This window comes from Mirounga angustirostris, unplaced genomic scaffold, assembly GCF_029215605.1.
Source record: "Mirounga angustirostris isolate CCGP_5_RB_7025 unplaced genomic scaffold, mMirAng1.0.hap1 SCAF_3, whole genome shotgun sequence".
Taxonomy (NCBI): Eukaryota; Metazoa; Chordata; class Mammalia; order Carnivora; family Phocidae; genus Mirounga; species Mirounga angustirostris.
Window position 1 is genome coordinate 165,914,020 of NW_026991711.1, and position 121,896 is coordinate 166,035,915.

At 42.2% G+C, this 121,896-nt stretch overlaps 1 protein-coding gene, 1 long non-coding RNA gene and 1 pseudogene across 14 annotated transcripts; 2 read left to right on the forward strand and 1 right to left on the reverse strand.

Moving 5' to 3' along the window:
- The first annotated feature begins 30,275 nt into the window (after positions 1-30,275).
- On the forward strand, positions 30,276-30,827 carry LOC123838511 (trafficking protein particle complex subunit 2-like; annotated as a pseudogene).
- Positions 30,828-51,452: 20,625 nt separating this feature from the next.
- INO80D (INO80 complex subunit D) lies at positions 51,453-118,103 on the reverse strand. Of its 13 annotated transcripts, none has more exons than XM_054506042.2 (11): positions 118,058-118,103; positions 101,064-101,156; positions 100,712-100,958; positions 95,275-96,008; positions 88,743-88,851; positions 79,022-79,246; positions 73,746-73,855; positions 71,587-71,720; positions 66,473-66,690; positions 65,589-65,746; positions 51,453-63,475 (listed from the first exon to the last, which is right to left on the reverse strand). In XM_054506042.2, the coding sequence occupies exons 3-11, from the start codon at positions 100,927-100,929 to the stop codon at positions 62,310-62,312; spliced, it is 3,072 nt and encodes a 1,023-aa protein (XP_054362017.1). In that variant the 5' UTR covers positions 100,930-100,958; positions 101,064-101,156; positions 118,058-118,103; the 3' UTR covers positions 51,453-62,309. The 13 variants fall into 13 exon arrangements, with proteins under 13 accessions (XP_054362017.1, XP_064443041.1, XP_064443038.1 ...); XM_064586971.1 differs by having other exon boundaries at positions 100,712-100,867; positions 118,058-118,096; XM_064586968.1 differs by lacking the exon at positions 118,058-118,103 and adding an exon at positions 117,908-118,020 and having other exon boundaries at positions 100,712-100,867.
- Positions 117,827-119,049, forward strand: LOC123838924 (uncharacterized). Its single transcript, XR_006789535.3, has 3 exons — positions 117,827-117,960; positions 118,133-118,688; positions 118,804-119,049. It is a non-coding gene; the product is annotated as an uncharacterized LOC123838924 (long non-coding RNA).
- The last annotated feature ends 2,847 nt before the right edge of the window (positions 119,050-121,896 follow it).

Genomic DNA, 121,896 nt, shown 5'->3' on the forward strand with positions numbered 1-121,896 from the left:
CATCCACAGTTGAGAAAGGTCTTTCTGACTGCAGTGGGGGAGGGGTGGAAGGGTGGCAGGGAGCAAGGAGGCTGGAGGCAGGGAAAGCAGGTGGAGAATTCGGGGGAGGGGGGAGACGGGCCACACCCTGAGTGGCTGGAGGGAGCTGGTGAAGGGTTACAGATGGAGAGCGGGTTAGGAAAATCAACAGATCTTGGTGACCCATGGCCAATGGGAGTGAAGGAGAAGGACTGGAGCATGATTCCCAGGGTCTGCCTTAGAAGCCTGGTAGAAATGATGTCATTTGGAAAGGTGGAAATTCGGGAGCAGGGGCAAAGAGTCAGAGAAGGAAGTGGCCATCAAGTCAGGTTGGGGCACGTGGAATACCCTCGGGAGGTCCGTGTGGACAGGTGCAGTGGTGCTGACCTCTGGCTCTGGAGCCTGGACACGGGCTAGAAGAGTTGCTGGGGATCCAGGAATTCACAGGGCAAGCAAAATCCTGGTGGGCGATGTTACCCAAGGAAAGCACACAGGATTGTTTAAAACAACCACCACAACTGCAAAAAATGGGCATGGACAGAACCCAGGAGACACCAATATTGAAGAAACTATAGAAAGGGAGAAAATCCAAAGAAGACTTTCAAAGCTTGTGAAAGAGAAGAAAAATCAGGAGAGTTCTATGTCAATGGTATCTCATTTAAAGTAAGAAAATGAAAAAATCAGGAGAGGATGGTGTCATGAAAACAAAGGAAGGAGACAAGGAGGCCCCGAGGACACAAGAGTCCGATTTGTCCTCCCCTGCAGCATTACTGTTCCCATCTTACAGAGAAGACAGCTGAGGTTCAGAGACTCAGGGAGATTAAGCAACCTGTTCAAGGCTTTTAGTTTGGAGAACAGGCTCAAATACAAGTCTTTGGGGTCAGCGCAGCTCAGGCCTTACTCCCCCACGGCTGCCGTCCACAGAGCAGGCTCTTAGGTTCGTTCATTCATTCATTCATTCATAAAAACTGTAATACTTCTTACTGTCAAACTAAGTCTTTGGAGGTGGAGTGAGTGTTCCACACTAACAACGTTGATAAAGGAACTGAAGAGGGGTTCTTCAGGTGCGGAGCAAGACCGACATTTGCTGACATGCTTCCTGCCAGCTTCAGCCCATGCGTTCCTCAGTCCTGCAGGGTTCCTGGCAGGTCCGCATGGTTGAGGGTATGAGAAAAGGCGGTGGGAAGAAGCTGGCACCTGAGACACCCAGACACGGAGTGTGGGGCTTGCAGCGACGGTGGTGGGGTCGGGGCTGGGCACAGCTGCCCCGCGGGCCAGCCGTCCTCCCTCCGGTGCGCGAGCCTGGAGCGCCCCCTAGTGCACGTCACAGGCACACACACGTCACGGACACACACACACACACACACACACACACACCCGCGGAGGGCGGCTGGAGACCCGAGCGGGGCTGCGGCGGTATTCTTCAGGAGAGACCCGGGGACATTCTCCAACCCTGGTTTCTCCCAGATCTTCAGGTCCAGTATGGCCAGTTCAGATGATCTTCAGGAGAGACCCGGGGACATTCTCCAACCCTGGTTTCTCCCAGATCTTCAGGTCCAGTATGGCCAGTTCAGATGATCTTCAGGAGAGACCCGGGGACATTCTCCAACCCTGGTTTCTCCCAGATCTTCAGGTCCAGTATGGCCAGTTCAGATGATCTGAACAGGTTTCCCAAAGACGTCTTCGGTGGCCTGAACACGTTCGCCAGCACTGTGGTTGACGACGAGCAAAATAACTACTGCAAGAGTTATAAAAACCCTTAAAAGGCTGAAACCATTGGACAGCCCCCGAAGAGAAACCCGACGTTTCAGGAAGAGCGAGGCAAAGTGGATAAAGAGAGAGAAATGTAAACCTTGGAACCCAGCTACTCTGAGCACACCATTAATGCCAACCATACTAAATGATACATCCGATGAACAAAATTATTTTCCCGTGGGGGAAAAAAAGGAAAGAAAAGGGAGAGGAGAGGAAAGAAAAAAGATACATGTGTGCCCATGAAGGATTTTTTAAAAAGGGCAACAACAATACGTGAAAGAGAAAAATGCAGCCTCCTTTGTAGCAACAGGGAGGAGGCCGCCTGATTTGGGATTCACTTGATGTGGGAATGATGGAATTTCCCTCTGCACCCAGCTTAAGAGTAAATCAGTCTTGAAATGTACCAGAGAAACCAACAAACAAAACGTTCCCTTCTCCCTTATCTCTCATGCAAAGTGTCCCAAAGAGGCTCCGCAGAATGGAATTGAGCCGAGTTCTGCAATGAGAAAGCACATACACTATAAAGGAACATTCTATATAGAAGCAATCAATCCAAGGTGATTCATGCAATCAGTCAGTCAGAGGTGTAAATCCCTCGGGGCGCATGAGGTATGCCGCAGGCCTGGATGCCTACTTTCTGGGGGCAATGAATGAATGGATTTCTCCCTCCTTCCCAGGCTCCAATGCTTTTAGCAATTGGCACTGTGGCAGGATTTATACTACGGTTCTTGTAAATTGTACCTTCTCTCTCTTCTTTTCAAAGGTTTCTTTCAATAAAATGCAGATGGAATTGTTGTAGAGCTGCTTTTCATGTGTTTATAGGTTACTTCTGCTCTGCTGCTTATGCAGGTGCGTGTCTCTAGGCCTCTTTGTTTTTTATTTTCTCTGCCTATTAGGGAAATGGAAACATATGGATTCCTTGTTTGGGCCCAGCGGACCTTATAGAATGGTATCCCTGTTGCTTTCCTCACACATCTTCCTGTAATCACAGGGCTCTGAATTAGCCTCTTAATCCCCAGTGGAAAAGCCATAATACGGGGAAATTCAATAAAAGGTATATGTGGTGTGAATGCCAAAGCATTTACAAAAATAGATGGGAACGTGGTCATTTATACACCTGCATTAGGAGGGCCTTAGCGGGCGTTGGTGAGAAGGCACAGTGTGTTGAGAAGCAGACATTCAAGATGGCAGACGTGAGCCTGGTGTTCAGGCAAGCTAAAATTTTAAAATCTACTTGGGAAAAACAAATAGTACTCAAGTGCAAAGAAATTGGAGGCTTGATTTTGGATCTGAACGTCCAACATAAATATTTCCAGGTTACATGAGCAGTTTAATGCAGAGATGCTTTACCTGGAAGATGGAGTCCAGAAACATATGCAGAGTGTTCCCAGAGATAAATGGCAAAGCTGGGCTATAGGCAATATTCCCATGTTATCATTTTCATCGTAAATAAATAACTCATTTACCGAAGCCTGCATATGTTTTGTTAAAAGGTCCCACAATAGTCCTTTAGGAAGAGGAAATATGTAAATGTCCACTATCCCCAGCAGAGTGTTTATTAAGACTAATGGGAATACAGAGTGTCTATGATGTGGGAAACAGGCAAAAAAAAAATTAAATTTCCTTACTACCTACAGCCCATCGACAAGTCCTTGAAACAGGCGGAGTGACATTCCTCCAGGAACTCAGCTGCCTTAACTGTTATACTTTGCTAAGGGCAAAAGGTAATCTTAGCCCGACCCCTAGGATGCTGGAAGTCTACTTTAACATATAAAAAATGCCTTTGGAAACTTCCTTTATCTCCATCCCACAAGATATGTGTTGGCAGTCATCCCCCAAGCATATGACCCACCGATATACGTCTGAAGGGTCTCATGACTAAGGTTTTATTAGACAGTAAAAAATGACCTTTTCCTAAAAATAGCCAGCCCCCTCAGGATCTTGGAAACCTTGCTTCAAAGTTCCTTAGAGACTTACGCTGTCCCTAACCCCCTCCCAAAGTATACAATCGCCACTCCTCATGACCCCGGTGCAGTTCTTTCTGAACTCCCCCGCCCCCGGTCCTGTCCCCGTACATTCATAAAACCACCTTCTTGCACCAAAGACGTCTCAAGAATTCTTTCTTGGCCATCAGCTCCAAACCCTAACATCTTTCCTACATCATCTACACTGCTCAAGGCATCAAGTTTGCAACACTTTGCAACCGGGGGCTCCAAAATGACTGGCGGAGGTTCAGGCCAAATGTGGCTGGATTCCACGGGCTTCCCTGAGCCTTTGGGGAACATTGCCCAAGTTGCTGTCCTGAAGGAGTCACACCGCAGAGCCCTGACCGCCTTCCTGACACAACAGGCGGGAAACCTGCTCTTCTAAACGGACCCATTCCACTTGGGTGGGACAGAGGCATAAAAACCTTCACCAGCCGTTCCCCGGACCCACTCGGGAGTTTGGAGAGAAGGCTGCCTGAGGAAGGACATGGAGATCTTCTCCCCCTGGTGGAGAATCACTGTATGTAAGGAATGATATCTGTGGTGGAGCCCCTTGCTGGGTGAACAGAGTGAAAGCAGAAAAGGGAGTCACTGAGAAGGAACTGCTTGTAACATTCTTGCAATGACCCTCATGACTTGAATTTGATTTTTTTTCTCCTTTCAAATTCCTGAGTCCAATTCCACAGTAGCTTTTTCTTTAAAGAAAATAATTGGGGGCGCCTGGGTGGCTCAGTCATTGGGCGTCTGCCTTCGGCACAGGTCATGATCCCAGGGTCCTGGGATCGAGCCCCGCATCGGGCTCCCTGCTCCATGGGGAGCCTGCTTCTCCCTCTCCCACTCCCCCGCTTGTGTTCCTGCTCTTGCTATCTCTCTTTGTCAAATAAATAAATAAAATCTTTTTAAAAAATAAATAAATAAATAAATAAATAAATAAATAAATAAATAAATAAATAAATAAATAAATAAAATAATGGAAGGCCTAGCAGTGGGGTCCCTGATCTGGGCTTGCCATACACCCCCGAGTAGTCCCAGTTCTTCCTCAAATGTATAACCTCGGGCAGAGTGTATGACATCCTGAGACTCACTTTCTAAATCTGCAAAATGAGCAGTTTGGACAAGATGATTTTTTTTTTTTTTTAAAGATTTTATTTATTTATCTGACAGAGAGAGAGCGCGCGAGAGAGCACAAGCAGGGGGGAGCAGCAGAGGGAGAAGGAGAAGCAGACTCGATCCCGGGACCCTGAGATCATGACCTGAGCCGAAGGCAGATGCTTAACCGACTGAGCCACCCAGGCGCCCCAGACAAGATGATTTCTAAACTCATCTCCAGGGCGCCTGGGTGGCTCAGTTGGTTAAGCGACTGCCTTCGGTTCAGGTCATGATCCTGGAGTCCCGGGATCGAGTCCCGCATCGGGCTCCCTGCTCGGCAGGGAGTCTGCTTCTCCCTCTGACCCTCCCCCCTCTCATGTGCTCTCTCTCATTCTCTCTCAAATAAATAAATAAAATCTTAAAAAAAAAAAAAAAAACTCATCTCCAGCCTTAACTTCTAGAACTCTACATATTAAGTGTTCACAATTAAATATTAAAATGTGCTACCCATACCATGCAAATACGATGATGCTTGTGACTTAGGTAAGCCCAGCAGGGATCCCTCAACAGGGCCGAATTGGTCCCTCCACTCTCATGTGGACTCCCCTTCTGCCCATCAGCCCTCATGCAAGAGATGGCTGGTCAGAAGAAAAGGACTGTATGGGTTTTGTCACAGGAATTTTCTCACTTGGCGCATTGCCAGTAGGAAGACGTAATAAATACTAATTAAAATAACCTGATGCAGCATCTTTCGTCCTGACAAATACCTCCACCCCCATCTTTACATAAACAAATCTAAAAAACCATCTATGGATCTAGAGAGAGTGAAAGAACAGGAGTCACACCTCCTCGCACACTGTATATGCACAAGTTCCAGTGTGAGCCTGTGAATGTAGCTATTTCAAATGTAATTACTTCAGTCACCCCCCACTGGGCAGGGACTCTTAAGGTCCGCTCAGCTTCTAGTGCATGGTTGCTGCTCAATAAATGACAAATGCAATTATAATAATTAATAATTCATATATTAATAATGCAATCCCTTTCCCCATGCTCAGTAATTGCCCGCCGACATGCGGTGCATACACGCAAGAACGGAGGCTGCCAGGCGTCCCAGAATTTCTCCACACTTCCCTAAAGCTGTGTCCAAAGGTCACCTTGGAGGAGGCCATCTGAGCCATGTGTGAGTCTAAAAACGATGGCCGCCTTCAGTATTTCATTTTCTTTCTCTCTCCTTCCCATTTCAAAGATTTGGGACTGTCTTCGAGGCCCAGGCCTGAGAAAGAAATGCCATGCAGGAGAGCTGCGTGGGACCCGCCTCGTGCCCACTCCCACCCCCACCTACCCCCCCGGAGGCCCGGCAGACACGATGCCTCGCTCATCTCCAGAGCCGCCTTCCTCATCCAAAAACTGCACAGAGCTCGGGCCAAGGAAATGTCCATCCAGACCCTCCCCCGTCAGGGCCTATCCTGGGAGCAGAGAGCCTTGAGGCGTGCGGAGCTCCTTATCTGGGGTGAATTGGTGAACTCGGTTTGCAAATCCTTACCCCACAGTGAACAGATTGTTCATTTCGGAGGCAGTCACAAAAATCAAAAGCTCCAGCAGGTTATTAATATCCTAGCAAGTCTTCCCAGAAGAGGGCTAATGTTGATCTCTTTATCTCATCTGTGTTTTCTTTTTTCCTGGCATTCTTTGATTTTTCACAATGCAGGTAATTCTACTGTTTGATCAGAACTCACTCAAGTTGTCTAATGAATTTCAATTGCCCGTTTATTTAGTTTTCCAACTGGCCTCTCCTCCCCGGACATTCCAAGCAATTTCCAAACTAGGATTAAAACCCGGTGGTTCTAACCCCCACCCCACCCTAACCCCACCCCCACTCCCCTTTGGCTCCCCCCACCCGTCTGCGAGCTCTTCCCCCAGACCTGGCTGCTTTCTGCTTTCTGTAATATTAAGGCCTCTGTCAGCAGGAAGCTGAGAGGCTGACGTCATCAGACAACTCTGTAATCCTTCTGGAGCCCAGAAATGACTGACCTTTTGTTATGCATAACATCTACTCCTACACCCTAACTCCTAGGGGCTGGAAAGCAAAGGAGTCCTTTAAACTGATCATTTTGGTTCTTACAAATTGCTTTCCCTCATTGCTTTTTTAGCTTTACTTTTTTCCAGGCTCCAAGTAAAACCAACTAAAACACAGCTTCTGGCTTCACCTTCAGAGGATAAAGTAGCTATGACACGAACTTTCAGATTTACTGTTCTGGGTGTTGATGAGATCTCATCCATCAAGATCATGTTGAATTAGAGAGCTCTATTAAGCACAGCATTGGCACCGAACCCGCCTCACCAGCTGCTGCTGCTGAGACCAGGCTCCCAGTTCCCACATCTGCATGACTGGGGCTCACATCGGTCTCGTCTTCCCGGAGAAAGTGCTCTGCGTAGGTTTTTGGTTCACTTTATGCCTCAGAGCGGGCTGAGAGGGAAACCCTTTGATATCAGGTTTTCTCTCTCCCATGCTTCTAGTTCTGACCAGAGCCAAAAGTATCTGTCTCCGTGTTAACACTCTCCTTCCAGACCATTAAAAATATCTTTGCCTTCAGTTCAGCTCTTTGTTCTACTGAATTTGAGATTTCTCATTAAACAAATACATCGCTCACTTATCTGTAAGCCCATCTAGAAGAGAAACCCAACATAGCAAACCCATCACCTTTCCCTATAAATCTGTTCTTCTTCTCATATCCTTTATACTTAATTCGAGGACACCACCACTCCCCTAATCCAAGGGTTGGCAAACTTGTTCTGTGAAGGTCCAGATAATAAACACTGTAGGTCTTAGGCAGTATGGTCTCTGTCACAACAACTCAGTTCTGTGGTAATATGAGAACAGCCATCAACAGTACCTAAGGAATAGTGTGACAGTGTTCCAATTAAACTCTATTTACAAAAACAGGTGATTCCCCAGATTTGGTCCTTGGGTCATAATTTGTCAACTCTTTTGACCAGAAACCTGGGAACCATCATGTCTCCTTCTCTCTTTAACCCCATACATTCAGTCAATAGATGAGTGCCAATCTCGCCTCCTAGGTATTTCTGCAATTCTGCTCTTCCTAACCAGCTTTACGTTCTTACTTCACTTTAAAGAAGCTGCAACTGCAAACTATAGAAGATGCAAAAAAGATGATGCCTGGCTGGCTCAGTCAGCGGAGCATGCAACTCCTAATCTCGGGGTTGTAGGTTCAAGCCCCACACGGGGCATAGAGATTACTTTAAAAAAAAAAAATCTTGGAAAAAAAAAGAAGAAGAAGATGGGAGGAAGACAATAGGGCACACCAACCTATGTTCAAAGGAAATTGTTCATGAAATAGAAGATTGGAGAACAAATTTATGTTCACTGTATTTCATGGAATCTAAGATACCATTGATTTTATTTTATGCAAACTACTAAGAAAGAAAAACTATAGCCAAAACTATAACCAAAGCTTTCTTATCATTTAGAATGTTTATTTTATACTTCTTGAAAAAATTATTTTAGAGAAGACATTGATTTTTGTTATCAGTCTTGTACCTATAAAATATACATACATATGAAAAGAAATTAGTTAAACTTCTTGACATGCAGAGCCTGATACATACATCATTTTCTTTCTAGAGTCAAGGAAGTCTATATCTTTCAACTCAGTACCTTCCCCTACGCCATCATATTCACACATATTCAGCCAACTTCAATGCTGTCCCTCCCTTGATCTTACTAGAAGGTGTCAAAGGAATGTTTGCCAACAACAGCCAGGACTCCCGTTCCTTCCTCAAAGGGCCCTTAAATGGTTTGTGGCTCAGAACATAGAGGATCTGCATTGTCCAGTGGTGGCACCAGGAATAGCAGACTAATATGTTTATGCTGGCAACGAAAAGGACATCCTAGGGCGCCTGGGTGGCTCAGTTGGTTAAGCGGCTGCCTTTGGCTCAGGTCATGATCCTAGAGTCCCTGGATCGAGTCCCTGGATCGAGTCCCACATTGGGCTCCCTGATCGGCAGGGAGTTTGCTTCTCCCTCTGACCCTCCCCCCTCTCATGTGCTCTCTCTCATTCTCTCTCTAAGACTAAATAAAGTCTTTAAAAAAAAAAAAAAAAGAAAGAAAGGGACATCCTGAATTTTGCCTGGCAGACAGTAATTACAAAACAATCCTGATTTCAGAGACACTAATGTAATAACATGTGCATCTTAGCATCCGTGAAATGTGGTATATATTTTAAGTTAGAACAAATGTTTTATGGCATGTATGTAACATTTTTATGATCCCCCCACTTCAACTAGTTTTTTAGGTGAACTACCATTGTTACCTATAAAATAATAAGAACGCTTCGGCTGTACATGCCAAACGGTAATTTTTTTAAAGATTTGTTTTACTTATTTGAGAGAGAGAGCATGCATGCATGCACAGAAGGAGAGGGAGAAGCAGAGTCCTTGCTGAGCAGAGAGCCCGATGTGGGGCTCGATCCCAGGACCCTGAGATCATGACCTGAGCCGAAGGCAGACGCTTAACCGACTGAGCCACCCAGGCGCCCCTGCCAAACAGTAAGTTGACAAGATCAGTCTCTATCAGAGACAAGGTTTGGAGCTTCAATAACGTTCTTTGGATGGTATGTCACTAGTGCCTAGACTGTCACTGGCAATACTGGTAAAAATTAGGAAAAAAAGATATTAGTTGGGGCACCTGGGTGGCTCAGTCGGTTAAGCGTCTGCCTTCGGCTCAGGTCATGATCCCAGGGTCCTGGGATTGAGCCCCGCATCGGGCTCCCTGCTCCGCGGGAGGCCTGCTTCTCCCTCTCCCACTCCCCCTACTTGTGTTCCCTCTCTCGCTGTGTCTCTCTCTGTCAAATAAATAAATAAAATCTTTAAAAAAAAAAAAAAAGAAATTAGTTTTTTCCCCCAAAACTCCTCCCAGTGGGCTTGAACAATTCTTATTTCCCTACTGATTTGGTATGAAAAAACTCAGCCATGGTGACAGAATGAGCAATAAGATTCTTGGGCCACAGTCTTCTAGTACAAGATTATACCGTGACCTCAAATTTGTGAAGTCTTGTGGGACTCACAAGATACAAAAGGAAGGAGCTAAGTTTCCCAGGGAAAGCTCTCTGACCCTGAGAGTTTGGATCATTCTTCCAGACTCATCCCTTGGAAGGCATGTGCACCCATGAAGGAAAAGTGTCTGGGGCATTCGGGCTTATATAGGACAGCTCCCCATCAGGAACTTGGGCTGGCTCCAACTTCCCCATAGAATGAGTTGCTAGCTCAGCTTTTGATTCCAGAAACAGTGCCACTTATCAAATTGGAGAGCTAGATGGGATCTTGAAAAGACACACCCCTAAGATTCCATCTGGGAAGAAAAGTGGGGGAAAAATGGATCTGCCTGTGGGACCACCCCTGGTCCAGGGCAGAGTGTCCAAATCCTTTAGCCAGCGTTCTACTCCCACATCTTGCCAGCAAATTCCTTAAAATCTCCAGACAGAAGCTACCGGTAAGACAATTTTTGGATTATTAGCATAAAATGCCACCCAGCCCAAGCCCCACGATCAGAAATAATCTTTTCTTCCCTTTGAAATGTGAATGAGAAGGATACTGCCAAAAATCCTGTAAGACCTCTTCTTTTAAGCTTTAAATGGAATCAATTAAAGCACTTGGGGAAAAAAAAAATACTATCGTTTGATTTTCTTGTGAGGTTTTCCAAAGAAAGGCAGCATGGCGAGGAGAATGCACCCAGGCCATGGCTGGATGAAGCAAGAGAGTTTCCACTCCTGACATCCAGCATCTGAACTGCTCCTGATAAAACAAAACAAACGAAGTTAAGCATGAGCGCTGAGCCCACACCACCCTTCTTCCTGCGCCTGGATAACCCTGAGCGGAACCCCCTGGGTATGCCTGGGAGACTGGCCGATAGGTGTGAAGTGATGGGGGTGAGCCAGAGGCAAAGAGGAAGGTGGGGTCACTTTTCTCTGTCTTATTTCAGCTGTAAATTTTCTGGGCAATATGACCGTGACAATTGATTTATTTTTCATTTAATACAGATTTATTCTGTGAAGGTTTGAATACTCGCTGACTCAGAATGGAGAATTTTCAGTTTAGCAAAGCAAACGCTCAATAAACATTATTGGATATGAAATTTGTTAATCCACACTTGCCCTGTTTGGAAATAACCATATTTTCTGCTGCCCCACTTGACAGATCTCCAACCCCTAGCATCTCAATGTTAATCTGAAATGATAAGTGATCAAGGCTCATCACCTATTTTCTTTTCAGACAAGACTGACATTTTTGTTTTTTTAAATCACCTTCTTAAAATCGCCCAAAGAACAAGTCAGGAATCCCTAGGGAATCTAATCAGCTCTATTATGCTAACTATGAAGACACTCCTGCCCCCAAGCCCTCAAGAAAGGATCTTAAGGAAGTAGAAATTAAATTGCCAAGCCTAATGGATTCCCTGTGTGACTAAATCACTGTATTATTTCTCATGTTTGAGGAGATACACAGATTTCACGGGCAGGCCCACTCCCAGCTTAGATAGTCCTGCTTCCACAGCTGTTGCCCTGCACTGTGTCTAAGGTCAGGTTCATCATTGGTGGAGCCCAGCGTTCCTACTCAAGTGGGCTGAAAGCATGAAAGAGTTTTCTGTTGACTTTACTCCCATGCTTCCAGGAGACCCCTCCCCACTCTGTCCCAGGGAAGATCCCACCTCTCCTCCTTATGATGGGAGGTGACAGCGATTAAAGGAAGGGGGGTAGCTGAAAGTGCTTTCATCTGAGTCTGAATAGCACAGGACGGGTGGGGTCGCCCAGCTGTCCCACAGAGGCCCTGCCCCTGGTGGCCTCCATCTTTCATCTTTAGCTGCAACAACTTGCTTCTTCTTGGTCCCCATTTCTTACGCAAACTCCAGAGAGAAAACTAAATCAACCATCTTAAATCTTTTGGGGGAAAGGCTTGGTATAAATACATTCGACAAAGAATACTAACAAACGTTTGACTTCTCCTTTTGATCAGCCTGTTTTCCGGAGCAACCCCAATAGTAAAATCTAAAATAGCCCTAAAGCCTGTGCATCAAGACAGCTCTTTACCCTCACTTCCACATACTGCATTCACATTTTAATATGGTTTAGATTTTACATACATTGGAAATCACCATTTAGGATATACTGAATAACGAAATGAACATAATCGTACAGTTCCCTACTAGCACACGTGTTTGTATGCATAATCTGAGTAGTACAACATGGAATATCATTTTTTTCAAATGGGTTACAAATAAGGTTAATATCTTTTTTAGCTCGATAGTGGGCCTCTTTATCCAAACTCAGACAGGAAGCATATCCTTTTTACAAATCCTAAGCTTAGCAAACATGAAAAATAAGGCGATGCCTAAAGTTTAAAGTTAGCTCCTCAGGGAGTCCTTTGCTCTGATCATTTTTAGCAGTTTCTATCCAATGATTTCCCTTCTCCAACATCAGTTTTAGTTATGCTTAAATAGGACCTTCCCGGGCGCCTGGGTGGCTCAGTCATTAAGCAACTGCCTTCAGCTCAGATCATGGTCCCAGGGTCCTGGGATCGAGTCCCACATCGGGCTCCCTGCTCGGCGGGAAGCCTGCTTCTCCCTCTCCCACTCCCCTCTGCTTGTGTTTCCTCTCTCACTGTGTCTCTCTCTGTCAAATAAACAAATAAAATCTTAAAAAAAAAAATTAAATAAAAATAAATAAATAAATAAATAAATAAATAAATAGGACCTTCCCCCCAAAGTGTATCTCCCTATTAGAGAAAGAAAATCAGAAAACACTGCGACTACTTATCAAACTTCCTCTTTCGGTTGTCACTGGAAACGGGCAAAGGGAGGAGCTTAAGGGGGTTCGTTATACCTCCTCGGGAGGCAGGAGGCCTGTGCTCAGGAGGGCAGGGAGCACTGGCCCGCACTCAATGGCAGGGGGGTGCCCCCGAGCCCTGACCGGGACCCACGAACACAGACAAGGCACCAGACAAAGAAGGTGGAGAGAGAAGAGAAGAAAGCACTTCCAAACTTTCATGCATGCATTCACAAAAAGGCTAAGAGCGTGTGCATCAAACGTGGAGGAGCTTGACTCCAGGAGGCGCCTAGGACCTCCCTAGTCCGCCCCCTGAGTGCTCTGCTGTGCCCAGCTGCGTTTGCTCAGGGTATCCATTTATTTATTTATTTATGCATGGAGCCCAACCGGGGCTTGAACCCACGACCCTGAGTTTGAGACCTGAGATCAAGAGTTGGGCACTTTACCGCCTGAGCCACCCAGGAATCCTTGGTGTCTCTTCTTATGAGGTTACTAATCCCATCAGACCAGGGCCCCACCCTGATGACCTCACCCAATCCTAATTACCTCCCAAATGTTCCCTCTCCAAAAGCCATCACATGGGAGGTTAAGGTTTCAACACATGGCAGTTGGGGTGGGGGTGGGGGGGCATGCACACAAACATTTTGTCCATGACATGACTACAGGCCCTGAAAGAACCTACCACAAAGCTCAAAGCCACGCAAGAACAGCCACTGATTTCTCACACATCCGTGAGGTTCACTGATTTCATGTGGAGGCCCAGCTTCTGTGTTTGAGGTCCAGTGTGGGGTGGGCTGATCTAGACCGGATCACCTGGGGCCCTGTGTCTCTTCCCTCCCGCAGGCTGGCCTGGCCCCGCGCTCCTGGAGGTGGTAGAGGAGCGAGAGAGAGAAAGCAAGACTTTGCCCTCAGCTGGTTGCGCCACATTCGATACCACTCCATCGGCCCAAGCCAGTCTGAGCGTCTGAGCCCAGAGGCAGCACTGGGGGGCGCTATAAAGTGACACTCCTCAGCGGGGTTCAGGGAGGGGGTGGAGGGCTGGGGCCATCCTTTAATCTTGCACAACCCCTCCATAGTTGCTCACACTTTCTTACCTCTCTGCAAGGTCTTCTATTTCCTCTTCTGAGGATCATCAGGATATGTATGTTAGACCGTTTTCAGCTTTATTCATCTGTGATGAGTTTAATATTTCGTGTATAATTTCATCCTACCAATGAAATAGTTAAGTAGTGTTTGAACCCTAGTTAAACAGTATTTTAAGCAATATTTTGACATATGGGAGGGGGTGGGTTTTAAGTCTATAATGTTCATTTAAACCAAGACTTTTTGATAGCGTTCACCAGAATGTAATACCGCTTGGGTTTTGTCTCTCCCCTCTGCCACCCCTCACAGAGTGTTTTTCCCTGAAGAGAACAGGGGACGGCTTAAGCAAGTGAAGTATCCAATGGGGCCTATTTGCAGCCTGTTCAAGTTTGTGTGAGAAAGATAACACCACATCCTGAAAAGTTACTAGGTGTGCAGAAAGAAGAAGACAAAAGAGCCATTGTACAGACATCTTGACGAATTTAAAAAAAAAAAAAAACTAGAAGGAGATTTAAAAAGAAAATCTAGGACTATGAGCTTATGAGTTGTCAGGATAATTGAGAACAGGTAATTTCCTAGGCGATAATGAACTAACGGAGAAGAAATGTATTTTTTCGGCACTGGAAACAGATTGTACCAAAATAGTGAATTTAGGGAGATCCCCAAGAGGCAGTCTGACGCATGTGTTAGTGGGAATGGCATCCCGACCCTGCAAAGCCAGGCTCCTTAGGGGTCATACCGCTGTGGTTCCCTCCCGAAGGAGGCCGAAGCCTGCAGCAGGACTCCCGCTGCCATAACCAGCCTGCCCTTTCTGCAGGGGCCCCTGGGAGTCAGCCCAGGAAGGGACCCAGGTGGCATAAAGCAGACCCACCCTTGTCCAAGAGCAGCCAAGGGTGTGGGGCTTTGCGGTCGGGGAACACATACCTCATTGCTCTTTCCTGAGCCCCCGGAGGTAGGACTCCACTAAGGCCAGCCCCCAGCAAAGCCACGCAAGAACAGCCACTGATTTCTCCCACGGATTTCATCTGGAGGCCCAGCTCTGTGTTTGAGGTCCAGTGTGGGCTGGGCAGACCCTTTGGCCTCAAGGAAAACCCTGTGTCCGTTTCTCCATCTGTAGAACAGAGTCATTCAAGCCAGGCCCGCTGGGAGCAGACTGTTAGGACCAGAAATCACTGCCCTGTGCCCCCCACCATGCCAGGCGCCTTGGTAGCCCCTTCCTACCCATCAACTCACATTCTCTGGGAAGTGTCAAACCCCACCTCCTATGAGAGCTGGCTCCTCACACGCTGACAAACTAGCCTGGGAGCACTCATGGGGCAGAAACCAGCCAAAAATAAAAGGGGGAGAAGCAGCTAGGATGTGATCAGTGGGCCCAGGGCTGGGGTGCTTTGAGGGAGGATCTGATGTCCTGCCGGGTCCCACGTCCCCATGCACTTCCGCCCTCCTCCCACAGGACGATGCACACGGCCCTGGGATTGGACTCCGTGGATGGGTAAGTCCAGACTCAGCCTACGTAGTGACTTGGGGACGCCCGCGAGCACTGCTGTCATGCCTGTCACCACCACCAAGCGATCTGGTGAAGTGCCTCCCAGCACTGTGGTAAAACCGTGGCTTTGTCAGCAGGGGATGAAGGGCTTGGAAAGAGGACAACGAGAGACTCTGAAAACCCAGGCCTGGGAAATAAAGAGGACATGAAGTTAGACTTTTTTTTTTTTTTTAAGATTTTTTATTTATTTATTTGAGAGAGAGAGAGCACAAGCAGGGGGAGAAGCAGAGCGAGAGGGAGAAGCAGTTCCCCGCTGAGCAAGGAGCCCGATGCAGGGCTCGATCCCAGGACCCTGGGATCATGACCTGAGCTTGAAGGCAGACACTTAACTGACTGAGCCATGTAGGCACCCAGAAATTAAACTTGAAATAAGTCATCATCTGACATGCGTTCACAGTTTGATTCCAACCCTGGATTTCTGAGAAAACTATAAGGAAATGAAGGTTTTATCCAAAAAAAAAAAAACAAACAATAAAAGCTGCCTTGATGCTATGTTCATTCTTGTGCCATTTTTGGTCACTTATTTGATTAATAGAGACGATTCAAACAACAACAAAAATGAAACTTAGAAGATACCCTTCAGCCCTATCAGAAAATCGCCATAACCTATAGAAAACCACAAAGGGAACAGAATAGGAACTGAGAGATGCAGGAGTGGCCCTAGCTCGGCATGGAATAATCTCTCCCCTCCACCAGGCTTGCCTCGCCTCCCCCTTATCTGCCTCTGCCTCTCAGCTCCCACTCAGCGCATTCTCTCTGTAGATGGACATTGTACTGAACACGACAAAATAGGCTACTTTTATACTAAAAGGAATTCAATAAAAGTGAAATACATAAAAGCCAGTGCTTATAGATTTTTATTATGATTCTTTTCAGCCAGGCCTTAAAAAAGTCTCTGATGTTGGGAGAAGTATAACCAATGTATCTTGCAGGAGGAGACAAGATGTCAGGAAAGAAAGCTGGCACATTGGCGCCTAGGTAGCTCAGATGGTTAAACGCCTGCCTTCGGCTCAGGTCATGATCTCAGGGTCCTGGGATCGAGTCCCACATCAGGCTCCCTGCTCCTTGGGAGCCTGCTTCTCCCTCTGCCTTTCTCTCTCGCTCTCTCACGAATAAATAAAATCTTTAAAAAAAAGAAAGAAAGAAAGAAAGCTGGCACATCTGCACAAAGACAATCCCAGCCCCAAACAAAACCCCCCTGCCCGCCACAAGAACCACTTTCCAGCTTCACCCTCCTCGTCCCCACATGCTTTGGGACAACTTGCTTTTTTGTCTGTCCTCTTGATGGTTCCAAGGAGGTGGGCCCCATGAACTGCATCTTTATATGAATCTTTCCTGCAAGCACTTTTTTTTTCATAAGCGGTGGGAATCTGATGTTCATAGAGATTGATGAGGGGCCTGGGTGTCAGCAGAGAATCAGACAGATGGCAATTGTGACAATAAATAATCGTAATGCTTTTCACTCTCTTGACCTCAACAATTCAAGGGTCTCAAAACACAGCGGAAACTTAGAATTACAAGGAGGGAGAGACCTTGGGGAAGGGCACCCTGATTCTCCTTCCAGCTTCTCACTCAGGGCTCAGACTCAAGGAGATGCACTCGTCGGCGCGTGGCCTCGGACCACCTTGCGGACTGCTGTGTTCCTGGGGAGGACACGGGTGCAGCCCGTGTGTTAGGGGACGTGCCTCCTCGTTGCCAACAGCAAGGGGCACAGTGAGCCCCAGAGCGCTCCTGGTGAGATGGAGAAGCTGAAGGGCAGCAGCTGGTGGCCGACGGCTGTTGGGGCCGTGCAGAAGGCAGCAGTGGGGCTCCCAAGGCCCTGTCCTGGCAGGAGACGGCCGCTCTGGCCACCAAGTTTGTCTCTCTGCTGCGCAGCGCGGCAGTGAGACAAACCAGCAGGACGCCGTGGGTAGCCCTGGCTCCCTGTTCTTTCCTGGAATACACATTCCACGGGACATGCCTCTTGGAGCCCAAGCCAGGGCTTCTTCGTGGGCTGTTAATCAGCTGCCGAGACAGGATGCGGCCTGAGATGCCGAAGAGCTCCTCGCCTCACCTCCCCCCTGCCGGCCGCCGTGACAGAGCGCTCCATGCACCGCAGGGCACTAGCATCTCCAGATGCGCCAACGGAGAGCCGCAGGGCCGTGCTGCCCAAATCTGGGTGCTGCACAGAAAGGATGCAGGCCAGGGGAGGGGAGGAAATGAAGTCTTGCCTTCAGCTACTCACGTCCACACATACCAATACCAGGGCCACCGGCACGAGGGCCCGGTTAACGCGAATGCCTGGCGCATTGGTTGCAAATATAGCGATAGTTAATTTGCCCTCATTTCATAAGGTTCAAGGCCTCTTTATTTTTATTTTTTATTTTTTTTTTATTTTTTAAAGATTTTATTTATTCATAAGAGACAGACAGAGAGAGGCAGAGGGACAAGCAGGCTCCCCGCTGAGCAGGGAGCCCGATGGGGGACTTGATCCCAGGACCCTGGGATCATGACCTGAGCCGAAGGCAGACGCTTAACCATCTGAGCCACCCAGGCGCCCCAGGTTCAAGGCCTCTTTAGAACTCCCTCCCTCGTCATGGGCCCCATAATCGTAAGTATTCCAGCCCAGCGGCTCAGGCCTGTCTGTGTGGGGATCTCTCCTGAATTTTATGTGTATCTTAATGCTCATCTCCTTTGAAAAAGTTAATCTTGTCTCTGACTCAAAAAGCAGAAACTATCCTCACCCATAAAAATCTATAACAGCATCTTTGTTCTTGAGAGCCAAATTAGAAAAAAAAGTGGAAATGATTTCGGGTCCTTCTGGCCCTCTTTATAAGGTCCAACCTCTGAATTGGAGGAGTTTTAAAATTTGACAAATTTCTTAATTTACTTCTCCAATTAAAAAAAAAAAATGTAGTTGCTGGAGCCTTCGGAAAAGCGACCTTGAAACAACGGATGCCAGCAAGTAAATTGTGGGAGCGGACCAGTCACTAGGAAAAAACGAAGCACTTTTTTATAAAAGTCCTGTTTACGGCTCAATTATTCTAAGTACCGGCAGAGTCAGGAAAAGATCCAGGCATCATTAAAGCAAGTTGGAACTTAATGTCCAACGTGTTCCAGAAATACAACTCTTCCTCAAAGGCACCCGTCCACAGCTACTCTTCTCCGGGTTGGCCGCGTAGACCTGCCGCAGGGAAGTCCAAGCATCATAGCACGGCAGTGCGCTGCCATCTGGTGGCCATCGGTGAAATGACCCCGAATGTTCGGCCAAAAGAACAGATGAATCCTGTGAACCGCAGCAGGGAAAGCTGGGATCCCCAAAAAACAAATTAGATGTGGAAGGATCTTCTTCTCTAAGCCTCACATGTATGAATGAAACGCTCTTAAATCGCTTGTTTAGCTGAGCCTGTCTAGTTACCAAACAGAGGTGCAGAAAAATAGTGGTTATTACGTCTGCAAACCCCTTTGGTCACGTGTGTACTCCGACCACCTATCTGTGCTGTGGACACCTCTGGCGGGGGTCAAATGGAGAAACAGGTAGCTCGTTTGGGTGATACGGGAAGGGGGACCTGGGACATTTGAGAGCACCTGTGAATGCATTTAAATAGTTACTGTCTGCATGAGCTGGTCTATGAAACACCAGTCCTGGAGACAACTTACAAAACTGGTCACAGATATTTGGAAAATGGGCCCCCCAGCCCCCCCCTCCAGCACATCTGTCATTTCTCCTTCCTTGGTGATTCATAACTTACTTTAATATGGGAAAACCTCAGAGAAGTCCCGCAGAAAATTTGTTTAACTTGCTTAACTCAGAATAGTCTAAGTTTCTGGGACCTCTGAATAGATTTTATTTGTTGTTGTTTATTTGGGAATTTTTCTACTTAGGTTTTTGTTTAAGGATCCTTTTTTAGAATTGTTGTTTTTAATATGACCCAGAGAATTTGAGAAACTCGAGTCTAAATGCAGTCTCAGCTCTGCCGCTAGCTGAGCAATATTTTGGAACGTCACCTCACCTCTGTGTGCCTTATTTTCCTCAGATGGAAACCCCGAGTGGAAAAGGAAGAGAATAGAAAACATTTTACTTCTGCCATCTCTAAGCTCTACCATCGTTCCCCATCCGCAATCAACTTTCAGCAATCTACACTGTGGATTATCTGAAGCCATTGCTTACATCCTAACGCGCAGCAGATTGTATTTTCCCCAGATGACCACTCATTTCCTATCTCACGGGTTCTTCGCAGTGTGACCTCGCCACTCTCCCATCAAGAGGCCTAGTCTAGTTTCCCTCCTCCTTGCATCTGGGCTTGCCTTAATGACTTTCCTGTAACCAACAGAAATCTTGCGGCTCTGCCTTTGGCCTCTTGGAGAGCCATTTCCCAAAACGTTCTCTCTTGGATCCCAGCAGCCATGCTGCGAGGAAGCCCAAACCACCTGAAGTAACACCGTGTAGGCACTCTGGTCCACAAGCCCAGCTGAGCTGAGGCTTTGAGTCATCCCAGCTCACGTGGCAGACAGGAGAGCAAAGACGCCCCAGTCAGAGAAGCTTTCCTGGGCTACTCTATCTAAAATGACACCCTGATCCTGCTTTATTTTTACTCATAGCCATAATGTCATTCATTTGTTTATTATTCTCCCTTGCTAGAATATAATCTTCATAAGGTCAGGGGACTTGATCTTATTAACCACTATATCCCCAACACATAGAACAATACTTAGCACATAAAAGGCACTCAATAAATATCTGATGAATAAGTAAATGAATAAAACAATCAGAAAAAAAAAAGAGGAAAATGCAATCAATGCAAAGAACAGAATGAAACTTCAACAGGTATTAATATCTGCAGAGAGTTATGGAGCATCCACATAAGAAGAACTGGAAGCTATTGGGGTAGTGGGGCAAATAAGAATAAACAGAATAAGAAACAGCTTGTACAAAATAAACATGGAGTCACTGAAATAAAAAGTCCAATAGAAGGCTTATTAGATAGGACACCTGGGTGGCTCAGATGGTTAAGCGTCTGCCTTCGGCTCAGGTCATGATCTCAGGGTCCTGGGATCGAGTCCCACATCGGGCTCCCTGCTCCTTGGGAGGCTGCTTCTCCCTCTGCTCTCTCTCTCTGTCTCTCATGAATAAATAAATAAAATCTTAAAAAAAAAAAAAGGCTTATTAGATAAAATTGACTAAATCTTTCAGAAAGCTGAATCAAAAGAAAATGAGATGGAAAATGAGGGGGAGGGGGAGAAAATTTGGGGACCAATCAAGGAGGGTTCACATCTATGACGAGATGTAGACAAAATAAGAACAGAGAAAATGGAACATAGCTGAGCAGCACAAGGAAATCACAGGAAGCCGTGTGCGCACCAAACCAGAGAACACCCCACCAAGTGCCACAGACCACAGAGGGCAGGGGGCCCAAGGGAAACACAGGACTAATGGATGCATTGATTGTATGATTTGTTTGAGCATTTGGAGAAGGCTTTATCAAACATTTTGTTGGAAATTTCTGTTGAAGTATTTAGAAGAAAATTTAGTGTATATAGTGGTAGATCCATAGTAAACTACAAAACTAAAAAATTAAGGTAATGATTAACTCCAAGAAAAGCAAAACATTATACAATTTAACCCAGCAGTAAAAAGACACGGCTACCAATCTAACCCCCAATTGTGAGGTCACCATGTTGGAAGATGGGCGAGAGAAAGGCAGAGAGGAAGGAGAAAGGTAAGTAGCTAAATCCTCCACTGCCAGGAAGCCAAGAGATCATGTCCAAAATGGATAACTAACATGTCAGATGATAAGCATATTATTTAGGTAGATGGAGTAAATACAGAAGAACCATAGAGTCCTCAATGGGGACCTATGCAAAGTAGAGAGAAATGAGAAGGAAATTAATGTTTTTCTTTATAAGCCCTTTGACACTCCTTGTTTTTTCAACTATGCACATGAATGTCCTTGATATAAATACATACATGCATAGAAAAGACAGGGAATTGACTGGAATATAAGAAAAAACAGAGGCGGGGTTGTGGCAGGCCTGGATGGCAAGATCCTGGACATTGTTTTGCCTTCTTCTTTTTCAGATTTTCCAGATTTTCAATAATAAGACTGTAATACATTTGCAATGGGAAAGTTCCAATAAACACTTAAAAGAACGTGCTGCCAATATTTATGCCAAAGTGATACTCCCACAATGTTGCTATGCCCTGAACTTACCTGGGGAGAAACTTAAAGTGTAGAAGCCCAGGCCTCACCCCCTGGGAGTCTGGACTTTTATAGATGCCCTAAATATACCAGAAGCGCCACAGCACTCCGCTCCTCCTATAATTCAAAATATATGAAACCCAAGCCAGGAAATGTTCTTTTCATTTCCTAAGTTATGCAGTGCATGATACATATACGACGGATCGGAAGTTTAGTGTCTTTCTAGGTTGAACCGTTTTCTGATGTGTGCGGGCACGTGTTTGTGCCCACGCCCCGGCGCTGCCGGCACCCCAGCAGGTGCAGGCTGGGTGCAGGGTTGCGCATCTGCAAGCACGCTCTGGGGGGATGTGGGAACCACTGCTCCAGGACCCTGCTCGGCAGGGGGGTGCTCTCCCCATCTGGTCCCCATACCTCTCAGTCCCTGCCAACAATTCCTCCCTCCACAATGTCTGGGGACACTCTGTGACCACAGTGACAAGAGTGACAAGAGAGGCAGCAGCAGCTAGTAAATTCAACTGCAGAAAAGTAACCATGGTGAAGCAAATTCCCTCCAGCTGCGGGGGTCCCAGCACCACTGGAGGTGTTCGAGCATCAGTCACCCCCGCCCCTAGGGGATGGCACAGCAGGCTTCCCACAGCCGGGAGGCTGGACTTCCAAGTCCCTCATAACCCCAGTGTGGTGATTGCCCAAAGCAGTTCTGCCCACCCACCTCCCCCCGTGAGACATTTAACGCTGTTTGGAGACAGTTTTGCTCACTACACCTCTGTGCTGGTGGTGGGACGCCATTGGCATCTAGTAGGGAGAAGCCAGGAATGCTCTAAATACCCTACCATACACAGGACAGCTCCCCTACCCACTCCAATAAAGTATTATCTGACCCAAAATGTTAATAGTGCCCAGACTGACAAGCCATGTGCTAGAAACCATGATACGATAATTCAAATGAGCTAAAAAGAGTAGCTGTTTTCTTCTTTTGCCTCTATTATCTATAAATACTCGGCTTGATGGAATGTGTTCCAGGCCATGTGCACAAGTTGGGACCATTTATAGACAGGTGCATTTGCAAGAACACCAGTCAATCTTTCCCAAATAAGATCAAAACACACACTATTACCATCTCTCCTTAGCAGGCACGGACACCTTATAAAAGACGCCTTTTTTTTTAGTCTTATTTCCCAGGGGAAGCTGGAAATGGTAAAAAATAAAATCAGTATACAAAACTAGTGAGAAAAACAATTTGACGAGCGATGTCCAACGCTAAAAATAAAGTGAGAGGTGTTAGTTTCCTAGCATCAAGGAGAATGTGAGATGCTCTGAGGCCAGTTCAAGGTATCAGCATGACATTTGTTGGAATGAACGGACATTATTTACAATGGCGACATTCACCCCAGAAAGGAAAGGTCCGGCAATATGCTAGGGAAGAAGGTACTTTGTTAGGTGTAGATATAATAAGGCGAACCGATCAGGAGATGACTATTCCCAAGAAGTGCATGCCATGCCACCCATGGCCACGTGGGGAAGCCCCAGAATCAGGTAGGAGGCAGAAGGGAGGACATGAGCAGGAGTCTGTGGGAAAGAATGGGTGAGACAGAGTAGGCAGGCTAATCTAACCGGGTTTAGGATTGGCTAGTTCAGATAATTTCAGCAGGCTCTGGGCATGGGGGCTGTTCCTTGTTATCTGGTCCCTGGTCCCAGGGTGATCAGGGTAGGTGGACAGGGGCCCAACAAAGGGTGGTTGTGGCTGTGGGCTCTGGATTAGTTGGTGTGTGTTGAAAAGCACACTAGAGAGCAAGCCAGTTATTATTTCTAGAAAATGGCTAACACTGGGAGAGGCAATTCCTCCAGGGCCTTGAAGGCCCCAAATAGCAAAGCATCAGAATGCAGAAAATAAAAGCCAGGGCTGATACACCAAAGGAATGTCAGAATGAATAACAAACTATGGAAAATAGTAAACTTATTCTTGCTGAGTGTGCGTGGGTCCATGAAAAGGAGATGTACGTCCAAGAGAGGTGAACAGTGCCTAACAGAGTGGGGTTTTCTCCTCTGCAGATTGGGTTTAACTCCAACAGTTGGGTCACCTAATGAGGGAACAAAACCAAACATACACCAAATGCACATCAGCTGATGACTGGATGGCTTATCTATAGAATGGAATATTATTCTTCAATACAAAGGAATGAAGTACTGATATATGCTACACCATGGATGAACCTTGAAAACACGCTACATGAAAGAAGCCAGATACAGAAGGTCACATATTGTATGATTCCATTTCTGTGAAATGTCCAGAGTAGGTGAATCTATAGAGACGGAAAGTAGATTAGCGTTGCCAGGAGCTGAGGGGAAGGGGCAATGGGGAGTGATTGCTGATGGGTGCGAAGTTTTTTAGAAGCTGATGAAAATGTTCTAAAATCAGATAGTAATAGTAGTGATGGTTACATAAGTCTATGAACATTCAAAAGAGAAAACCATGTTGAATTATACACTTTAAAAGACTAGACTTCAGGGGCACCAGGACAGTTCAGTCAGCTGGGTGTCCGACTCTTGGTTTCAGCTCAGGTCATGATCTCAGGGTCCTGGGATCGAGCCCCCACATCAGGCTCTGTGCTCGGTGGGGAGTCTGCCTGAGATTCTCTCTCTCCCTCTGCCTCTCCCCTCCCCTCCCCTCCTACTCTCCCACCTCTTGCACACTCTCTCTCTCTTAATCTTTTTTTTTTTTTTTTAAATTAGAAGAGTAGACTTTAGGGTGCCTGGCTGACTCAGTTGGAAGAGTGTATGACTCTTGATCTCAGCGTTGTTGGTTCAAGCCCACACTGGGTGTAGAGATAACTAAAAATAAATAAACTTAAAACAAGGTATTTTATGGTTTATGAATTACATCTGAATAAAACTGTTACCAAAAAAATTTTTTAAATAAACAAGCTGTGCAAGGCTCCCCCTAAGACAGAATGATGAATTAACAGAGTGAGTAGGCAAGAAAGCAGGGCTCAGGGCTAGTGGTCAGCCCTGAGGAAGGGCCTCTGGTACAAAGGTAAGTTTGGTAGGCCTGCCCCCAAACTACCTTCCCCACTGCCTGGCTTAGTGAATCCTATTCAAACTATTTATTCCTTTGACACGTGAAGGCTTTTGATAATCAAGAGCCTCCTATTAACATGCAAAGACTTCCAGGAGAGTTCTAGAATAGCACTCTCTCTTCAAAGTGGAAGGCAATCTTGCAGGAGAAGCTGCTGGCCACCTGCGTTCAAATGTGTTAGCACAGATATTGCAAAAAAAGCTGAGACTCAGCTGAGCCCACAGCCACGGGGGCAGGGGGAGGGGGTTGCGACAGGGGCCGTGGGCCTGACTCTGAAGAGACTGATGGCAGGTGAGAGCAAGGGCAGGATGGATATGGGACAGAGACAGGAGGACATGAAGTATGGGGAAGTGTGGGGCTTTTCAGTGCGTCATGGGAGGTGAAGGGAGGGCATGGCAGAGACAAGCCTCCGCATCCCACGCTGAGGTCCCAAGCCCCCTTCACCACACCGCACTCCGGGAGGTGACAGTGCGGTCACCCACCCAACAGGATGGGCCTAGGGTAGAGATTGGAAAAGACCTCTAGTAGGTTTACAATAGAACAGGATAAGATGTGAAAGAAATTGGGAGGCATGGTGTCACAAGCCAAGGTGGCATGGCAGGGCCCGGGTGGCTTCACGCCAGGAAGAAGAGGTCGCTAAGGACCGGGGACAGGGCATGAGCCACAGTAGCAGGGCCAGCGCGGTAAGCCTCGGGGAGCTGAGTATGGGTTGGTTCCGCACAAACTGAACACAAATGATGTTAAGTACCACCGCCAGCCCTCACTTGCCTCAAGAGAAGGGTCTGCATGAAGAAATCTGTCAGTAATCAATGGATTGCCATTCCTTCCTCCTGTCAGTCACTCCACGGAAGGTCTACCTGGCACAGGACCGATAGCCGCCGACCCTGAGCTCATGCAGAGATTGACTCCTCGTCCCTGCATGCGGTGTGGACAGAGTCACATCCAGAGTCAAAAAGAAGGCCGAAGATGCTCCTCCTGTGGTCCTTGCCAGAGAAGGCCATTGTCCTTCCAACTCAGAGGGGCAGCATTCATTCAGAGAACCAGCTTGGGGCTGGGGTGTGTAAACTGTGTTGCTCCCTCTTACTTTGTGAGCAGGTATTACTGGACGGGCCTGGAGAGAGAGCATCCGGGAAGGGGAGAAGGAAGGCACGCCTGGAGAAGCTGCGGCTGCCCGGAGAAGCAGGAAGGCCATCCGGCATCAGTGACTCGCAAGCTTAAACACACCGGAATCACCTGGAACAGATTCCAGGTCCCGCCCCAGCGTTTCCCAAGTAGTAAGTCTGGGTGGAGTCTAATCTGCATTTCTAGTAAGTCCCCAGATGGTACTGATAACAGATACTGCCAAGGGCCACCTCCCTAGATAAACTGTCTCACCTGTTTTCCCAGGTCATGTGAGCAGGTGGGTCCTGTGAAGATACACAAAGAAGGCTAAAAGGAAGGGCCCAGCATCAAACAGGCTGGCTGGCGAGAAACGGGAGAGAGTCCATTAAGAAACACAAACAGGGGCACCTGGGTGGCTCAGTTGGTTAAGCATCCAACTCTTGATCTCAGCTCAGGTCTTTTTTTTTTTTTTTTTAATTTTAGAAAGAGAGAGAGAGAGAGCCCAGGGGAGGGGTGCACAGAGGGAGAGGGAGAGAGAGTCCTAAGCAGACTCCGTGCTAAGCAGGGAGCCCTACACGGAGCTTGATCCCAAGACCCTGAGATCACAACGTGAGCCAAAAGCAAGAGTCGCCCACCCAGCTGACTGCGCCACCCAGGTGCCCCTTAGCTCAGGTCTTGATCTCAGGGTCCTGAGTTCAAACCCCGCATTGGGCTCCACACTGGGTGTGGAGCCTACTTAAAACAAAAAACAAAACAAAAAACCCTAGTAGTAGAATACTAATAGGAGCTCATTGATTTCTTGTGCACTTACAATGTGCTGAGCACACTCTATGTGCTTTGTAATTTATCTCATTTATACCACAAAACAAGCCTCAGAGGTTGTCTACTCGTATCCCCTATTTATATGTGTCAGGAAATCAACCACAAGGAAGGTAATAAGTCCGGGGGGTGCCAAGATTCAAGTCCAGGTCAAGTGCCCTCCCCCTTAACCGCTGTGCCCTGCAGCTAGCAAAGGATATAGAACTGACACCGGGAAGAGAGAAGTTAGAATTTTCTTTCCCTCATGAATCCTCCCGCCAGGCCTTCAAGTAAGCACCTCAACTCTACAAGCCCTTTTTTTTTTTTTTGGAAGAGAAGTGAAAAGGGAAGTGTGAGTTTGCTAGGGCTGCCAAAACAAAGCTCCACCCGCTGGGGGTCTTAAACAACAGAAACATATTGTCTCACAGCTCTGGAGGCTGCAAGTCCAAGGTCAAGGTGCGGGCAGGGTTCATTCCTTCTGCTGGCCGTCAGGGAGAGTCAGTTCCGTGTCTCTTGCCTAGCTTCGGGCTCTTTGCCTGCTGTCTTTGGTGGGTAGACACACCACCCCGATCTCCGTCTTCTTATTCACAGGTGTTCTGGCAGTCTGTGTCCAAATTTCCCTTTTATAAGGACACAATCATACTGGGTTGGAGGCCATACTCCAATATGACCTCAGCTTAACTAATTACATCTGCAATGACCCGAATTCCAGATAAGGTTGTATTCTGAGGTAAAGGGGATTAGGACTTCACTATATGAATGGCAGGGTTGGGGGTGGGGGGGGCACAATTCAACTCATAACAGGAAACAAACATCCTCCTGGAACTAACTACAAATGCTCCGATCCTAAGGATATTAAAAATACTTCCCTGGGCAGGGCCAACCTGCCACACCATCCCCACTAAGTAAGAAGTTCCACTTTCCTCCAGGACTTGAGAAACCAGCATGTATGACGCAGAATCAACTAGGAAAAAGGAGGAGTGTGGTAAGGGAATTTTTATAATGAGAATTCTCTTTTTTTTCCCTAACACTTGACTTCAACTTTAAAGCCACTCTTTCGGATACATGTACCATCCAATTATAAGGTAGAAATGCAGCAAGGCAGGGGGAAATGGTCTTTTGGTACCTGCCACTAACCAGTGTTTGAACCTCTCCCCTTGGAATAGCATTTGAATAAAAGCTGAGCTCATTTTTGGAGAGCAAGGTTGAATTAGGGAAGATGGATGTGAAGATTTCTCTGAACAAAGGTCTACGAAGTAAAGTGAAGAGAGCGGATGTTCTGTATCAAACTGCCTGGGAAAGACAGAGTAATCTATTGATTTCGTTATCAGAGATTTCCCACATCCTTCCACCAGTCAGCGTGGGCTGGGCCAAATGGAAAAAACCCCAATGTCTGAATCCTACAAGAAGTTCCTATAGTGAGGGATGGGAAGAGCAACCTTTCTCTGGGTACTTTTTATTTTATTTTATTTTATTTTATTTTTAGATTTTTTTTTTTATTTATTTGCGAGAGAGAGAATGAGAGACAGAGAGCATGAGAGGGGGGAGGGTCAGAGGGAGAAGCAGACCCCCTGCTGAGCAGGGAGCCCGATGTGGGACTCGATCCAAGGACTCCAGGATCATGACCTGAGCCGAAGGCAGTCGCTTAACCAACTGAGCCACCCAGGCGCCCTGGGTACTTTTTATTTTAGACAGCACCCTAATTAATCAGAGAGAAAACAGTGCGGACATTCTTGAGAATGCCAATTCATATGCAATGCAGAATGCAATTTGGTTGAATGTCCATCATACGGGGCAAGATAAAGAGAGTCGGATTCCAGCCTTTACTATAAAGCCCTCTTCTTCCCTTTATTTGGTGCCGACTGGACTCCCGTGATGTGTCAAGCATAGTGAAAACAATGAGTGAGAAAGTCAGATGCACCCGGCAGCTCATTTCAGGGAACCAGCCCTTTTCCTCATGGGTAAGTTTTGATCAGTAATGTGAAAATAGAAAATTGGATTTTCCTAAGGACTTCAGCTCCACAAACATCCACCCAGTCCTCAGCGTGGGGCCAGTGTGTTCAGGGCGAGAAGGCTGGAGAGCAAGACAGGGGGATGGGATCTATGGTGAGTTGGTTGGGACCCCTGCCTTGGAGACACAGAAATAGGGCGGGGAAGACAGACCTGTCAGTGACTGAGACCTGGCAGCTCAGCAGACACCAAGCAAAGAAGGGACTTACTCTGAGGGTAATTAGAAATTAAAAGGCTCAAGGGAGTGAGCTGCACCCTTTAGGCTGGGCCCTGAAGAAAGAGATGCTTTCGGGGCGCCTGGGTGGCTCAGCTGGTTAAACGACTGCCTTCGGCTCAGGTCATGATCCTGGAGTCCCAGGATCGAGTCCTGCATCGGGCTCCCTGCTCGGCAGGGAGTCTGCTTCTCCCTCTGACCCTCCCCCTGCTCGTGCTCTTTCTCTCTATCTCATTCTCTCTCTCAAATAAATAAATAAAAAATCTTAAAAAAAAAAAAAAAAGAAAGAGATGCTTTCTTTGGTAAATAACTGATGATGAACTACAGGCGAGGTTCAAGGTAGTGTGAGCAAAGGTCCTGGACATGAAAACACCACGCTGGGAAGAAAGGCATGTAGCGAACGCAGTCCTCCTCAGTGATAGGGCTCGTGTCTCCCAGCGCTTTCATCCTCTACTAGGGACCCAAGCATGCAGTTCAGAAGGCGGCCAGGAAACAGCCAGGCTCCAAGAGCCATCAGATGGACTCCGGTGAGCCAGTCATTAGAAATTAAAAAATTGGCATGGGGCAGGGGTGGTGACAAAGAGCATGTCATCTAATGGGGACAGCCCCTGCTCAGCTTGGCATGCTGTAAAATTAAAGCAGCCCAATTCAGGCATTTTTCAGAGAAGCCAGGAAAACACGGAGTGTATGTTATATGCACTCACACACACATACATGTCTGGATATATACATATGCGCACACATTCGTACCATTATCTATTTCTATATTTTAAAAAATATTTTTTCTTAATTTTAAATATCCTTGCTACGTTGTGCAGGACAAATAAAATGCATCTGTATCTGGGCCAAATTCAGACCCACTGGCCACCTCAGGGCAAGTCGAAAGGACACGGAAGTTCGGAGAGGATGAGTGACTTGCACGAGGCCACGTGGTAGGTGCGGAGGCAGGGGCTCGGCTCCGGGCCATTGGGGCCCAACACTGAGCTTGTGGCAGGGCGGGCCTGGGAAGGAAATCACTCGGAGGCTGCAGCTGGAAGTGGTGGAGAGAAGCGGAACGGGAGCCCGAGGGCACAACGGAGGGACTAGCTGCTCATCCCAGCACAGGAGTATCTTCTACGTGATTAGGAAAGTCTACACACACACGTGCACTCACAGGTGAGGAGGGGCAAGAATGAAAATACTAAGACTGGAAAAGGAACAAACCTGGAGTCACCACAACTGCGGATATTAAATTCTAAGGGCCGGGGGGGATGGTGCACCTGGGTGACAGAGTCAGTTGGGCGTCTGACTCTTGGTTTCGGCTCAGGTCATGATCTCATGGGTTGTGAGTTTAAGCCCCATTGCTGGCTCCCCACTCAGCACTGAGTCTGCTGGTCCCTCTTCTTCCGCCCCTCCCCTCCCCCCACTCACACATACTCTCTCTCTAAAATAAATCAATCTTTTTAAAAAGATTCTAAGGGGGTTAGTACTCAATAATGGTTTCAAATACTAAAATGAAAATTTACTACCAATTTAAGAAAAACACCAACCTGCCCAAAATAAACCTGAAAAGAGAAACTGAATCCTGGACTCTCCAGCCCCTGCCTTCCCTTCCGGCCACAATTTCTTTCCATCAGTAATCAGAACAGCCTCCTCCAGGAGCTAAGGTCTGTGGTGGGACCTGACTGGCTGTTTCCGTAGTCGGTGTCTCCCTGCAGGAACTAGATATTGAGGACGATGTCTGGAAGCTTCTATTTTGTAGTTGCTGGCCACCATGATAATCCAGTTTTTTGAAAGGGAGTTTTTGCCAGCAGGAAAAGCAGAGTCCAAAGATGATCATTGTCATCTGAACCAGTCCGTAGCTCACGCTGCTCTTGACCTCGTAGATGAGAATATGTGGCTTGTCGAACAACATGCACTTGAAAACCGCGGACAAGTTCAATGAGGGGTTTGTTTCAGCATTTGTTTCTGCAGGTCATGTGAGATTTATTGCGCTTCATGACAGAAGGCAAGAACACGGAATAAAGAACTTCTTTACTGATGTCTATGATTTATACATAAAGTTTGCAATTAATCCATTTTATGAACCCAATTCTCCTATGGGATCAAGCGCATTTAACAGAAAAGTTCAGTTTCTTGGGAAGAAACACCTTTTAGGTTGAATGCAGAAAGAAATTGGAAATAAACAATGTCACTACAATGGGGAATTCTCAGGAATGAGTACATTGTAAGTAGCTTGATTAAATAGCCTGGAAACGTGAAAGAAGGAAGGAAGGAAGGAAGAAAGAAGGAAGGAAGGAAGGAAGGAAGGAAGGAAGGAAGGAAGGAAGGAAGGAAGGAAGGAAGGAAGGGCAGGAGGGAGAGGGCGGCAGGGAGAGAGGAATGGTATAAAGCCATTAAAGCTGAAGGCACAGCAGGACATACCATATTGGGTGTGAGTGTGCCAAGGAAAGCTTCGTCCCTGTCCAGACTTTACCATAATTACACACACCCTTCGAGATTTCAGTGGAAATGAAGCTCGGAGGGGTTCTTGGGAAAGACTCACAAAAGCCACAGAGCAAATCTCTTTGACTCAGACTGGTAAACGTCGGGTGGTAAGGGGCCTGATTGGTGGGAAATAAAAGGGGAAATGAATTAATCCCTGGTATTTGTGAAAAGTGAGGACTAAAAATCTGCAAAATCTCCCAGGACAACAGTCTGACTTCCCTCTACGGGTCTCTTCCTCTTCTACTGAGCGATCCTCCCCCCAAAGCTGATCTGTATGAAATGCCGAGGCAACACTTCATTCAGAGCAGCTCTGGGGGTGGGGGGGAAGGGAAGAGGTCAGATGGGTGGAAGGAAGGAAGCGTTGGACCCAGATGACAGACAAAAGCAGGGGCGGTTGGCAGCCCCGCGCTCCCAGGGTGCTTCCCCACTGAGGCCAGGCACACAGTGTCAAGCTGTCCCCCAAGATCTCAAGGGGGGGTTCCTTCTTTCTGCTTTTGTAAAGACTTTTTTCTACTAGACACCTATTTTTAAAGCTTCCCCCGCCCCCCCCCATACACTCCATGCTGAAGGCAAAAAGGTCATTCCAGCAACTCTCCAAATACCTTTGTGGTGCACCTGCCTGAGCGGCAGCCTCAGGCACCAGATGCCCAAGCTTGGCAATACTAAGGCCTAAGAAAGGAATGTGCATGGGAGGGGGTGGTGGAGGAGGGCAAAGCCCCCACTCCCCAACGGAGAAGGACAGGAACATCCACAGCCAGGGACCTGGTTCCGCCTGGCGCTTCTGGAATCAACAGCAGACTCCAGCCGCTTGGAGTCATGCGAGGCTCGATTTCACTAACCTCGTATTTCTCCCTTTCCTTTCTGCCTGATGGCTTGTGTGTGTGTGAGAAAGACAGCTCATGAAAGTCCTGTCAGAAACAACAGAGTCCCATACATTTTGTTCCAGCTCTGGGGTCAAACGAATTTGAGTTCTTACCCTGGTTTTGTCACTTCCTACCCTCATGAACTTGGGTGCATCAATGGTCCTCTCCACGCCTCTGTTTTCTCACCTGTAAAATGGGACAACCTAATAAAGTCTGTGTCTGGAAAGAGAAAATGGAGAGTCAGCGAGGCCTGCTCTTTTTTCATAATAAGCCTTATTGAAATACCTGAAATTTTAAACCATGTCCATTTATAATTTTGGTTAAAAGGTAAAAATGATTTTTTTTTTAAGATTTTATTTATTTATTTGACAGCGAGAGAGAGAGCGAGAGCAGGAACACAAGCAGGAGGAGTGGGAGAGGGAGAAGCAGGCTTCCCACAGAGCAGGGAGCCCGATAAGGGGCTCGATCCCAGGACCCTGGGATCATGGCCTGAGCCGAAGGCAGACGCTTAACGACTGAACCACCCAGGCGCCCACGGTAAAGATGATTTTAAAATATTAAAATACTTCAGGAAATAAAAAGAGAAAGAAAAAAAAAAACAACCCTGAAGGCTGGGATAAGACATTTCTTTCTAACCAAGAAAAGAATATACACAGATACATATAAATGAAATGGGTATTTGTATCCCTCAAACATGTATTTCTCAATTATGTTATGACGAAAGTGAGAGTAGGAGATAAAATAGAGTGTTAATATTCACATTTCATTTTCAGCCTGAGGAGCTCATTGGGCATGAGCAGCCTGGGTCTGCTACTTACTGTGTGCTGGTTAGTCATTTCTCTTTTACATCTCTGCTTTTTATTGCATGTATATTTATTTTCTTTATGAAAATCATAATTTCTACACACAGCAAAATATCCATTTTAGTTCTCCCTCAGGTCTCTTAATTCTTTTTTTCTGAATATTAAAAAATATCTTTATCAGAAAAAGTTGATTAGATTTGCTTATTGGATTAAAAAAAATCCATTTTCCAAGTGTAGAATGAACTATAGTATGAAAAGAGTTATTTGTAAACAATAGAAATATCAAATCTAGATTTGGGTAAAATAGCTTCTACTGCAATTTACTGTGAAGAGAGATTTAAAATATGGAATAACATCACACTAACCGAAAATTTCTCTGGGAAAATATTCTCCCGTTCCAAAAGAATTTTGACAAACGGCATTTCAGAGGTAAGTTTGAATCACATTGTAGGTCAAAAACAGTTAAACATCTGCAATTTTGTGTGATTGAATCTAATGAAGGAGGACTCAGGAAAGTGTCATTATTTTCTTCTTAGTTATAATAAAAATTCTACTCAGATCATACACTTAAAATGGGTGAATTTTATGGCATGTAAATTATGTCTCAGTGTTATGGACTGAGTGTCGGTGTTTGCCCAAAATTCACCAGTTGAACCCCTACCCCCTGAATGTGGGCTTTGGGAGGTAATAAGGGTTAGATGAGCCCATGGGGGCAGCATGTTCATGAATGGGATGAGTGCCCTCAGGAGACAGAAGAGAGACCTTGCTTCCCTCTCCTTTCTGCCCTGGGTGGGTTTGAGAGGGTGGGCATCCGCAAGAGAGCCTTCCCCGGAACTCTGACCCTGCCGGCACCCTCATCTCAGGCTTCTAGCCTCCAGAACTGTGAGAAATAAATGTCTGTTGTTTATAAGCCACCAGTCTATGGTACTTTGTGATAGAATCCCAAACCAACTGAGACATTCAATAAAGCTGTTCAAAAAAAATCAACTTGAGTCATTCATTCATTATTATTTTCAAAACCCTAATCCGTAATTTATTGGTGGGAGATCTCACCGAGGTTCCACGAAGCTAATTGACTTGTCTGACTCATTCAGAGACAGGGAGAAAACCAGGCCACAATGAAAAGCTCAGACCTTGTCCTTCTTGGCTCAATCCCCTCATTCATAAGACTTGGAAATAAAAGGGCCCAGCCTATTGCTAGTGTTTGCAGTACTCCAAGACAGGAGGATAATTAAACGAAGGCCACGGAAGTTTGTAGAAAAAGAACCAGAAACTAAAGTCCATGGTCTCAGTTGTTTCTTCCTCCATGGTAAGTTAACCATTACCTGGAAGCCAAACAAGGATCTTTGATACCTCCCTCCTCGACTCCAATACACCTGCATTTCCCCAGCCCACCGCGCTCCGTGTTATCAGAGGACAGACAGCCTCACTGTGGAAGTCCAGCTCAACCCAAACAGTCCATGCTGGGGGACTAAAAAAAAAAAAAAGAAAGAAAAGAAAAGAAAGAAAAAGACAACAAAATGTGGGTAGCAACATTCAGAAAGCCTTTTTCCGTGTTTAGCAGCCACAGTGCAATGCTCGAATGCATTTCTGGTAGCAGAGAGGGCCACTAAGCCTACAGGAAAGCCTGGGGGAGGTGCTTCTCAGACTTGAATGTGCACCTGAATCACCTGTGGACCTGAATAAAATGCAGAGCCTTACTAGTCTTAGGTCTGGAGTAAGCTCTGAGATTCTGCATTTCTAACAAGCTCTCAGGAAACGCTGATGCTGCTAGGACTGGGACCACCTTCAAGTAGCAAAGGTCTAGAGCGGCTCTGTTCAGTAGAAATGTCGACTGCTGCAAAAATGCAAGCCACATACGTGCCTTTAAATTTTCTGGTAGCTACATTAAAAAAGTAAAAAGAAGTAGATAAAATTAATTTTAACAATATATTTTTATTTAACCCAATAATTCAAAATACCATTTCAATATGTAATAAGAGGAGAATTTATTTATGAGATGTCCAGCATTCTTTTCTTCGTACTCAGCATTCAAAATGTGGTATGTATTTTGGACTCCCAGCACATCTCAATTTCAACTGGGCAGGTTTCAAGGGCTCGGTAGCCCCGTGTGACCAGTGGCTACCAGGTTAGGACGATACAGCTCCAGGTTCCCCCGCAAGTGGCTCTGGATTGCCTAGATAGGCACACCACAAGCAGCCGACACTGAGGGAGATTATTCTCATTCTACTCTATTCTTTTCTAGTGAGAAGTCCACCAAGGGGTCTTGCAGACTGAGAAATGGAGACTAGAAATGTCTAGTCTTTTGAGGTCTACTTATCAAAAACAGGAAGGGGCACGATTGCAAGAGAGGAAGAAGTGCATTTGCAATAAGGAGCCTTCCCACAGGGAGTGTAGCCAGCACAGTGGGAAGCTGGGGAGGCCGATTCTGATGAGTGAGAGGCAGGGCAAGCGAGAGGCCCCAGGGTTCCTCAGCTGCTTGCTCGTCCCTGACCCCTCACCATCCATCCTGGACCCTGTGGCCAAACTCACCAACCCCGTGGCTTGCATTTAGTATCATTTAGTATCAAAAATGAAGTCAAAGAGGGAAAGGAAAAAAATATTTAAAGGATAAAGATTAAAAAAGATAAAAATGGAAGGTGAAAGTGGGGTGCCTGGGTGGCTCAGTCGGTTGAGCGGCCAACTCTTGGTTTTGGCTCAAGTCATGATCTCAGGGCTGTGAGATCAAGCCCCGTGTCAGGCTCTGTGCTCAGTGGGGCGTCTGCTTGAGATTCTCTCTCTCTCTCTCTCTCTCTCTCCCTCTGTCCCTACCCACCCTCACTTCTAGAATAAATGAATAAATCTTTAAATGGAAAGTGAAGTTAGCAGGACATAAAAGAATTCCAAGAAAAAGAGGGTGCCTGGGTGGCTCAGTCATTAAGCGTCTGCCTTCAGCTCAGGTCATGATCCCAGGGTCCTGGGATCGAGTCCCACATCGGGCTTCCCGCTCTGCGGGAAGCCTGCTTCTCCCTCTCCCACTCCCCCTGCTTGTGTTCCTGCCCTTGCTATGTCTCTCTCTGTTAAATAAATAAAATCTTAAAAAAAAAAAAAAAAAAAAAGGAATTCCAAGAAAAAGAAAAACTCTTCTAAACCCTTAACCCCTATTGGATTTCTCACTCTTAGCTCCCAGGCTATGCACGGAAAGATGAATTTTGGAACTGGGTTGTCCTGCCTTCGCCTGGAGACAGGAGGAGCCCTGAAACCACTGCGTTTAGCCCCATAAACCAGCGCAAGAGGCTCACTCTTGACTCCTCTACAGATTCTGCTTATGGAAGTCACAGAACTGGAGGACTGTTGACTCCCAACTCCCTTCAAAGCAGGAATTATTTCGGAAACCAGGACAGCCAGCCTGTCCTTGAAACTTCCACAAAGGGTTTACTAGCTCAAGAAGACAGTCTTTTCCATTTTTAAGAAGTCTTTGTTTTTGTTTTGTTGGTTTTTTTTTTTTGTTAAGATTTTATTCATTCATTTATTTGAGAAAGTGAGAGAGAGCACATGAGAGGGGGGAAGGTCAGAGGGAGAAGCAGACTCCCCACCAAGCAGGGAACCCAATGCGGGACTCGATCCCGGGACTCCAGGATCATGACCTGAGCCGAAGGCAGTCGCCCAACCAACTGAGCCACCCAGGCGCCCCATTTTTAAGAAGTCTTAAAACGTTGTTTCTATCAAGCTGAAATTTACCTTCATTTAAAATTCAACCACTAAAAAAAAAAAAAATTAATTAAAAAATAAAAAATTTTTAAAAAATAAAGTTAATCCACTAATCCAAGTCCTAGTTCCAGAACTACACAAACCGCTTGTCATCCTTATTCTTTAAATAATTGAAGACAGCTGTTCTGGCTTGCTTGTCCTAGATCTCTTGCTGTTCAAATCTGCCAACACCTTTATATCAATTCAGAACCGATATGTATAGGGTAATTGTCCAGAAAGAGGATTAGTTAAATAAACTGCAGTACATCCACACAATGAATTATTATGCAGCCATTTAAAAATGATAATGGAGATGCAGATTTATCGACACTGGAAGACTTTTACCATATGTTAAATAATTAAAAGGCAGGCTAGAAAACCATATGTATAGTAGAATCTATTTTTTTTTAATCTGTAAGTATAGTTTTACAGAGAGAAAAGTCTAGGAGAATACACACTAAAATGTCACAGAGGTTATTTATGAATGAAGGCATTACATTTTGCTTAACCACTTTTTCTAATTCTATGCGAGCATGTGGCACTTTATAATACCGTTAAATAATGTTTTGTATAGATAAGTATAAATTATAACCAGTCTCCATAGCCTATAGGGAGCAATGACAAATCATTCATTTGTTCCCTCAATGAATGAATACTTACTATGTGTCAGACACTGTTTTAGGTGCAGTTGTAGGCACAAGACAGACCAAAATCCCCGGTCTCTGGAACTTACATTCCAATGAAGGAGACAGACGTTAAGAAATAAATTAGTAAAATACATAGTATATTAGTAGCGACAAGTGGTAAGGAGAAAAAAATCTAGGCAGGGAAAAAGTAGCAAGTGTTGAGGGAGATTGAAATTTTAGGTAAGATTGTCTGGGAAAGTCTCACAAGAAGGTGCCATTTGAGTAAAGACCTGAAGTAGGTACAGGGATGAGCTATATCTAGGTATCTGTGGAAAAAGGGTTCCAAGTCAAAAAGAGATTTATTACAAAGACCCTAAGGCAGGAGCATGGCCCACATTCAAGAAGTACCAGAGAACCCAGCATGGCCAGGGTGGAGGGGGCTGAGGGAGGGTACAAGGTCAAGGTGTTGGCCAGACCAGTAGGGCCTTGCATCAGCCTAAGACGAGCAGCCACACAGGTTTCTGAGCAGAGGACTTACAGGATCCCACAGAGGGTCTAAATAGAATCACTCTGGTTGCTCTGTTGAGAATAGACTGAAGTGGGACAAGGACAAAAGCATGGGCAAGTGAAGGCGGTGGCTTGGACCAGTGTAGTAACCAGTGGAGATGGCGAGTCAAACCAACCACTCTTAGTGGCCAGAGTATATTGTGAGAGCAGAGCCCTCAGGATTTGCCCATGAACTAGACATAGGGGATAAGAGGAAGAGGGGAGTAAGGATGATACCAAGGCATTAGGTGGGAGTAATTGGACAATGAGGAAGACTGTTGGAGGGTCCTATGGGGCAGACAACAGAAGCTCAGTTTTGAATACTGAATTTGAAAACCTCTTGGACAATCAAATGCAGGTGTCAAAAACACAGGTATATATGTCTGGAAATCAGAAGAAAGGTACTGGATAGAGATGTTAAAAAACAAAATCCAACCGAATAAATCTTAAAGATCTTACTGGCTTTATTCAATGACTCATGAATTGGGCAGCATCCAATCTAGCAGGTAGAAAGGAGCTCCAAGGAGCTGTACAAAATGAAAGATTTTATAGGCATAAGGAGGCAGGAACAAGGAAGTTATACTAGGCAAAACAGTGAATTGGTTATTAGAAAGTTACTTTCCTTATAGGGAAGAGAAGGGACCTAGCAGGCAGATGACCTAACTCGTACTGATCAGGCAACTCCTAATTGGTTTAAGATCCCATTTCTGAGAGAGCCAAAACTGTAATTAAAGTAAATCTCACTTTGGTGATATGGGCTTAGCATAAGCAACTCCATTTGGGGCCTGTTGTCTTGTTTTTTTTACCAGATATAAATCATGAGCTATCAAATAGATGGAACTTAAAGCCAAGAGACTGGAGAGGTCACCAGATTGTGAGTGTGGAGAGAAGAGCTGCAGGGTCTGAGCCCTGGGGCACCCCGTGTTATAGGAGCAGGGAGAAGAGGAGAATCCAGAGAGAGACAGAAGAACCAAGTGAGGAAAAAAGCCCAAGAGAATCTAGTGTCCTAAATGTAAGTAGAGATAAATGTAAAAAGAGCTGTAAGATGGAGGGCGTGGTCAACTGTGTCTAGTACTATGCTAGGCTAAGTAAAGTAAGGAGCAAGGGCTGATTTAGCAACACAGAGGTGCCAACGACCTTGAAAGGACAGTTCTGTGGCCCATAGGGGCAGGAATCAGTGGTGAGGGTCTCACAGGAGTAGCTTCGACAGAGAATGGGAGAAGAGAAACTGGAGACTTCAAGGACATATGATTCTTTCAAGATCTGCTCCAAGGGATAGAAGAAAAATGGATTAATAACTAGAGATGAGGAAGCAAGAGAGGCTCTTTGGTTTTTTTTTTTTCTTTTAAGATGTGAAACATACAGCATGTTTGTGTATAAGTGGAAATGATCCAGTAGATGAGGAAACAATAGGGAAGAGAAGGGTAAGTTACCGGAGCAATGTCTCTGGGTAAATGAAAGGGGATGGATCCAAGCCCAAATGGAGGGGGAGGTCCTTGCTGAGAGCACAGACACATCGTCTACAGTACCAAGAAAGAAGGGGAAGTAAATGGGAACAGAGACATTTACCAGTGAGAAGTGTCACGGGAGAGTGTAGGACTTATCTTTGATTACTTTACTTTTCTTAGTGAAACAGGAAGCAAGGATATCTGCTCAAGGTGAGGATGAAGTATGAGGTGAGGTTCAAGGACAGAGGAGAAAGTATGAACTTGGCCTCTTAGGAAAGGGAGAAGAGTAAAGGGAATACTTGTTTGCTAGGCAACATTAAGGGTACGCTTGAATTTAGTGATCATAAATCATGTTTGAGACCTACTATTTTGATTCCATTTTTTTTCTTGTTAGCATCATTTGTTTTATTTTTATTTTTTTTTAATTTTTTATTCTTATGTTAATCCCCATACATTACATCATTAGTTTTAGATGTAGTGTTCCATGATTCATTGTTTGTGCATAACACCCAGTGCTCCATGCAGAATGTGCCCTCCTCAATACCCATCACCAGGCTAACCCATCCTCCCACCCCTATGATTCCATTTTTAAGAACGACTAGGAATCAATAAATGAAAATATTGACTTTCACTACTAAAATCAGAACATCCTAGACTTTCTGAATTGGAAGCTACTTTAAACTACTATCATTCGACTTCTTTCTTTCATAGAGAAGGAAATAGAAGACCAAGGAAGTTAGGACTTTTGCTAAACAAGGTCCCTAAAGAGGTTAGTGGCAGAACCCATATATTTATTGTGGGGGAGAAAATGAAAACTTGATAGGCGTGTCCCCCAAGTACAGAAGACACACCAATGGCTGGAATGTATAGGGTTCAACTACGTATGAAACTGTCTTATGAGAGATGTACAATAATAGGATGGGTTACCTGAGAAGGAGTAAAGGTGGAAGATATCTTTTAAGTGTAGTGAAGAGTGGTTCCTATATTAAGGAGTTAGTCTAAATTACCCTTCCACTTCTGATATTCTACACTTCAAAAGGAGTCTTCAAGAATATTGTGCAAAGGGGCAGCTGGGTGCCTCAGTCCGTCAAGTGTCTGCCTTCAGCTCAGGTCATGATCCTAGGGTCCTGGGATCGAGCCCTCCGTCGGGCTCGCCACTCAGCGGGGAGTCTACTTCTCCCTCTCCCTCTGCCATTCCCCTCCCACAACTCGTGCGCTCTCTCTCTCTCTGCTCTCTCTCTCAAGTAAATAAAATCTTTAAAAAAAAAAAAAGAATAGGGCGACTGGGTGGCTCAGTTGGTTAAGCGACTGCCTTCGGCTCCGGTCATGATCCCGGAGTCCCGGGATCGAGTCCCACATCGGGCTCCTTGCTCGGCAGGGAGTCTGCTTCTCCCTCTGCCCTTCCCCCCTCTCATGCTCTCTCTCTCTAATAAATAAATAAATAAATCTTAAAAAAAAAAGAATATCGTGCACAGGCTACAAGAAAAAGAATATCAGGGGCAGCGTTGGGACTACTAATAACTAAGGCCCACAGCCCACTTAAAAAGCCTCTTCCCGAGGTGCCTGGGCGGCTCAGTCGAGCATCCAACTTGGTTTCCAATCAGGTCATGATCTCAGGGTCATGGGATAGAGCCCTGCATCCTGCTCCACGCTCAGTGCGGAGCCTGTTGGAGATTCTCTCCCTCCTTCTCCCCCTGCCCCTCCCCCCACTCGCACACTCTCTAAATAAATACATAAATAAAATCTTTAAAAAAAAAAATATCCTCCCCTTAATTCTTCAATTACAGCTCTTGAAGTATCAGAACTAACTGAAGGTCCTTCTTCCCCTACCCACACTGTGGCGCATGTGCTTTTACAGCACGAAATGCTTACGAGGCAAATAGCCGAAGGAAGAGTAGGGAGACCTCAGGAGCTTGGGTAATAAACAGAGCAGATAATTAGTCCTTGAATAATTGATGAACTTGGGCTTTAAGGCTATTACTCCAACAAACATTCTTAATGGCACTAAAACTAACCCAAACATCTTCCCAACGCCAACCAGTGAATGGATTATAAGTTTGCTCCAAAGGAAACACTGTTTAGAAATGATGCATACATTGCTATTCCAACAAGTGGGAATTGCCCCAGCAGAGAAGGTGCCTTTAAAATGCAATCCGGAAAAAAACATTCTCCAATCTAGTTTGTGCCACAGCACGTTTGTGCTTTTTAAATTCTTCTACAGCATATTTGGGAAAGAATTGAGCGACTAAGCAAGGACAGATACAAGGTGTCCACAGAAGTAGCTGTCATGTGTCAAGCAAGGCCAACCGAGGTGGCCAGTAGAGAAAGGAGCAGTCCCGTTAGATTCAGTTTGTTGGTTTATATAGACAGCAAAAGAAAAATGAGCACAGTTGCCAGCACCCCTATGTCCTTTGTCCCGCAAGGCAATACCAAGACAGAAGGGGCCAGAGAACCTACAGCATGGATGGCTGGACTTTTTTTTGCTGAGGAGCCAGTAACCTAGCCTGCAGCTCAAAAGGTGGGGACAAGACCTCACACCTCCTGCGAAGCCAGGAGGCAGCGAGAAACTCACATGATGACTTCCTGGGAAGACCAGGAGGCAAGTGGGGAATGACCCTATAGCATCTCTGCACTCGGCTCTCGTGTTCCGGGACAACTGTGAGGCCTACGTGGAAACGTACCCGGGTCGCCGGGGTGTCAGGTGGAGCCATTCCCCTGCACCATCGTGGGTTTAAAGAGTCTCTTGGGAAAGATTAGGAAAGAGAGGGATGCAGACATCAGTAAAAAGAGCCAAAAGGGCTCTGATGAGGAAGCCGGGGCACTGATTAGGCAGCAAGGGAAAGGGCTCACAGCGGCTGGATTGGATTGATGAGGTGGGATCTGCCTAACGAGCTAAGGGAAAACCCACTGGACACAACGTAACAGGGGAGGCCATAGCATCCCCAGCACAGGGATCCAGAAACACTACTTTAGATCAACAAAACCAAAAGCAGAAGGGTTTAAGCTTTTCAGAACAAGGAATTTTTCAAGGCTAACCAACAAAATAACAAAATCCTTCGAGAATACTATCATATTACGGTACATGAACATGCATTTGAAGAGTTTCCATCAGGGCCTGATGATCCCTAATTACCAGACTCAACAGACTTGGTTAGAATTTGGATCTTCCTAATCTTCAAGACCCTACAAAGCTAGAATCTGGTGGCATAAAGAGGGAAAAGTATGATTTTTTAAAAAGGAATCCAAAACAGTTAGCTCAGCATATCTGTACTTCATAGGAAAGACATTATTTTCAAAACAAAAAATAAAAGTTCTTAGAATTTCAGATCTGGAAGGAATCTCGGAGATTGTATAATCTGAAGATTTTCAGACATTTAAAATTTCTAGCTCCAGAACTCACTGGTCACACAAAAGCCCATGAAAAAAGGAGGGGGAGCACAGAGCCTGGACTGTCCGTCCCACTCCAGTTTGCTGTCGCACCCCCCACTCTGAGGGGCCTCGAGGACCTCACAGAGCAAAGTTTAGCAACCACTCATCTAGCCGAGTTCTCTGTCTATGGACGGGGACACTGAGGCTGAGTTTATTTTCCCAAGGTTAAACTTCTAGTTTGGAGAAGCTCGGACCCCTGAGCACTCCCTCCACACAGTGCTGTTTGTGTGCTCAGCAAAGAAAGTGGTTTCCGGAGACAGAATCTTTTTTTTTTTTTAAAGATTTTATTTTTTTATTTGACAGAGAGAGACAGCAAGAGGGGGAACACAAGCAGGGGGAGTGGGAGAGGGAGAAGCAGGCTTCCCCCCGAGCAGGGAGCCCGATTTGAGGCTCGATCCCAGGACCCTGGGATCATGACCTGAGCCGAAGGCAGACGCTTAACGACTGAGCCACCCAGGCGCCCCTTTATGTTTTTTTTTTTAGATTTTATTTATTTGACAGAGAGAGACACAGCGAGAGAGGGAACACAAACAGGGAGTGGGAGAGGGAGAAGCAGGCTCTCTGCCGAGCAGGGAGCCCGATGCGGGACTCGATCCAGGGACTCCAGGATCATGACCTGAGCCGAAGGCAGTCGCCTAACCAACTGAGCCACCCAGGCGCCCTCGGAGACAGAATCTACTCCTGGTGAAGAGGCTGTGAAGATTGCTGCAGTGACCACAGAGGATTTAGAATAGTACAGAAACTCCCTTGGTAAAGCAGCAGCAGGGTTTGAGAGGACGGACTCCAATTTCGAAAGAAGTTCTACTGTGAGTAAAATGCTATGAAGCAGCCTCACACGCTACAGAGAAATCATGTGTGAAAGACTCCGTCGATGTGGCAAACTTCACTGTTGTCTTATTTTAAGAAATTGCCATAGCCACCCCCAGCTTCAGCAACCACCACCCTGATCAGTCAGCAGCCATGAACATCAAGGCAAGACCCTCTGCCAGCAAAAAGATTACGACTCACTGAAAGCTCAGAAGATGGTTAGCGTTGTTTTTTTTTTAGCAATAAAGTATATTTTAATTAAGGTCTGTACATTGTCTTCTTAGACATAAGGCTATTGCACGCTTAATAGATTTCACTATAGTATAAACATAACCTTTATATGCACTGGGAAGCCAAAAAATACACTTGACTCATTTAATTGCAATATTCACTTTATTGCAGTGGTCTGGAACTGAACCGGGAATATCTCCATGGTACGCCTGTATGTGATTTTAATGTTTCATTGTGTTTTCTTTTTTTTTTTAATTTTTTTTTTAAGATTTTATTTATTTATTTGAGAGAGAGAATGAGATAGAGAGAGAGAGCATGAGAGGGGGGAGGGTCAGAGGGAGAAGCAGGCTCCTCACCGAGCAGGGAGCCCGATGCGGGACTCGATCCTGGGACTCCAGGATCATGACCTGAGCCGAAGGCAGTCGCTTAACCAACTGAGCCACCCAGGCGCCCTCATTGTGTTTTCTAGCAAGGTTTTTATTTAGTCTTAGACCCAAAATACTTCCCAAAGGAGAGCATCTCCAATTTGGTAATTTATGTCAACAAGAAAATATGATTAATTAATATAGATCAGATTTACTGCCAACTTTTCAGGAATAAATTTGTTTTGTCAAGGAGTCTATTAATTAAACAGAAGTACGATAAGAGAAACAAATGATAATAATACAAATACCAGTCCCAAGTTTCTTACTATTTTCAGAAAGAAATGTTGTAGGTAAGAGCCAGGAATGGAAAAAGATGTTATACTTTATTTATTTATTTATTTATTTATTTATTTATTTATTTATTTATTTATTTATTTATTTATTTATTTAAAGCACGCTCCATGCCTAACATGGAGCTTGAACTCACAACCCTGAGACCAAGAGTTGCATGCTCCGCTGACTGAGCCAGCCAGGCGCCCCGAAGATGTTATACTTTATTTATTTATTTATTTATTTTTTAAGATTTTATTTATTTATTTGACAGAGAGAGACACAGCGAGAGAGGGAACACAAGCAGGGGGAGTGGGAGAGGGAGAAGCCGACTCCCCTCTTCGCAGGGAGCCCAATGCTGGGCTTGATCCCAGGACCCCGGGATGACCTGAGCCAAAGAACACAGACGCTTAACCGAGTCACCCAGGCACCGGACTCTGCACATATTTTGAGGGAGATAGGACATGGATAAGTGAAATGCTGACAATCTAGCATATGCTGCGACAAATTACTGTTAGAACAAGATCACCACTTTTAAATATAAAGATATATTTGAAGGTTCCTTGTTTTCCCCCTACCCAAAGAAATCAGACGTATTATTTAGCTTCCATGGGCATCGTAATGAGCTACAACTTATTGAGCAAAGAGACGGTCTACACAGGGGTGTAGGTGTGCACAGAAGTGTGTGCAGAGAAGTTTGGCTGGAAGAGGGGCTGTGGAGGGAAATACATTTGCTATTGATGATCCCACAACAAAATTTGGTTCAAGCACGTTATAAAAAATATTATGAGGAGCCTTGAAAATCAACCCATGTTGGGACCTTCCAATGCGGGATGGCAGGAGATTGAAGGAGGTTCAGATCTGAAATCATAAATTAGTCCTGGCCAATTGTGGAGTGTCCTGGGAAGATCAGTCTGGCAGGGTGTATGTAAAGGGCCGATGGGAGGGAGGAGAAGATACCAGCTAGGAAACTACTATGCTAGTTTAGTCACCAAATGATGGAAAGCTGGGAGACACTGAGAGAAATCAAGATGACTGGAGATTCTAGTGTGGGCAACTTGGGAGTCTTTATGTTTGCTGAATGACTAAGTGAACGAATGAACAGGGCAAAAATTCAAGGTGAGAACTGGCTTAATAGGGAAAGATGAGGGGCACCTGGGTGGCTCAGTCAGTTGAGCGTCTACCTTCGGCTCAGATCATGATCTGAGTCCTGAGTCCCACAGCATTATCTACAATAGTCAAATTATAGGAACAGCCCAAGTGTCCATCGACTGATGAGTGGATAAAGAAGATGTGGTATATATATATATAAATGGAATATCACTCAGCCATAAAAAAGAATGAAATCTTTCCATTTGCAAGAACATGGATGGAGCTAGAGAGTTATTATGCTAAGTGAAATAAGTCAGTCAGAGAAAGACAGACACCATATAATTTCACTCATACGTGGAATTTAAGAAACAAAACAAGCAAGCAAAGGTGAAAAAAAAAGAAAGAGAGAGAGAGGCAAACCAAGAAACAGACTCTTAACTACAGAGAACAAACTGATGGTTACCAGAAAGGGGGGAGGGGGGTTAGGTGAAATAGGTGATGGGGATGAAGGAGGGCACTTGTGATGAGCACGGGTGATGTATGGAAGTGTTGAATCACTATATTTACACCTGAAACTAATATTACCCTCTATGTTAACCAACTGAAATTTAAATAAAAACTTCAGAAAAAAGGAAAGATAAGTTTGGATTTAGACAAATTAAATTCATAATGGTGGTCAACTATGAAGGTGGAGGTCTTCAGGAAGCAGTGGGAGATGTGAGGCTGAAGTTTGAGGGCATCAGAGCCACAGACATAGGTTTGGAGTTCATCTCCAGGGAGTCAGTGTTTAAACCATGGGAGTAGAAGGATCTGGCAATGGGAGCTTGTGTGCAGAGGAAGAAGAACAGGAAAGCCTGAAGAATGGGTTTGAGACATGTTCAAAATGAGGGAGAAGAGAGTTGGAACTAACAAAGAACCCAGAAAAGACATGTGAGAATTAAGTGGAGAACGGGACAATGGCAGATTGTCAGTGCTGACTGTTTCGGAGAGGTTAGAGAGAAGGACAGCAAAGGTCACTGGTGGCCTCGGCAAGAATGGCTTCAGGAAAATGACAAGGTGAAAGCTAAATTGCAGTGGAACAAGGAGTAATTGTGGAAAGAGCAAGTATAATGTTTAGCAGTAAAAAGAAACGACAGCAGTTGAAGGGAAAAGAAAGTAGAGGGAAGATTTTAGTCTTAAAGAAATATCCATGGTTAAGAGGCTAAGTACCATGGGCACCATGTTTGGCCTCTACGTCCGTGAAGGTGGTATATGGTCTAGCTCTTTAAATTTGATATCAATTTTTTAGTTAAGCAGGGAACATGCACAGTTTCTGATAAATGAACTTCTACTAATTTTTTTTTAAAGATTTTATTTATTTATTTGAGAGAGAGAGAGCACAAGCAGAGGGAGAGGAAGAGGGAGAGGGAAAGGGAGAAGCAGACTCCTCGCTGAGCAGGGAGCCTGACATGGGACTTGATCCTAGGACCCTGGGATCATGACCTGAGCCAAAGGCAGATGCTTAACCAACTAAGCCACCCAGGCGCCCCTTCTACTAATTCTTTTTTTTTTTTTTTTTTAAGATTTTATTTATTTGACAGAGAGCACAAGCAGAGGGAGAGAGAGGGAGAAGCAGGCTCCCTGCTGAGCAAGGAGCCTGATGTGGAACTCGATCCCAGGACCCTGGGATCATGACCTGAGCAGAAGGCAGACACTTAACCCACTGAGCCACCCAGGCATCCCCTACTAATTCTTTATACTTTTATTTTCTTAGATACTTTTTAACCCAACACATATTCTCCAAGTCAGGATACAATGATACATTTTGTCCCATTAAATGCTTCACTATGTAAAGATGAAACATAGGAGAGTTTTTTCCCCAAGTGTTTCTTTTTTTTTAAGATTTTATTTATTCATTTAAGAGAGAGAAAGAGACAGAGAGAGAGCACAAGCAGGGGGGAGAGGCAGAGGGAGAAGAAGACTCCCTGCTGAGCAGGGAGCCCAACGTGGGGCTCAACCTGAGCCTCAATCCCAGGACCTGGAGATCACGACCTGAGCCGAAGGCAGACACTTAACCATCTGAGCCATCCAGGCGTCCCAGAAACAGGAGAATTTTTTAAAGTTACAAAGCAGAAGGCAAAGTTGTATTTCAGTTAACTGGATTTTAGTAACTGATTACATCCTAGAATATTTTGGAATGTGATTGAGTAAAAGTAAACCTCTCTGTTGGTTATTTAGGTCCTCCTGTATTATAAAAATCAGCACTCCCTCATCAGAAACTTCTTGCCTAAGCTCCTTATCTATCCCCACCCTCCCCCTAATCTTTGTTCATTTATTCGTTTTCCCCTAGACACTTATTTTAGGAAGGGGCCTATGTTGTTTGTATCTTCAATCATTTTCTCTAGTTATAAAATGAGCATAACTAAAATTTACCAAGTGCTTAGTAAGTGCCAGGGACTATTCTCAGTGCTCTCCACGGGCTGTGTCCAGTCATCCTCCGGATGCATTTTACGGAGAAGGAAACTGAAGCAGGGAGGGGGTAAGTGACTTACCTGAGAGCACACAGTTCTTAAATAATGGAGCAATGTTAGAACCAAGGAAGTCTTGTCCAAAGTCCACAGCCATAACCAGTCACAGCACTGCCTCTCACCAGATGCTCTAAATCTCCTGAAATCTGCATTCCTTCTATTCACAAACGTCCTGAGATTACTGACTTCATTCAGTAACATGTACTATGAGATTGGTGCTGGCGTTTCAAGAGCTAACAAGGTAGACACTGGAGCATACTGTCTGGACGGGGAGGCAAACGAGAAGTCAACGGTTCAAATGGAGTGTGGGGGTCAGTGCACACCCGCAGGCTGGGATCGGGGGGTGGGGCTGATGTTCCTCAATACCATGGCTCCCAGGGGAATGGGAAGGAGGCGAGTCAGCCAGCTAGCCTGTGAATACCAGCTCCATGTTCCCTGGGTGGGAAACTCTAGGGAAAGTGTTTGAGCTCTTTCTGGGCCGTAAATAAAATGCAGTAATAGATGGCATAGAGCTGCTCTCCAAAACCTGTCCTTCACTTTCTTCCTTGATCATTTACATCTCGCTTCCACAAGGAACTCTATGCCCATAGCAGAATCTCTATCTCCAGCTTGAGCCTCTCTTCTGAGCCCTAACTGCACTGCTGGTTGCCCATGCCCACTGGGTGCCCCTGCTTCCAACTCTGACCTCATAAATCTAAAACTCACTGGCTCAGGGCGCCTGAGGGGCTCAGTCGGTCGAGGGTCCAACTCTTGACTTCGGCGCAGGTCGTGATCTCAGGGCTGTGAGGTTGGGCTCCACGCTGGGCGCGAGGCCTGCTTGAGCTTCTCTTGCCCTCCCCACTCTCTCTCCCTAAAAAAAAAAAAAAAAAAAAAAAAATATATATATATATATATATATATATATATATATATGTATGTATAAACTCATTGGCTCTCTCAAAACCCTTGGTCTTGAGCAGTGCCGCCCACTTCTGCCACTGCCAGCAGCGCTCTTCCAGAAGCCTGGGTGAAGCCTCTTTCGATCGTCCCTGCTCCATTGCCCCAGCTCCATTGCCCCACCATCTCATCAGTCTGTTTCCGAGTCTTCGAATTCCTCCCTCCTTTATATTTTTACTGCCACGACTAGCTTCTGCTTCATCAAGTAGCCTAACCATTCCTCACCTCTCCGCCACGAGTCTTCCCGAATCACAGCTGGCCACCCGTCTTGTGCCCCTGCCTGTTCTGCCTTCCGTGCTCCCTAGGCAATAGCCATTGGCTTCTCCCCTCCATTCCTTACCACTCTCCTTCATGCATTTCACACCTGTCAAGTTCAGCTGCAACCTGCTCTCCCACAAACCGCTTACACTGCTCCTCCATCTGGAACACTCTCCATTTCTCAATGTCCCAACATTGCCTGTCCTTGAATGTGCACAGGCACCATGCTCTACACATTTTTCTCTCCTTTGGTTGGAAATCATCTCTTTCTGACATGAACTTACAAAGCATTTTATCACTCTTCCAAGCACTTGGCAATTTCTACCTTGTTTGTATAATGACGCATCTTCTCTCTTCCACTACATGGCAAAGCCTTCGGGTGTAGAATCCAGGTGTGATTCATTTTCAGGTGTCCCACTGTCTCTAACACCAAGTGCTCAAAAATATATAAATAAGTGAATATGAAAACGAACGGAAGACCTGAAAGAAGATTGGCAAGATCCTAGAACAGAAACAGCGCTCACACGCTACCATGGGCTTGACTGAAAGTGGAGCGCTAAGCAGTAGACATCTCTCCATCACAGAGATTTCAAGGAGGAAAAATAACTGACTACAGTCACAACATGTCAGTTAAAGAATTTTCCAGGAAGCCAGTTAAGGGAAAGGAACAAAATATACCACCTTAACATTCAGATAGATCCACACATTGCGGAAAGGTACAAATTAATGCAGGTAAGCAGATTTTTAAAGATTTATTTATTTATTTGAGAGAGAGAGAATGAGAGACAGAGAGCATGAGAGGGAGGAGGGTCAGAGGGAGAAGCAGACTCCCTGCCGAGCAGGGAGCCCGATGCGGGACTCGATCCAGGGACTCCAGGATCATGACCTGAGCCGAAGGCAGTCGCTTAACCAGCTGAGCCACCCAGGCGCCCAAGCAGATTTTTAAATAATATAAGCTCCCCCCCCGCCCAAGAATTATTGTTGATGGGGCGCCGGCTGACTCAGTCAGTAAAGCATGCAACTCTTGATCATGAGTTCAATTCCTATGTTGGGCATGGAGCTTACTTAAAAAAAATTATATATATATATAATGAAACAGAGGAAAGAACAAGGAGGTGAAGACATACCAACAACGAGTAAAGAAAATAGATTCTCTTCTAAACTCTATTTTTTGCTTTCACTTGGTGACCACAGGCTCTCAACATCAAGCTCTTAAAGATGTGGCCTCAACCCAAACGTTGTACCCATAAGCTAGTCTCTTTAATCAATCAAGTGGGGTGCCTGGGCGGGGGGCTCAGTTGGTTAAGCGCCTGACTCTTGATTTCAGCTCAGGTTATGATCTCAGGGTGGGGAGATGGAGCCCCACATGGGGCTCCATGCTGGGGGTGGAGCCTCCTTCAGATTCTCTCTTGCTCCCCACCTCCACCCCTCCAAAAAAATCGGGAACTGGGCCAGCACAATCTCAAAAGTTTGTGATTTGTGCAGATATTTAGAAAAGGAGCATCCTTAATAAACATGAACAAGAGTTTAAATCAACTATATTCTTCATACATTGTTGATTTCAGAAGCTGAGCCGGGGGATGGAGGCAGTTGTCACCACAGGCCGTTTTACTAGGACTGTGAGTGGGCATCTGCTTCTAGTCTCAAAATGTTAACTTCTTTTCGAGAGGCAAAACCAGTCTAAATGCTCCACAAAAAATGAATAGTAAATCTCTAACAAAAGGAATGTGTGATTAGATTACTAACTCTTCTTTATGAATTTTATCCTAGCCTCCATGCATACTACAAAATCCTTTGGCAACAAGACAGCACAGGAAATGAAAACTTCCAATCTGCATATTAAAAAATACAGTAACAATTCAATTCCAAGGAGATACAAGGAAGACACTTGGCAATGCTTTAAAGGAAAAGAACGTTTCTTTGAGGTGTTTTTTTTTTTCTTTTTTTAAACTTTCGGTTATACAGCATGAAGTTCTTCTTATACTTGTGAAGCTATGAAAATGAAAAGAGAAGCAGCTTCTGATTAAATCAAATAGAAAATGGCTTGTAAGACCTCCATTATGACATCTAACAATTTCAAATGCAAATTCTGGTTGGATTTCAAGGTTCTAGATACCACATTAAGCTCACCTAGCATTTAATCGATCCATAGCTACTACAAATATTGTTGTTGGTCTCACCATAAAGAACCATGAATATATCTCCCTAGAGTTCTTAATAAAATGTAAGATCTATTTTTTTAAATTACTCTATTTAAGTGACAAAAGGGGGAAATGGATTTGCAACTTTGATCTATATCCAGGCAGAGGAAATTATCCCCAAAACAAGACTACTTCACAGCAAGATTTATTAATACATCCAAAAGAAAGAAAGAAAAATCATTTTGTCACACTATATACAGATAATACATACAGTGTTTTATACACATATTACATCAGTTTTTACACAAGAAAAATATACATAAAAATGTAAACTTTTGTATACAAAAACCCTTAAACAAATTAAACAAGGACCAGATAACAAAAGGAGACCAATCCATTATTATTTCATCAAATTTTTAAAACAGTAATACAGTACATTCATTGAGATATATATGGAAAATGTGAGCCATCTCTTCATGTTTAAAGGGAAATTACAAACCAACAGCCCATCGCCTCCCAAAATGTGGTCCCCCCCCCAAGCAACACCACACTCGATGCCACAGACACGCCTTTCCGTCACAACTGGGGGGCTCTTAACCAAACCTGCCAACCTCCTCATCTTGCTGCTATAGTCTGTGCAGAAACGGGTGGCCCCTTAGCTTTTGTGCATACAACTAAGCTTCTAGCCACTATTCATGTAAAAACAGACAAGATTCTCGGTTTGTAAGTTCCCTTTAAGCAGGTTTTTTTTTTTTTGTAAATATTTTTAATGTATGGCCTGTTAAACATACTTGTGTGCCAAGGTGAATGAGAACACTGAAAAAGAAGGGCTTTGAGAACTGCTAGTCCTTGCTACCGTGCAGTTACTTTGTAAGAAGAGATTTTAAAACTGTGCAATGCGTCTGTCCCTTACTGGATCCAAAGAAGCTACCACCTCACCTTGATTTCCCACTGCAACTTGGTTTCAATTTACACCTCAGTACTCCAGTTAGTACCATACAACTGCCAAGAGGCTTTGTTAAAGGCTGCTCCTGATATCAAGTTCCAGCTAAACTACTCTGTGAAATCACTCAGACCCCAACCTCTCCATTCTGGTCTTCAGGGGGGGTACTCTTCCTTCACTGTTTTTTTTGGTAACATCTTAAAATTTAGGATTGTCCATCTATGTTCCTTTCTCTGTAAGGTCTTGAAATGTAATCTGCTGCCAACTCATCACAAAATAAAATCTCATTTTTTTTCTTCATAGTCTTTCAGTGTGTCAAATTGATGCACTAATGAAAACACCTGAAGCTGTGGGGACTAGGAATTAAATCTATGGCAAGTGCATGCAGACTTCGAGTTCTTTTAAAAAGAAAACAAAAAACAACAAAAAAAAGACGTCTGGGAAGACCTTTCACTAAATAAATGCAAAACATGCTTAAGACAGCTTCATGAGAGCTGCCTTCTCTCAAAGTTGAATTTTGAACAAGGCAGAATAACAATTAGGTGATATATTTCCCTGCAGCTAGAGAGTAGTTAACTTCCCCCAGGCAAAATGATCTCAATGATCATTATTTATTAATGAAAGGAAGAGGCAGATTGGTGAATTAAGTTGATCTAGTAAGATGGTGGTTGACATACACTAATGGACATGTTAGGATTGCTTTATAACTGAAATAAACCGGCTGGTTTGTGGTACATCTCCATTTTGGAGGGAGGAAAAATGCACAGGGTTCCTCAAGTGAATCCCCAGCTCTCTCTCTTTCTCCCATGGGACAGATGGCATTTTTAAAAAATGACAGTCTCCCTTTCAGTTAGAACAAAATGTAACAATAAAAAGGAAAAGGAAGATAAATAAATAATGTGTGGATGTCTTTAGATGAGACTTTTAAATGTTCTTTAAATAATCTTCGATAATGTATTTTTAAATCATTACATACAACGGCCATGGCAGTGGACCACATTCCAGTAGGGGCAGCATTTTGCTCAATGTAGAAGATTGCCATTTAAAACTCACACATATACATGTGTATATACAGTATATCAACACGATTTATATACATATATATCTAGGAAGCAACATTCCATTGCCTTTGAGTATCTATATATTCACTCCCACAATATATACGAGACATACTGTGTGAGTATATACGAAAGTATATGTACACATGCTCTGACATGTATATATACACTTTGTGTGTGCATAAGAGCTTTAAAGGCACAATATATAGGGGATGCCAGTTTATGCGAGAGAGCTGCAGCAAAGGTAAAACACAATGTCACAAGCGTGAAAAGTCAAAAGGAACTACAGCAAAAGTCATCACGTAAGGATTCGTTGAAGCAGTGTCATCATGAGTAAAATGAGTTAGTTCTAGAATTCAAGAGGCTTATGTGTGACTTAGTATGCTTTCCGTTAAAATGAAAATGGTAAATTTATGATGAAGACAGAAAGTAAACCACATTTTTAAATGACAAATTGATGACAATAAATGAGAAAATAAACCTCACACTGTTATCAATACTAAAATCATAATTACGTTCTTTTCCAATGTGAGTAAAATGTCCCCAGATTATCTAGGTAAACCTTTAAAATTAGTCTTGTTTGAATGTTGGTTTCTATTTGTTTTTGAGACAAAGGTGAATGCCCAATCCTCAAAATTACTATACAAAATATTACCCAAACTGACATCTTCTGGAAAATTTCAGAGAGAAAGATCTTTAAAAGAAACGACTGAGAAGTTACTGAACTATGCTTAAGCCAAATGCTTCTGGCTAGAGAGGACATCATAAAGGGGAAAAAATACAATGAAGTGTGATGAGAGATTGAGAAGGCAGTGAAAAGAATCGTGGAACTGGCAAGTAAGAATAGTTCTAGCAGGAATTCACTTATAATAATAACCATAAACAAGACTATAATCCAAAGGACTTCCATCTTGGTATGCACTGATAATGGACTCCAGACTGTCACCTCCTCTTGCTTACAGAATAATTGAGTTTTCCATAGACGTATAATCTTGCTTAACAAAGGCTGTTTATCTATTACACACACACATTTTTTTAGGGAAATATATGTATATAGCTTTATCTATACACACACATATACATACGTGTATATATAGATTTATACAAATGTATAAATAAACATAATACTTTTCAATCTTTCAATTGACAAGGCAAGTTCACATTCAGCAAAGTGCCACCACATCCCATATACACATCTCTGTACAGATATACACAAAAGGGTCTATTTTCACCCTTCGATCAGGGGGAATTTATTCTAGCAAATCCCATTAACCAGTAACTGAAGGGAGAAATGGCACCAATACAAACTCCCTTCTTTCATTTGCATGCATATGTACAAGAAATATGCAGATTTTTAAAAAATCCATAAAGCAAGAGTGAATGAAACTGGGAGATGCAGAAATACAGCTATAAAAGGAACGATGTGGAGCTTTCCTAGGTCTTGGCCATACCTAAGATGAATGAGGCTTCAAAGAGAACTACAAATTCTGGTGTATTCTCAGAAGTTGTTTTGACATATATCAAAGTACATGACCTTTTGATACTAAAAATAAATGTGATCGGAGCATTTAATGACAACTTTAGTTTTGGCTATGTTAGACCACCAGATACTCCAGTAATGAATGTATAGCAAAATGACAAAACTCAAAATATAGGAATGTATCTTTTTTTAATTCCGTATGAATCAGGTAAAAGTCCAGGGTAGCATAATTGTTCTTATAACCAAAATACAGAGGTCAGGGGCACGCTAACTTCATAAGTAATAGCACAACTGAGTAATTTTTTTTTTAATTTTTAGAAATAACTGAAATCATCCCAGCTTTGAAATATGCATGGTGAAATGATCCCCCCAACTCTTCCAACAAAGCAGTCCCTTCAAAAAATGGCATTTATAAAAAGCCTGTAATTTTCTTAACTTCACCAAGAAAAGATGACCAATAAGATTTTCTAACTCAGAATAAGAAGAAATGTATTATTAACATAAAGAAAAGTTGTTTCAACTGATCTGGTCCCATCACCCCAGTAGATAAACACAGCTCATGTCTGGTTTGTCTCTCTCTCTCTCTCTCTCATATTTTTATGCTCAAAAGTGAGAGGCTGGTCTTAGAACCTGTTTCTCATGTCATTTTAAAAACATAGCATAATATAAGTCAATCAAAAGGTTAAGATAAAATGCACATGATATCAGAGCTAGCCTTTTAACAGAAGAAAGCATAATGAAGAATTTGGTATATTTATACTACAGAGACAATGAGAAAATAACTCTGATAGCCTCATCTAAATAAATCGTATTTCTACAATACATTCTGTTACCTTCCTCTATTTTCACCTAAGCACACATTCATCTCTCTCACACACGTGCCCCCAATGTATATTTTTGCATGTGTGTAAAACCACAAACAGAGACATGCACACAAGTAATTTAATTCTATTTTTAAGTCACAGTGGGAATTCCTTAGTGAGGAGGGATAAAAAGTTCCTGAATAAGACACTGAGAACATCTAGATTTATTATTTTCTCTATTTTACTTCCCAACTTACAGAATAAACTGTAAATTAAAGAATAAATCCATAGGAAATAAAAGAGGTCTTAAAAACTTAGTTTACAAATTCCAGCTACAGTAGTTGGGAGTTTTGCTTGATCTATGTATTTCTATTTACCCTGTAACTAAGCTTCTAGCCATCTTAAGTGTAAACCACAGATCATTTACTAAAGAAACACAATTCCCAACAGTTCTAATGAGCAGTAATAAATGGTCTAAAGGTGTACTACATTTTGAGGCCCCAGGATAGCCTTTTATTTTATATATCTGCAAGGTAGCAAAGGATAGCTATACACCTTGACACGGCAGAGATCCAGTGTAAAAAGGTGCTTCACTAGTTTGTCAAAAAAAAAAAAAAAAAAAAAAGCTCATATATAATTTTTTAAGCTATTAAAACACATAGGCAACATAATTCATTACACTCAATACAGCTTTAGTATAAAACTTATAATTTATGAGGTGATGTTAATAGTATAAATTAATATACCTTTTCTCTTAAAATCTACAATAAGTATTCTGAAAGCTCATTGGGGAAGGAAATTTTTAAATAAAACTTTTAAAGCTGTGCGTGATGGGAAAGGATTCTGTTTGCTGAAGCAGAGATGAGAGCCTGAAGGAGAAAGGAAAAAAGTCCTACGCAAGACACGGTGGGCTACGAAACTGAACGTTTTCTCTTTCTTGCGCTCTCTTTAATCATGAGTCACCTTTAGTTTCTTTTTAAAACTATTTTCTTACTTTAAAAACTGCCCTAATTTCCACAAGGAATCCCTGAGACATACTCAACACTATACAGTGAGAAGAGTAATCACTGTGAAGAGGGACTGATTTCAACCCTTCCGAGCAGATGAAGACAATGTCACAAGCATCCAACTTCCCATCACTTGCACACTCATGTGCCGGAGCCGACGGGGCCTTAACGATGCAGGGTGGAGTCAGTTCAGGGCAAATCAGTCTATTCCCCAAGCAAAAGCAATGGTGTGGCATTTTGCAGCACTGCATGTTGAACATTTTCCAAGGGGAACTTTGGGTGCATACAGAGCTTACTTCCGTGGTCCCCAGCTCAAAAAAAAAAAACCAAACAAAAACCAAACAAAACCAAACCAAATCGAAGAGGCGGCTTTTATTACTCTTAGGCCAGGATCAGGGCAGATCAGGGGTGCGTGTGTAGACTTGACGACCGGGGGGGGGGCGCTGAGGCCAGCAGGCAGGAGGGAAAAGGGAAGGAGAGCTGGGCTGCCCAAACAGAGCTTACTAACAGACAGCTTTTCTCTTACAACACCGTTTTTCAGACTCAACTTTAGATCCCCCAAAACTCTGCCAAAGTAGTCAAACATTCCCAACATGTGGGAACCTAGTTTCTGGTACAGAAAGCCATACCAAATTTGCTCTCTCTCTGAAATGCCACCCATCCTTTATTGGCTCTGTATCACAGTGCAGAGAGAGGGATGCTAACAGAAATTAGAGCTGAAGGGAAAGAGAATTTTTGCTATTTAGAAATGAGGCTCTCCAAGTCGGCCCCATGGTGTTTGCATAATGACACTGACTATTAGGAGACATAATTATTCACTTGTATTTTAGGTTTTCTTTCCCAACTCACTGGTCAGGGGGAAATGCTTAACAGATAAGATACCCAAATAGGTCCTTCACTGGTATTTTATTTCAAATCTTCTGAAAGATAGCATTTAAAGTGTTACTTTAATCTACTAAACATGGATTCTGGTTCCCTCCAGAATAGGATATTGGAGAGCTCATGAGGCTCCAGATATTAGGAAGTCATTGTTTAACCTTTCTACAGAATGCCAGTGAAGATTCCATATTTCCAATGTATTGTGAGAGGGAAAAAAAAAAAATCTATGTTCTATGACATATATATTTCCACCTCCTACCTCACCCCCAAGAAGTGTATTTCTCATCAGGAAAAAATCCTTGGAACGACGTAGGTGTTGGTGATGAAAGAGATACAGATGAAGACTATTCAGTATGACTACATTTTCTTCTAAGGAATCCTTGAAATCGCCTCATTCACCTGCAGAGTTCTGCTGACCATGCAGAAGACCACTGTATTAGATTCATCTATATATACCAGATTAAAAACAGAATTTAGTAGAATGTTAAAAGGCTAAAACGAAAGAGGCTGAAGAATCTGAAAACTAGATACCTAAAAAAAATTTTTTAATGAATTCCAAACCTATTAAATAATGAGTTTAGTGTTATGAATATCCTCATCTTTTTGCAATACCAATCCACAACCACCTATGGAACTAACTTGCAGAGAAGGTGATTGCCTCACACAAACATTGCTGATGCAGCCTACGACCGCCACCACCACCCCCATGATGCCAGGGCGCAGGAAGGACTGCAGGCAAGTAACATGAGCTGATGGCGTGGGAGTTACCTACATAGACTCAAAAGTCGAGGGCCAACTGGTAAAAACCCCGAATGGTACAGGGGCATGTGACTGGCTCAGTCGGTAGAGCATGTGACTCTCGATCTCAGGGTTGTGAGTTCAAGCCCCACACTGGGTGTGGAGCCTACTTAAAACAAAACAAAACTGAATGGTACAGGTCAATAGAAATATAAATTCTTTCACATAAGAAGAAAGCTTACAGATTGGGCATGGATCACAGACACTGTTTCCTTCCAAATCAAAGCACTGTCTTTGCCTCTGGGTTGTGATCAAGGACTGCGAATGAGCTCTCATAAGGAAAAGCTTTAGTGTTAGTCACAGAAAGTGAGGATTCTTAGCTTGCAGTTGAGAGACTGGGCTTGTTGAAGAAATAAATCTTATAAATAATTATTTGGCAAAGATAAAGTATTAGCTTTCTTTAGCCTGACGCCACTCGAGACGGTAACTACAATTTTAAGGAAAAGGGGAAAAAAAAAAAAACCCCACATTTTCCAACTTTATCTCCATACCTACTATTTGCTTCTCATTAAATTATAGTCTTTTCGTGGAGGGTCACCAGACACACCGCAGTGCCTGCCAGCATGAAATTGCTCAGGAAGTCATTTATAAAGCAGTTCTATCTCACATGGTAGGTTACTAGAGAGGGAAAAAAAAAATCCTTCACCGTATAAGCTATGTGACGATAATTACAAAATTTTTCCATTGCATAGTCTGTCATTTGGTGGGTTAAGTGTAATTGCTATTTACTATTGTGAATTGTTTACTAGCTACATAACCTACGCAGATGTGCAAATTACTAAGCCATTTTTACAGAGGAAAAAACAATGTCTTAAGTACTTTAATTAAAATAATATTAACAATTATGCAGAGAGAGTAAAGGAGAGAAAACACATCTTTTTTTCAATGCTATAAGATCACAGCCAGTGAGTATCATTCCTTAGAATGGAATTCAGATTCTCTGAGTACAGAATGTATCCATGAACTGCAGCAACTTTGTAAATAAATCACATTAACACAATCTAACTGGCCTTTATAAATGGTCCCAAAGAACTGCAGAAACAGAGTGAACTTCTCTGCCACCATTTCTCATGAGTTTCACACTAGAATAAAAGCTAGTTTCCACCTAATTAGGACCTTACATAAAATTTGTTTTTGATTCCAGTATTGCCTTATGATAGCGTAAGCGCTATTTGAAAGACACAAATTTTCATATTTCTGGAGTAAAAGACACTTCATTCCTTTCTCTACACATGAACAGCAAACCTACTAACAGACTAGAATTGCTCTCCATTAGCTAAAAGAAAAACCTAACGGGTTATCTCTGGGTTCACAGATGTTCTTCTCTCTTCCGAAAAGGGACTCACAAGAAGCCGCAAGAGCAAAGCAAATGGCAAGCTTGGATGTTGGTTTTGAAGGAGACGAAATGAAAGGACAAATTTGTTGGGGGGTTTTTTTGTGTTTTTTTTTTTTTTTTTTTTTTCTAATTCCTCAAACCTACACTGGTACTTCCTACGGGCGCCCCTTCTTCAGCTATCCCTGTGGGCATCTAAACAAAAATGAACTGACTCAAAGTTTTTGGTGTGAAGCTGAAACTGGCAACATTCCTGATCATTTTATGCCTCCTTACCAGAAAGCAGGAAAGGGCTTTTCAATGCACATAAAACAGAAAATTGCGAACAAGAAAATGTGCAACTTACTGCAAACTCAGTTTGGATAACTGAAGAATTTTAAGCAGCTACCACGAGGGACAAAGAGCCAGAGAAGTTCAAACCGACTGCCCATGACTTTCCCTTTGCTGTCAGAGAAGGGCCGGTAGATAAGATAGCCGGTGCGCTGCTACAACCTTGGATGAGTACACGATGGAGACTAGAGCGATTGCTGGGAACAGACAGTTATCTAGGGGTAATCTGAATGGGAAGTGAAAGAGTAGAGCAAATGAAGTGATACTTTTGAGCAGAGGTAACTACTCGTCATCATTTCATTACAGTACATTAAAATAAAAAAGCTTCCTAACATAGGTTCACAGGTGAGAGATGCTCAAATGATCTGTCCTCACCATTCAGAATAGAAATTTATGGTGATACCAAATATAATTTTGCTTTGTGACATAATTTATAATTTAGAAATTTCTCAATCTGCAAAAAAGGCAAAGCTATTAAAAAATAAATCTTCCAATCAATTATCATGATTAAAAAAAAAAAAACTAAATATATTACAAATGTATTTTTGGCCCACAAAAAGAAAACTTCAATAAATACAAAATAGGGCATATAATGATTTCATACAGTCATGTGACATTTCCCCTCCATAATCTCAGGCACGTGGTATCTGCATAATGCCTGCTGATCACCATCATTCCTTTAAAAAGCAGAGAAAGAAAAGCTTTCAAAAGAAGGGACTGGTTAGAATTAGCATGGCATAAAGAGAATACATACAGGAAGTAGGAAAATACATCCAAATCTTTACCTATTGAAAAGGAATTAAGATCAAATATTCCCTGACAAATGAATTATTATATCACATCATTAATAGATATGTTCTTTCTACTCATCTTTTAAAATATATATATGTAAATTAGACTAGACTCAGGTACAAATAGCCAATGGTATCTCAGGGGACAGTGAAACTTCTCAGCAAAAGCAGAGCACAGATGCCTTTAGAATCTAGTTCCACCCTTGGGGAGGGGGCAGGGGAGAAGGCAGGTAAAAAGAAACCTCATAGATTTATTTCATAGTCACCAACTCACTAAACAATATGATTTTTAACCCTAAAATCCTGGTACTTTAAAAAAAATTTCCCCAAACTTAAACCTAACTACTTCAATTATTTTAAAAGTACCAAAGGGTGGGTACAATTTATGTCTAATTTCCATATTCTGCTCTGAAAGAAACTTTAAAATGTGTATCCTTCAGATATTACACATCACTTCACAACTGGTACATTGATTCTACAAGTGTCTTCAACATTTTACAAATCTTACCGAAGAATCACTACTGTAAACATGAAAAAGTCAAAAGTAAAAGACGGATCAAGGAGTTCAGAGATCCCATCTTTCCAAATCTAGCTGACCTATCCTGCTTTTCACATCAAAATACGGTCTTTTTATAATTACATCTCGTGAACGTATTCCATGAGAGAGGGATGGAGAAACAAAATGCGCATCTAAAAAGGCAAAGTAACCACCGGACCTCAGAATCTCAGCAACCCTGCAGTCACTCCACATGAGCTTTCTGTGGCGTCCGCACGGCCCTGACGTGAATTCGGCTTTCTGCATTCTCGGATCACCAAGCAGAACGGGCTTGTGCAATTCGCATCATCAGCCCACCACCCTCTGTGCGCGGGAGACTTTGCTAATTCAGGGGGAATGACCAACCTGATAAGGGTTCTGAGATGTGGGAAAGGAGAAGTCAGAGCCTTACGCTCGTTAGGAAAAAGAAATAAAACAACAACAACAACAACAACAACAACGGGACAGCTGCTTCCTGCCCTGCACAAAAACACACACATGGGCACACACATACACAAAGGCGGTCAAAAGACTAATTTTTTTCTTTTTAATTGAACATGATCACGATTAGGGATGGAATCCTGGCCTCATGTGGTGTCTAGCAGTTGGTGCTAAGGCAGAGCCTCGATCTGCCCGCTATGCACCACCGCTACCGCTTACACAGGAACTCAATGAATAGGACCATTCTATCTAGAACCACCTCCGTAAAGACCTGGTCATAGAATGGAAAGCATTGATCTGAATACTAGGAAATAGTAAAGGGCACTGGTAATCTGAGGTATCTTCCACTTCTAGGACTTGCTGCTAAAAATCAACTCTAGCCAGTCACTGTGCTGAGCCACTAAGGAAACCATTGGGGTAGAGAGAACCCGCCAGGAGGGAATGAGCACCAGTGCGAAGGAGCACGCGTGAACACTGAAGCAAGGTCCGCCGCAGGCTTGCTTGCTGAACCGGGAAAGGGAGTTCCCCTTTAGTCCCCATCTGTTATTTTTAAAATCTTCTTTAGGAAAAGGGGGAAAGGGATGCTAAACAGGAAACAAAGATAGAAAACACCAGGTTCCCCACCTGCCTGCAAACACACAGACACGCTCAGTTAGGGGAGGTAAAGGGAGAAGATGCATTATTGGTACTTGTAGCTGTGGCACCTGTTACTGTGAAGCCTGTAGGAGGGGCTATCGAGCTGTGGCTGGGCTGCAGGTCCTTAGGAATGCCACTGTGAGAACTCAGCTGGTGGCCGAAGGCTGCGCTGAACTGAGGGAGTTGCTGCTTGGGAGAGGTGGAGGCCATGAGTTCAGCAGAAGGCCCCATGCCACTGAAGCTGGTCTGCGGTAACCCCGGAAGCACACTGGAGCTGCTGGGGGTCACGGTGGCGAAGGCAGGCTGTGTGGTCTCTGAGTTCGACGTGGTGGGTGGTGTGGATAGGGAAGTGGAAAGAAGATGTCCATCTGCGCCGAGAAGGTTGCTAAATGGAGAGGGATCTCCAAGGTTGACAGGGAGATTGCCCCAGTGAGTTCTGGGGTTTACGACTCCTCCAAGTGGCACCTCAAGTTGGGTTGGGAGCAAGTGCTGCGCCATAATGGGCATCTCTGCTGAAAAGGTAGCTGCCATATTATCACCAGAATAAGATGCTGTGTGGGGAGAGGTGATATGGTCACTGTAGGGAGACGGCACGTGCTCGCTATCGTAATGGCTTCCATGGGGCGAGGAGTGTGAATGATCACTGCTGTATTGCTGTCGTGAGGTGATGAGGTCATCTGCCTTGCTCAGCAGCTGGGCAGGGTGTGGCCTCTGGGAGGCATGGCTGCCGTCATGTAGTCCATGAAACTGTCCTGGGAAGGCTCTCTCCCCAAGTGCACTCTGGCTGATCAGAGTGGCAGAAGTAAGGCCAACGTTGGCTGGGGCAGAGAACTGCCCCTGGATCTGCCCTGCCAGGGGTGTAGGTGGGTTAGACAAGGTAGCAGAACGGAGCAGGTTCTCATCCAGCTCTAGACTAGAGAAATTATCATGTACTATGCGCCCATTCAATAGCTCCCCTAGGTCCGTGTTAACTTCTCGGCTCAAGGACTGAATTCCTGAAGCTCCAGTACCTGTGGAGAACACCCCTATTCCTCTATCTGACAACTCCTGGACTGGCACACCATCTGACTGGGTAAGTACCCCAATGGTACTCAGGCACTCAAGAGAAGTTACAGCCTGCAGGGCCCGTTCAAGTTCCTCGGCCTCTTCGGTAGTTGGAAGGAGGTCTCCATTCTTTCCTGAGAAAAACAAAAGCCATCAAGAATCAGCAGAGCTTTTACTGGTGCCATACCACAAAACCACACATCTGAATTACTTTTTAACAATATTCTATTAAAGGGGCGCCTGGGTGGCTCAGTCGGTTGAGCTCTGACTCTTGATTTCAGCTCAGGTCATGATCTCAGCGTCGTGAGACAGAGCCCCAAGTCGGGCTCCATGCTGAGTGTCCCAAGTCTTCTTAAAAGTTTCTCGCTCCCTCTGCCCCCCCCGCCCCCGTACACATGCTCTCTCTCTCTCAAATAAATAAATCAATCTTTTAAAAAATGGGCGCCTGGGTGGCTCAGTCAGTTAAGCGTCTGCCTTCAGCTCAGGTCATGATCCCAGGGTCCTGGGATCAAGTCCCACGTCAGGCTCCCTGCTCGGCAATGAATCTGCTTCTCCCTCTCCCTCACCCATGGGCATGCGCTCTCTCCCTCTCAAATAAATAAATAAAACCTTAAAAAAACAAAAAACAAACAACAGCAACAAAAAAAACCATGGGGGCCTGTGTGGCTCAGTTGGTTAAGCATCCAACTCTTGATTTCAGTTCAGGTTATCACCTCAGGGTCGTGGGATCAAGCCCCACGTTGGGCTTCACGCTCAGCGAGGAGTCTGAGATTCTCTCCCTCTGCCCCTCCCCCCACACATGTGAGTGCTCGCTAATAAATAAGTAAATCTTCAAAACCAAACCAAATCAATATTCTATTAAAGAGAATCCCTGTGGAATGGAGAATCTTCCAAGGACTGGATTGGAACGAAAGAGTGAATATGAATCCATAGGACAGGCCTGAAAGGTCGAGCTGTCTTGGAACCTGCATCACATCTTCAGTTTATTCACAGTACTCCCTAAACCCAACTCATCAAAGCATTAAATTCTTAAGGATTGTAAGCAATACCAACTTAAAAAGCACGGTGACCAGTCTAATTACACATACGGTTTTACGTAAACTTATGTTAAAATCATAAAAATAGGAAACATATCATATTGGTTCAGACTGGAGACAAAAGGCTGTGTAGGAATCCCCCCTTGGTTCTTCTGCTCTTGAACTCCTTCCTCCAGCTGGAGGGCGGCTGCGGAAGACTGGAACAGAGAGACTCATGCTTGCATGTGAGCACCCCGCACTCCCCTCCACTCAGACATTATCTTTTAAAATGCTTTTGTGTGACCTGCTAATCCTGCTCCTTTCGTTCTATTTTTCGTAAGATGGAAGCCCATGGGCTGCTGCTGATTTCATTTCCAATATAAAAAATCTAGGGATGCCTAGGTGGTTCAGGTCATGATCCCAGGGTCCTGGGATCGAGTCCTGCATCGGGCTCCTGCTTTGCAGAGAGCCTGCTTCTCCTTCTGCCTGCTGCTCTGCCTGCTTGCGCTGTCAAATAAATAAAATCTTTAAAAAAACCAAAACTATATAGTGGGGAACTTGACTAATCACCACAAAAATACCCAGTTTTTAATGGGGAAAGAAACATTCTAAGAATATAAAAGGTTTCCCCTGAAAGCACCAGAGAACTGGTGGGATTAAGCAAACTTAGTTTTGGAAAAATGCACTTCAACTGACGTACAGGTAATTAAGATTAGGACAAGTTCTAAAAGGCTTCAATTAACTCAAGTTTAAAATGTTTCCATTGGGACACCTGGTTGGCCCAGTCGTTAAGTGTCTGCCTTCGGCTCAGGTCACGATCCCAGGGTCCTGGGATCGAGTCCCGCATCAGGCTCCCTGCTCAGCAGGAGGCCTGCTTCTCCCTCTGCCTGGGGCTCCCCCTGGTTGTGCATGCTCTTTCTCTGACAAATAAATAAAATCTTAAAAAAAAAAAAAAAAAAAAAAAAAGTTTTTGTTGAAAAACAAAGTAAAATGACTCCTTTTTAAAGCAACAAAGTTAAAAACCTAACAACTGAATGATCAATTTACTAAGCCTACAGTATGGTGAGAAAAACCACACAGCCCTTGCCTTCTGGAACGGGGAAAATAGCTTTAGCGGTGCTGCATTTTCTATCCATGAGGAGGGGTACTTCAAACACATCTCAAAAACACGATTTCCCTTTTTAAAAACTCATTAAAAAAAAAAAGTCTTGAATCAAAATGTTGACCACACCTTCAAAAAAATCAAAGTCTTGTAAGTCATCAGGTAGCCGTGGCAGGACGTCTGAAAAGTCCTCCTGGTTCAATTCCAAGTCATGTGGAATGTCAGTGATCTCATTGGCAATGTCATCCGGCAACTCATCAGCACTCAGCTCCGGCGTGGACGGGCTCCTAGGGAAGAGGACATGGTTGGCCCCACCACTCCCCTTTTCCCTTCACACTAGTGTCCCCAAGACAAGTTCATCAAACACGAAGATGGAAAATCCTAACTCAAACTGTCTCCTTTTCCTACTTTCAGAGAAGGAAATGTGAAAGCAAAAGGAAGACCTCGCCATCCAGTCACACTTTTCTGCAGCTTTTAACCAGGTATTAAGAGAAGGCAACCATTTCGAGATGGTATTTCTAACTTCAAATTAGTAGCATGAATTAGTTTTGTGCACTGTGTCTTCATACTTTTTAGTAAATTACAAATCTAGTCGAAATTATAATTTTTAAAAATGACATAAACAGATAAAATGGAGATGCTTAGCTGAAACAGAAGCCTCATTCATCTGGTGAAAATGCTAACCCCTGCCAAAATTAGTAATGCATTAGAATTCTGATGCAATCTTTCTGTTGACACATATATGAAATTTCTGTTAAAACAGAAAAATCTGAGAGTAGACAATTAAATTCTCAATTTCGGCATCTGCTTTCTGTGTTATAACCAAAAGCTTTATTTCAGATCTCACTCAGTCAAGTACTGGGTAAAAATTACACTGAAATCTACAAAGCCTAGGCTGATTTATCGAAATGGCTTCTGGAGGCCGGCCGCAACGCTAGAGAAGAACGCAAGCTAGATGTTCTGAGAACCATCGAACACAGAAAGGAAACGTAAGCTTTGGCACCGTCACTGACCGGATCTGAGCAACCTCCACTGGCAGTGAGACGCTGGTGGGCATGCTGAGGTTCCCTTGGGGTACTGCAGGGGGAATGGGTTTTTGGGGTCGACGAGGTCCACGCCTTCTCTTCTTCTTGTGTTTTTTGGTAAGTGCAGGAGGCTTGGTTTTTTTCCTGGGTTTCCTCTGCTGCTGGTGCTGAACTTTACGGGAGCTATCTCCTCTCAAGAAATTATCCTTCGGAATGAATAAATGGGTACTTTTAAACTGAGACCGTTTAGGAAAAACCTAACAGCTACCTGAAAAAAAATATATCTCTTAACATTCTGTGGAATGCCTAAAGCATACTGCATGCCTACAACTATGCAGAGCAATGAATAAATGAATAAAGACTTCATTTTTTAGTTTAATTCAAATCAATTCAATATATACATACAGTTCATCCCATACTGTGAGACCATGGCAGGCCAAGGGGGTGGTGCAGGTGGTAGAAGGGACAGGGGGGAAAAAAAAAGACATCGGGATAGGTGCTGTAGTATAAAAATATAATGAATGAAATGTAATTGCACTCTCAAAGAACTTACTCTTCCATAGGAAAAACATGAATACAAGTATACATAAATACAGTACAGAGAAAATAGGGTAATAATGACCTTCTATGGGTACACAAAAGGAAAATCAATTATTTGTAATTTTGCTTGATTAAAAGGAAATGGCACAAACAAGACAAAAAGAACAGCAAATAACCAGGTATGATTGGTGCTTGGGGTGTGGCGTATGGAGGATGGAATATGAAAGTAAGCTGTAAAGTTTAGGACCAGATCGTATATGACTTTGAATACCCTGTTAAGGATTTTCAACTTCATCTTAGAGGCAATGTGAAATGATTTTTGATGAAAGGATTAACACAACTTGACATGTTTTGAAAGGAGTAACTAGGCTGGTAGCAAGGGGAAGTGGAGGCATTATTTCCAATCAGAGGGCTACTTCAACAGTCAATACAAGGTAAACGACTAAGGCGATATGAGTGGGAATGGAAAAGCAAGGCCCTGTAGGGACAGAATTCTCAAGATTTGACAGCTCCTTGGATGTGGTGAGGATGAAGGGAAGAGAGCAGTCGAAGACGCCTCTAGGGTTTCTAGGGTTGACTGTTAGATGATATCATTAGTTGGAACAGAGCACACAGCAGAATAAGGATTCAGAAGAAAAGTTAAAGAATTCAGTTTGGCTCAAAATTTGAGGTATGAAGATGTCCCAGGAGATAGGAGAAAACGGTATAAGGGATAAAGAATGGGGTGGAGATGTAGCCTCAGAAATCATGACACAGTAGAAGTCCTTCCAGTCATTGACCCAGGCCAGGGAGACCGGTAAAGAGAGACCGTGGGACTTCAGTGTTATAAAACTGTTCCAATTAAGTGAGCAGAGAGAGGAAGAACCAGCCAGGAAGAACAAGAAACTGACCATATAACCAGACTTCTTCAGTGGCCACCCTTCAATCTGAATACTGTGTTTCATTAGTTCCAAGTTACACATTGTAGCATCTCTGTAATTGAGGTCCATCTTACAACTGCTGTTGGCCTGGTGATGGTCATGATAGTTGGCGTTGCCTACAGATGTGCGTATGTTCTTGGTACTGTTGCTGTTTTGAGTCGAGGGATGTGTGTTATTGGTTTTACACGAAGAGGAAAAGCTGAGTGTGCGAAAGCACAAAGAGAAGCAGCGTATACAACTGTCATTAGTGAAGCAAATACTCATTATTGAAGATCTGACCACAATTCCTTTTTTTTTGTAAAGCAACAACCAAATGAGAAAGGAACACAACCACGAAGTAAACAAAACTGTGTTACAGTTGATGTACACAGAAAACACTGCCTTTCCCGCGTCAAGTAATTCAGCGGAAACCAGGAGCTTTAGAAAAGATAAAAATCTATGCCTGATTAAGTCTAAAGAAGCTATTTTGATAAATATAAAACAAAAATTGTTAAGTGGTAAGAAATGCACCGTGCCCCATTTTTTAAATTTCTTGGTGGTATATAAAACAATTGTGGTTTTTACAATTGATGTCACTTTTGATTTAGTGAATTCATTAATAACTCGTAACTAAAGACATAAAATGAGTACAAAGTATTTGAAAACTAATAACTAAAACTAGTTATTAATACTAGCAAACAAATTCAAGACAAGAAAGAATAAAATTAAATTATCAATTCAGGAAATGCAAAAGAAGTTTAATACTAGCCAAATCCTTGGATCTAAATTACAGACTCAAGTCACAAATGTACAAATTTATGAAACAAACAAAAAAAGAAAGGCTGTTTCCCAGCATCTGTAGTTCTTTGGCTCAATACTTGAGGTCTACTTTTATTATTATCAGCTATTTAATTCAACAAACAGTGTCTGAGCAACCACTGGTACCCACCAGGGTGCTGGGCATCCACCCCAGGCTCTCCCCCTAGGACCAGTGTGGATGTTAGGCAGGAGAAAGGTTATGTAGCCCAAGATCTACACGTCCTACTTGTAAGACACTCCGGTACCACCTAGTTCTGGTTCTAGGTGTATGTCTTATCCTCCTAAGTTTATGCCTTGTAGCCCAACAATGTTGTTGGTCATGTGCCAGGTACTCCACACAGAACTGCCCCCGCCTGAGGCCCTGTGGGCTCTTGGTAGTCCCCTACAGAGCTCCTCCGGAGCACTGGTGCCTCCAGGCCCTAGAGGCTTTCCTCATGCCATCCATCCATTGCCTACACTATTCACTCCCAACTTGCTCACTGTCTCCTACTTACGTGCCAGGACACTGCATTTACCCATCTGTCGTATGGGTTCATACTCATCGAATACCAAGTTCTGTGTATCAGCCTGGACTTCCTGTAGCTTGAGCTGCTTCTACCAATGGCTGTTCTGTCCAGTGGCTGAACCTAATTCCGAATTTCAACATTTCCCAGCCATGTGCCCAACTGTTATTCAACAATGACTTACTGAGCATCTTTGTTCTAAGCACTGGGGATATAGCAATGAACAAAAAATGTTCCTGCCTTTGTCAAATTGACATTCTAGTAGAGGAATACTGGCAATAAACAAACTAATTAATAGATAATATAGTATCAGGCTGATATCACTGTTAGGAAGAAAAACAAGGTAGAGTTTTGAGGATAAAAAATGACAGGGGCGGGGGCACCTGGGTGGCTCAGTTGGTTAAGCGACTGCCTTCGGCTCAGGTCATGATCCTGGAGTCCTGGGATCGAGTCCCACATCGGGCTCCCTGCTCGGCGGGGAGTCTGCTTCTCCCTCTGACCCTCCTCCCTCTCTCATGCTCTCTGTCTCTCATTCTCTCTCTCACAAATAAATAAAATCTTTAAAAAAAAAAAAAATGACAGGGGTGGAGAGGAGGTGGAAGACTTCTTTGATGAAGTGACATCTGATTGGAAACCTGAATGAAGGAGTGAGGCATGCAGAAATGGAGGAAAAGGGACAAACAAGCACAAAGCCCATGAGGTGCGAGCAAGCTTCGAGTGCTGAAACAGCAGCAAGAAGGCTGATGTTGCTAGAACTCTGAAAGTGAAGGGGGTACTATATGCAGCTGGAGAGACGGCAAAGACCAGATCAGCAAGTCTCGTAGGCCAGGGTGAGAATCTTGGATTTGATTCAGGCTATGATGGAAAGCCACTGGAAGGTTCTGACCAGGGAACTAAAACGATCACATGTATATTCTCAAAGGCCTGCTGAGATGGCCACATACTGTAGGATTCCAATTATAAGACATTCTGGAAAATGTAAAATTGTAGGGGCAGGAAGACTTCAGTGGAGACAGAGGGAGGGGTAGACTGCAGGGGCTGGGGGTAACACAAGAGAATGTGGGGGGTTAATGGCGTATCTTGATTACGTCGGTGGTTACAGGACTGTGTGTATTGTGAAACTCAGAGAACTGTGGAGCAAAAGGAGTGAATTTTACGGCACGTGAACTCAAAGGGAGTGGAGCCCATACAGCCTACTCTAGCTGCTATGTGAACAATACGTCTGGGGGTAGGGGGCACGGCTAGAGCAAGGGGGACCAATTAGGAAACTATTAGAGTCATCCAGGCAAAGGTGAGGACAACTGAGGCTAGAATGGTAGTAGCCAAGCTGGTACTACGTGCTTGGATTCAAGAACGTTTGAACACAGAGCCAAGAGATTTGTATGGTTTTTATCATCCAGTGTGAGCCTCTCACTGTGGATTGATGGCTACAAATGTTTGCTACACTCAGCTGGGATTTTTAACTTAAAACAGTCCTTGCTACACATTTTGCTGGTGGCAACACCAGGATCACAGCCTTATATTATTAAGTCCTGGTCCAATGGCCATGCAGTTACCCTGGTGCACCCTTAGAACTACAAAATGCTTACAGAGGGAAAGATTGGTCTTATTCAGCTTTTTAATACATATACCTTACATACTACCTAGCAAAGAGCCGAACTCAGCCAAGTATCTGGGTAAAAACAATAAAAATGCACTTAATTACAGAAAACATTGGCTTGTGGCTGAAATGTCATCAAATATCTAAGACATTCACAGAATTGTATATAAAAAAGCAAAAATCTAGAGAAATGGGGCAAAGAAAGCTTGAATAATCTGTTAAGTACAAGAAAATGTACCTTAAGGAAAAGGGAGGTATAGAATAGGGATAGATAACAAAATAACCATATGTAAGTAACTACTAAATACCTTCTAGAACAGTTTTTTTTTAATTAGCTATGAAATTAATTCAGTGGATCATGACCAGCACATATATATCTATATATTAATATTTATATACATATTTATATATTAACATATATTTACATACACACACAGTTTGTACTAAGTCAACAGATACTTTCTACTATGGATTGCTGTCCATTTGAAAGTCTCTGCTGCAGAAAATAAAATGTGAGGGCGCCTGGGTGGCTCAGTTGGGTAAGCGACTGCCTTCAGCTCAGGTCATGATCCTGGAGTCCTGGGATCAAGTCCCACATCGGGCTCCCTGCTCAGCGGGGGGTCTGCTTCTCCCTCTGACCCTCCCCCCTCTCATGTGCTTGCTCTCTCATTCTCTCTCTCTCAAATAAAATCTTAAAAAAAAAAAAAAAAGAAAAAAAAAGAAAAGAAAATGTGAACTCACCATTTTTTTGGCATGCTCTTCACACAGAGGGGTCTGGTGTGTAATGTCGAACACGGGCACAGAGCACTGCTGTCCGTCTGCAAACTTGGCCGTGCAACTTGAGAAAAGCTGCTGAGAGCGGTTCAAGAGGATATCTGTGGTTTTCAAAGTTAGGAATATAATGCACTGAAACTCAAATTACTTAAGTTTTCAATTTTTATATAAAATTCACTTCTGGACCCCTTTGGGGGCACAGTTGGTTAAGCGCCCAACTCTTGGTTTTGGCTCAGGTTGTGGTCTCAGGGTCATGGGATCAAGCCCCGTACGGGGCTCCGTGCTCAGTGGGGAGTCTGCTTGAGATTCTCTCTCCTTTGCCCTCTCCCTCACCGCATGCACGCACGCACTCTCTCTCTAAATACTTTAGTCTTTAAGAAAAAAAATCTGCTTCTTTCCTTATTTGTGTTTACTAATAAATTTTCTTATCCATAAAAGCTGAAGAACCAAGCCAAATACTGATATAGGAAATGAGAATTGCTGAATTTATCAGAAGATACTTCTAAAGGAGTCTATTTTGCTAAAGGTCTCCTAATAGGAGTCTCCTTTACGGACATTCTGATTTTTGTTATTTGGAAAAAGCAGGGTTGTCTCCTTCTTAACACACTAAAACTCCTAGAAGTCCCACTACAATGGTTAGAAAAAAACACTTTCTTTTAAGGAAAATTTTCACATATAATCCACATCAAGAAGAATAAAAATTTTAAGATGTAATTATAAAAACTCATCTATCCAGGGTGCCTGGGTGGCTCAGTCGTTAAGCGTCTGCCTTCAGCTCAGGTCATGATCTCAGGGTCCTGGAATTGAGTCCCGCATCGGGCTCCCTACTCCTCGGGAAGCCCGCTTCTCCCTCTCCCACTCCCCTGGCTTGTGTTCCCTCTCTCGCTGTGTCTTTCTCTGTCAAATAAATAAATAAATAATCTTAAAAAAAAAAAAATAAAGTGGGCGCCTGGGTGGCTCAGATGGTTGAGCGTCTGCCTTCGGCTCAGGTCATGATCCCAGAGTCCTGGGATCGAGTCCCGCATCAGGCTCTCTGCTCCTTGGGAGCCTGCTTCTCCCTCTACCTCTCTCTCTCATGAATAAATAAATTAAAAAAATCTTTAAATAAATAAATAAAAAACAAAGTGACTTTCGAACACAGTAAAAAAACAAAAAACAAAAAACCTCACCTATCCAAATTTGATTTTTCATTTCCAACACAAAACTCTCACTTAGAACTTACGAAGAATTACTTTTTGATCAAAACTTTATCATTAAAACTGGAACATCAGCTTTACTTCATCAACATTTTTAAATGTCCAAACTTTTAGCCCCTAGCAACATTTCCTGAACTCGTAACTTCATACCTGTCAAGGAAGTACCTTTCTGTTTTTCCTTTATACTCTAATAGTTAAAGCTATTTATAAAACCTTTACTGCATAGAAAGTGCTGCTGAAAAAGTTGTGGAAATTTAATGCCAGGAATAGAAAGGAGGGCAAAAAGTCAAAGACAATAAAGAAGAGCAAGTAATTGCTACTATATAAATTTTTTAAATGCTACTCAATTTTAAATGCTTAATAAAAGTGAGAGTAGTAAGATTTCATAACCAGCCTGAAGCCCTTTACCACAGGTTTTCCTCAAGTATATTGTCTTAATGTATATTCTTTCTTAGTCAGTGATGTTTATCTGTCTCTCATTTCAAATCAGCACTATGCTCAATACAAATAGCAAATTATTCCCAGAGCAAAAGGCACACTGTAAAACTGTGTAACTTTCCTGGAAGACTAAAATCAGTTTTTGAATAATATGATTTGACTTCTCCATCAATGAGTGTTATAGTTGCTTCCTAGAAGCTACGCAGAACCACGTAAGAACCAGATTTCTTTTAATTAAGTGATGGCCACCAGAAGAATCTGCTACTTGCTATCAATTTTGCAGATTCTGATATAATTCTTGAATAGAGAATCACAATGATAGAAGCGGAAAAAAAATTATTCAGAAGACATCATGAAAATGAAAAGTTATATAAAAATTATAAACATGAAATGTTAGGATTTCAAAAGTCATCCACTTGGCTTAAGAATGAAATACTAGCCCCGAATGAGTTAATACTTTTCAATGCACACTCAATTCAGTTAAGAGGATACGCTGGAAACAATGTCTGGTGAATGGAAGGGCTTTGTTAGGGCACCGTTCACCCTTCACGGTTCCACTGCACGCTGCTGGCTCCGCCTCCCTCAACTTGGTCCGGCTTATGCTAAGAAAGCAAAGAGACAACATTAATTTCTAAAAAATGCTTTAAAGACCCAGGGCAACTTTTCAACACTAGGCTGGCAGGTTATAACACCAACATTTCACCTTTCTACATTCTTTAAATAAAAGGTAACCATCAGGTACAACGACAAGTTCCAGTATTTCCTCAATCTACTGACAAAACAAGTAACTGTATTATAATTGATTTCAACTATGCCTGTTTTTTCTTTTTAAGTGATATTTTGGTTCCTTTTGGGACACCTGGGTGGCTCAGTGGGTTAAGCATCTGCCTTCAGCTCAGGTCATGATCCCAGGGTCCTTGGATCAAGTCCCTCCTGCGTTGGACTCCTTGATTGGCAGGGAGTCTGCTTCTCCCTCTGCTTGTGCTCTCTCCCTCTCTCACACACACAAACACACAAATACTTTTTAAAAAACCCAAAAACAAAGAAAGAGATTTAAAATAAGTAAAATTTAAAAAAAGAGTCTCCTTTCTACCTACCCTTATCCCAATTTGCCAGTTCCCACTCTCTCTGTAACAAGTATTCATTTTATTATTTTGTGGATGTTTCCATAGTTTTAAACAAACATTACAAAATAAAAATAAATAATATTCAAGTTCTTAGAAGTACAAAAACTGTCCTGTGTAATTTGATTCTCTGAAGCATCACAAACTGGTAGGACTTTACACCTATCTGAGGGTAGAGAAAGAATCTACATAATATACTGAATCACACATCACGCATTAAAAATAAAATTATCTTTTGAATTGTTTCTAAGTCTAAGGACTTCAATAGGATTTATACTAATTAGAAGGTCATACAGAACCCAAATTACATATGAATTTACAGAAAATCTAAGTAAAATTTCTACTCTAACTTTTCTATAAACAATCCATGCAAATAGAGAACCAGGTGCTGCCATCGAAGCTGCTTTAATTAAGGTTCTGCAAGATGTGTCAGAATCACAAGAGTGGGGAAGCGGGCCATTAACTTAGGTCTGTAAAAAGGATACACAATTTCAAATAAATGAAGCTGTACTATTTCGGCAGCTTACCCCAATTCTCTTGGTCTAGATTTAAATAGAAAGCAATTCTCTATACTGAATGGATTATTTTTGTGGAACACTTCAAGAATCTGCTCAGCCATTTACCAAGCCTTGAGTACCACACATTCCCTCGTTTTCCTTTATCCTAGACTTCGAAGCGCCCGGTTTCATTTTGTAAAATTGGTGATACGTTCCAACTCACCCATCTATCTCTTAAACAGTAAAATAAACTCAAAGTCAAAATTTCAATACCTCCCTGGATAATTAAGGTAAAAATGCCTGATGTTAGACAGATTTGTATTATCCGAATAATCCCAATAAAACAAAGGGAGAATTACCAAAACATTTTGATGTTTTTAATGTGAAAACACCTACTACAAGCTTCCCTTTTGTATTATTAGATCCCCCTTTTACAATAAAGTTTCTACACAAACACTAGTCTCCGTAGGATTGTCGGCTACAAGATACTTAGATGTGAGTCTACATAGTTAAGCTATTTCAGTGGTTTATTCCATATATTCACCAATATATACGACAAAGCTATTAGATGAGAAAGAATAATGTTACTCAGTTTAGATCCAAACTGTATGTTAAAGGATACCTATATTAAAAGGCAGCCATTAAAGTTTTAACCTCTAAAACATTTAAAAGCAACTCTTTAAATGTCTTTGTGGAACTAGTCTTTGAAAGCAAAAACATCAAATAGTGGGCATTGTCCAACTGACAGCTGATTTTTGTGACCCTAAAATATAATGTAAAGTAGTAAACTACCAATCAACAACAATTGATTATGGCTCATTGTTAAAGGATTATCAGTGAGGCACTGAGCAATAAACTTTTTACTAATCATGAGTGACATAAACAAATGACATTAAATAAGTTTGAGAACTGAATATTAAAGTTCATCTTGGTATTTGTTTAGTAATATTTAATTATCACAAAATTTTAAAAAAAATCACTAATGGTGGTTTGGGAAATGTTTTTTTTTTTTTTTTTTTTCAAGATTTTATTTATTTATTTGAGACAGAATGAGAGACAGAGAGCATGAGAGGGAGGAGGGTCAGAGGGAGAAGCAGACTCCCCGCCGAGCAGGGAGCCCGATGCGGGACTCGATCCCGGGACTCCAGGATCATGACCTGAGCCGAAGGCAGTCGCTTAACCAACTGAGCCACCCAGGCGCCCGGTTTGGGAAATGTTTTGAAAAAAAAAGGGGGGGGGTTGATTCTGCCAGTTAAAAATCATAGATAAATACAGTTTTCTACACAAATATCGAATTGTCCCAAACTCAGAGTACAGTCCTTACTTACATCTTTGACAAGGTCATAATAATATACTAGATTCAATGTATATAACACTCTACACATATAGATTGCTTCATTGCTGGACAAAACTAAAGTCTCCACTGAAATCGTACACTTGAAAGCATTATCTAATGCAAATGTTAGATATCATTATTTTAAAACCTATGTCAAACCAAGTGAATTCTTTCAACAAATAGAGAACAGACGTCTCTTCACTTGTTTAATTCTATCCATTCGTTCATCAATACCGGAGATTTATGAACAAAATGTACATTGTTCCTGCCCTCACAAAAATGACTGTCTAGCTTGGGGCGCCTGGGTGGATCTATCGGTTAAGTGTCTGCCTCCGCCTCAGGTCATGATCTCAGGGTCCTGGGATCCAACCCTGTGTCAGGCTCCCTGCTCAGCAGGAAGTCTGCTTCTCCCTCTCCCTCTGCCCTCCCCCTGCCCGCTTGTGCTCTCGATCTCAAAATAAACAAAACCTTAAAAAAAGAGACTGTCTAGCCTGACAGAAATATTAGTATACAATTCCACAATGAAGCAGAGTACGGAGCACAATACACATACATAATCGGGGGACCTAATAGTGGAACACTGGGAATGTTTCTCTGAGAAAAGTTAAGTCTCTAGTAACTTAAGACTTAAAGGATGTTCTAGAACAGACCCTACCTTCCCCCCTACACAGGAATCGGGGCTCTAAGAGTGAGGTAATATGCTGCAGGCAGCAGTCATTAATGTGGGTGTATTAGACACACATACAAAGTTTCAAACAACTCTAAATATCCCAAGCAGCAGAAAATTCTCATGGGCATACTATCTTTCTGATATATGCAATTGAAAAATCAGTTATTTTTTTTTATAACAAATATAACGAAAACCAAAATACATTAAAGTAAAATGAAATTTCAAAAAATATATGGGTATGTAAAAAATACGATCAGGCTATAAAGCAAAAGATTTTTTAGTTTTATTTTAAACTCCTTTTTTCCTCAGTGACTCACGATCACTATAGAAAAATTAGAATATACGTAATACTAATTTTTTAAACCTTAATTTATCAATAATCCCATCCTCTAGATAGCCACTGCTAATATTTTGTTATATAAACTTATAAAAATGTGTGTGTGTATCTCAAGGTTGTTATCTGAAAAAAAACAGTAACTAAAAATTGTGAAATAATAAACTCCATAAAAAACTATGCCTTCCAGGGTGCCTGGGTATCTCAGTCAGTTAAGCACCGGCCTTCGGCTCAGGTCATGATTTCGGGGTCCTGGGATCCAGCCTTGCATTGGACTCCCTGCTCAGCGGCGAGCCTGCTTCTCCCTCTCCCTCTGCCCCTCCTCTCCATTTGTGCTCTCTCTCAAATAGATAAAATCTTAAAAACAAACAAAAAAAACTATGCCTTCGGGATGCCTGGGTGGCTCAGTCGTTAAGCGTCTGCCTTCGGCTCAGGTCATGATCCCAGGGTCTTGGGATCGAGCCCCGCATCGGGCTCCCTGCTTGGCAGGAAGCCTGCTTTTCTCCCTCTCCCACTCCCCCTGCTTGTGTTCCTGCTCTCGCTAACTCTCTCTCTGTCAAATAAATAAATAAAATCTTTAAAAAAACAAAACAAAACTATGCCTTCTAAATTTGAAAATTATTTCCTTAAGGCAGACATTTAACAGACTGAGCCACCCAGGCGCCACTTAAGCTAGTATTTTTAGAAGGTATATAACCTAAATAAGTAATTATGATAAGTTTTCACCACCTAAACTAATTTCTGAAATGATAATAACACCACAATTTCTTCATTGAAACATCAGATAACTTCCACATGTCCAATTTATGGACTTTCTGTCAATAAAATAGTACGCACACATATAAACCATGTTTTCAAAACAATTTTTAAGAACATAGGGGAATGGCAATGATTTATTTTTAAGGGAAAATAATTGGACACACAGCTCTTAAACAATATAGACCCAGTTTTACTTAAATACATACAAAAACCAGAAAAAGTCCAAGGACTGACATCCATATTACAAAGCCATTAAAAGCCAGGTTTTAAAGAATTAGTGTTATGAGAAAATGGTCATAATCCAATGTTCCATGGAAAAAAAGTAGGAAATAAAATATACACATGGCATGATCTCAATTTTGCTTTAATACAAATATATGGCTCACTGGAGATTTCATACACACACATGTGCACACGCACACACACAAAGAAAATAGACTACAAGGAAACAATCAGAATGTTCACAGTGCTCATTCTCTGTTCTGTGCATGGTGATATTATGGAAATCCCCCCCCTTTCCTATGTTTTTCAAATTTACAATAAGCAAATACCTGGACTATAATATAAAAAGAAAAGTTTTTCCCCGAAGAAATGCAATGTAATAAAGTATTCTGAAGACCTAATATGTGGGATAATGGAAATATCAACAGAAAATACGCTGGAAAGAAAATTTTTAAAAAATATTAAGTAAAAAATGTAAAATACTATTTCTGTAGTAAAAAAAAACGGCAAATATCACTTTTAAATACATGAAATTTCTAAGCACTGGTTTTTGTTTTTTTTTTAAGGCAGGTAGCATTCTCAAATACTTTACGGTGTAAACTCTAGTCAAGTTCTGGCAAACCAACAGCAATGCTTTTAGACAGCTCGTGGCGATGTTCTCTCGCCACGTGATGCAAAACTTTATCTGAGCAACAAAAGCAAAATGCAACGCTTCAATGTTTCAGGCTTAAACGCCCACTGCCCACTGTGCTGTAACTATCCTGTCAAAACACAGACAAAAGAGAGACAGGTGGCTGAGGACCAGGTGGCTGCCCGGGGCTCTCACCTGGTTCGGCTGCATGCAGCTCTCTGCAGTTCCTGCATTAACTGACCAGTACACTCCGGCTCTCGGCTGGCCGCCTGCAGCAAGGCTTTCCTAAACGTGTGCCGGCATTTCTTTTGACGAGATTCTGCCCGCTCCAGGCGGCAGAGGTGCTTATATTTCTGCTGAAAGTAAGTGCAAAGTTGGGTCACCCTGGAGCTCCTACTCTCCGTATCATCGTCATCTGACCTGGAAAGTGCACAAAGAGAAGGGAGAAACTGATTAAACGTCAGGCTCGGTTTAGAGATGGGGCAAAGTGGGTCAATGAGCTACTCGGATGCACAAGGGTCCACATTTGGGGCAGGTGAGCACATACTTCACAAAATTAGAGAATTCCAGTAGAGTTGAAAGTAAATACAATATTTCGACAATAAATAAGGCAGCAGACGCCACCCAGTGCTTTCAGATGCTTCACCTTCTCAGCATGTCAAGAGTTAGACAGAATGCATCAGGGTCTTCTAAATTTTAAGTGACTAGGGGTTCTCGGGAAGAAAACAGTTTCTTTACCTTTGCTTAACTAAAACGACTGAGTAAATGACATGGCAGTTATGAGGAAACACTAAGCATAATTTCATAAAAGATAGGTCATACCAGAAATAGAGCAGTGAATTCCAACAGTGCCTTATCAAAGACCTGCCCTTTTAGATGTACTGGTTTTCATTCCCCTTGCTAAGCACTTACAGAATGTTAATTGTAGGGGTCACAATCATTCTACAGTATTTTTTATTATTTTCTTTTAACACAGGAGATATCCTTTTTTTAAAAGGTTTTTAAAAAAATTTGAGAGAGAGAGCAGCAAGCGAGAGAGAACACGAGTGGGGGGGAAGGGCAGAGGGAGAGGGAGAAGCAGACTCCCCACTGAGCTCAATCCCAGGACTCCAGGATCATGACCTGAGCCAAACAAAGGCCGACACTTTAACAGACTTAGCCAGCCAGGAATCCCTACTTTGCAAATTTCTGGTCTAAGAAATAAGTCCTAAGAAACATGTTCTCTTCAGTATAGTAGCTACTACAAATATACCAATTGAAGGATCTTACTTCAATCTTTTCATTTATTTAACATTCAACATTTGCTATATGTCTATTACGCTGAGTCCTATAAAGGAGAAAATAATTTAAGCAGTTTGCAATGCAGTTTAGACAAGATAAACACATCCCCAAAGTTAACTCAAAAGATAATCGAATCAGTAACTAAAACCGTGGGGCAGGCTGACCAATGATTCAAGTATCTGACCTTCAATTAGAAAAATCTAGGAGTTTTTCACAATTTGAGATCCCAAGACCTACCCTAGATCTACTGAACCAGAATTTCCATGGAATGGGGCCCAGGAATCTTTATTCTGAATTGTTCCCTGAAGTCCCATAGCAGGTTTTCATTCGGGAGTTCTAGTCGAGCCGGTAGGTACTATAAATATCTTCAATGTGAGGCAGAGAACATCGAGAGGTCTAGATACGGCTAAAGTGCTATTAAAGTTCACTAGCAAGATTGCTGGATGAGAGGCTTCACAGAGGAGATGCCAACAGAACTGAACCGTGAAGAAAGGGTAGAATTTGAAGAGAAAAAAAAAGGGTACCTCGCCAGGATAAAGGAATACAAGTCAGGCTTCAGAGATGGACAGGACAGAGAACAGCAAGTACTAAGCAGCTCACTCTGGCGAAGATGTGGCATACACAGGGGAGTACAGTGGGTGAGGCCAACTTTCTAAACCTAAACACTAGATTCTACTGGCAGTGAAGAACCTCGTAGAGTCTGAAGAAAATAGGCAACAATAATAGAGCCGTGCATGAGAAAGGTTACACCGTCAGCAGGCAGAAATGGGAAGAGACAGGGCAGAGGGCAGGGAGGAAATTATTAAAACACTCCAGGTAACAGGTAACAAGAACCCACACCAGGACGGCGGCAGTGGGACTGCAGGAGAGGAAAGAGATCCTGCACGCATGAAAGGCAGACCTCCGTCAACTGGGAAGGGAGGGTGCGAGGGACAACAGTCGCGCGGCCCCTTCCCTCAGCGAAGCCCAGGGAAGAGGAACACGAGCAGATCTGGGGCAGGAAATAAATTCCATTTCAGACGTAAAGAATGTAAAGTACAGATGAGGTATCGAAGGCAGCAGTGGGAAAAACCGTTAGAAACGATAAGCAGGAGCACAGCGAGGGAAGAAATACAGATTCCATAGCCAACAACTAGCAACTGAGGGACAGGGGAGAGCCTGTAAGTAAAAGGCCACGGAGATAATAGAAAGAATGAGACCTGTAAGGCCCATTATCACAAAAGAATTAACTCAATTTGGTGACTGGATATGAAGGATAAGAAAGTCAATAATGACTCAATGACTTTGAACTTGCATAAGAGGAGAATGGAAGGGCTATTAATAGAAAAAAGAAAGAGAGGAGAAACTGCAGGTCTTAAAGGGAGAGTTAAGCTCAGGTAGATAATCACTTGCCAAAGCTATTATTTGAAAAGACTCTGTTATGGCGGGGAGGACAGACCAGATCAGCAGTTCTCAAGTTGACAATGAATGGACAGATGCACCTGGATGTTGAGGCATGTTTCATCATTAAAATAAAAATTTTCAAAGCTTGGGGCGCCTGGGTGGCTCAGTTGGTTAAGCGACTGCCTTCGGCTCAGGTCATGATCCTGGAGTCCCTGGATCGAGTCCCACATGGGGCTCCTTGCTCGGCAGGGAGTCTGCTTCTCCCTCTGACCCTCCTCCCTCTCCTGCTCTCTGTCTCTCATTCTCTCTGTCTCAAATAAATAAATAAAATCTTTAAAAAAAAAAAAAATTTTTTTTTCAAAGCTTATCAGAAGTTCCATGCTGACTTGTTGTGGGCCAGTGACAAGTAGTTTGCAGACCTGCACAGTTCCACGGGCCATCCCCAGCATGGTCCTTAACCAGAAAATCTCCAACATGCCTCCCACTTCCAAGATGTTCTAACCCTCGTGTTTCACACCTGGCTGTGGAGGAAGAGTGTCATTCCGGGCACAGAAAGGCCAGCAGCCATTATTTACCAGCAGAGACAGGCCTGCCACCTACTGCATTCTCAGTATGTGGCTTTCCTCACCTGTGAAATCAAAGAGCTGGCTCACCCAGCTCCCAAAGTTGTGAAGAGAATGAAAAGAAATGACCTATTTAAAATCACAATATAAGTACAGGTATTATTATTAGATAATAACCTATATCCATCTAATAACCTATATCCATTAACTAAAATTAAATCACTTATTAAATACACACATGCAAAAAACTCCTGGCCTAAACAGCTTTACCATGAGCTCTAGCAATAAAAAAAAAAAAAATAAATAATAATAATAATTCCAATCACACACAAAATATCCCAGATATCAGGAAAGAGGGGAATATTCTTTTTTTTTTTTTTAAGATTTTATTTACTTATTTTAGAGAGAGATCAAGCACACAAGCAGGAGGGGCAGAGGGAGAATCTCCAGCTGACTCCACACTGAGCATGGAACCCAATGCAGGGCTCAATCCCATGACGCCAAGATCATGACTTGAGCCGTAATCAAAAGTCTGACAATTAACCGACTGAGCCACCCAGGTGCCCCAAGGGAATATTCTTTTAATAAAGCTAACCTAAACTTGACACCAAAAACTTATTAACAAGGACAATAGGACAAAAGGAAAATCTTATTAATGATCTCAAAGGCAAAAAATATTAATAAGTTGAATCTAGCAGCATATAAAAAAGAAATACCCAATCTGGGTTAATTAATGTAGGAATGCAACAATTATTTTTCAATCTGATCTTACTAGACCTCTCTTCTGCAAAAAACCACTTTATTCTTCTTTTCCTTTCATCTTCAAACTTTCTATTTCCTTGCTTCCTTCTGTTATTTTTCTCATTTTCTTCTTTCTTCTTTCTCTTCCCAATCCTCACATCATGTATGAAAATTCTTCATTTTCAAAACTTCAACATCACTTAAATACTGAAGACACAAGTCTGTTCTCTAGCCCATACCTCACAATTATATTGCAGAGACAAGATATTTATTTGGCGTGCTCATCTACATATAAGTAACCCAGAAATGCTGGAATTAGGACAGAGTACTGGGGAGCAGAGAGGTGCACAGACAGAAGCACTATGAAGATCTACAGAGGGTTCCTCTCAGTTTTTCACTTGAGTACTGATCAGTGCAAGGGTGTGGAAGAATACCCAAAAAGAATCTGAAAAGAGAAGGCCAGAGAAGTTCCAGCAGCTCACACAGGGCAGGCGTAGTTTCTGGTCCCACCACCCAAGGGGAAAAACGTGCAATCTGCAGGGCACTGGGTAGACCACTCAGGAGCAGACTGCCTCACTAATGGGGGTAAATGAGCCCTCAATTAAAGGCTGCCATGGCCCCATTTCACGAAGTTTAAAAAGCAAGCCTCAAAAGCTGTTTCAAAGTAACATAACTATGTCCCCAGACAAAGATCTTAAAGGAAGACAAAATACCAGAATCAAGGTAAGTAAAATTAACCATGCCTGGCATCTAATAAAAAATTATCAGACATTCAAAGAAACAGGAAACTAGGACCCCTAAGAAGGAGAAAAATCAATCAATAGAAACAGATCTAGAAATGATACAGATGACATAATTAGTAAACCAAGAATCAAAGAACAGTTATTACAACCATATTTCACATTTTTGAGAAGGTAATCATGATCACGACAAGGAAAGACATGGACAATAATTTAGAAGACCCAAAACAAACTTCTAGAGATGAAAAATACAATGTCTAATATGAAAAATGGACTGAATGGGATTGATGGCTGGTTAGATGCCACAAAAGATTAATTAACCTGAAGACCGCAATAGGAACTTTCCAAACTGAAACACAGAGAGGAAAAAAGTGAATGGAACATCAATAAGCTGTGGAGTAATTTCAAGCAGCCTAAAATATGTGTAACTAAGTCTCTCAAATAGAAGGGGGAAGAAAAATAATTGAAGAAAACTAGGGTAAAATTTTTCTAAATTTCATGAAAATTATAAACTTACAGATTCAAAAAGTCAATGAACCCCAAGCACAAGAAACATAAAGAAAATGAACTACACAAATGGTTTAAAATTACTGATAAAGAGAAAAATCTTAACAGAGAAAAAAAAGACACATAATGTTGGACAGTTGACTTCTCATTGGAAATAATGCAAGACATGTGAGCAACATCCTTAAGTACTGAAAGAAAAACTGCCAACCTAGGATTTTATGCCAGCAAAAATATCTTTCAAAAATGAAGGCATACATCTTTGAAACATGGATGGACCTAAAGGGTATTATACTAAGGGAATTAAGTCAGAGAAGATAAATACCATATGATTTCACTTATATGTGGAATCTAAAAAAAACAAAACAAAGCAGAAACAGACCCATAAACACAGAGGACAAACTGGTGGTTGCCAGAGGGGATGGGGGTAGAGAGATGGGCAAAATGGGGTAAAGACAGAGGGAGGTGCAGACTTCTATTTATGCAGTAAGTCATGGGAATAAAAGGTACAGCATAGGGAATATAGTCAATGGTATGAGGGTTGTATGGTGACAGATGGGAGCTACACTTGTGGTGAACAGAGCATAACATATAGACTTGTCAAATCACTGTGTTATATACCTGAAACTAATGCAACATTGTGTGTTGATTATACTTCAATTAAAAAAAAAAAAAAAAAAGGCATGGGGTGCCTGGGTGGCTCAGTCAATTAAGCATCCAACCCTTGATTTTAGCTCAGGTCATAATCTCTCAGGGTTGTGAGATCGAGTCTCCACGCCAGGCTCCCTCTCCCTCTGCACTCCTCATCCCCCCCAAGCCAAAAAGGCATAGTCAATTATACCTCGATAAAATTTTTCAGACATAAAAGCTAAAAGAATTCATCACCAGAAGGGTGGCACTACAAGAAATGTTAAAGTGAACCATTCATACAGAAAGAAAATAACATCAGATGGAAATATGGAACTATTCAAAGAAAAAAAAACCTAGAAATTACGTGGGTAAATACAAAGGATTATTTTTCTTTTAAATCGTCTTAAAAGATAACTGCTTGAACAATAGCAATGTATTACAGGGATTATAACATACGTAGAGGGAAATGTATAGCATCAAGTGTCTATGTCAGAAAACAAGGAAGATCCCAGGTTTAAGCTATCACCTTAAAAACTTGAAGACAAACAAATGTATCCAAAACAAAGAAGGAAAGAATAGAAGAACATAATAGAAGGAAATTACAGAGATAAGAACAGAAAGCAATGAAATAAAGCTGAAAGAGAATCAATGAAACTAAAAGCTTGTTCTTTAAAAAGACCAATGAAAAAGAACAGAAAATGAACAGAGACATACACATACATGCCAAGGGTTCCAATGCAAGATCAAGTGTTTTCAATAGTGTTGGTTAAATAGAAGATCCACGCGGAAAAAAATGATCCTTAGCACTGCACCTCACATTATATACAAATTATACAAAAATAAATTTCCACAAAGACTGTCAGGAAAACAATAAGGCTTCTAGAAAAGAGTATTAGAGAACAGCTTCATGACTGTGAAGCTGTGGGGTAAGTAATGATTTCTTAAATGGGTCACAAATACATTACCCATAAAGAAAAAGACCAATAAACTGTACTCATTAAAATTAAGAACTGGGGGGCGCCTGGGTGGCTCAGTTGTTAAGTGTCTGCTTTGGGCTCAGGTCATGATCCCAGGGTCCTGGGATCGAGCCCCACATCGGGCTCTCTGCTCAGCGGGAAGCCTGCTTCTCCCTCTCCCACTCCCCCTGCTTGTGTTCCTGCTCTTGCTATCTCTCTCTGTCAAGTGAATAAATAAAATCTTAAAAAAAAAAAAATACATACATACATACAATAAAAGTAAGAACTGGGGGGTGCCTAGATGGCTCAGTTGGTTAAGCTTCTGACTCCTGATTTTGGTTCAGGTCATGATCTCATGGGTTATGGGATGGAGCCCTGCATCAGGCTCAAAGTGGAATCTGCTCTAAGATTCTCTCCCCCTGTCCCTGCCCCCACTCACTCTCATGCGCTCTCTCTCTCTAAAAATAAATAGGGGCGCCTGGGTGGCTCAATCGCTAAGCGTCTGCCTTCGGCTCAGGTCATGATCTCGGGGTCCTGGGATCGAGCCCCGCATCGGGCTCCCTGCTCAGCAGGAAGCCTTCTCCCTCTCTCACTCCCCCTGCTTGTGTTCCCTCTCTCGCTGTGTCTCTGTCAGATAAATAAAATCTGTATAAATAAAATAAAAATAAATAAATCTGGGTTCCTGAGTGGCTCAGTTGGTTAAGTGTCTGCCTTCGGCTCAGGTCATGATCCCAGGGGCCTGGGATTGAGTCTTGCATTGGGCTCCCTGGTCAGCCAGGAGCCTGCTTCTCCCTCTGCCTCTGTCCCTCCCCAGTGCTCATGCTTGCGCATGCGCTCTCTCTCTCCTCTCAAATAAATAAAATCTAAAAAAAAATAAAAAATAAAAATAAATAAATCTTTAATAAAATCAAGAAATGTTCTCTATCAAAGACACAATTAGGAATATGAAAAGGGGTGCGCCTGGGTGGCTCAGTCGTTAGGTGTCTGCCTTTGGCTCAGGTCATGATCCCAGGGTCCTGGGATCAAGCACCCCATCGGGCTCCCTGCTCCTCGGGAAGCCTGCTTCTCCCTCTCCCGCTCCCCCTGCTTGTGTTCCCTCTCTCGCTATGTCTCTGTCAAGTGAATAAATAAAATCTTAAAAAAAAAAAAAAAGGGAATATGAAAAGGTAAGCAGTTACTAGGAGTAATTACTGTTAATAATACATTTAAGGGACACCTGGGTGACTCAGTCGGTTGGGCATCTGCCTTTGGCTCAGGTCGTGGTCCCGGGGTCCTGGGATCAAGCCCTGCATCTGGCTCCCTGCTCCATGGGGAGCCTGCTTTTCCCTCTGCCTCTCTCTCATGAATAAATAAAATCTTAAAAAAAAGTAATAATACATTTAAGAAACCAACTTATTTCTGCTCTTGAGATATAAGTAGGAGCCTGCGAGATCTCCTTCAGCACATGCATATACAGCTAAACTAAGTAACCAAGAAATCTTTCCCAAAACAAGGCCAGGGGTACCTCTGTGGCTCAGTCGGTAGAACATGTGACTCTCTATTTGAGTTGTGAATTCAAGTCCCTTGCAGGGCATAAAGCTTACTTAAAAAAAAAAAAAAAAAAGGCCAAACTTTCTCCCTAAAATTTCTTCAAGCATAATCCTGGTTTAGCAAGAAAACTCATGGAAAGCAGGTTTGGGGGGAAGCAGGTGGACGGGCAGCACAGAATGATGATCAGGCTACTATCAGTTTTTCTTCCAAAAGAATCTGAGAATTCCAACAGGAATCTTCACTATCATTTATCATTCATTGCCCAGGTACCAGGTATTGTGCTTAAGCATTTACTTATGCTACCTCATTTATAGCAATTTGTAAAATTAACTCAAAATATCCCAAATCAAGTTAAGCTGACATGAACATCCACCCGAGGAAGCATGACTGATACTATCTGTAACTGTCAGAGTATTAAGTTCAACTGTACTTTATCTGAAAAAAAGAATATGCTAATGGTAAGGAAGCAGTCTTGAATGATATATAAAATGGAACCTTGGAGAGAGAAGAAAACTACAGCATTCTCCAATCCTATCTAGGAGATAGGGGAGGCCAGGACAACTGGCCATTAATAAATCCAACTAACTCTCCTTCCAGGCCCAAATAAGCTCCCCATGTAGTTTTGCTTAGTGAACATTTGTACTATTTAATGATTATTTCTCACTTTAAACTGGCATTTTGGTTTATACATTAGACTCTAGAGAATCAGTTCCCTGAGCCTAATCACCTCTGGGTGTACTAACAAATCATATTTTAAGCCTATAAACCAGAAAACCAGGTTCTAGAGAATATATGTCCATACAACGATACTGTGAGAGTCTAGGAGTCGGCCTGGGGCAGATAGCTGGTCTCCCCTCTATCTTGTCAAACATCTATTCAAACCACAATACTTAAAAAAAAGAAAAAAATTAGCTGAGTCTGAGAGCCATCTTTTGGCTCCACAGACAGGGATCTATCTCGGAATGGCCCCACTGTACTAAGTGAATCCCTAAAGCAGTCCCCTGAAACAGAAAGAGCTTTCTCACTGTCCTGTGCATTAATCAATCTACAGCTTTCTGAACGCAGATACCAAGAACCTCTAATGAGATTATCTTGAAAACCATTTTAGCACATTAGAAATACTCGGTGCTTAAGGAAGATTAAAGAATGGATCAATCTTGTAGAAGACAGAGCTGAAATAAACTGTTCCCAGCTACTGCAGGGATCAGGCCAAAGAGGATCCAGAGAAGTCAGGCAGCGGAACTCTGAGAAACCCTGGGACCTCAGGCCAGTTCCTTAGCTTGCCTGGGCCTTGGTCTCCTCTTCTGTAAAATGAGGGGATGGGACTAGGTAATCTGGAAGGTTCCTTTTCATCTTAAATTCCATTCCAATTGGTTCCTTCAGTGATAAATGGGAAAGGTACAGAAACAAATTTACCAAGAAAACTGAAAAGTAGCTTTATATAGTACATTTCTTCCCAAGTGGAATCTCTTTTACCTCCATTACAATAAAACTAGATCCAATGAGATAAAAGAACATTAGCATATAGAGTGAAACATCAGGTCACTACAGGGGTAACTGAAGAATGAAAACAAAAAGGAAGACTTACGTGTGTCTTTCGTATCTGAGGGTTTCTCGGATGGACCATGCCACCTGGTATGGCGAGGCCTGCTCTGAGTCCTCTAGTTCCTCCCCGCTCTCTTCGGACCAGTCCAAACCTGGGACATGTGAGAAGATATTACAAGTTAAAAAAAAATGTTTTATTTAAAATTTAGAAAAAAAGCTACCAAAAATGCATAACCCAAAACTTATAGCACATACTATCATCACTGTATGAATAAATGCCTCTCTATTCTGACAAAAATATTAATAATGACGTATGACATACACTCAGGTTTAAAATAATGACACTGTAACAAAAAAAAGCTATATTCCAAGGATGAACTTCTTCGTCAGACTCTTCACAAATGGAGCAGAAACATAAGCAGAGATTCCAGTCCTTCCCCCCACCAAAACACCATACATTAAACATCATACATAATGTCAGAAAAACATAAAACAAGGCTAATGTATGTTCAGGTAAGAAAGAAGTCAAAATGTACTGGTGGATTCACTCTACACTTCCACAAAGAAGGGCCCTAGGATAAACTGTCAAAGGCAGACACTTCATCCCCTTTCCCAACCCCTCTGGAGGAAAAGGACTCCATCCACTAGGCAGAGCCCTGCCCTGGCTCTTACCCTCTGCAGGAAGAGGAAAGGGTAAGAGGGCAATACTCTATTTCTAATGTGGCTTGGGCTTTCTTTTAATTCTTTTAAACAACAGCTGCCACATTCTGTGGCATTCTGAAAAACAAGTTTAGAGAGGACAATAGAGAAATACAGGATGAACAATGCTTACTTATTTTGTTAAATGCTACTAATTTTAATGATTGGATAATTATTAGCTTCCAACATAAAGGTTTTACCTTTTTAGAAGTTTTGCATCTTGAAAAGGTCTTGATAAATACTGATGTTGCACAGTCTAACGTGCATAACTTTAAATATACTCATACCGCTATGAGACTTGAATTAGATACCTTGATAACTAGTATTCGGTCTTCCTTCTTGAGACCCTCAAAAATCAGAAGACCACCTTCATTAGACAGTTATGTTAGAAAGGACCTCACAGGTTGCTTCTATAATTTAAGTAAGTTTACAAGTGCCAAATAGGGAAATTAAGAAAAGGTTAACCGAAATGCAAATTATAAATGCTTAAAATTAAGTAACACATTACCACTGGCATAAAGAAACCTCAAATTTAGTTCCAAGATGACTATCCAAATGTTAGGTCACCTTAAAAAGTAAGTTACTTAAAAAAAAAAGTTAAAATAATTAGTGATTAAAAAAAAGTAAAAAACAAGTAATCACAATAGCATTAGCTTCAGGATAGGATACTGAAAGGCGAGGTCTTTCAAACACAAAGTGACACGTATGGTATCTTTTAAAATGAGGACATAAATTATCTTTTATTGTTTTTGTATAATTCATAATAATTTCTACTAAGTCACCTATATCTTCTCTGAAAAAGTCAAGATCTAAGTTGTAAAAACTAAGATGGAAGTGTTTCTCTTGTGAAATTAACTGTCCAATAAAGCAAACCTTTGATCTTGGCTTTATTATCACTAGTTTTAATATAACTAACTGAGATAACCAGGCCAGACGAGACTGTAAAGGCTGATTACAAGATCGCATTTTTCTTAAAGTATACTTTGGCTGACATGAATGCAGACTATACTTGGTCATAACAGTGCACTACAATTTCTGGCTTCTCCAAAGTAACCTTTGTTTTGAAACCTAGGACCCTAATATGCTTGAATTTAAAGAAATGAAATAAATAAAATAAATAAAAATAAAAGGGAGGGGGGTGCATGGGTCGTTTAGTTGGTTAAGCGTCTGCCTTCGACTCAGGTCATGATCCCAGGGTCCTGGGATGGAGCCCTGCATGGGGCACCCTGCTCAGCGGGGAGCCTGCTTCTCCCTCTCCCTCTAACCTTGCGCCCTGCTTGTGCTCTTACTCACTCTCTCCCTCTCTCTCAAATGAATAAATAAAAAATCGTTAAAAAAAAAAGACAATACTTTTTCTGTAAATTTTCATTCTGTTCAAAATGACAAAAAACCAGCCTCTAACACAACATAGTTTGTTTCAAAAGCTAAAAAAATTACCAGCATCCATAAATACATAAAAGTATAAATAAATATTTAGTAGATAACACAGGTACATTGTGGAGTAAGAGGCAAACATTTGGGAAGAAATAAAGTTAGATTTTGCCTCAAAACTAATTCCTAATGAATTCCAAATAGAGGACTACAATGTAAATAAATCAAACAATAAAAGGACCGAAAGAAAATATGGGTGAATATATTACATACTCTTGGAGCCCAAACAAGTAAGAAACAAAATAAAACAAAACAAAGAGTCTGATTCAAAAGGAAAAAAATTCTAAAAAAATAGAACACATCAACAATTTTAACTCCTAAATTCCAAAATAATTATATCATAGATATTTAAAAGCAAATAACAAATGGGAAGAGAGGCTTTGCAACAAACATGAAATATGTATAAAAGATCATACCAAATCAATAAAAAAAAGAAGCCCTTCAACAAAAATGAGTGAAAAAACTCAAAACGTAAAATAAACAAGAAATACAAATGTCCAAAAAGCATATGAACAAATACTCAAAGCTACAACTACTATCTCAAAACAGCAGTTCTCACTTAAAGAATGGTCCATAGATTCCCCAGGGGTCCCTGAAACCCTCCTTAGGGAGTTCCTTAGGTCAACACTATCTTCAAAATAAGAAGACATTATCTGCTTTTTTCACCGTGTTGGCATTTGCACTGATGATAAAAAACAAAAACAAAAAACATGTAGGTCAATCTGCTGGCGCCTCAGCATGAATCAGGGTGGTGGGACCAAACTATACGAGCAGTCTTTCTGTGTTTCACACCACGATGTGTAGTAAAATAAATAAATACATAAATAAATAAATAACAGTTTTAAGAATATCCTTGGGGCGCCTGGGTGGCTCAGTCGGTTAAGCGTCTGCCTTCAGCTCGGGTCCGATCCCAGCGTCCTGGGATCGAGTCCCGCTCTTCGGTGGGGAGTCTGCTTCTCCCTCTGCCTGCTGCTCCCCTGCTTGTACGCACACACTCCTTCCCTCTCTCGGACAAATAAATAAAATCTTAAAAAAAAAGAGTATCTGTGACAAAGCTCGGTATAGGTATATTAAAGACTGTTTATTAAATCTTAGTTCTTGACTGCGCGTCTTTACACCAGTGTCTGTGACTCCATGTGGAGTCAGAAAGCCCCTGTGCGGCACACCGCAAACATAGGGTGGTTGTCTTGAGGAAAAGCCCTTGCAGCACCTGGTGTAACTGTGACCTCAACGAGCTGCTTTTTTTCCATTCGACACCATTTTTATTTGAAGGAGTGACCAACAAACTATGGTTACTAAGACCTGGATATCTGACAGTCATTTTTTCTAAAATGAACACAGTGAAACTGTCACCTCAAGGAAAACAATGGACAGGACTTGTTGCCAACAATGAAATTCAGATTTTCACTTGAAAGCTTGATTTTGGTTTTTTGTGAAAACTTGGAAGTCATCACTGAGTCTATGACAACTTTCTAACAGACTATTCTGACGAGATTGGTGGTAATATTAAAGAATGTGATCTTGTTTTGTTTTTAAGTAGGTTACACCCCCTAGTGTGGAGCCCAACGCGGGGCTTGAGCTCACGACCCTGGGATCAAGACCTAAGCTGAGATCAAGAGTTGGATGTTTAACTGATTGAGCCACCCAGGCATCCCACGAGAGTATGATTTTTAAATTTTGTATAATGAAATATGTCCACATTTGGGATATATGTTTAACTAGGTAAACCAGTATTTTCTAAATGACCAATATATGATGTTACAAAATCACGCATGGGTAAAAAGATCCCTTCAAAGTGCAAAGCAGGGCGCCTGGGTGGCTCAGTCATTAAGTGTCTGGCTTCGGCTCAGGTCATGATCCCAGGGTCCTGGGATCGAGCCCCGCATCGGGCTCCCTGCTCAGCGGGAAGCCTGCTTCTCCCTCTCCCACTCCCCCGCTTGTGTTCCCTCTCTCGCTGTCTCTTTCTCTCTGTCAAATAAATAAATAAAATCTTAAAAAACAAAGTGCAAAGCAGATCAATGGATTTTAATGTAATGATTTGCAAAATTCCTTGATATGGTTTCAGATTTCACACTGCAACTAATCTTTAAGAAACTACCATTTGTCAATTTTCGGTATAGGGTCAAATAAGAATATCCACAATTATTTTTAAAAAGCTAGTAAAATATTCTTCCCTTTTCCAACTCCAAACGTGTAAGCCATATTTTCACATACTAATCAAAACCACATATGATGACAGCAGACAGGAGAATCTAACTGTCTTCCAGTAAACCACACATTAAGATTTACAAAACAATGTAAAATAATGCTGCTCTTCACATTATATTTCTTTTCTTTCGGGAAAACATAGCTATTTCATAAAAAGAATATGTTAACATGTGGTGTTATCTTTAAAAATGCATTAACATTTTAAAAATTTCTCAGTTTTAACTTCTAATTCAGTAAATATCAACAAATGTGACTCACATACATAAAGGCTCTACAGTGTCCTCAACCATTTTTAGATGTAAAGGGATTCTAAGGGCTAAAATTTGAGAAACACTTATCTAGAGTTATGCAAATTAAAGCAAATTTTCTATCAAATTTGCAAAGGCACAATAATAACCAATATCCAGTACTGTAAAGATAGAGAGAAACTCATCTCATACCCTGCTGAAAGAAGGGTAATGTGACAAAATAGTTCTGAAGGAAAATTTGACAACATGTATCAAAAAGCTTTTAAAAAAATGCAAAAGCTTGGAATCAGCAATTCTGCTTCTAGGAATCTGTCTGAAGGACAAATTAGAGATGTGACAGTAATTATTTTAGTATGAGGTTATACAGCTACACTTTAGAATAATATAAGCTGGAAACAACCTAAATTAGAGAAAGAATTCAGCTGTGACAAATTATATTGTATATGAAAAATTACTACCTTCATAGTACATTGTGAAAAATTTTAAAACAGGTTATAAAACTGTATGTACAGCAGGAACCCAATTTTACAGATATGAAATATACCAAGGCATTAACAAATGGGTATTAATAAGGTTTGGGTGTTTTATTTTTTTTTTATATATACCTTTTCTTTAAGTTTTATTAGTTGTTTTAATTACCAAAAGTCATACATGGCTTAGTAACAGGTGAAACAATATAAAACTCTAATAAAGAAGAGATGCCATTCCCATCTCCGTAAAAACACATCCTATCCAATTCTGTCCTCCCCTTGACAGTCAGTGTTAACAGCCTGGTAGTGTATAACCATTCACACGTTAAAGACCCATGCTTACACCCCAATAGGCAAACATCTATCTGTCCATATGCTTAATCAACAGACACACTGATGTCCCTTGTTTATTTATTTTTACAAAAATGGGGTAATACAATACCCCTGGATTTTTTTCTACTTGCTAATATAAAATAGGCACATCTACTTATAAAAGTTGTTTGAGGATTTTTAATACTGCAAGCAACGCTGCAATAAACATCCTTGAACACATATCCTAACATTCTGATATTTTTTTCACCCATAGGAATAGAGTCCCACAAGTGAGTTTGCTGGCTATATATACACTCTTAATTGGTAAATACTGCCACATTATTCACCAGCAATGTAGAAGGCTCATCAACACTGGATAGAATTTTTGCCAATCTGATAGAAATTGTTATTTTAATTTGCATTTCCACACCTGCTATGGGGACTGAGGTTCATTGGTTTACTAACCATTTATATTTCTTCTTCCTCTATTCCTCTTTTCCTATTTTTCTATTACTATCACATCATGCAAATGATTTTTCCTAAAGTTAGAATCACAGCTCACACCATATTTAAGACTATATTCCAAATGAATTGAAGGTTTAAATAATCAAACACAGAACAATCAAATTATCAATAAGAATATATAAAATACCTGTATGAACTTGGGATCAGAGAGATTTTCTTGAGCAAGAAAATTCAGAAGCAATAAAGGAAAGACATTTCACTACATTAAAGTTTTACCTGTAGTTTTTCACTTTTAAATCATGAACAGGCATCGCTTTGGGAATTTTTTTTTTACAAGGTTTTTTGTTTGTTTGTTTTTTAACTGTCAGCAGATACTAACAATGCTATCATTATTCCAAAGTCCTACGATAAGCCATGTCGAAAACTTCATCAGACACAGGTGCTGAGCTCACAGGGGCAGAGAACCCAACACAACTGCCTTTCGATTGCTGTCGCTACCACAAACTAGAAACTGTGACTGCCATTCCAAATTTGCCGACTCCTACTTCCATATCCTGTCCGCCAAGGATCATCCCCTCCACTAGCCTATTTCCTTGACGACGGCCCCCCTAAACACAGTCTTGCACTGGACTCCCCGGGTCCCAGGGCCCCGCCACCCGCATCACAGACGCGGTGGGTCTGAACACTGAGCCTCCCCTGCAAGCGCACGCTGTGTTACAGTCCGGGAAACGAGAGAACTCACCTAAATGGGGAAAGAGATCAGTGTCCAACTGATGTTTCTGGGTGCACAGTTTCACCAGTCTGTGCAGGCGACTTATGCAGGAGAAGTGTGGAGAGAAGGCTGTGGCTTTCATGAGGACCCGGTCAGTCCGGGGCGGGTCCGCGGCGGGAGCCCTACTGGATGGCCGGAGGGGCAGCGGCCTCGCTTGTGCTACAGTGTGTGTGGTGGGGGCCACTCCCTGCATTGGTAGGCTGGTGCTCGGAGGTGGAGGGGACTTGCAGACTACACCCTGCGGTGGCGGTGGCGCTGGAGGTTTCAAGGACGAGGCTAAAGGTGACAGGTGGGAGAGCTGCGGCGGGGCCTGCTGCTGTGAAGGCGCAGGAGGGGGACTAAAGTGCTCTTGTCGGACTTTTAAAATCTCCGTCTCTCTCTGGCGCTGCCGATTCTGGGCCAACTTGCTCTGCAACTTCTTTCTCACAGTTGCCCCTTTCTTTAGGTCATCATCTTCCTCGTTGAAAGCGAATGGGTCTTCCAACTCGGTTTCCAGATAGTGGAGAGGGACCCTAGCCCCGGGTGGAGAGAGGGACATTCCATCCAGCCCGTTGGGCATCTTCAAGGCCAACGGGGGCACCGTCAGGCTAAAGGCCATGGTATCCATCTGGTGCCTGACCTTCACCTCATCTATAGGATCATTCTTTTTCTTCCTCTCTTTTTTCGGGATAAAGCCAAGTACCTGCAAGTGGCTGTTGCAGTACCTTTAAAAAACACACACGGGGAAATGTTTATGATATACACTAAGAGAAGCTGAATATAAAACTACATAGTATAAAATGTGAATCCTACCTAATATATTATAATGCATGACTATAGGAACTATTGGCATTCATGGATTTAACATAAACAACTTCTACTACTCTCAAGCACGCCTCAAAGTCTGCAATTTTCCTAAAGCAAATAGGTGAGTTGTGTGTGTGCAGAGGCTGCCAGACAGCAGCGAGTCATTCCAACACTGAGTGGCCCCGGATGACCATCCAGCTATTGCTTCTCACTCTGCATTGTTATTTTGTATTCACAGCACAAAAAGAACTCATCAAGTCTAAAGGATCTCTAAAAACTCTGTTATGGAGAGGAAAGAAAATCCTGTCTATATATCTATATATATTCCAATGTCATTCGAGTATTTGTAGATCCACAAAGATCTTATGACATAATCCCTAAAAATACCAAGTGCCTACAGTGTATTCTACACACACACATACACACACAGATTGAGAGAGAGAAATAAAGAATACAGAGGGAAGGAGAAAGTAAAATAATAAAACTAGTTAGAGGGATTATAGATGAAATGAGTTCCTCAACAGCCAGAGAAGTATGTTTATACCTGCAGTAGGTACTAAAATAATGCCCTTTATACAGATGAGGAAGCTAAAGTTGATAAAAATTAAATAACTTGCCCCAACCCCCCGCTCTGGAAACAGAGCTGAGACTCAAACGAAAAATCTAAGCTCAGGAGACTCTCCATAGTCTTCAGCAATGAGGTTACTTTTGTAATGTAAATGGTATTTTAAAAATACTAAAAAGGACAGAATCCTTCTACTCAGTAAGAAAGAAGAATGCATGTTGTTCCCATAAACCACACTGAAAACCTAGAGGCGTTTAACTGGTAGTAAAGTAGTGTTTCCCAGACTGGGATTCCTCATGCAGCTCAGAAGATTAGCAAGTACGCCACAAAAAGAGTATTCCATGCTTAAATAAGTTTGAAAAATGCTGGCTTCAACAGAATTAGACAACGATTTTGTTGTCTGTTTCTGCTGAACAACTTCTCAAAGCATTTTGTATGAAAACGTGCATTGCGCTTCAAGGTGGCAATGTACCCATCTGGCAGGGTTTCCCAAACTTACTTGAAAAGGGCATCTATTTTTATTGTAGTGCACTTGTGCTATCTCCACAGAACACAGTTTGGGTAAAAATGGCAATAAAGTAATTAATGTCAATCTTGAAACTCACTGGGCCGCATCAGACAAATTTTTAAATAACTGTTAAAAATACAGATTCACCAAATCATCAAGAGACATGGTTTTGTTGGCTTGTCTTAGAAATAAATCTCTCAGAGACACGCCTCCATTTTAATAGGACTATTAAGAAAAAGCTTTCCGGACAGTAAAAAGAATCTACACCGTGTGTGTGTGTGTGTGTGCACGCACACTCGCACATACACACCTAGCAGGTTTAGGTTGGGTCTCACATAGACCTTAAACAGAATAGATTTATAAAGCTGTGGCCAAAAAGGAAAAAGTTTCAGGGATAACTGCGTGATTTTTGTTACTGTTTTCAAGTCATTTTTAAATTAACAAAAGGATTAGTGGGGGAGAAATGAGGTGGGATAGTTTTTAAATTTGGAAATGAAATTTTTCTGCTCATTACACATGGGCAGCCTGAACAGGTAACTGAGCCTGCTCTGTGCCACCTCACGTAACAGGGCAGAGGCTAATCTGCACGTCCAGCCCTCCTTCAACCTCACCCTCAACTCCTGCTCCAGCTACTCTGTCAGCACTACCACAGAGTCTGAACTTGTAAAACACTTCCTCTTCTAGAAGGAAAGAATTTTCATAGCTAGAATTACAACAGCTTACTTCGTTATGATCAGTGTTTAAAAGAAGTATGCAAATATGAATTGAATAACTATATAGGGGAGTGACTGCTAATGGGTTCTTTTGAAGGGACGAAAATGTTGTAAATTAAACTGTGATGAAAGTTGTACAACCCTGTGAATATACTAAAAAATACAGAATTGTACATTTCAAATGAGTGAATTGTATCAGATGTGAATTATGTCTTAATTAAGCTATCTAGGAAAATGGTAAACATATAGGAAACAAAAAACTTGACAAATCACTACTAAAAAATATATAAAATTAGAGTAAACAAATTTAAATTATATAAAATAACCAATTTAATAAAACCACTTACCTCTGAGAAACCAAGGCTACAGTAATAAGCCTTATTAGCCTCCCATTGCACAAGTACATTAGAAAATGAACTTTACTTTTTAATTATACCAGTACTCCTACTGAACATAACATTACTCTATTTCAAAGAGGTAGAATCCCTTAAGTTAGCATTTTTAATACATACCAGAAGTTAGACACCAGAAACTAAGAAGCTTCCTTTAGCTGACCACCAATCAGATAATTTTATCAATTAAAAGTCACTGGGAGTTTGTTTTCTATAATAATACATAAAACCATCTCAAATTCCTAAGTGTCCAAAGAACAACTGCATTAATAATGAAAGCTTATTTTCAAAAGAATATCAATCTTTTCTACATTAGGTCATATAATGTAGTTATTAACGATCAATATTTATATACACGTTAGACTTTATATCAATTCAACCTGGATTTCTTGAGGCAACATAAGAATATTACCTCCTACTGATGTCTACTTTATCTCCAAGCAACCCTACAAATAATAAAAATATTAATACCATTTGCATTGGTTTGAACCAATTTGAAAAGATTTATGTAACTTAGTACTTAAGCTTAGTTTCTTTTGATACAGCCACACAAGTCCTTCCCCTTCTTTTCTTGTTCTAAAAAGAGGAAACTACTTTGAATATCAAGGTGAAGACCTATGATTCAGAGAATTAATATTTTGGAGAAATTCAGAGCAACTCTTGTTTTACTTCTCGCTGCTAGCTATTAAGATAGTACTTGCTTCCGCTGAAATGGAAAAAAAAAAAAAAATCCAATGTGGACAATTGCAAATGTGGTAAACTGAATTTAAGACAAAATTACAGGGGTGCCTGGCTGGCTCAGATGGAGGAGCCTGTGACTGTTGATCTCAGGGTCATGAATTTGAGCTCCATGTTGGGTGTAGAGATTACTTAAATAAACCTTAAGGCGCCTGGGTGGCTCAGATGGTTAAGCGTCTGCCTTCAGCTCAGGTCGTGATCCCAGGGTCCGGAGATCGAGCCCCACATCTGGCTCCTGGCTCAGGAGGGAGCCAGCTTCTCCCTCTCCCTCTGCCTCTCCCCCTGCTCATGCTCTCTTCTCTCTCTCTCTGTATCTCTGTGTCTCGAATGAATAAATAAAATCTTTAAAAATAAAATAAACTTCAAAAAAAAAAAAAGGGACAAAATTATAGATGTGTTTATAGTGGAGCTTGGAGTAAAAACTGAATCCAAGTTCATCAATTCTTCAAGTTAAAAAAGGCCAGGGGTAAGAAACGGGCATGGTAAGTCTGCTAGAAGCTGGACAGCTTATGTTTAGCCAGGTACAGTGGTCCCTTTCTCAACTGAGATTAAAATGTTATTCCTTGCCTCACTGAGCAGCTGCTTCTAACTTTCAGGTATTGTAATGTGAAGCTTTAAGTGCGCATTAGAAATTCCAAGGGAGTATTCCCAAATCACCACATGATGCTATATTCATTTTGGTGGGAGCTCTATCAACACAAATTATTTATTTCACCATAGAAGTGTAAAAATTGCTCACCATGACATATACAAAACATGACTTCTTTTCAACCCATTTATGCAGGTGACATCTGTTTATGCATAGAAACAAGGATGAAGGCTGTATATACATATTTTAAAGATTAAAGTAAAAAGTTCACATTCTCTACCTAAAGTTAACAGTATTTGAAACTTTTGGGGAATAATTACACATCTCTCTGTAATATCCGACAATGCCCACACGGTTTCTGGAGAACCGAAGAAAAAGGAATGAAAAAGAGATTATATATGAAATAGTCTGAATTTTCCTGAGACTATGAAAGATGAATAACTATCCTAAGACTCTTTCTCTAAAAACATCTCCATGTTTTTTAATTCAGCCAAGTAAAAATTCATAATCCTAGTGATAAAGCCTACTCTTACTATAAACATACCGTTTCTCAATTATGTTAAACATACTTTACATGGAACTCTTTTAACCAAAAGAGGCAAGATTACAGAACAATGCCAAACACTGCTTAGAAGTCTGAAAGTACATCTTCTCAATAATTCAAGTAATCATTCTTTTGAATAATTCTTTTTCAATAAGTACATACCCTTTGCTACCTTTCCAGCACAGATTAAAAAATTCCAAAATTACCATTAATTACAACACCTAAATAGTTCCTATAATTTCTGTTGTTTAAGCAGATTTCTATCATAATCAGGAACTACTTTACAAAAGACTGCAAACCAAACACAAGCAACGATTTTGAGGAAAAATTTCTTTTAAAGTCTATTAAACCAATTAAAAAAAAAAAAACCAAACACACTCAAACATACTTTTCAAATAATTCCCCACTCCTCCATTTTCTAAAAACTGCCAATTCTTGTCTTTAGAAGCATTCCAAGGTTTACTTAGATTATCCCAGAACTCAATGCTTAAATTCACATTTAAAAAAAGAAAAAAAGAAAATTCCAGGCCTACGAATGAAATCAAAGATGGATTTCCATCATTAGCTCTTACCGACGATCCTCTGATTTGGGGATGGGGTTGGTGCAGCGTTGGCTGTTATACTTGGCCACATATTCACATTGCTTGAAGGGGGCAGTCTTGTCCTCCAGAACGTGTCTGATACAGAAAGCGTACCCGTTGAGTCGCCGCTGCTTGCACAGTTTGGGGCTATATGAGCACAAGGGCTTATTGTCAACCTCAGAGAAGTGTATATGTTTCCCTTCATACATCACGTGACTCTATTCCTTGTGAACATCAGCTAAAAGACCACCACAAAAAAAGAAACCCAAATGATAAATCAGAGAGTATAAGGCAGATTTAAGTTGAGAATTTCACTGAGGGACTTCTGGCCCCACAGCCATACCTGATTTTAAATCTTCTGCACCATTGCAATGTTAAGAGAACCCCAAGGATACCACAGTTTGGAATGCTGCAGAATCAAGATGAAGCAGATTGTCTACAAAAATATCAAAAGGCCTAGTTAACAAATAGAAACGAGAAAAGCTTGCTTACCTGGGAAGTCAAATACTAGGATATCACCCTTCCTAACAGGATGGATTCTCCTTTGTAATCCATCATCCCAATATGAAATTAAAATAGTAAGAGACATTATAAAATACCAAGTTACCTCCCCCCTCCAAATTGAACCAAGTAATTTTTACTCTGGGAAGGTTCTTTCAAGTACCTCAAACCAGCGGGGCTCTTTCAAACAAATTAAGGCGGCAGGTCTTTGTATTTCATTACTGGTGGTTGAATGCTACATCTATTTTCAGAATGCAAATCTCTTCACAATACCAATGGAATGAACCTGTAGACTTAAAACGTCCCTCAGAAATTTGACATATTGATATGTTGACAAAATATTTGGCCATTTACAACAAATGTTTCTATGAAATACAAAAAGGGGGGGCAAATTCCTGTTTTAGAAGTCATTTTCCCCGGAATTATTTCCCCACATTTATCCCATCCAAAATGTAAACTTCTTGAGCCCAAAGAGTAGTCACCTAACTACACTTCCACCATCCAGGGCATGGCTATATACCACATGCTGCAGCCAATTACAGTAAATACGGTAAGAATCAGGACTTAAATGTTTGGAGTTTTAGTAACAAATGGAAGGAAGAAACCACGTAACACCCACTACTTCTCTGCACACAGAATGGCCAGCAGTAACATTTCCATATTATAACACCAAGACAGTCTACAGTGAAAACAGATTTGTCAAGTCAGGCTGTAGTGGGCCCCTGTGGTTTAATCTACTTTCTCCAGAATCTACAAGTCATCCAGATGGGCTGATGGAATAGCTTGAATACTAACTACAAAAAAACTCCAGAACACGCTCTTCTTTACAAAACTGAGCATGAAATTCCTTATACCCATAAATGTCAAGACACATATCTGCTTAAAGGAGTCAGAAGACACGTTTGCCAAAATCTGCCACTTAGTGTTACCTTGAATAAATAATACAGCCTCAGTTTTATCATCTGTAAAATAGGGCTAATAATAGTAGCTATGTTATCATCAGGTTGCTCTAAGGATACAAAGCATGCAACACACCAACTACCTTGCTTAGTGCATGTTAAGCACTGAACAAATGAGGTTATTAAAAAATGTCAATGCTTCTTATTACTTACATTCTACCTGTTGGTGATAGAGAATTTCTATTGCCCTTGAGTATTTCACTGTAGCAGAAAAAACAACTGAAGTATTAGCTTAGTTAATAAAAATCACATTCATTGCTGAGTAAACCTAATTAGATATCAATGTAAATCAAAAATAAGAGCTTTCGGGACGGCTGGGTGGTTCAGTCAGTTAAGCGTCTGCCTTCGGCTCAGGTCATGATCCTAGGGTCCTGGAATCGAGTCCTGCATTGGGCTCCTTGCTAAGCAGGGAGACTGCTTACCCGTTTGCCTGCCGCTCCCCTCGCTTGTGCTCTCTGACAAATAAATAAATAAAATCTTAAAAAACAAAACAAAAAACAAAAATAAGAGCTTTCCCTTTTTACTTTATTAGGATACAAGGAGAAAAAGTTGTATTAAAAATTTAACTGCCCTAAAGGTCTAGATGCTCAAAGACAGGAAATATTTCAAAGCAAACCCATGCTTTTTTTTTTTTTAATAGAGAGGGAGAGAAGGGGAGGGAGAGAGAGAATCTTAAGGGGGGGGGGCTCCATGCCCAGCACAGAGCCTGACGTGGGACCCGGATCTCACAACCCTGAGATCGTGACCTGAGCCAAAATCAAGAGTCGGACACTTAACCGACTGAGCCACCCAGATGCCCCATGCTGTTTCATTTTTATACTCTCTTTGGCTTGCTCATCCACCTGGTCAGTATTAAATATTTCGTAAATTAGTTCAAGTAAAACTGTATGAACTTTGGGGAAAAAAATACACTGGATATAAGTGAAAAAAGTAGCCAATATATCTATCTTATGAGAATATTTTATAAATCATAGAAAGACTGGGGGCAGGGATGGGAGGGATATGAAGGACAACCTTCACTTTTAAGACCTATTCTAGATCTACAATCACATGTGATGTATCTAGACTGATGATTTCCCCTTTCTTTCCAATTTTTATACATCTTTTTTTCCCCCCATTTGAATTGGCCAGAACTGCTGGAATAATGTTAATAATAATGGGGACCACTGTTATTCCTACCATTGCTTACAGTCAATGGTAGAAATAACAGAAGCTTTTACCATAAAATTTATTTCCTGTTATGTTAAGTAAGTATCAAGTAATTCCTGTTTTATTAAGAGTTGTTTCTTAAAAAAAAAAAAAACTCAGAATGATGGTTAATTTTACCAAATTCTTTTACAGCTTGAGAGAAAATCATGTTTCTCTTTTGTACTGTTAAAAACATGGCATTTAGTATTTCCCAATACTGATGTATTTAGTATTTCCTGATACTTCATACTGAGAACTTGGTCATCGTGTATTACTCTTTGCTAAATTACATTTGCTAATTTTTAGGATTTTTGTAATTTGAAAATGGTCTAGAGCTTAGGGGTTTTTTAAAATATTTTTTCAGAATTTGGTATCAAAATAATAGTTCCAAAAATAACTTAGAAAACCTTTCCCTTTTTCTATATTCTGAAACAAGTTAAAAAGCACTGCAGTTATAATGTTCCTTAGAAGGTTGCCTGGGCCTCACAGTGCTTTTTTGTGCACATCAGGTTTTGAAATTTACCTGCACACAATTTAGCAATATGTCCACTTACATTTAATTTCCTGAATACCTGGGATTCAATCTCATATTCTGTGTGCATTCATACACAGGTGACATTTGCAAGTTCTCCCTTTGTTCATGATTAGGCTCAACAGGAGTTTACCTGCTTAATATTGTTATCAACATCTTCAAAAATACAAATAAATAAAAAAGCCAGATCTCTTGGATTTATTAGTACCTCCATGTATGTTTTCTAAATTCATCAATTTCTGCTTTTATATTTGCTAGTATCTTCTTTCTACTTTCTTTGTTTTTTGTGGGGGTTTTTTTTTGGTAACTTCTTGGGCTGAACTATCTTACTATCTCAATCTTTTCTTGCTTAGTACTTTATTTTTATTTATGACTTTTCCTCAAGAGTACTGCTTTAGTCATATCCCAGAGGTACAACATAGAATTTTGATTATCAGTACTTTCTAGTTGATTTGGATTTGAGTTTTCAGTTTTTCCTTTGGCCCAAGGGTTACTTCATTTTCTCAGACGGCAAAGTTTTATACTTTCTTTTGCTTTAGTTCTTGTTAAGAATAAAGAGCATAAAAAAAAAAAGCATAATCTGCATATATCTCTGCTTTTTGGATTTGACAGATATTTTCTTTGGGGTCTAATAGGTATGCTTGAAAAAGAATGTTTCCAAGGTATGTTGTTATTCCATTATCATGCTATTAACCTTTTACTTTAAAAGTCTTCTGATCATGGGTCAGCAAACTGGCTTTCAGGACAAATGTGGCCCACTACTAGTTTTTGTAAATAGTTTTACTGGAACACTGTCCTGTTCATTCATTTACATGTTATCTATGGCTGCTTTCACATCGTTGTCAGTAGAACTGAGTACTTGCAAAAGAGATTATATGGTCACCACACCTAAAAAATTCACTAAATAAGTAAATATACAATAAACTTACTAAAATATTACTTGCTGGTCCCTTTTCAGATGCCTCTCTTAATGGATTTAACTTTTTTGCTCCAATCTGTCATTTTCTAATAAATTAGTTTATCCAATTTATAATTTTGTATTTGTTTATGACAAATAGTTTGTCATAATTTTATCTTTTTTAATACTTTTAATTTTTATTACATATTTCACTATATAGTCTGTTTTCTTGGAAGATTTATAGTCTATGTCCTTTAGATAACATCTCTTTACTCCACATTAAGAAAATTAGTATATAGTTGACCCTTGAATAATGCAGGAATTAGGGGCACCAACACCCTACTTGGTCAAAAATCCAAGTATAACTTTTGACCTTACTTACCTACTAAGAGCCTGCTGTTGACCAGAAGCTTTACTGATAATATAAAGAGTTCATTAATACATATTTCTCATGTATACGTCTTACATACTATATTCTTATAATAAAGTAAGCTAAAGAAAATATTAAGAAAATCATAAGGAAAATACATTTACAGTACTGTATTTATAGAAAAAAAATCTAGTTTGGACCTGCACAGTTCAAACCATGTTGTTCAAGGGTCAGCTGTACTTAGCATTATTGTGATTGATCTCATGTTATGAATGATGAGAAAAATTTTCATTTTTGTAACCATCTACCCAATCCCCAACTCTTAATTTTTCCCTTATATTTCTACATTGCCACAATATTAATATTAGCATTAATATTAGTTATACATTTAAATTTATTTAATGCTAATCACTAATCCTTTTAACTCAGTTTTAAACTCATCTCTTGATTCAAAAGTTTCCTCCCTTCTCCGGCCCTGTCCCCCACCCTCCCCTGACCTGCACGGCTAAGTTAATGAGAACTAAGCCGAAGTTTTTCTGTTTGGAAACATGTGTCAATTGATATTAAACTATAGCTTGCCTGGATGTAAAATTCTTGGGTCATATTTTTTTATCTAGTGACTGCGTTTTTTCACGTGTTACAGAATGGAAAAGCTTGTAAGGCCAGCCTCTTATTTTATAGGGGGCTGGACTTTTTTTTTTTTTTTCCATTTTGACCCAATAATAGTCTTTACATTTAAAGACTAGAAACCATTCTAAAATGTCAGGTCTTTTATTGTGGGAAACTCCTAACGTCTTGACAAATTCTTTCTGCTTCAAGGATTCTATATGTCAGGGATATCAATTACTGGTATGCTAAATTCACTATGTTTCATATCTATTATTCTCTAGTCTTTCTTAATTTTTACTCTTTTCCATTTTGGATTGCTCATATCTCTCAAGCTTACCTCCAGTATTCCCAGCTAGAGTGTGTATCTGCTGCTTTGAAAGTGACCTTCATTTCTAATAATGACAAGAATCTTTTATTTTGTAACCTGGTTCCATCAGTTCACTCTTATCTCTTCCTGTTGTCTTCTCATTGATTTCTTGAGCTTTTGTGTCTCATCTTTAGACTCCTGCCTCAGAGGAGCTATATCTCATCCTCAACTTCACATGCCACCTCCCACCATAGGGATCTCTGTTCATAATTTTCACTTGCTGTGCTGTTTCTGAAAATGATTATCACCAACACTCTTCCCTTGAAGCTCAACTCAATGCTGAACTCGCCTCCCCAACTCACAGAGGCCCACATGCCATAGATTTTCAGGGGATGATAATGTAGGCTTTATTCCTCTTCAGTTGACCAAGATCGGCAGCTGTAAGGCTGCTTGCTGCCAGTTTCTCCTCCACTCTAAACTTCTTGAAAAAAATAGTATGCACAGTCCGTAATTCAGCCTCACCTCTTGCCACTCAGGGAGCCCAATGTACATACCAACTTTGTCATTCCACATACGCGGCTTATTGGTTTTGTTCCCATGGTGGGTCAGCCACTTGGCAGAAGGCTGTGCCCTCACTTTGCCTGAGTTCATGCTCTCCTGTCATCCTTCTGCTTTGGTTCAATTTTCACTGCACTTACCGGCACTAATTCACAAATTCTGGTTACAAGATTTTGTTAGTTATCAAAGAATGAGCTGCTTTTCTGTTTCTCATGCTCCTTATTATTTCTAGTTGGTTTAGAGAGAACAAAGATGTCAGTATTCCACCATCATTAACCAGAAATCTATTTTAAAATTCTGCATAGTGGGGCGCCTGGGTGGCTCAGTTGGTTAAGCGACTTCTTTCGGCTCAGGTCATGATCCTGGAGTCCCTGGATCGAGTCCCGCATCGGGCTCCCTGCTCGGCAGGGAGCCTGCTTCTCCCTCTGACCCTCGCCCCTCTCATGTGCTCTCTCTCTCTCATTCTCTCTGTCTCAAATAAATAAATAAAATCTTAAAAAAAAAAAAAAAATCTGCATAGTAAAATATACCAAAATAAAACCAAGATCATAAATGTATTATCTAATTTTTTATAATAAACACATTACTTTTGTAATCTATTTTTAAAGAATCAATATGCTATTAAAAAAGTTAATAAACTTGACTCAATTCATTTCACTATGTGAAATCCACATGACTCTAGCTTTAATGGCAAGTATTTATTAAACACTTGTGAAAAGCCCATCATTTTCTCAGAAGCTGTGGAAAATATAACAGCAAAAGATGCAATTTTTAACTAATATAACACTGTGTGTTAACTGGAATTAAAATAAAAACTTAAATTAAAAAAAAAAGACAATTTTCACCTTTAGAAGATACAGTCTCTAAGATGAGATGGGTTCAAAAGGAAGTGCACAACTAGAGGACCTCACCCACAGCTCTGAGCACCCAGGCTCCTCTAGTCTCCTCAGATCTAAAAGGCTGCTCCCTTTGCCCAGAGCAGTAGACATCTTCCCTCTCTGTGTGCCCCCATCTCCGGCCAGCTGGAGGCCAATGCTTCAGGACTCAGCTTAGTCACGCCACATGCAGATTACCAAAGGCTGAGTTAGTTACGTGCTCCATGCATTTCCCTGTTTTGGCAGTCATCACATTCTGTAACTGCTTATTCTTCTGTTGTCTTCCCACCTAAAAAATAAAGTTCCCAAAGAGACGAACAATTTTCTGTTCATCATTATACATCCCAGGACCTAGCACAGTGCCCAGAAGTTAATAGGTGCTCAACAAATACAGCCACTTACATCAACAGCTTCTGTGACAATAACTCTTAATTCCTGGTGGTCTACCTGAAACAAAGGTTACTAGATTCACCCAGGGATCATTAAATAATTCTTTTAAAAATCACTAAATCAGGACTTCAAATAGTCTATACAATAATTTCTAATAGCCACAGTCATACAGCAAGAGAAAGTGTAATTTAGAAACGTGAAAGTTTTTGAATATTCCAGAATATCTCATGAACATCAAATAGATGTCATATAATGTGGCACCCAATGTCTATTCAGCAAATAATGTTTAAAAAATACGCAAGAATGCAGGGGTGCCTGGGTGACTCAGTTGGTTAAGCAACTGCCTTTAGCTCAGGTCCTGATCCCAGGGCATCCAGCCGGCTTCCTGCTCAGCAAGTCTGCTTATCCCTCCGCCCGCCCCCTCCCCATGCTCGCGCGCGCACGCGCGCGCTCTCTCTCTCTAATAAATAAATAAAATCTTAAATAAAAGAATGCATTAAAATCTGCCTATTCAACTTTCTAACTCGAAGAATTCATTAATCTACCCAACTGCCCTCCTTCAGTATTTGCCACAAGGAGCCAAAACTCTCACTAATCACCTCTATGACATTATAAAAAGGGGTTTAATTTCAACATTTTATAAACAACTTCTATTGAACCTTAATTTTTTTCTATCTACCTGTGATTTTTTCTTCCCATTTCTTTGACTTTTAGTATTTTAAAATCCTACTAAAAGCCAACTCTATATCATTCTTTCCATCTTCCTTTTGAACAATCAACACTTCATTTTCAAATCCCTCTTTTAAATGCTCAATTTAGGGGTGCCTGGGTGGCTCAGTCAGTTTAGTGACTGACTCTTGATTTCAGCTCAGGTCATGATCTCAGAGTTGTGAGATCAAGCCCCGCACAGGGCTCTGTGCTAGGCGTGGAGCCTGCTTAAGATTCTCTCTCCTTTTCCCTCTGCCCCCCTCCCTGTGTTCTCTCTCACTCTCTCTTAAAAAAAAAAAAAAGTTCTCTCTCTAAAAAAAAAAAAGGCTCAACTTAATCTTCATACTTAGTATTTCCAATCCTCTAATGTATTCAGACTCACTTTGTATACCATAAAAAGTAACAAATGCTGGAGGAAAATGGCCCTCTGCTTCAAAAATCGAACTTCCTACTAAATGAGTATTAATTATATCAAAATCACTTCGTCTATTAACTGGAAACAACTATTCATCCAGTCTTCTCTACATTTACAGGTTTTTCTTTTTAACTAAAGAAATCATAACAAAAGCACTAAGGCAGATCTCAGGGAAAAAAGCCTACTTTTTTTTCATTTTTTACATGCAGCCGTCTACAATTGAAGTTCTTTACCCCAACTCCAAAGGTGAAGTTCACATAGCCTTCACTCCTTAACATTTGTTGTAAGATATAGAGGAGGGGCATCTGGGTGGCTCAGTTTGTTAAGTGTCTGCTTTCATCTCAGGTCATGATCTCAGGGTCCTGGGATCGAGTCCTATGTTGGGCTACCCACTCAGTGGGGAGTCTGCTTCCTCCTCTCCCCCTGCCCCTCCCCCTGTTCATGCTCTTTTCTCAGATAAATAAAATCTTAAAAAAAAAAAAAAAGATATATTGGGGCACCTGGGTGGCTCAGTCAGTTAAGCGGCTCCTTTAGACTCAGGTCATGATCCCAGCATCCTGGGATGGAGCCCCAAATCACCGAATGGAGCCCTGAATCGCCAAATCTGGATCCCTGCTCAGCAGGGATTCCAATTCTCCCTCCCCCTGCTCTTGTGCTTTCGCTTGCTCTCTCTCCCTCTCAAATAAATAAATAAAATCTTTTAATAAATAAATAAAATAAAAAGATATATAAAGTCCACATGATCTTAATCAAATTCTTACAGACCCTAATATTTAAACACTACTGCATGGTCTAATCCATGAAGAAGAAAAGCTATACCCTAAGCTCTACTTTTTAACACATGATCAGTATCACTTCAAAAAAGAAGAAAAAAATCCCAACCATACTCAATTTATTAACAGCAACTGTAGATATTACCTTCAGCTGTGGAAATAACTTGTTTGGAATACAAGTGGATCTATGCTTCCGTAAAGAAGAGAATGCAAGTAATTAAGCACTTCTTAGAGCGGCAGTAGAATATACACCCTTATTTATTACCCAAAGTCAAAAGTAATCATTACTGAGAACAGTCTCACAGAACCAATATTTTCATGGCAAACATATCCATATACTGGAATTCAAGAGCAAAATAACGGTTAAGTGTAAAATCTTAAAAACACCCTCTTAGGGGCTCCTGGGTGGCTCAGTCGGTTAAGCGTCTGCTTTCGGCTCAGGTCATGGTCCCGGGGTCCTGGGATCGAGCCCCGCGTTGGGCTCCCTGCTCAGCGGGAAGCCTGCTTCTCCCTCTCCTGCTTATGCTCTCTCTCTCTCTCTCAAATGAGTGAATAAAATCTTTAAAAAAAAAAAAAACCCTTCCTTGATATTCTATGCTGAGTTTAATTAGAAAATAAAATGTTTTCTTTCCATAGTTTCTTCTTTACAAATATAGAGGAATAAGACATTAGCAGGGAGAAAAAGACAAGCTTTTGACAAAAGCAACCTATGGCCCTTTCAGTCTCCCCACAGCAACACATAAACCAATCTGACCAAAATATGAACATTATTCTCTTTGGGACTGCCATGTACCACATCCATGTGGAAACTCTGTATGTCATTACTGTTCTTTCGAGTCTCGTGTTTCAGAAGCGTGTTCATTCCACTGCCACAGCATTTTCCCCTAATTGCTATCTGTAATTTTATATTCTACCCCCTTTTAAGAGCTAGACCAACAACATACCTTACAATTTTTTTAAATCAGCACCTAAATTCCCAGAATGTTAGCTTTCTAATATATTTAATACAATGAAAAAAAATTTACTTATCCCAGAGTCATATACTTTCAGGTTTTAAAAAACTTTTCTCCCCATTTTAAGCTTTTGTTGAAGTAAGTTTTAACTCAACTTCATGGAGCTAAAAAAGGTAATGAGATACTAAACAGTTGAGTGTACTCACTAAAAAACAAAAACAAAAAACTAACATCCCACATATAAATGTGAAAAGTGGTAAAACTGGACTCGGAAATGATGAAAATCTGCCCAATGATGTGATCTGAAGAAAAAGATCAGGGGGAAAAATTGTCTATCATCTCAAAACATAAATACTCCTCATCATAAAGTTCAAAATTAAACCAAGTAAGTGCTTACTGAATATCTATGCTCAAACAGCACTGTACAAATAAGTCTGCATAATGAATTTAAATAAAAAATGGCCTTTACACTAGTTGAGTTCCTTAGCTGATTCATTTAAGCATAGTTTACGTAGCAGTTGAGAGCACTCTTCGGCTCTAGCGGGTATCAGAGATGGTGCTCCAATCTGGTTCTGCTAATTACTAGGTGTGTGACCTTGGGCAAATTATTTAGGTTCCAGTTTTCTCGTATGTAAGGAGAGGACTATAACAGCATGTACCTCACTGAGTTGTTTGGGAGAATTAAATTAGGTATTTCATGAACCATACTTAGCACGGTACCCAGCACGTAGTAATCACTTCATCTTAACTACTATTAGAAGCAGTAAGTAGTAGTTTATTGGTATTATCATTTTAATCTAGAAGCTGCAGGGCTAAAACGCACTCTGCAGCTGCTCGTGCTTTTCTGAATGGTACAGGGTTATTCTCCATTAAGTCAGGCCCTCCCACCTTCTTGGGGCCAGGGTAATAGAATCCGCTAAGAATTGTTTCCTTTAATCTATATTAAGAATCCAACGTTAAAAATATTTTTTACCTTCTATACAGCATCTATATACTGATATTCTTGTGGTGGAAAATACTAATGAGCAGTGCTTGATCTGGTTACAGCACTGATGAGCTCCATATAACAATCCTTTACAACAAATGCTGAGTTCCTGTCCACGCCACAGTCACTCTCGATCGTTACAGAAACCCTATACTGTAGGACCATTAGAAAAACTAAGTTATAACTATAGTCCTCAAAGTTCTTTTGTTCTAAGAATCTGAAACTAAGGATGTCTTTGTTGCTAAATTTCACATACACTTTTCCATCCTTATCTTACTTAACCTCTGCAGCATCTGACACTGTTGACCACTTTCTCTTGAAAATCTCTCCTTTCTGGCAGCTCAGTGGCTTCCTTTTTCTTGCTCCCACACTTAAATGTCAATATTCCCCAAGATTTTCTTCTTCTTAGTTTGTAGGGATGCAAGATGAAATGCCTAAATGCGCCACAAGGGCGGGCCAGGGACAGACTGGCAAACTTTGCTCATCTAAAAGGGGCTCACTCAAACCAGCTCCAGCAAGTTGTTGTGATTTTTTAAAAAAGAAAAGAAAAAGGGGAAAAAAAACCGCAGACCCAAGGTTTCTAAATCTTAGCGACTTTTCAAAAGGTCAAAATCCAGGTTTTCCCACAAAATGTTAGCAGCCCATTAAACTGTTAAAATAAAGATGCCTGACTGAACTTGAGCAAGTAAATCTATTTCCTCATCTATGAAATGGCAGTGATAAAGTCACAAACACAAAAAAAATGAATTAAACGAAACATTTCTACAGCCTTTCATTTTACCTTCCACTCTACATCTCCCCCCAGACTACAGGTTATGATCCCAAGTTTCAAGCCACATGCACGAACTGTAAACATGCATAAATACATTCTTCTGGAGAAGAATCCACAGAGTTCATCAGATTCCCCCAGAAGATTAAGAACCAGACTAAGCCAAATGTTTCTGCTTCTACAGCCTCAGCTGTCATCCCCGTGCGGATGATCCCCCAATCTACGTCGGGCCAGCCTATGCGGACCACTTTACCTCGGTGAGCAGTCTCTCCACTGACTTCTCTCCATTTCCACTGTCAATGCCAAGGCCTCAGTTCCAACCTTCCATCTCTTCTGTGCAGCTGCCTCACTGGCCTGTTCCAGTCTTGCCCTCCTTCACTCCACTCTGTACAACTCGGATCCTCTAAAACGTAAATAATTTACTTGGCCAAAGGCCTTCAGGGTCTGCGTAGGAACGTAAAAGGAATCCAAAATCCAGAGGCCACCACGTAAACTCCTTAGGACCGGGCCAGGAAGACCTCTCCCCCTCCCACTATTTATTCCTATTCCTACTACTCCTACAATTTGCAACACAGAATACTCTTTTGTCCTCAGGCATTTATTCATAGGAGCAGGTCCCACCTCTTGGAATGCCTTTCTAACTCCTCCCATTCGCTTAGGGCAGAAACCCTAGAAATCCTGGAAAGTCCTTCTTCTCTTTAAGGCTTACCCCTAGGCCAGAATAAATAGGTTTTCTTCCTCCAGGCTAATCTATCCCTTATCATTCAATGTGGTGAATGTCAGCCTTTTTTTTTTTTTCCACTAGACTAAAAACTCCTCAAGGGCAGAGAATGTGTCTTTGTATTACAAGGCCACAGCGACCAAGAGGAAGCTAATCCGGTAAAGTGAATGAGACGACACTGGTTCTGGCAACTCCCATCATGCCTCAGGTACACATCCCACCCTCCCAAGGTAAGCCCACCAAAATCACAGACTAGGGCTTCCTCAAAGCTATGCAGGACACACCCAAGCAGGCCGAGAACTGCAAGAGCCTCAAAGGAGCAACTAGAAGTAAACCCACTTTGCCCGCTGGTGCACTTACCAATCCTTTACATCTGCCAACTCACAGAATTCAACAGCTAGACCACCATCGAGCTGCTGAGACTTCTAGGAACACACTGCCAACTTTTTACTGGCACAAAAACAGTTATTTGCCCCATGAAGGTAATTATACTATTCTATCTGTACTCAAATACTTACTAGTATTAGTAATATCTGCAGAGCCAAGAACTTACTCACATTGAAAAAAATCTCACATCCAGAATAGTAAAAATCTTTAAAGGAAAATATTATATAAAAGTCATGCACCAGGCACCATTCTAGAAACTATGTGCGATTCCTCATTTAATGGCCACAGCAACCCTATGGAAAAGGTATTATTATCACCCCTTTTCACAGATGAAGAAACTGAGACTTAATGAAATTAAGCAATTCGTCCCAGTCACATGAGATTCGAGGCCAGTTTGACGTCAGAGCGCAAATGCTTAGCCAACACAAAACTACACAAAGCTGTTAAATGGAAGATCCTAAGATTAAGTTCCATGTACACGCAATCACACAAGGAGAGAAAACACAACAAAAAATGTTAACAGTGGTTAGTTACCTCCTGAGCGTGAAAAATAGGTCTGAGTGGGATGAAAATGAGCACGTATAACTTTTAGTCAGAAAAAAAAGCAAACAAGCCAATAAGAGAGGTGGTATTTAAATGGTTTTAATAAAAAAAGGTTAAGGTGGGTTAATAGATAATAGATAATGAGGACCTACTAAGAGCCAAGCACATAGGCTATCTTATCTAATCCTTATATCAGAAAAAGTTATATTTCCATTTTACAGATAAAGAAACCAATGATTAAGAAACCCACCCCGTGGAAGAGCTGGGATCAGAACCCAAAGCCCAGTCCAAATGTGTCTGACTGCAGGATACCACGCGACAAATAAAATTTAACCGAGAAGCTGTTCAAAAACAAACCACATTCTGGGAAAGAATCAGAACCAAGAAGCCTGGCATAGTAAGTGAAGGTGGGAAAAGATAGAGGCCTACGGTTTTTAACTTTCAGCTTTAGTCAATAGTTATCTCTGCAAGTGTCTCAAAAGAGCCAGAAGCATTATCTCTAAAATCAGCCAGGACAGCGAGGACTCTGGGACAGACCCATACCTGAAGGGAGTGGGAAGGAGACTCCACTGCTGTTTGTTTTGCAAAGCAGATGGCATTAGCATAAGTTACAAGGACTTAAATGTGACTCCATTGTATAAGCAGCAGAGTATCTGCTTTGGGGACAATTGGCTGCCTCCAACCCAGTCTCACCTATTCATCTATTGTTTACAAGTTACCAGGTGTATGGGGGGAAAAACGGGGTGTTACGTGTCTGACAATATTGCTAACTGTATTCAGATATAAATGACCTCTCATTATTCATAACTACTGTTCCGAACCTGGATAGTGAGAGCTGTGAACCCTTGGGGAATATCTCAGGTAAGAATGAATGGATCAGCACTTTTTTTGAAACCTCATGGTTAATTTTGAGTGCTCTGACTTTGAAATTTTAAAATCCATATAAATTAAAATTTCATTTCTCTAAAATAGTAGTATTTCGTTTCTCTAAAATGATTTGCTGAGGAAAATAGCTGGGGTGGGAGTATACAAATTTCCTTATACAATCTTTCAGAGGAAATAAAATGTGATTATTTCAGACTTACAAATTAAAATAAACATCTACTTTTGAAACTAAATATTTAATAGTGAAAAATACATTACCTTCGCAATTTAAAATTAATTCAATTATTTGCCCTGAAAGTCTTATTAGTTTCCAATAAAATGTAACTTTGAAAAATATCAAAGCCTCCATTCCCTCAGGAATAATAAAGTAGCCCACAAGGTGATTAGATTAGGAAATTTATGTAGGTTTGGGACAGGAGGGGAGAAAGTAGAAAACTTTCAGGATTTGTATTACATAAGGCTTTTGAAAGCTTAGAAATGTAAAGTCGACAATATACCTTAAAGATACCAAATTACGGGGCAAAGAGATCTTTTTAAATCCTAAAATGTTCTAGGAAAAAAGACTCATTGAATGATTTCTTCCATCCAACATGCTCTAAAAATAAGGGGAAGCTATAATAGAAGTAACAATTCCAGGTACACAGGTCTATGAAAATATCCGAGTCAATACGCAATTTCAATTCATCAATAAAGTTAAACAACCATTAAATGCAATTTGCATTTTTGTATGAAATCCATACAACCTCAAATATCAAGCTTTCCTTAAGTAAAATGCTAGCTGGCTGGGTATCTATCATTGTGGAGAAACAGAAGGAGTTTTATTTTAGGCAGACAAAAGGAAAAGAAGCCACACTTAGTAAGAATCACAGAAGGAGTCTCACTTCCACGCCTGACAGAAGTCAGACCAAGTCATGGGTTATCTATTGCTCTGCAAGTGGTAGCTTTTCACTAGGTAACAGTGCTCTGGGGGGGGGGGTGTGGTCAGAATGTGGAACACCTCTGCCTGTGAACTACAGCCTGATACCAGGCAGGACACGCGCACATACACAGCACATAATGCCCGAGGTCCACTAAAAAAAGAAGGGGGGGAGGGAAGAACAATCGAAAGAGGAAAAATAACCTCCAAACTTGCCCACACCAGGGGCTGGTCGCGGGGGGGGGGGGGGGGGGGGGCAGGGGACATTAACATTTCCACTTCCATACCAAAGAACAACCAGAAGGAGGTTAAGTGTAACCACAGGAAACATCCTATCCCTGAAAACCAGGAAATCTAGATTTGGAAATTTAAGTTTTTGACTTTTTTTTTTTTTTTGCAACTTTCAAAGCTCATGGCACCAAAATAAAGCTAAAATTAAATCCGTTTAAACATAGAAAAAAAAAATTACCAAAACCACACTGTGTCAGCTATGTTCAGTTCCCTGAGGGCTCTTCCACTGACCCTTCCGAGTTGTGGCAATAACAAGTTTCCTTAAAATCCCCATTTTTCTATCTCCAGGGTCGAACATAAGAATATCACATAAATCCAAATAGTTATCGTCGGAAATAAATAAACTACTCGTCCTTAAACTGCAGACCCTGTTTCAGGAGCTGCCCTGCCCACCTCCTCTCCCTCCTCCTAATTTTTAATGCTTCCAAGCGTTCTGACAACTAGGGTCTCCCCCTTGGGTTCTGTTCATGTGTCTGATTTACCAGACACTGACCAAATAGGGCAGGAAACTCCTACGTCTGGGGGCTGCTCCAGAAATCCAGCCCCCTCTAATGACAGTCTCCCTACGTCTTTCGCTCTGCGGGGACCGTCCAGAAAAGGGGGGCTTGAGACCCAAAGGAGTCCGGGAGGAAAGGAGGGGGGGTGCTTAATCTGAAATGAACACCCCCGGTTTCTGGAGTAAGGGCTAAAAAGGCGATTAGGAGAGCCTGCCCAGTAGAAATACCACCTGAATTTACCTCCTCCTTTCTCACAGCAAAAGCCCAGTCACTAACTAATAAGCTAAGAAAAATCCCTGGAAAACTTTTCCAAACGGGCAGAGAAGGCCCTCTCCCAGCCTGTGGGGGCTCCGGGGGGAACCGGCTGGAGTTTGCAGCCCAGGAAGGGCTCGCCGGGGAGTGGGGTGGGGCGCGGGCGAGGGGTACAGGGGCGGAGTACCTTCAATGGACAGGAACTGGCAAAGAGTTGCAAAATAGCCGAGTGCTCTCCCCCACGCCCTCGGGGGTCGCGGGCGCTAGGACCAGGGCTCCCCGAACGGAGGGCAACCCCCAATTCGGGCCTAAAAGGAAACTTTCCGGGCCGCGGCTGCACCTGACTCCTCACCGCCCCTCCACCCCACCCCACGCCCGCCAGGCCGCCCGCCCCGCCCCGGCCTGGCCGCCCGGAGCGCAGAGGGGGATAAATAAATTCAACGATTACCGGAATCGAGGGGGGTGGGGGGCGTCTGCGAGCGACTAGGGGGAAGGGGCGGGCGGGTGCCCATTCCCCACTCCTAGGCCCTGACGCCCCTGTCCCGGCAACCCGGGCCTGCCGCCCCGCAGGGGAGCCTCCCGGCCGGCGCACGATTCGGCCCCGCAGCGCCGCCGTCCCGCCTGGAGGCCCCGGGGGAGCCGGAGGGGCGCGGGGAGGCCCGGGGTGCCGGGGCAGGGCGCGGCCGCCGCGGGGCCCGCCGGCCCGAGGCCTAGCCGGCTCCCCCCACCCCCCGCCCCGGCCCACACCCCCACCCCGGCCCGCGCAGGCCGCGCCGCTCGCCCGGCTCGGGCCCCGGCTGGACCCCCGCCTGCCCGCCCGCCCGCCCGCGCGCCGCCGCCGCCCGTGGGCGCCCCCAGGCCCCGCGGCCCCTAGCCCCCGCCACCCCGGCGCCGGCCCCTCTCACCCTTTCATTCTCTGCCCGGGGCCTGACGCGGGCCGGCGAATCCCCGGCCTCACGTAAGCGCGCTCGCCGCCCGCCCTGCCTGCGCGGCCCTGCCCGCCGCCCTACGGGAGCCCGGGGATGTGGGCCGGGCCTGGGGCCGCCTCTGCTTACCTTTCAGCTGCTTTTTTTTTTTTTTTTTTTTTTTTTTTTCCTCCTTCCCCCCTTTTCCCTCGGCCGGGCTGACAGATCAGAGTGAGAGGCGCTGGCAATGGACTCGGAAGCTCGGCTGCCGCTGCTACTGCTCTCCCCTGGGCTCCGGCGAGAGCCTTTCCCTGTCAAGCAAGAGGGGTGAGGATCATATTTTTATTTTGGAAACTAAAAAGTGCTCCCAGGGTCGGTGATTATTAAGGGGAAATCCCTGAATATACTCTCCAGCCAAGAAGGCAGGGCTGCCGGGGCTGCACAAGAAGAGGCAGCAGCCTCCTATAGCACCACTACAGGCACTGCGAGGACATAACACCAGAGAGCCGCTCCTCTGCCCTCCGAAACGACAACTTTCCTACCATCTTGGAGGCAGAGGAAAGGGGGGCCGGGGGGAAAAGTGCACCCGCTGCCGATAAAGTACACACTTCTACTTCTCATCTCTGGAAAAAAGTCCACACCGGCCGTCTACACCGGCGCCTGGGGGAGAAAGCAGGGAAGAAACTGGGGGCGCTTGAGAAACGTTTTCAGTTGCTCCACGGGGAAAAATGTTTCTGCATCTTCTGATGGGAAGAAATCTTGACAGGACACAGGTTTTCCGGTGATTATTGTTTTCTATTTTCTATTTAATTTTTTTTTTTTTCCCATGTCGGGGGCAGTGGTATTTTCTTCTCTTTTCTTTTTTTCAGGCTAATCATGATTTTTCTCCATTGCAGGTCCAAGTTCTGTGTCTGGTGGTCAGTTTATAAATTTGTGCTTCAAGAGACTTCATAGCCACTCTGTGTCCATTTGTCTGTTTATATGTTTTTACAGGTATATTTACAGGTTGCCTTCTGTATAAAAATGGGGATTATATATTCCCCTCAAAACTGAGATTGCTGAAAGACCATTGTAAAGGGATGTCTTTTGTCTCCTTTTTTTTCTCAAAGCAATGTAAATAAAACCTACTGACTGTCCAGAAAGGCATGATACAGCTGTTTATTTTTCACAGTGCAAATAAAGGCAGAGATCACGGAGAGGTTAAATACAACTTAGGTATAACTGACCAGATTCCTGGAAATGATTCTAATTCTGTTAGGGTCTCCCCAGGAAGAAAGGTTACTGGACAACTGGAAAGAGATTTGAAAGACAGCTTTAGGTTTTCTTTAAAACTGCTTATTAAGAAACTTTGCTTATTATACCCAGATACTGGCTTTTCTAATTAGATGCTTTAGCTCTTTGGTGCCTTGCATGTGTTGCTGCCCACTTTCTGTGTCACAGAATGGAAAAATGTGTGTTTTTGTTAGAGTTGCTGTGTTGTTGGTTCATAACTTCCAGTGTGCGGCCCGCCTCTATAAATTACTTTTAATATATTGCAGTGGATGTCACGGGTCTACTTTTTTTAATGAGCAAAGCTTAGTAGATGAGAGGGATCAAAGTTACACAAAGCTGAGGAAGCACAGAGGTGAGAGAAGCGTGCCGCCCCCTTGCAGCAATTCCCACAGAACTCTTATTGGAGGAGAGTAAATTACAGAGATGTTTTTCTATTTTTGCGAAGAGAATACCAGAAAATGACCAGAGGATCTTTTTGTATGTTCTACACGGAATGATGAATTGAATCTTGAACTAAAAGTTATTTTTCTGACATATGTTGGCTAACCTAGTGGGAATGGATTTGTAATATTAGTGCCTTGAATCAGCAGAATATTTCTTTCATTTAAAATGTATTGTAGAGCCCTTAGAAATAACTGATGACTCCACTTAAAAATGTCTTTCTTTGAGCTTCCAAATTTAGAAATTCCCATAATGTTAAAGTGAGTTCAGATAATGCGTATATCAGATACTTATTATTTTCATGTTGACCCCCATCTTTATCATCTAAACTTGGATACAGTACTCTCTCCCTCTGCTCCTCCCCCTGTTTATGCTTTCTCACTTGCCCTCTCACAAATAAATAAAATCTTTAAAAAAAATCTAAAGTAATTAAAGTAAAATTAACTGATTCTGATCATCTTGGAAACCTCAACTGTGAAATTGTGTTCTATTTACAAGTTTTTAAAAAACATTTGGAGATCAAATTGGTCATAACAAGGAAATTACTTCCCTTAACATGGAACCCAAGTGGACTTGAAAAACGTGTTTCGAACTTGTTCTTACATATGATGTGACCTTATAGGTATGCTTTGCATTTTTCAAGAAATTAAGATGTGTTCACTTTAAGCTGACTGCACCCTTTTATGCAATCCCTCTTGTGTCCCACAAACTTATTTGCATGATAGGGATATGGGATATGATGCATAATCTTAGTATCTCAGTGTCTTTCTCTTTATAAAGCATGACTTACTTGTACATGGCTATAATCCCAGATGTTTATCCACCAGCTGAGCTAAATAACCCAGACGGGGAATTACAGCCTAACCAAGAAAGAAATCTCACCACGTTTGCAATATTGGTGAATTTGATTGGCCAGTATTTCGGTTGATGATTGAACTCATATTAGGTGCTGTGTCTCCATAATTCCTAGAAGCTGCAGGTGGTAACAAAACTACTGACATAATTGGGGTGCCTGGGTGGCTCAGTCAGTTAAGTATCTGCCTTTGGCTCAGCTCATGATCCCAGAGTCCTGGGGTCGAGTCCCGCATCGGGCTCCCTGCTCCTTGGGAGCCTGCTTCTCCCTCTGCCTCTCTCTCTCTGTCTCTGTCTCTCATGAATAGACAATTAAAAAAAAAAAAGAAAATACCACCTATATCGTTAAAAGGTCTCACTCATTGATTGTGTGGATTTAAAATGATTTACGTATGTTTAATATATTAGATGTCTTTAAGCAACAAACCCATGCCTTTGTTGGCAAATGTTTGCTGACAGAATTGAGTGTTTAAAAAGACACTGACGGCAGACATGGTTATACAAATTATACATGGAGTTTTCTAGGGGGGATAAGGGTACGGGTATGAACCTTCCCTAATTATACATTTCCAAAGACAGACTCTAAAGTCTTATCAGGAGTCCCTAGCCAGTGTAAAAACTCCCAAGGAGGTGAAAAGGTAGAAGTAGGCTGTGTGTACAGAGCCTGAAGGTTTTCAAAACCACACTATTATGATGGCCATAGACATAATTGTTTTTCACTTTACGCATTTCTGTTTTGGAAACATTTGTTGGTAATGCTTCTATCTAAAACAAAGATTCGGTTTTATCGTGGTTACGGTGCCCTGCAAGAAAATGTTCCTGAGACAAGTGTATTTGGCAGACATCCATGTCATGGTTTTAGATTATTTGAGTATGAAATTTCTGTAATATAGATTCAGCTGTAGTCAAAACACACATGATCAGGTCATCTCCACATTCTAACACCTAACCCAGGGGCACTGAGACCTGGGAATTCCTACCTGATGCCATGCCAGAAACCAAGAAAATCTTTTTTTTTTTTAATCCCCATAAGGGCCAAAAGATATCCTCCAGGAACCCGCTGGTCACTGGCAGCAGCAGGGACGAGACGTGTCCCTAGGGCCATTTAACTGCCTTATCATGCTTTCGGCAGAAGAATGTAACCTAGCCTAGGCTGTCGGCCTTCTGGAGATGTTCTGTGGACTACCAACCTACAGTAAGGAAAACAACTGTCTAACCGAAGTTGTGGTTTAAGTAATGATTAGTAAAAAGAAACACCCAAAAGCAGTATTAATGATTGGAATTTGAGTAGAATTATAAGTGATTGCCAGCCTTTTCTATAATTTGTAATGAAAAACTGTCCCAAAAGTGGTGGTTTAGCTAAAACATTGTAGTAGGAAGAGAAATCCATAGAGCCCTCAGAATAACAGGCAAAGGTCAACACA

What these genes read in the sequence shown, in the direction of transcription:
- INO80D (XM_054506042.2), bottom strand. Translation starts at nt 100,929, where the DNA reads ATGTATGAAGGGAAACATATACACTTCTCTGAGGTTGACAATAAGCCC. An exon ending in CTCAGATACGAAAGACACAC is followed by an intron (nt 79,247 to 88,742) that starts GTAAGTCTTCCT and finishes TGCACTTTCCAG; the next exon opens with GTCAGATGACGATGATACGG. An exon ending in CACCAGACATTGTTTCCAGC is followed by an intron (nt 71,721 to 73,745) that starts GTATCCTCTTAA and finishes TGAAAACCACAG; the next exon opens with ATATCCTCTTGAACCGCTCT.